At 42.4% G+C, this 144,179-nt stretch overlaps 1 protein-coding gene across 1 annotated transcript; it reads left to right on the top strand.

Moving 5' to 3' along the window:
• Positions 1-68,278: 68,278 nt before the first annotated feature.
• Positions 68,279-138,108, top strand: LOC106600264 (NLR family CARD domain-containing protein 3). Its single transcript, XM_045719555.1, has 14 exons — positions 68,279-68,377; positions 70,742-70,882; positions 74,657-74,712; positions 77,825-77,943; positions 83,188-83,316; positions 94,311-94,439; positions 101,898-102,026; positions 109,063-109,191; positions 116,885-117,013; positions 126,315-126,443; positions 133,737-133,865; positions 134,342-134,464; positions 135,907-136,142; positions 136,304-138,108. Exons 4-14 carry the CDS (start codon positions 77,876-77,878, stop codon positions 138,106-138,108), a joined length of 3,135 nt encoding a protein of 1,044 aa, XP_045575511.1. The 5' UTR covers positions 68,279-68,377; positions 70,742-70,882; positions 74,657-74,712; positions 77,825-77,875.
• Positions 138,109-144,179: the final 6,071 nt, after the last annotated feature.

The raw sequence follows: 144,179 nt of genomic DNA, 5'->3' as shown, positions 1-144,179 counted from the left end.
AGGCAGACCATTCCATAAAATGGAGCTCTATAGGAGAAAGCCCTACCTCCAGCCGTTTGCTTAGAAATTCTAGGGACAATTAGGAGGCCTGCAAGTCTTGTGACCGTAGCGTACGTGTAGGTATGTACGGCAGGACCAAATCGGAAAGATAGGTAGGAGCAAGCCCATGTAATGATTTGTAGGTTAGCAGTAAAACCTTGAAATCAGCCCTTGCCTTAACAGGAAGCCAGTGTAGGGAGGCTAGCACTGGAGTAATATGATCAAATTTTTTGGTTCTAGTCAGGATTCTAGCAGCCGTATTTAGCACTAACTGAAGTTTATTTAGTGCTTTATCCGGGTAGCCGGAAAGTAGAGCATTGCAGTAGTCCAGCCTAGAAGTAACAAAAGCATGGATTAATTTTTCTGCGTCATTTTGGAGAGAAAATTTCTGATTTTGCAATGTTATGTAGATGGAAAAAACTGTCCTTGAAACAGTATTTATTTACTAAATACCTAATTAATCACACAGAATTACATATACACAGAATACAAATGATGTCCTACAGAAAATGTCCTGGTGGACGGAACCTGTATCATGGCTGGTTACACAAAGGAAATGGGTTGGGCTTGAATGAAAGAGCGGGAAGATTTAGGAACAGAGAAACAGCAGCTAGGCTATCGTAAATACATTATCTTATGCATTCTAAATTACCGCCCATTTGGAAAAGGAAAATGCAATACATATTTACTCTGAGCTGCGCTCGGTAGATTGGTCGTAGATGCTGGCCGGGTTGGCCAACAGATCTTCCTGTAAACTCTTAAGAATGTCTCTGGTGGTAAATTCGATACGTGGTGGTATCTTCGTCTGGTTGTTAGACTGGATCCATCGTCCGTCCTTTCCTAGCCCACGTCGACAGCGGCCGCTGCTAACTCAACGGCTAGGAAGTAGCACTTCTGTAGTGAATAAGCTCAAAGTTCATAACAGTTCATACCTTAGCTCACGCCGAGGTTGGCTTAGTTCTGTCCTTGACATGTGTGTCCTTCTAACGTAGAGGCTGCAGACCTCCCGTACTGGAACAACACGGTTATCTTTTTCGTCAAAGGCTTATATAGTGGATACAACTTGCAGACTTGTTTACGCTGTTGTGCGTTTTGTTGCCGATCTTACTTTGCTACCTGATGGATTTTTACTTTTCATTACCGTATATTTTTACTTTTTCCCTCACTCAACTTTTTTCATTCAACTTTTTCACCCCGGAGGTTTTATCTGGACATGGTTCGTCAGGACTTCAAACAGCCGAAGCTAAGTAACATTAACATGATGCCTTCTAATTGCAGTCGTTGTACTTATAATATACAGGAGAACGATCGCCTTACGGGCAAGGGATAGCTGTGCTGCAAGCCCAGCTTCAGACGCGATCGTTAGGCAAGGGTAATTTCAGTGTAGGAAAGGATGAAACAGCGTCTGTGCCACCAGTAAGTACAGATAGTAACGTTAGTATAAACCCCCTCGCACGGTCCCCGCAGCCGGACATCTTTCTCATGGCTTCTGGAGGGAAACGCGGTAGGAATGCTCAACCGGTGTCGCTTATTCAGCCGACAGAAACTTTCAACCGGTTCTCCCCATTAGCGAGTCGGAGTCGGAGGCCGAGATTCTCTGGTCTCTACTCCTCCCGTTGTGGGGTCTGAGAGCCGACGGCTCCCACCATTAGCTCTGACAAATTGAAAACCCTAGTCATTGGCGACTCCATTACCCGCAGTATTAGACTTAAAACTAATCATCCAGCGATCATACACTGTTTACCAGGGGGGCAGGGCTACCGACGTTAAGGCTAATCTAAAGACGGGTGCTGGCTAAAGCTAAAACTGGCCAGTGTAGAGAGTATAGAGATATTGTTATCCACGTCGGCACCAACGATGTTAGGATGAAACAGTCAGAGGTCACCAAGCGCAACATAGCTTCAGCGTGTAAATCAGCTAGAAAGATGTGTCGGCATCGATTAATTGTCTCTGGCCCCCTCCCAGTTAGGGGAGTGATGAGCTCTACAGCAGAGTCTCACAACTCAATCGCTGGTTGAAAACTGTTTTCTGCCCCTCCCAAAAGATAGAATTTGTAGATAATTGGCCCTCTTTCTGGGACTCACCCACAAACAGGACCAAGCCTGGCCTGTTGAGGAGTGACGGACTCCATCCTAGCTGGAGGGGTGCTCTCATCTTATCTACGAACATAGACAGGGCTCTAACTCCTCTGGCTCCACAATGAAATAGGGTGCATGCCAGGCAGCAGGCTGTTAGCCAGCCTGCCAGCTTAGTGGAGTCTGCCACTAGCACAGTCAGCGTAGTCAGCTCAGCTTTCCCCCATTGAGACCGTGTCTGTGCCTCGATCTAGGTTGGGCAAAATTAAAAATGGCGGTGTTCGCTTTAGCAATCTCACTAGTATAAAGACCTCCTCCATTCCTGCCATTATTGAAAGAGATTGTGATACCTCACATCTCAAAATTGGGTTACTTAATGTTAGATCCCTCACTTCCAAGGCAGTTATAGTCAATTAACTAATCACTGATAATAATCTTGATGTGATTGGCCTGACTGAAACATGGCTTAAGCCTGATGAATTTACTGTGTTAAATGAGGCCTCACCCCCTGGTTACACTAGTGACCATACCCCCCGTGCATCCGGCAAAGGCGGAGGTGTTGCTAACATTTACGATAGCAAATTTAAATTTACAAAAAAAAACAATGACGTTTTCGTCTTTTGAGCTTCTAGTCATGAAATCTATGCAGCCTACTCACTCACTTTTATAGCTACTGTTTACAGGCCTTCTGGGCCATATGCAGTGTTCCTCACTGAGTTCCCTGAATTCATATCGGATCTTGTAGTCATAGCAGATAATATTCAAATTTTTGGTGACTTTAACGTTCACATGGAAAAGTCCACAGACCCACTCCAAAAAGGCTTTCGGAGCCATCATCGACTCAATGGGTTTTGTCCAACATGTCTCTGGACCTACTCACTGCCACAGTCATACTCTGGACCTAGTTTTGTCCCATGGAATAAATGTTGTGGATCTTAATGTTTTTCCTCATAATCCTGGATTATCGGACCACCATTTTATTGCGTTTGCAATCGCAACAAATAATCTGCTCAGACCCCAACCAAGGAGCATTAAAAGTCATGCTATAAATCTCAGACAACCCAAAGATTCCTTGATGGCCCTTCAGACTCCCTCTGCCTACCCAAGGATGTCAGAGGACAAAAATCAGTTAACCACCTAACCGAGGAACTCAATTTAACCTTGCGCAATACCCTAGATGCAGTTGCACCCCTAAAAATTAAAAACATCTGTCATAAGAAACTAGTTCCCTGGTGTCGTGACGTTGTATTAGTTAATGTGACGACTGTTGCTCATTGAATGATTAACGGTTTATAATTGCGTTGTTAAATTAATTAAGCAATGAATCAAGCAATTATTAACTCATCAACCTGGGGGCACCATGGGAACAGTATTTTGATTGAGTTTCTATTTCCCAAATTAACTCAAAGGATATCAGAATATTGATTTTACAACAGTCGCTAAATTAATCAATTTCCTCTACAGTCTCATTCTGAACGTCGCATAATCCGGGAATCTGCACGGACCCGGGCTTCACCAATGAGTATACCACACCAATCTTAGTTGATTATTTATTTACTAGCAAGCTAAAATGATGATAAAATTACACATACACAAAACACAGTCTAGATATTGATTAGGACTTAGTATAACGGGCCAACACACTATAGGCGCGTGTTACCCAAAATGGGGATTTAAAAGAGAGAGAAATCAAGAAAGTACATGAGAGAAATATACATTTGGATTCATTTGTCAGCCATGCTTATTTAAACCTGGCCTTGCCCCGAACTGCCGCTCTTATGGGTCAGAATATAATGATGTAATTACGTGTTGGAGGTCTCAGGTGGGAAGCTCCGCGTGTGTCGTTTAGGCTTCTCTGTGACGCACTTCTCCGGCGCAACCTCTGGTTGTCCTCACGATGTCAGTGTCCTTCTTGGCTAAGTGGTCTGATCCCTCGCCCTTGATCTGAAAGGGGTCTTCTGAGGACAGACAGCTCTGTAGCTCAGAGCTCACAGCTTCGGACTCGAACGGTGTCTATACCACGATTCAATGGAGAGTGTGGTTCGGCTTGAATTCACCCGCTTAGACACACAGCTACTCGTCCGTAGCTCGTGTAGAAAAAGATTTCTTTGTCTTCAACCTTGTGTTTCGTTTTGGGGTTCGTTGACTTTGTTAGACCTTAGCTGCAGCTTGGGGTCACTTAGTCTCCTTGTTAATTCTTCACTCTCCTGTCTTATACCCTAGGGTCAGAAGTGGGCGTTACCGCCTTTAGGGCAATTCTCTGGGCGGACCAAGTAAAGGGGCAAGGCCTAGATTTGACTAAAATCCTATTTTAGACACTACCTTCACATCTCATCTTTACCAAAACATTCTCTTTGATTTGGATATTTTCCACACAACGTACAATGTATAAACATCAGGCATATACTGGGAAAACTCTTAAAGGTACAATGTTTTCATAATAACGTCATCTCTTAACCTTTAATAACAATTCAAAAGTTACATACATTTTCATATTCCACCTCTCGTCATGACCACCATTGTGGCTGACGGAAACCATTGTTCCAAAGTCCCTTTATTGCATGTTTTAATGTTCTGAGGCCAGTTCTCCATAGTGAGAGGACAAAGGAATTTCTCAGTGGCCTAAGGTTTATTATGGCGTGAGGGGGGTCATAAAACCCCCACATCTTCAGACCCCTAGTTCTCTCCTCCTCTGTTGGGGTTTTGGGAGATAATCTGTAGGGTGGTGGTCTCCTGTACCCTGACCTGATCAGGACAGTCATGACAGTCCCCCTCTGGTAGGTTCAACTTGGAATGATTCTGCATGTTGCAACCCACCATAAGAATGACCATCGGATGTCCTGGTCTGTGGATCATCAGAGCAGCCCCCCCCCTTTGGTGGTTCACCCTGGTAGGCTTTCCGCAAGCTGTGGATCACCACCAGAATGGACCTAGGAGGTCTGGCAGTGGCTCTGTGTTCCGGCCCGTCGTCCGGTTATCCCGGCCAGTGGACCTAGGCAGTAACTTGGCAGACGTTAATAATGCACAACACTCAGGCAATACATCATTACATTTCCTCCCCAAACGAGCGGCGTCTTGGCTCTAAGGCTTCCTAAGTGTCAAAGGTAATGAAACAAAAAATTTGAATAAAAACATAAAAGTATACAAAATATGTCTACCACACCTTAATCATCTAATATGGACTATGTTCTATATATGTCCAAGATCTAGGCTAAATAGCTCTATCATGGCATTGTCTCTAATGTCATGTCTAGGGTGATCCTACTTGCAGGTGGGTAGTTAAGGCACTTGGAAAACTTGGCCCCTGAAGGGCAAAGCTTACATTAGGGACATTACTGGGCTGACCTAGCGAGTTCGGGAGAGGAGGCTGGGACTGGGCCCTGTAAGAGGGTTTCCGGATCCATTGCCAACTTTCCAAAAATCGGGATCGCTTCCGTCCCACGGGTGATCCTAGTATAAGACCTCATTAGGTCTTCCATTACACGTGTGCGCCTGTGTACGTAGTAGGTGCACACGCCAAGGGAAATGAGACCAAGGATCACAGTCAGGATACTGTCCGGCACCGTCCAAGAGCGGGCGACAGACCAATCTTTTTGGTCTGTAGTCAGTCAGGTCGACTAACAGTGCCTCATCCAGTCCGCTAAGATCAACAGTCATGGGTCCCTCGTACTGGATTTGGTATTGAATGGCTTGTGGTAACTCAAGGGAACGTTTAGCAAAAAGCGTCCGGCATTTCAATCTCTGTGTCTATCCGGTCGTCGGGAAGGTGGTATAGAGCGAGGTCGTCTCGTGAATAATCGCCCCCTCTGGTACCGTAACAAAAAACAGTCTGGTTGGGGAGGTTCAATTGGGTGATGGAGTCATGGCGTTCGTAAGTCATAGTGGCGGACGCGAACGGTGTGTTGACCAACCATCGGTTCCCTACCACCTCCACTTGTGTGGTGGTGGCCCCATCCCTGGCTGTTAGTTTGGCTCTACAGCGTTCTTCGCTGGTGATAGCTTTAATACCACAAAGACGCTCGGTGTTATCCCTGACAAATGGTTTGCTAGGACAAAGGTAGTGGACATCTTTGGTTAGAGTACACATTAGCAGGTTAGGGGTGAGATAGAAATCTGGGTTGTTTTCCTGGTAAGCTACAACTGGGGGCGTGGCAATCTTTACGTGGGTACTGTCGCGCCAAAATCCTACATTGAGAACCGTTTTCAATCTATAGATATTCTCCAGTTCAACAACCGGCAGCGTCAGTAGAAAACCCACTTCATTACGATCAACATCAACGTGTATTGGCATGGCCGACCCCAGAATATAGGCCAAATGTGACTGTAACGGCCTTATCGTGGTTGAAGTAGCTGAGGTCAATATGTCGTGCACCATTGAGGGGCACTAGATATGAGGGGATTCTATTCATGGCCAAGTCAGTCCATAGAAGAGCTAACTTCACGGAGAAAATCCTCCAGTAACAATCGAACCAATTGGACATGGGCATAGTCATGGTTCATGACCTCTGCTCGCTTTCCTACAGACAGGATAGTTTTGTTCAGGAGAGTAGCGTGTGTGTTGACCACCAGAATAGTGTCCTGGAGAGACTTTCCCACATGTTGCAACCTAAGGGCCTGTGCCTTCATCTTTTGCTGGATAAGTGGCATCTCTTCAGTAATCTCCCTAACATTCCTCTTGACTGTGGCTAGACTGACTGCGTTGACGGCAGTGGTACCTAGGCAAATAGTGACCCCTACGGCTGCCCCTATAGATAGTAGCGCCCCGACAAATCGTTTTTCTCGCCTGGGCTCAGCTAGTTCTGACTGTGTTATTGTGAACTTTTGGAGTTGGGCCAACATATGGGCAGTGTCTTGCTGGGCGTGCTTAATTGCCTGGCTGGTCCAGTCAGCCCCGGCCCAACTCAAATGCGCCGCAGGTGGAATGTGTTGGCGGTACACATTCTCTGCATCTAGGCAGACATATACCCTCTGCGTGTGTACTCGGCAGTTAGTTATGAGGAGTCCTGGATCGTCGCGGAGAACGATTCCCGTAGGGGGTCCGTTCGTGATTACGTCTGCTGGGTTGGTTTTGACCAGGGCGCAGAGTGTCAGGATCATCCAAAGGAACTCCATCCTACAGAAACGCATAATCAGAGATTGTTGGATTATTTCAGTTATTTGTATTCGTAAACAAAAATTGTTTCGACAACTATTTTTCTGTTTTCTTATTTTTTAATCAGTACAGCGCAGGACATTTACATTACATTTACATTTAAGTCATTTAGCAGACGCTCTTATCCAGAGCGACTTACAAATTGGTGCATTCACCTTATGATATCCAGTGGAACAACCACTTTACAATAGTGCATCTAAATCTTTTAAGGGGGGGGGGGTTAGAAGGATTACTTTATCCTATCCTAGGTATTCCTTAAAGAGGTGGGGTTTCAGGTGTCTCCGGAAGGTGGTGATTGACTCCGCTGTCCTGGCGTTGTGAGGGAGCTTGTTCCACCATTGGGGTGCCAGAGCAGCGAACAGTTTTGACTGGGCTGAGCGGGAACTGTGCTTCCTCAGAGGTAGGGGGGCCAGCAGGCCAGAGGTGGATGAACGCAGTGCCCTTGTTTGGGTGTAGGGCCTGATCAGAGCCTGAAGGTATGGAGGTGCCGGTGGAAGCCAGTGGAGAGAGCGGAGGAGCGGGGTGACGTGAGACAACTTGGGAAGGTTGAACACCAGACGGGCTGCGGCGTTCTGGATGAGTTGTAGGGGTTTAATGGCACAGGCAGGGAGCCCAGCCAACAGCGAGTTGCAGTAATCCAGACGGGGAGATGACAAGTGCCTGGATTAGGACCTGCGCCGCTTCCTGTGTGAGGCAGGGTCGTACTCTGCGAATGTTGTAGAGCATGAACCTACAGGATCGGGTCACCGCCTTGATGTTAGTGGAGAACGACAGGGTGTTGTCCAGGATCACGCCAAGGTTCTTAGCACTCTGGGAGGAGGACACAAGGGAGTTGTCAACCGTGATGGCGAGATCATGGAACGGGCAGTCCTTCCCCGGGAGGAAGAGCAGCTCCGTCTTGCCGAGGTTCAGCTTGAGCTGGTGATCCGTCATCCACACTGATATGTCTGACAGACATGCAGAGATGCGATTCGCCGCCTGGTTATCAGAAGGGGGAAAGGAGAAGATTAATTGTGTGTCGTCTGCATAGCAATGATAGGAGAGACCATGTGAGGATATGACAGAGCCAAGTGACTTGGTGTATAGCGAGAATAGGAGAGGGCCTAGAACAGAGCCCTGGGGACACCAGTGGTGAGAGCGCATGGTGCGGAGACAGATTCTCGCCACGCCACCTGGTAGGAGCGACCTGTCAGGTAGGACGCAATCCAAGCGTGGGCGCGCCGGAGATGCCCAACTCGGAGAGGGTGGAGAGGAGGATCTGATGGTTCACAGTATCAAAGGCAGCAGATAGGTCTAGAAGGATGAGAGCAGAGGAGAGAGAGTTAGCTTTAGCAGTGCGGAGAGCCTCCGTGACACAGAGAAGAGCAGTCTCAGTTGAATGCCCAGTCTTGAAACCTGACTGATTAGGATCAAGAAGGTCATTCTGAGAGAGATAGCAGGAGAGCTGGCCAAGGACGGCACGTTCAAGAGTTTTGGAGAGAAAAGAAAGAAGGGATACTGGTCTGTAGTTGTTGACATCGGAGGGATCGAGTGTAGGTTTTTTTCAGAAGGGGTGCAACTCTCGCTCTCTTGAAGACGGAAGGGACGTAGCCAGCGGTCAAGGATGAGTTGATGAGCGAGGTGAGGAAGGGGAGAAGGCCCCCGGAAATGGTCTGGAGAAGAGAGGAGGGATAGGGTCAAGTGGGCAGGTTGTTGGGCGGCCGGCCGTCACAAGACGCGAGATTTCATCTGGAGAGAGAGGGGAGAAAGAGGTCAAAGCACAGGGTAGGGCAGTGTGAGCAGGACCAGCGGTGTCGTTTGACTTAGCAAACGAGGATCGGATATCGTCAAACTTCTTTTCAAAATGGTTGACGAAGTCATCCGCAGAGAGGGAGGGGGGAGGGGGAGGAGGATTCAGGAGGGAGGAGAAGGTAGCAAAGAGCTTCCTAGGGTTAGAGGCAGATGCTTGGAATTTAGAGTGGTAGAAAGTGGCTTTAGCAGCAGAGACAGAAGAGGAGAATGTAGAGAGGTGGGAGTGAAAGGATGCCAGGTCCGCAGGGGAGGCGAGTTTTCCTCCATTTCCGCTCGGCTGCCCGGAGCCCTGTTCTGTGAGCTCGTAGTGAGTCGTCGAGCCATGGAGCTGGAGGGGAGGACCGAGCCGGCCTGGAGGATAGGGGACAGAGAAAATCAAAGGATGCAGAAAGGGAGGAGAGGAGGGTTGAGGAGGCAGAATCAGGAGATAGGTTGGAGAAGGTTTGAGCAGAGGGAAGAGATGATAGGATGGAAGAGGAGAGAGTAGCGGGAGAGAGAGAGCGAAGGTTGGGACGGCGCAATACCATCCGAGTAGGGGCAGAGTGAGAAGTGTTGGATGAGAGCAAGAGGGAAAAGGATACAAGGTAGTGGTCGGAGATTTGGAGGGGAGTTGCAATGAGATTAGTGGAAGAACAGCATCTAGTAAAGATGAGGTCAAGCGTATTGCCTGCCTTGTGAGTAGGGGGGAAGGTGAGAGGGTGAGGTCAAAAGAGGAGAGGAGTGGAAAGAAGGAGGCAGAGAGGAATGAGTCAAAGGTAGACGTGAGGTTAAAGTCACCCAGAACTGTGAGAGGTGAGCCATCCTCAGGAAAGGAACTTATCAAGGCGTCAAGCTCATTGATGAACTCTCCAAGGGAACCTGGAGGGCGATAAATGATAAGGATGTTAAGCTTGAAAGGGCTGGTAACTGTGACAGCATGGAATTCAAATGAGGAGATAGACAGATGGGTCAGGGGAGAAAGAGAGAATGTCCACTTGGGAGAGATGAGGATTCCAGTGCCACCACCCCGCTGGCTCGATGCTCTAGGGGTATGCGAGAACACGTGGGCAGACGAAGAGAGAGCAGTAGGAGTAGCAGTGTTATCTGTGGTAATCCATGTTTCCGTCAGCGCCAGGAAGTCTAGGGACTGGAGGGTAGCATAGGCTGAGATGAACTCAGCCTTGTTGGCTGCAGACCGGCAGTTCCAGAGGCTGCCGGAGACCTGGAACTCCACGTGGGTTGTGCGGCGCTGGGACCACCAGGTTAGAGTGGCAGCGGCCACGCGGTATCGCGTGGCCACGGTATAGGACGATATCACTAGTGACAACAGATGTATATCTGGTAGCTGGGAAGAGAATAAAATATATTAGGTGCAACGTACTGGTCTCCTGGAAGGGATCAGCTGAGGCTACTTAAGAATTTCCTTAGTACCTCTGGTTTTGCTAGGGTTTTTATCTATTCGGTGCTGGCTAGCACCCCTTCTATTCCCATGGGGGAGTGTACAACTTGATTTGGTTCCGGTGGACCCACTTTAATGTGGCGTTTTGTCGACCTTTGCTGATTTTGATCTGGTAAGCTACAGGTGATAGCTTCACCACAATCTCGTGTGGCCCCGTCCAGTGGGGCAGGAACTTTGTTGCGACGCCCGCGGGTTTGGTGTATATGTAGTACCACACCTTATCTCCGACCTCGAACACCTGGTGTGAGGCTTTTTTGTCGTAATAGGTCTTGTCACCTTCTGTACTTCTTTCCAATTGTCCTTGAGCGTACGCAAAGGTAGTCTGGAGATGGTTCCGCAAGTCGGTCACGTATTGATGAGCCGTGTAGGCGGTGGCTGCGGCGACATCTCCCGGTTGGTACAGGAGATGCAGTGGAAGGGTCATTTGCCGGCCCGTCATCATCTCAAAGGGTGTCATTCCCGTAGACCTGTTGCGTGAGGCTCTGATTGCCATCAGTACCAATGGGAGTTTGAGGTCCCAATCTTTGTGGTTGGCTGCCACATATTTCCTCAAGATTCTGACAATTGATTGGTTGCTCCTTTCTACCCCCCCCCCCGAGCTCCTAGGGTGGTACGCGATGTGGAGTTTAGCTTTGACTCCCAGGAGTTTCCACAGTTCGGTCATTACAGCTGCCGAAAAGTGGGTTCCTCTGTCGCTGTCCACGGTTTCTCCTGGCAGGCCGAAACGACTGAAAACGTGGTTTAGCAAAAGAACGGCAGTGGTTTCCGCTGTGTCATTGGTCGCCGGCAGGCACTCCACCCACTTTGTGAATGCGCAAGTCACTGTGAGGAGGTACTTGTTGCCTCTGGCCGACCTGGCAACTGGGCCGACCCAGTCGATCTGGATCGAGCTCCAGGGGTAAGACACACCCTTGCGTTGCAGGGGTGCTCTGTGAAGTGGCTTGGTGGGTTGAAACTGGCAGCAAACTAGACACCCCCTCACGTATCGTGCCACGTCTTGTTCCATGTGAGGCCAGTGGGCCACCTTTCGCAATGTTTCACATGTAGCCTTGACCCCCCTATGGCCTCCCCATGGCTCGTCGTGGGCATGAGCTATCATTATCCCCCTCTGTGTTTTAGGAACCACCCACCTTCGAGCGATGTCGGTTTCTGAAACATACACCAATAGGTCATCTACAAGTGTGAGGTGCTGTTTAGTTGCTTACAGCGAGCACGCAAGTCGTGTGAACCTGCCAAAGCCAGTTCGGACAATGGGTTGTTGACAGGATCCGACAGGAATGCCATCAAAGTGGCGAGGGACTCATCTTGGTGTTGCATTGCTACCAGGTCGCCATTCATGAATGAATGCGTTAGCAGCACATTATGTTCGTGCGAAGACGTTTTCCGTGGTGCTACATGGCTACGGCGTTACCGCAGACACCATAGCTTCCTCAGTGGGTTTCTCGTCTCGAGCATCAAACACCCAAGGGGTGCCGTGAATTGCACCAGATTTCGCCATGCTGTCAGCATGGTCGTTGCTAAGTTTGTCACGACCAGGTGATTTGGAGTGTCCCTTGACTTTCTTCCAATACACCTGTATGTCGTGTTTGGTGATGAGGTCATCACAAGCTAGAATGAGCTCTTTGTTTTTCACCTCTTTACCACTTGAAGTAGTCATGTGCTTTTGTTTCCAAAACGGCAAGTGGCATAAGAAGGTGAGTCTCGCGTAGTTTGAGTCGGTGCAGATCGCCAGTTCTGCCAATTCGTGTTTTACCGCTGTTTGCAGGGTGATCAGCACGCCAGCCACTTCTGCAAACTGGCTGGTCTTGTTGCCAAGCTGAAATTGAAGTGGTTTGCACGGAATGTCGTTGTGCCATACCAATCCCACCCTAGCTTGCAAGTGGTCTAGATGGCGGTAAGAACAGCCATCTACAAATGCCATCGGCATGTCGAGACACACGTTCTCTTCGAAATAATGATGGTTCGAAGGCAATGGCGGAGCGATGTCACGCGGGAGTGGTCCGAGTCGGTTTCATCGTCACCACAGTGTTGACACACCGCCAAAGCACTGCCCAAAGGCAGGTTTTTTTCTTTTGCGTAGTTGATTACTACATCATGGCTCTGCAGCGTCATGAGCCAAGCCGCTATCCTGCTGTTGTGTACAGCACCCTCACGGATTCGTTGGCTTTTCAGAAAAGTCACAGGCTGGTGACATGTTTCTATGATCACCTTCTGTCCGCCGACATAACTGGTGAAGTGTTTGATTGCCCAGACTGTCGACAGCAGCGCTTTTTCGGAGTCTGAGTATTTGTGTTCGGCGGGGTTGAGTGTTTTGCTCGCGTAAGCAACCACATGTTTGTCTTGGTCGTATTTTTGGTACAACCCAGCGCTAAGGCAGTGCTCTGAGAAACCGACTTCCAAAAAGAATGTCTTGTCTTTGTTGGGGTATACCAGGCAGGGTGCCTCGCAAAGCAGGTTTTTCAAGGAAGCCACCGCTTCATTGTGAGTGGCATCCCAAACGAATGGGGTGTCTTTCTGAAGAAGGTGAGTCAACGGTTTTGACAAGTCGGCGTAGTTTTCGATGAATTGATGGGAGTAATTACATACTCCCAAGAAGCTGCGCACCTGGTGAAGGTTTGTAGGTGTTTTGATGTTGCGGACTGCTTGGATTCGGTTAGACTGTGGCAGGATGCCCTCGGCACCCACCAGAAGCCCAACGTAGTTTACCTTGGTCCTGCACCATTGTCCTTTCATGATGGCCAACTTAGCCCCTGCAGTCCCGAGTTGGGTGAGAACGTGGTCCATTTCATTGAGGTGATGTGACCAAGTCTCACTTCTCATGAGAACGTCGTCCACGTAAATTATCGTCCCCCTAGAGGCTGCGTCTGGCATCGCCTTGTGCAGGAAGATGTTGAACTCTGAGGGGGAGTTCGCATACCCGAATGGGTAACGATTGAACGTGAAGAGCTTGTTCGAGAAAGAGAAAGCCAACTTGTGTTGGTCACGCGGGTCGACTGTCATGGTCCAGAAACCATTTGCCACGTCGACGGTGGAGAAGTACTTGGCGTTTGCCACCTTTGGCAACTCTTGGTCGAGCTGTGTCATTGGCCAACGAGACAACGGAACCAGTTTGTTGAGTTGTCTATAGTCAATGGTAAGACGCCATTTACCCGTTGGTTTCAGAACGGGCCACACGGGAGCGCTATGCGTACTGTTACATTCCCTGATTATCCGTTTAGCTAATAAGGAATCGATAATCTCTTGTACTGCTGCGTATGCTGCGAGCGGGATTTTGTATTGTCTAACAAACGTAGGAGTTGCTCCGGGTGGCGTAGGAATACGCACCACATGGATACCCATAACCCCGCAATCCAGCGAGTCTGTCGACCAGATCTCACTGTGTTTATTAAACAATTCTCTCAACTGATGGCGTTCAGTGTCATTGACAAGAGCATCAGCCTCCGACAGTAGTTGTATTACCTGTGCATGGAAACCAGGATATGGTTCGGCGACATTGTACAGGTCTTCATCGGGTGGTGACGGCATGTCACTTTTGGAAGAGTCATCGGTTGTTACCTCACAAGAGTGTACTTCGCATGCCAGAGGAGACGCAATATCATCCTCCGTGACGATGGAGTATATTAACAGGTTGCTGTCAGGATCGACATCCAGCCGGAACGCCGATGTGTCGTCCAGTGGCAATACGGGAGTTAGTGCTATTGCTTTTGACTGACAAGTAAACAGTGTACCTCCCTCGCCATCTAGGTCTAGGGAGGACGGAAGAGGCCCAATCACGGGAACAACTAGTTCAAAATCATGGAAGGCGTAATCGATCAATGTTCCTAGCTGAGTGTGCCGAGGAATGGAAATATCCGCTTGAGTCAGATTTTGTACCAGGAGGTAAGTGGATCTAGCGGTTAGTTCCAACAGTGGGTTGCCATTGATAGTTAGCCCCAAGTCGAATAGTTTTGGAGAGGGTTGGAAGAACGCCGTGGTGCCTTCCATCCGGTATCCGGGCGCCAGGTTCAGTCTTACAGAAACCTCTGTGGTTCTTGCCGGTATCACCATGGCGGACTCAGTTATCGCCTTGCAAGCTTCAGGAATAGTCTGCCCGGAAGCCATTCGCACCGGGTCGAAAGACAAGGCATGTTGGTTTGGCTGCGCCAAAGACCAAAGAACTTGGTGTATGGTATCAAGTTTAACACCCAATCTTACCAAGATATCCGCTCCCACATAGACTGTATGTGGGAGGTCCGCGACAACCAGTAGGTAGTGGGATAATTCCTTGGTTCCAATGCGGATCGATAGCGCACACACCCCTATTGCGGTGAGTGTTGTCTGGGGAGTCGTTCCCAGTGGAAATCTAAAAGTTTTCGGCACAAGGGGATGGCAGTTAGCTGTTTTCGAAATTTCGTTGAACATTTCCAAACTGATTGCGGATTTTTCTGACCAGGTGGCCAGGCTGCTATCCTCAGCCATAGTGCCGTTCAGGCACACGCCCCCTATCAGAGGAGGGCAGTAAGTGTCGGCTGGTGAATCACCCAAGCCGCACAAGAAAACCTCATGTTTGGTTAAGTTCCGAGTCGAACTCACATTGTCATTTGCCACAAATGGCGGGCTCATGGCCAAGTTCATCGGGTTTTGCGTCAGATGCTGACGTCGGACACACGTCGTTGCACAATGTATGGCAGGTAGCCTTGGAAGAATGCGGCGAAGTCAACGGAGTTGGCATAGGTATTTGTGACCAGATTTGATTGGTTTTCCAATCCATTAGTGGTACCAGACGGTCAATTAAATCACTCCCAATCAGCATCCATTCGATTTCGATGCTAGTCACATACCCGGGGTGTATCAGTGACACGCTTTCGAAGTTGAGTTTAAGTAGGAGACGTTTGGTTAGGGGCGAGGTAGCTTGAGTGAAACCTCGAAGATTCGTATCGCAATGTTCCGTTTTCAACCAACGTTTTGTTGGGTCCACTGCCCTTTTTAGTTCATCCAGCAAGGTTTCGGATATGAGGGAAATTGTCAAACCCGAATCTATCAGAGCGTGACAGGTCACACAGTCCTCCAGGACTGTTCTAAGGTATGGCCTGTTCGAGTTGGTTTTTCTCGTCATATCCCCAACAAAATGGAGTGGGTTGGGAGAACGGAGCGGTTTGTAATCTGCGTCGATTTCCAAGACAGATAAGTCACCTACGTGACCCAGTGGGTCCTCTATCGGAATGGGAGAGGAATCATCTGTTGCAAAGCTGCTTATCTTGTGCATCTCCACCTCCGTGTCCAAATCTGTAGACAAAACCTGTGTCTAGAACGATTTTACGCCTAGTCAGAGCTTTTATCAGAGCTTCTATATCATTTCGGTTAGCGTTTAAATCATTGTTGAACACTTTGTTGCCCTTGTTACGCTTGTTACCCTTGTGTCCTGACCCTTTGTGAGAGTTAGGCGGAGGGGCATGTCGGCTAGGTTGATCTCTACGGGACCTGTTAGATTGGGGACGTTCATGATTAAATGAATTAAGCGATGAATCAAGCAATTATTAACTCATCAACCTGGGGCACCATGGGAACAGTATTTTGATTGAGTTTCTATTTCCCAAATTAACTCAAAGGATATCAGAATATCGATTTTACAACAGTCGCTAAATTAATCAATTTCCTCTACAGTCTCATTCTGAACGTCGCATAATCCGGGAATCTGCACGGACCCGGGCTTCACCAATGAGTTTACCACACCAATCTTAGTTGATTATTTATTTACTAGCAAGCTAAAATGATGATAAAATTACACATACACAAAACACAGTCTAGATATTGATTAGGACTTAGTATAACGGGCCAACACACTATGGCGCGTGTTACCCAAAATGGGGATTTAAAAGAGAGAGAAATCAAGAAAGTACATGAGAGAAATATACATTTGGATTCATTTGTCAGCCATGCTTATTTAAACCTAGCCTTGCCCCGAACTGCCGCTCTTATGGGTCAGAATATAATGATGTAATTACGTGTTGGAGGTCTCAGGTGGGAAGCTCCGCGTGTGTCGTTTAGGCTTCTCAATGACGCACTTCTCCGGCGCAACTCTCTGGTTGTCCTCACGATGTCAGTGTCCTTCTTGGCTTAGTGGTCTGATCCCTCGCCCTTGATCTGAAAGGGGTCTTCTGAGGACAGACAGCTCTGTAGCTCAGAGCTCACAGCTTCGGACTCGAACGGTGTCTATACCACGATTCAATGGAGAGTGTGGTTCGGCTTGAATTCACCCGCTTAGACACAGCTACTCGTCCGTAGCTCGTGTAGAAAAAGATTTCTTTGTCTTCAACCTTGTGTTTCGTTTTGGGGTTCGTTGACTTTGTTAGACCTTAGCTGCAGCTTGGGGTCACTTAGTCTCCTTGTTAATTCTTCACTCTCCTGTCTTATACCCTAGGGTCAGAAGTGGGCGTAACCGCCTTTAGGGCAATTCTCTGGGCGGACCAAGTAAAGGGGCAAGGCCTAGATTTGACTAAAATCCTATTTTAGACACTACCTTCACATCTCATCTTTACCAAAACATTCTCTTTGATTTGGATATTTTCCACACAACGTACAATGTATAAACATCAGGCATATACTGGGAAAACTCTTAAAGGTACAATGTTTTCATAATAACGTCATCTCTTAACCTTTAATAACAATTCAAAAGTTACATACATTTTCATATTCCACCTCTCGTCATGACCACCATTGTGGCTGACGGAAACCATTGTTCCAAAGTCCCTTTATTGCATGTTTTAATGTTCTGAGGCCAGTTCTCCATAGTGAGAGGACAAAGGAATTTCTCAGTGGCCTAAGGTTTATTATGGCGTGAGGGGTCATAAAACCCCCACATCTTCAGACCCCTAGATCTCTCCTCCTCTGTTGGGGTTTTGGGAGATAATCTGTAGGGTGGTGGTCTCCTGTACCCTGACCTGATCAGGACAGTCATGACACTGGTATACAGAAAATACACGAGCTTTGAAGCAAGCTTCCAGAAAATTGGAACGGAAATGGCGCCACACCAAACTGGAAGTCTTCCGACTAGCTTGGAAAGACAGTACCGTGCAGTATCGAAGAGCCCTCACTGCTGCTCGATCATCCTATTTTCCAACTTATTTGAGGAAAATAAGAACAATCCGAAATGTCTTTTGATACTGTCGCAAAGCTAACTGAAAAGCAGCCTTCGCAAATGGAGGATGGCTTTCACTTCAGCAGTAATACATTTATGAACTTCTTTGAGGAAAAGATCATGATCATTAGAAAGCAAATTACGGACTCCTCTTTAAATCTGGGTATTCCTCCAAAGCTCCATTGTCCTGAGTCTACACAACTCTGCCAGGACCTAGGATCAAGGGAGATACTAAAGTGTTTTAGTATTATATCTCTTGACACAATGATGAAAATAATCATGGCCTCCAAAACCCTCAAGCTGCATACTGGACCCTATTCCAACTAAACTACTGAAAGAGCTGCTTCCTGTGCTTGGCCCTCCTATGTTGAACATAATAAACGGCTCTCTATCCACCGGATGTGTACCAAGCTCACTAAAAGTGGCAGTAATAAAGCCTCTCTTGAAAAAGCCGAATCTTGACCCAGAAATTATAAAAAACTATCGGCCTATATCGAATCTTCCATTCCTCTCAAAAAAATTTTTAGAAAAAGCTGTTGCACAGCAACTCACTGCCTTCCTGAAGACAAACAATGTATACGGGAACGCTTCAGTCTGGTTTTAGACCCCATCATAGCACTGAGACTGCACTTGTGAAGGTGGTAAATGACCTTTTAATGACGTCAGACCGAGGGCTCTGCATCTGTCCTCGTACTCCTAGATCTTAGTGCCGCTTTTGATACCATCGATCACCACATTCTTTTGGAGAGAATGGAAACCCAAATTGGTCTACATGGACAAGTTCTGGCCTGGTTTAGATCTTATCTGTCGGAAAGATATCAGTTTGTCTCTGTGAATGGTTTGTCCTCTGACAAATCAATTGTAAATTTTGGTGTTCCTCAAGGTTCCGTTTTAGGACCACTATTGTTTTCACTATATATTTTACCTCTTGGGGATGTCATTCGAAAACATAATGTTGAATTTCACTGCTATGCGGACGACACACAGCTGTACATTTCAATGAAACATGGTGAAGCCCCAAAATTGCCCTCGCTAGAAGCCTGTGTTTCAGACATAAAGAAGTGGATGGCTGCAAACGTTCTACTTTTAAACTCGGACAAACAGAGATGCTTGTTCTAGGTCCCAAGAAACAAAGAGATCTTCTGTTGAATCTGACAATTAATCTGGATGGTTGTACAGTCGTCTCAAATAAAACTGTGAAGGACCTCGGCGTTACTCTGGACCCTGATCTCTCTTTTGAAGAACATATCAAGACTGTTTCAAGGACAGCTTTTTTCCATCTATGTAACTTTGCAAAAATCAGAAACTTTCTGTCCAAAATGACGCAGAAAATTAATCCATGCTTTTGTTACTTCTAGGCTGGACTACTGCAATGCTCTACTTTCCGGCTACCCGGATAAAGCACTAAACAAACTTCAGTTAGTGCTAAATACGGCTGCTAGAATCCTGACTAGAACCCAAAAAATTGATCATATTACTCCAGTGCTAGCCTCCCTACACTGGCTTCCTGTTAAGGCAAGGGCTGATTTGAAGGTTTTACTGCTAACCTACAAAGCATTACATGGGCTTGCTCCTACCTATCTTTCCGATTTGGTCCTGCCGTACATACCTACACGTACGCTATGGTCACAAGACGCAGCCTCCTAATTGTCCCTAGAATTTCTAAGCAAACGGCTGGAGGTAGGGCTTTCTCCTATAGAGCTCCATTTTTATGGAATGGTCTGCCTACCAATGTGAGAGACGCAGACTCAGTCTCAACCTTTAAGTCTTTACTGAAGACTTATCTCTTCAGTAGGTCCTATGATTACGTATAGTCTGGCCCAGGAGTGTGAAGATGAACGGAAAGGCTGGAGCAACGAACCGCCCTTGCTGTCTCTGCCTTGCCGGTTCCCCTCTTTCCACTGGGATTCTCTGCCTCTAACCCTTTTACAGGGGCTGAGTCACTGGCTTACTGGTGTTCTTCCATGCCGTCCATGGGAGGGGTGCGTCACTTGAGTGGGTTGAGTCACTGACGTGGTCTTCCTGTCTGGGTTGGCGCCCCCCCTTGGGTTGTGCCATGGCGGAGATCGTTGTGGGCTATACTCGGCCTTGTCTTAGGACGGTAAGTTGGTGGTTGGAGACATCCCTCTAGTGGTGTGGGGGCTGTGCTTTGGCAAAGTGGGTGGGGTTATATCCTGCCTGTTTGGCCCTGTCCGGGCGTATCATCGGATGGGGCCACAGCGTCTTCTGATCCCTCCTGTCTCAGCCTCCAGTATTTATGCTGCAGTAGTTTATGTGTCGGGGGGCTAGGGTCAGTCTGTTACATCTGGAGTATTTCTCTTGTCTTATCCGGTGTCCTGTGTGAATTTAAATATGCTCTCTCTAATTCTCTCTTTCTGTCTTTCTCTCGGAGGACCTGAGCCCTAGGACCATGCCTCAGGACTACCTGGTATGATGACTCCTTGCAGTCCCCAGTCCACCTGGCCGTGCTGCTGCTCCAGTTTCAACTGTTCTGCCTGCGGCTATGGAACCCTGACCTGTTCACCGGACGTGCTTGTTGCACCCTCGACAACTACTATGATTATTATTATTTGACCATGCTGGTCATTTATGAACATTTTAACATCTTGACCATGTTCTGTTATAATATCCACCCTGCACAGCCAGAAGAGGACTGGCCACCCCTCATAGCCTGGTTCCTCTCTAGGTTTCTTTCTAGGTTTTTTGGCCTTTCTAGGGAGTTTTTCCTAGGGAGTTTTTCCTAGCTACCGTGCTTCTTTCACATGCATTGCTTGCTGTTTGGGGGTTTTAGGGTGGGTTTCTGTACAGCACTTTGAGATATCAGCTGATGTACGAAGGGCTATATAAATAAATATGATTTGATTTGATTAGCCTCTGTTATTGGTAATGGTGAGAGGTTAGCATGTTTTGTTGTAGCCTTTGTAACTTTCTCACTCATCATAATTCATGGCTCATTCATGATTTTTCTTTATCATGCCATCATCAGGATAAATTTAGTAGGGTTTAGAAACATGTTATCTACTCACAAAGAAAGAAAGTTACTCCAGTCATCATCCACCATTCAGTTACTATTGGGTAAAACATAACCCAAAACACAACCAAAACAAACTGCAATTGCAATCAACAAGTTTACATCCAAATACTCAACTTTTGACTATTTAAATACAGTATCAGTAAATTGGTCAGAATACGTATGACGTCAAATGGGGAGACTGGATACATAAAGTACTTTTATATTTTTCTAAACGGTGAAACAGATATGTATTAAAATACCCTCAAATAAAAGGTGACATTATATACTGTCACCTCATATGAAACATTTTATTTAAAATCCAAAATGTTGGAGTATAGAGCCACATTTAAAATGTTAGCTTCACTGTCAAAATAGATATGGTATGGAGTGTATACTCCATACAATCTAAATCTGATACCTCAATGTCTGTCTTTTGACTGATACTGCTTTTTAAACTGGTCTGGTCAGTCTACTCAAATATTTGTACTATATATTTTTCTCTCTACAAGCAATACTTCAATAGTTTGTCATTTCTAATAATGATATATTAATTTATGAATAGATATGGCAGGTTTCAGGACACTGATTTTTCAGAAAATGTTGAAAAAATATACTGCCACTATTTTCACCACCAAAGAATAGCAGTGTGGTTTTAATATGATTTGACTCTTTGCAGGCTGTCAGGCTGTCTAGTCACAGAGGAAGGCTGTGCTTCTCTGGTCTCAGCTCTGAAGTCAAACCCCTCACACCTGAGAGACCTGGACCTGAGCTACAATCACCCAGGAGACTCAGGAGTCAGACTGCTCTCTGCTGAACTGGAGGATCCACACTGCAGACTGGAAAAACTCAAGTATGTAGAGGGTTTATGTCAATGGTCATATCAGACATGTTTGACTTATCAGGCGAGTTAAGACAAATATTCTGACCATCACTTGGACAAATGTTACTGTGTGTGAGAGAGTGTCCTGTGTGTGAGTGTCCTGTATGTGTTTTTCCAGTGTGTGTTTGAGTTCTGTGAGTCTGTCCAGTTTGTGTGTGTCTGTCCAGTGTGTGTGTGTGTCTGTCCAGTGTGTGTGTGTCTGTCCTGTGTGTGTGTGTGTGTGTGTCCTGTGTGTGTGTGTGTTATTTATGTGTGTGTGTCCAGTGTGTGTGTGTGTGTGTCCTGTGTGTGTGTGTCTGTCCTGTGTGTGTGTGTTATTTATGTGTGTCTGTCCTGTGTGTGTGTGTTATTTATGTGTGTGTGTCCTGTGTGTGTGTGTCCTGTGTGTGTGTGTCTCCTGTTTTTGTGTGTCCTGTGTGTGTGTGTGTGTGTGTGTGTCCTGAGTGTGTGTCCTGTATCTGTGTGTGTCCAGTGTGTGTGTGTCCTTTGTGTGTCTCCTGTTTTTGTGTGTCCTGTGTGTGTGTGTCCTGTGTGTGTGTGTGTGTGTGTCCTGTGTGTGTGTCCACTTTGTGTGTGTCCTGTGTGTATGTCCTGTATGTGTGTGTCCTGTGTGTATGTGTGCCCTCTATGTGTGTGTCCTGTGTGTGTCCTGTGTGTGTGTGTCCAGTGTGTTTGTCCAGTGTGTGTGTGTGTGTGTGTGCGGGTGTTTCCAGTCTGTGTGTCTGTGTGTCCTGTGTGTGAGTGTGTGTCCAGTCTGTGTGTGTCCAGTGCGTGTGTGTCCTGTGTGTGTTTGTGTGTGTGTGTCTAGTGTATGTGTTTGTCCAGTGTGTGTGTGTGTGTGTGTGTGTGTGTGTGTGTGTCCAGTGTGTTTGTCCAGTGTGTGTGTGCAGGTGTTTCCAGTCTGTGTGTATGTGTGTGTCCTTTGTGTGAGTGTGTGTCCTGTGTGTGTGTGTGTGTCCTGTGTGTGTGTGTGTGTGTGTGTGTGTGTGTGTGTGTGTGTGTGTGTGTGTGTGTGTGTGTGACCTGTGTGTGTGTGTCCGGTGTCTGTGTCCAGTGTGTGTGTGTGTGTTTGTGTGTTTGTCCAGTGTGTGTGTGTGTGTGTGTGTGTGTGTGTGTGTGTGTGTGTGTGTGTGTGTGTGGAAACCTACTCAAACAAACACACACACACAAACACACACACTGGACACAAACACACTGGTCACACACACTGGACAAATACACAAACATACAAAAACACTAATACAAAAACACAAATGACACACACACAAACAAACTGGACAGACACACACACACACACACACACACACACACACACACACACACACACACACAAGTATGTTTGTGTATTTGTCCAGTGTGTGTGTGACCAGTGTGTTTGTCCAGTGTGTGTGTGTGTGTGTGTGTGTGTGCGGGTGTTTCCAGTCTGTGTGTCTGTGTGTCCTGTGTGTGAGTGTGTGTCCAGTCTGTGTGTGTCCAGTGCGTGTGTGTCCTGTGTGTGTTTGTGTGTGTGTGTCTAGTGTATGTGTTTGTCCAGTGTGTGTGTGTGTGTGTGTGTGTGTGTGTGTGTGTCCAGTGTGTTTGTCCAGTGTGTGTGTGCAGGTGTTTCCAGTCTGTGTGTATGTGTGTGTCCTTTGTGTGAGTGTGTGTCCTGTGTGTGTGTGTGTGTCCTGTGTGTGTGTGTGTGTGTGTGTGTGTGTGTGTGTGTGTGTGTGTGTGTGTGTGTGTGTGTGTGTGTGTGTGTGTGTGTGTGTGTGTGTGTGTGTGTGTGTGTGTGTGTGTGTGTGTGTCCAGTGTGTGTGTGTGTGTGTGTGTGTGTGTGTGTGTGTGTGTGTGTGTGTGTGTGTGTGTGTGTGTGTGTGTGTGTGTGTGTCTGTGTGTGAAACCTACTCAAACAAACACACACACACAAACACACACACTGGACACAAACACACTGGTCACACACACTGGACAAATACACAAACATACAAAACACAAATACAAAAACACAAATGACACACACACAAACAAACTGGACAGACACACACACACACACACACACACACACACACCAAGTATGTTTGTGTATTTGTCCAGTGTGTGTGTGACCAGTGTGTGTGTGTGTGTGTGTGTTCAGGTGTATCCCTCAATGACTGTCTGTTCTTCTGCTTCCCACTACAGTGTGGAACATGGTGGAGAGAACACAATGAAACCTGGGCTTAGAAAATGTGAGTGTTTACTGCTGTGAGGAATATGACTAAGAATAAGTCTTAATTCAAGTAAGGGAAGACCCCCCTGAAATGGACAAAAATTAATGGGAACATATTGGCACCGTACGAAACATATACACGATATCCAATACCACTCAAATGGAAGGCAGATCATTCAAAGCTTATTGCAAATGTCTTACGGCAAATGCCAAGTGTCACACAGCAAAAATCCAAAAGATGGCGAGCGCGCTCCACAGTAAATTGTCATATTGCAAATGCACATCAAGTCAAGACACAGGGGTCAAATTTGGAACATTTGAAAATAAATGCAAAAACTTATAACCCCCTTAACTTCCCTGGGCTATGTGGGACGTGAGCGTCCCACCTAGTCAACAGCCAGTGGAATCGAGTGGAGCGAAATACAAATACCAAAGAAATCTCTAACTTTGATTTCTCAAACATATGACTATTTTACACCATTTGAAAGACAAAACTCTCGTTAACCTCACATCTAGATGTTCCGCTAGCGGAACACCGCTCCAATATCCAATGATAGGGCGTGGCGCGAATTACAAGCTCCTCAAAATCCCAAAACTTCCATTTTCAAACATATGACTATTTTACACCATTTTAAAGACAAGACTCTCCTTTATCTAACCACATTGTCCGATTTCAAAAAGGCTTTACAACGAAAGCAAAACATTAGATTATGACAGGAGAGTACCCAGCCAGAAATAATCACACACCCATTTTTCAAGCTAAAATATAATGTCACAAAAACAAAACCACAGCTAAATGCAGCACTAACCTTTGATGATCTTCATCAGATGACACTCCTAGGACATTATGTTGTACAATACATGCATGTTTTGTTCAATCAAGTTCATATTTATATCAAAAACCAGCTTTTACATTAGCATGTGACGTTCAGAACTAGCATACCCACCGAAATTTCCGGTGAATTTACTAAATTACTCACGATAAACGTTCACAAAAAACATAACAATTATTTTAAGAATTATAGATACAGAACTCCTTTATGCAATCGCGGTGTCAGATTTTAAAATAGCTTTTCGGTGAAAACACATTTTGCAATATTTTGAGTAGTTAGCCCGGCCATCATGGCTAGCTATTTTGACACCAACCAAGTTTGGCACTCACCAAACTCAGATTTACTATAAGAAAAATTGGATTACCTTTGCTGTTCTTCGTCAGAATGCACTCCCAGGACTTCTACTTCAACAACAAATGTTGGTTTGGTTCCAAAGAATCCATAGTTATATCCAAATAGCTGCGTTTGTTCTTGCGTTCAAGACACTATCCGAAGGGTGATGCGCCGGCGCATATCGTGACAAAAAAAATCAAAATATTCCATTACCGTACTTCGAAGCATGTCAAACGCAGTTTAAAATCTATTTTTACGCGATTTTTCTCTTAAAATAGCGATAATATTCCAACCGGGCGACGTTGTTTTCATTCAAAGGCTGAAAGAAAAAATTGAGAATTCTCATGAACGTGCCTATCCAGTGTCACTGTCCCCAGCCTGACCACTCACAAAATCTGCTGCAGTTATCTGCCCAGAGACAGCAGACGCCCAATCCACTTTCTGGCGCCTTCAGACAGCCAATGGAAGCCTTAGAAATTGTCACGTAACAGCAGAGATACTGTATTTTTTGATAGAGATAACCTAGAAGGACCAGAAATTGTCAGACAGGGCACTTCCTGTATGGAATCTTCTCTGATTTTTGGCTGCGATATGGGTTTTGTTATACTCACAGACACCATTCAAACAGTTTTAGAAACTTTAGAGTGTTTTCTATCCAAATCTACTAATAATATGCATATTTCGTTTCTGGGCAAGAGTAGTAACCAGTTTAAATCGGGTACATTTTTATATCCGGCCGTGAAAATACTGCCCCCTAGCCCCAACAGGTTTAACATTCTAATGTGAATGATGATGATTTCTAATATTGTGTCTGGTTTCATCCATCAGATGTCTGTGATCTCACACTGGACCTAAACACAGTAAACAGACTCATCTCTCTGTCTGAGGAGAACAGAAAGGTGACATGTAGGAGAGAGAAGCAGCCGTATCCTGATAACCCAGAGAGATTTGAGGACTGTGAGCAGGTGCTGTGTAGAGAGGGTCTGACTGGGCGCTGTTACTGGGAGGTAGAGTGGAGTGGGAGAGGGGCTGATATTGGAGTGACATACAAAGGAATCAGCAGGAGAGGAAGGGGTGATGACTGTTGTCTTGGATACAATGACAAGTCCTGGAGTCTGTTCTGCTATGACAACAGTTACACTGCCTGGCACAATAATAATCTCACTATAGTAGACGTCCCCTCCTCCAGCTCCCACAGAGTAGGAGTGTATCTGGACTGGCCAGCCGGCACTCTGTCCTTCTATAGAGCCTCCTCTGACACACTGACCCACCTGTACACATTCTACACCACATTCACTGAGCCCCTCTATCCAGGGTTTAGGGTTCATTATGATGAAGACTCCTCAGTGTCACTGTAAATAATAACCTGACAGACACACACACACACACACACACACACACACTGGACACACAGAATAGACACATACAAACACTGGACACACAAACACAGGACACACACATACACACACACACACACACACACACACACACACACACACACACACACACACACACACACACACACACACACACACACACACACACACACACACACACACACACACTGGACACACAGAATAGACACATACAAACACTGGACACACAAACACAGGACACACACATAACACACACACACACACACTGAAACAAAACAAAAACACACACACACACACACACACACACACACACACACACACACACACACACACACACACACACTGGAACACACACACTCTGGACACACACACACACATACACACACACACTCTGGACACACACACAGGACACACACACACAGGGCACACACACACACAGGACACACACAAACTGAGGACACACGCTGGACACACACACACTGGCACTCTCACACACACACTGGCCACACACACACACACACACATACTGACACACCCCACTGACACACACACTGGACACACACATACACACTGGACACACACACTGGACACACACACACACAGCGGACACACACACGACACACACACACACACACTGGGCACACACACACTGACACACTGGACACACTGGACACACACAAACACTGACACACTCAAACACTGACACACACACACACTGACACGCACACACACGACGACACACACACTGACACTTACACACTGACACACACACACTGGAACACACACACACTGGACAATCACACACTGACACACACACACAAACACACACACACACAGCGGGGACACACACAGGACACACACTGGACACACAAACACACACACTCACACACACACACAGCGGGGACACACACTGACACACACACACTGGACACACATACACTGGACACACACACACTCACACACAGCGGACACACACAGGACACACACTCTGACACACACACACACACACTGTGTGATTTTATGAGATTTTATTTGTGTATGTACCACAGGAGGTTGGTGGGACCTTCATTTGGGAGGACAGGTTTGTAATGGCTGGAGGGGAATAAGTGGAATGGTATCAAACACGTAGTTTCCATGTGTTCCATTTCATTCACTCTGTTCCAGGCATTATTATGAGCCGTCCTCCCCTCAGCAGCCTCCTCTGGTATGTACTGTCCTATATGTGAGAGAGCTCCAACAAGTAATTTCAATTTATGTATTACTTTTTATACCTGCAAATGGGAAATAAACTACTTGAACTCCTTATGAATGTCTGCAGCCGACTAGGCTGTTGGCGTCTGACAAGAGGTGAAAATATTGCAGGAATATTCTGCAAATTTTAAACGTCACTCAATCCACCCAAAACAACATGTAGTCTTTCCACAAGACTCCCATGAAGTTATAGTGTGACGTTATGAGTTGACGTTAAAGTAACATTCTCAGAACATACTGCACTTGTTTTATACTGTTTTAGTTGTATCCTCTGTTTAAACATTTAATCTCTTACAATAACACTGTTAAAATACCAATGTGATCATTTGTTGTCTTTTATGTTGAATAACTAATTGTATAATTATATATGGACATACGCTCCATAGTTGTACAAGTATACAAGGATATATTTTACTTTTCATAATAAAACAGACTTGAAACAAGAAAACTATGTTATTTGTGAAAACAATTTCGTTATTGATTTTACATTGCCTCTCCCAGTTGCAGGTTGACGTTTGTCATGAATCTTGACCTGGAGGCAGAACTGTGTGATTTCCTCTAGATTTGACTAATCAAATCAAATTTTATTGGTCACATAAACATGGTTAACAAATGTTAATGCGAGTGTAGCGAAATGCTTGTGCTTCTAGTTTCGACAGTGCAACAATATCTAACAGGTAATATCTAACAATTCCAGAAAAAATACCTACACACAAATCTCAGTAAAGGACTGGAATAAGAAAATATAAATATATGCCAACCTGCCTCCCAGTCATCCCCTCCTTATCTTTACAAGGCTGCAGAACATGCAAGTTAGTGATGTGGGGTTCACTCATAACCCCCAGTCCCCAGGTGGGTAGATGGCAGGTTGAATAAAGAGAAGCTAGTGATGTGGGGGTTCTCTCATAACCCTCAGTCCCCCAGGTGGGTAGATGGCAGGTTGTATAAAGAGAAGCTAGTTATGTGGGGGTTCTCTCATAACCCTCAGACCCCAGGTGGGTAGATGGCAGGTTGTTTAAAGAGAAGCTAGTGATGTGGGGGTTCTCTCATAACCCTCAGTCCCGAGGTGGGTAGATGGCAGGTTGAATAAAGAGAAGCTAGTGATGTGGGGTTCTCTCATAACCCTCAGACCCCAGGTGGGTAGATGGCAGGTTGTATAAAGAGAAGCTAGTGTTGTGGGGGTTCTCCCATAACCCTCAGTCCCCAGGTGGGTAGATGGCAGGTTGAATAAAGAGAAGCTAGTGATGTGGGGTTTCTCTCCATAACCCTCAGTCCCCAGGTGGGTAGATGGCAGGTTGTATAAAGAGAAGCTAGTGATGCGGGGGTTCTCTCATACCCCTCAGTCCCCAGGTGGGTAGATGGCAGGTTGTATAAAGAGAAGCTAGTGATGTGGGGGTTCTCTCATACCCCTCAGTCCCCAGGTGGGTAGGTGGCAGGTTGTATAAGAGAAGCTAGTGATGCGGGGGTTCTCTCATAACCCTCAGTCCCCAGGTGGGTAGGTGGCAGGTTGTATAAGAGAAGCTAGTGATGTGGGGGTTCTCTCATAACCCTCAGACCCCAGGTGGGTAGATGGCAGGTTGTATAAAGAGAAGCTAGTGTTGTGGGGGTTCTCCCATAACCCTCAGTCCCCAGGTGGGTAGATGGCAGGTTGAATAAAGAGAAGCTAGTGATGTGGGGGTTCTCTCATACCCCTCAGTCCCCAGGTGGGTAGATGGCAGGTTGTATAAAGAGAAGCTAGTGATGTGGGGGTTCTCTCATACCCCTCAGTCCCCAGGTGGGTAGATGGCAGGTTGTATAAAGAGAAGCTAGTGATGTGGGGGTTCTCTCATAACCCTCAGTCCCCAGGTGGGTAGATGGCAGGTTGAATATAGAGAAAACAATAGGTTACATAAAAAAAATCCATAAATGTATAATTATTGTGCAGTTTACACTAAGTGTACAAAACATTAAGGACACCTTTCTGTCCATGACAAACTGACCAGGCGTAACTCAATATTAGGAGGGTATCATTAATGACCCTTTACGTAACAGACAATCCTCTATTCCGGGAACCTTCTTTAAATGTTCCCAAATGTTCCACACTGATACTCTCTCACAGCTGCTCCAGGGCCTCTTAGGTTGAGGAGTCATTCTCTTCTAACCTAATCACAGCTGCTCCAGGGCCTCTTGGGTTGAGGAGTCATTCTCTTCTAACATAATCACAGCTGCTCCAGGACCTCTTGGGTTGAGGAGTCATTCTCTTCTAATCTAATCACAGCTGCTCCAGGGCCTCTTGGGTTGAGGAGTCATTCTCTTCTAATCTAATCACAGCTGCTCCAGGGCCTCTTGGGTTGAGGAGTCATTCTCTTCTAACCTAATCACAGCTGCTCCAGGACCTCTTGGGTTGAGGAGTCATTCTCTTCTAACCTAATCACAGCTGCTCCAGAGCCTCTTGGGTTGAGGAGTCATTCTCTTCTAATCTAATCACAGCTGCTCCAGGACCTCTTGGGTTGAGGAGTCATTCTCTTCTAACCTAATCACAGCTGCTCCAGGACCTCTTGGGTTGAGGAGTCATTCTCTTCTAACCTAATCACAGCTGCTCCAGGGCCTCTTGGGTTGAGGAGTCATTCTCTTCTAACCTAATCACAGCTGCTCCAGGACCTCTTGGGTTGAGGAGTCATTCTCTTCTAACCTAATCACAGCTGCTCCAGGACCTCTTGGGTTGAGGAGTCATTCTCTTCTAACCTAATCACAGCTGCTCCAGGACCTCTTGGGTTGAGGAGTCATTCTCTTCTAACCTAATCACAGCTGCTCCAGGGCCTCTTGGGTTGAGGAGTCATTCTCTTCTAACCTAACCACAAACAAAGAAAGGATTCAAACAAATAAACATCATGGTCCAACACATTAGGGAGGGGGCATAGGGAAGGTAGGGGAGAGGAGAGGGGGGGCATAGGGATTGTAAGGGAGAGGAGATGAAAAGGAAAGACTTCCTCCGTGTCAGGTAAGCAGTCTCATAGTCTACCCTCACCAACTAACCAGACTGAGTGAGTTCTGAACATCCCTCTCTGTCCTCTGATCCTGTCAGGTAAGCAGCATCATAGTCTACCCTCATCAACTTCCTGGACTGAGTGAGTTCTGAACATCCCTCTCTGTCCTCTGATCCTGTCAGGTAAGCAGTCTCATAGTCTACCCTCACCAACTTACCAGACTGAGTGAGTTCTGAACATCCCTCTCTGTCCTTTGAAGCTGTCAGGTAAGCAGCCTCAAAGTCTACCCTCACCAACTTACCAGACTGAGTGAGTTCTGAACATCCTTCTCTGTCCTCTGATGCTGCGTCCAAGTCTTCTTGGGTCTTTCTGGTGTTTTTGTCTTGACTCTGTTTTTCAGTTAGTTGCCAGGCTGCCTGAAAAGCACAGAAAGATGGCACATACATAAGAGTTATAAACTATCTAAATAAATAAAGAGAGTCCCACACTCCATATATAAACTCCCACTAATTTATTGGGTATTTACCAACGTTTCAGCATCACTGTGTCTTCTTCAGGGTGATGTCATGAATACTTGAACCAGGTTATGTAGACAAACAGTGCAATTAGTGCAACCAATCACAATAGTGAGGGGTGTGTCATAATTATTAAATTAATTAGAATGAATTAATAAAACTGTTAAAAATAACAATAGTTTATGGAATATTAAATATAGTAGGCTATATTATATATATCCCCTCTTCATTATGATCTAGGATCAGGTCCCTCCTCTCCATGTAATCTGATTCATTATGATCTAGGATCAGGTCCTCCTCTCCATGTAATCTGATTCATTATGATCTAGAATCAGGTCCCCCTCTCCATATAATCTGATTCATTATGATCTAAGATCAGGTCCCCCTCTCTCCATATAATCTGATTCATTATGATCTAAGATCAGGTCCCCCTCTCCACGTAATCTGATTCATTATGATTGTTTTGTCTCATGTCTTTATATTCATATAGCCCGGGGGCTATGTAGCTGTATTGAAATGACCTTGTTTTATAACCTTCTTTGTTGCTCAGTGGTACTTCAGTTGTCCTGACCATGTCCAATTCTTTCACACAGTAATGCTCCAGCATCCACTCACAGCTTATGCATCTAATGCATTCCTCAAGTACTGCAGAGTTGTTAAGAAGTCCCTGAGATTGTCATGTTCAACAATATTTATTTGTCAGATGAAACCTGAGGGGATAAATGCATCCAAAATGGTTCTGAGGTCCTCAACAATGTTATTCTCTACCGTAGCTGGGATGCAGTGTTCTTTCCTGATTTTCTAAATAAAAAAGACAGATACTGTTTTTGAGACCTTCAATTAGCTGCTCAGTGTTGATCTCTGTGGCTTGAACATATTCAGCCTCTGGCAGACTCTCTACATCACTCATGTCATCTTCAATGGGATCAGTCCCAGTCTCAAATTCATCATGAGGACAATTCTCATCTAAGTTGTCTCTTAACCTGTTAGGGCTAGGGGGCAGTATTGACACGGCTGGATAAAAACATACCCGATTTAATCTGGTTACCACTCCTACCCAGTAACTAGAATATGCATATACTTATTACATATGGATAGAAAAACACCCTAAATTTTCTAAAACTGTTTGAATGGTGTCTGTGAGTATAACAGAACTCAAATGGCAGGTCAAAACCTGAGAGATTCCTTTACAGGAAGTGGCCTGTCTGACCATTTCTTGAACTTCTTTTCCATCTCTATCATTTACTAAGGATCTCTGCTCTAACGTGACACTTCCCACGTCGTCCATAGGCGCTCAGAGCCCGGAAAAACAGAATGTCGTCATTCCAGCCCCAGGCTGAAACACATTATCGCCTTTCTCAAGTGGCCGATCAAGGGACACTGGGCTTAGGCGCATGACCCGACTCGCCCCGCCTTTGGGATTTTTTCCTCTGTTTGCCGAAAAGGAGATTCCCTGTCGGAATATTATCGCTTTTCTACGAGAAAAATGTCGTAAAAATTGATTTTAAACAGCGGTTGACATGCTTGAAATACGGTAATGGAATATTTAGAATTTTATTGTCACGAATTGCGCCATGCGCGCGACACTTCTTTACTATTTCGGATAGTGTCTGGAACGCATCGAACAAAACGCCGCTATTCGGATATAACGATGGATTATTTTGGACCAAACCAACATTTGTTATTGAAGTAGCAGTCCTGGGTGTGCATTCTGACGAAGACAACAAAAGGTAATCAAACTTTTATAATAGTAAATATGATTATGGTGAGTGCTAAACTTGCCGGGTGTCTAAATAGCGAGCCCGTGATGCCTGGGCTATGTACTTAGAATATTGCAAAATGTGCTTTCACCAAAAGCTATTTTAAATCGGACATATCGAAGTGCATAGAGGAGGTCTGTATCTATAATTCTTAAAATAATTGTTATGCTTTTTTGTGAACGTTTATCATGAGTAATTTAGTAAAATGTTAGCGAATTCCCTGGAAGTTTGCGGGGGTATGCTAGTTCTGAACGTCACATGCTAATGTAAAAAGCTGGTTTTTGATATAAATATGAACTTGATTGAACAAAACATGCATGTATTGTATAACATAATGTCCTAGGGTTGTCATCTGATGAAGATCATCAAAGGTGAGTGCTGCATTTAGCTGTCTTCTGGGTTTTGGTGACATTATATGCTGGCTTGAAAAATGGGTGTCTGATTATTTCTGGCTTGGTACTCTGCTGACATAATCTAATGTTTTGCTTTCGTTGTAAAGCCTTTTTGAAATCGGACAGTGTGGTTAGATTAACCTCTATGGGCTAGGTGGGGACGCTTGCATCCCACCTACGTTAACAGCCACTGCCAGCCTGTGGCGCGATTTTCAAAACCTTAAAAATCCTATTACTTCAATTTCTCAAACATATGACTATTTTACAGCCATTTAAAGACAAGACTCTCGTTAATCTAACCACACTGTCCGATTTTAAAATAGCTTTTGGTGAAAGCAACATTTTGCAATATTCTAAGTACATAGCCCAGGCATCACGGGCTCGCTATTTAGACACCCGGCAAGTTTAGCACTCACCATAATCATATTTACTATTATAAAAGTTTGATTACCTTTTGTTGTCTTCGTCAGAATGCACACCCAGGACTGCTACTTCAATAACAAATGTTGGTTTGGTCCAAAATAATCCATCGTTATATCCGAATAGCGGCGTTTTGTTCGTATGCGTCCAGACACTATCCGAAATAGTAAAGAAGTGTGCGCGCATGGCGCAATTACGTGACAATAAAATTCTAAATATTCCATTACCGTACTTCGAAGCATGTCAACCGCTGTTTAAAATCAATTTTTACGACATTTTTCTCGTGAGAAAGCGATAATATTCCGACAGGGAATCTCCTTTTCGGCAAACAGAGGAAAAAAATCCCAAAGGCGGGGCGGTCGGGGGTCACGCGCATAAGCCCAGTGTCCCTTGATCGGCCACTTGAGAAAGGCGATAATGTGTTTCAGCCTGGGGCTGGAATGACGACATTCTGTTTTTTCCCGGGCTCTGAGCGCCTATGGACGACGTGGGAAGTGTCACGTTAGAGCAGAGATCCTTAGTAAATGATAGAGATGGAAAAGAAGTTCAAGAAATGGTCAGACAGGCCACTTCCTGTAAAGGAATCTCTCAGGTTTTGACCTGCCATTTGAGTTCTGTTATACTCACAGACACCATTCAAACAGTTTTAGAAAATGTAGGGTGTTTTCTATCCATATGTAATAAGTATATGCATATTCTAGTTAATGGGTAGGAGTGGTAACCAGATTAAATCGGGTATGTTTTTTATCCAGCCGTGTCAATACTGCCCCCCTAGCCCTAACAGGTTAACGAGAGTCTTGTCTTTAAATAGCTGTAAAATAGTCATATGTTTGAGAAATTGAAGTAATAGGATTTTTAACGTTTTGAAAATCGCGCCACAGGCTGCAGTGACGCTGTTACGGTGAGGCTCGCTCACGTAACAGAGGTGAAAAGCTCTGTGTGTTTTGGTAGATGTGTGACTGATAGACGCTGAAACATCTATTTGTTTTCCCACACCCATTAACTCCACAGGTAATTACAACATGTGGTTCATGCTGGTGATAGAGGACAATATGTGTGAGTAGTCTGGACACACAGAGAAAGGATGCTCGTTGCAAAGTGGACAGTTGAATAGAGTTGGCATTCTTCAGAAAGATTGTGAACCTTCGAATGATTTGATGGAATCATTGGTACTCAGACACTTGCAGACATCATCAAGGGACCAGTCTTCCACAGCCACACTCTAATTCAAGTTGACACTAAAAGCAGAAGTGAAATGTATTAGTGTTGAGGCTAAAACAAAACCTATCCCAGAGCTTGTCAGGAAAGGTGAAGATGTCCGTCTTATTTATCTGAGGCCATATTTCTGCCTGTCATTAGTATTTCATTTTATTTGTTTATTGGGATCCCCACTTGAGAAAGGCAATAATGTGTTTCAGCCTGGGGCTGGGATGACGACATTCTGTTTTTTTCCCCGGGCTCTGAGAGCCTATGGAAGACGTAGGAAGTGTCACGTTAGAGCAGAGATCCTTTGTAATTGAATGAGATGGCAAAGAAGTTCAAGAAATGGTCAGACAGGCCACTTCCTGTAAAGGAAAGTTTTAGAAACTTTGGAGTGTTTCTATCCAAAGCCAATAATTATATGCATATTCTAGTTACTGGGCAGGAGTAGTAACCAGATTAAATCGGGTACGTTTTTATCCAGCCGTGAAAATACTGCCCCCTAGCCATAACATGTTAATGAATGTCGCTTTGAAAGATCCATTCTAACCGAAGAGAGACTCTCCATCAGAACGATGCTCGAACAAGGATCTCGACGACACATGAGCGTAAAACATATTGATTGCAATTGTTCCCGAATGAGCGAGCCTTCAATTGACAATTGTTAATATTAATGAACTCTGTGTGCCACAGCTGACCTTTTATGATCCATTTGTTCAACAGGCCGACCTGCCTGTTTAGCCCACAAGGGCACATTCCTCTACCAATCCTTTGTGACGATAATTACTGTTTGTATGTTTTCTGTTAATTACTTAGTGTAGTAAATAAATGATTTTAAGACAATTGATGTATGGATGATTTTAGTAAAGACTGGGTTCGTGCAGATACAACAATTTACGACGTTTGGAATGAGACTGAACACGAGGTAAAATACACCATTTAAAACCAGAAGATAATAGGCCTATACTATAATACAATATAATATTATAATACAGGAAAGTTATATTAGGAAAATTATAGCTTTGTAATCTGAATATTCTCCTTGGTGCCCGATCTCCTAGTTAATTACAATTAAAACGATTAATCAGTTTAATCGCGTGATAATAATTACAGGGAGTTAATTGATAAACATGTCTTCAGTTTAATGGTAGACCAAAGACACGACACAGGTATATTAGACACCTCTTTACAGGACAATGGAACAGTGGTGGTAGCAGCAGCTACTCTTCCTGGAGTCTAACAACTATAAAGTTGTATCCAGGTATATTAGACATCTCTTTACAGGACAATGGAACAGTGGTGGTAGCAGTGGATGGACATTTTTGGTTTTCCTGGAAAAGTGATCTGGACCAGGTTATGAGCCACCAAAACATGGGGAAAAGTACTTTACAAACCAAGCTGATGTGGATGGATTCGTTTGTAAGCCCATATCACTGACAGGGGTAATGCCTGAATGTAATATGCGCTGCATTTTTAAGGATACCTTCCATTGTTACCTTAAGCACAACTGGAAGGGAATGTGAACAACATCTAGAATGATTTGAACTCATGATATCAAACCTGGCCACTAATTCATATTTAAATGATGCAGTTGTCCCTCCACTTCATCTGGTTGACTCAGTGGTCTGATGGTTGGAGACGGTATGTTGGTATTGTGTATGTTGAATGTAATATTATTGGTTGACTCAGTGGTCTGATGGATGGAGACGGTATATTGGTATTGTGTATGTTGAATGTTATATTATTGTTTGACTCAGTGGTCTGATGGTTGGAGACGGTATGTTGGTATTGTGTATGTTGAATGTAATATTATTGTTTGACTCAGTGGTCTGATGGTTGGAGACGGTATGTTGGTATTGTGTATGTTGAATGTAATATTATTGGTTGACTCAGTGGTCTGATGGATGGAGACGGTATATTGGTATTGTGTATGTTGAATGTTATATTATTGGTTTGACTCAGTGGTCTGATGGTTGGAGACGGTATGTTGGTATTGTGTATGTTGAATGTAATATTATTGGTTGACTCAGTGGTCTGATGGATGGAGACGGTATGTTGGTATTGTGTATTTTGAATGTAATATTGTTTGACTCAGTGGTCTGATGGTTGGAGACGGTATGTTGGTATTGTGTATGTTGAATGTAATATTATTGGTTGACTCAGTGGTCTGATGGTTGGAGACGGTATGTTGGTATTGTGTATGTTGAATGTAATATTATTGGTTGACTCAGTGGTCTGATGGTTGGAGACGGTATGTTGGTATTGTGTATGTTGAATGTAATATTATTGGTTGACTCAGTGGTCTGATGGTTGGAGACGGTATGTTGGTATTGTGTATGTTGAATGTAATATTATTGGTTGACTCAGTGGTCTGATGGATGGAGACGGTATGTTGGTATTGTGTATTTTGAATGTAATATTGTTTGACTCAGTGGTCTGATGGTTGGAGACGGTATGTTGGTATTGTGTATGTTGAATGTAATATTATTGGTTGACTCAGTGGTCTGATGGTTGGAGACGGTATGTTGGTATTGTGTATGTTGAATGTTATATTATTGGTTGACTCAGTGGTCTGATGGTTGGAGACGGTATGTTGGTATTGTGTATGTTGAATGTAATATTATTGTTTGACTCAGTGGTCTGATGGTTGGAGACGGTATGTTGGTATTGTGTATGTTGAATGTAATATTATTGGTTGACTCAGTGGTCTGATGGTTGGAGACGGTATGTTGGTATTGTGTATGTTGAATGTAATATTATTGGTTGACTCAGTGGTCTGATGGTTGGAGACGGTATGTTGGTATTGTGTATGTTGAATGTAATATTATTGTTTGACTCAGTGGTCTGATGGATGGAGACGGTATGTTGGTATTGTGTATGTTGAATGTAATATTATTGGTTGACTCAGTGGTCTGATGGTTGGAGACGGTATGTTGGTATTGTGTATGTTGAATGTAATATTATTGTTTGACTCAGTGGTCTGATGGTTGGAGACGGTATGTTGGTATTGTGTATGTTGAATGTAATATTATTGGTTGACTCAGTGGTCTGATGGTTGGAGACGGTATGTTGGTATTGTGTATGTTGAATGTAATATTGTTGGTTGTCTCATACAACATCCATTTAGACACTGAACCTGGTACCACTGTGTGATCTGCTTCAGGCAACAGCTCAGTACATTATACCTGTACTGTACTAGATATTATTAGTTATCAACAGCTCAGTATGTTATACCTGTACTGTACTAGATATTATTAGTTATCAACAGCTCAGTATGTTATACCTGTACTGTACTAGATATTATTAGTTATCAACAGCTCAGTACATAATACCTGTACTGTACTAGATATTATTAGTTATCAACAGCTCAGTATGTTATACCTGTACTGTACTAGATATTATTAGTTATCAACAGCTCAGTACATTATACCTGTACTGTACTAGATATTATTAGTTATCAACAGCTCAGTATGTTATACCTGTACTGTACTAGATATTATTAGTTATCAACAGCTCAGTACATTATACCTGTACTGTACTAGATATTATTAGTTATCAACAGCTCAGTACATAATACCTGTACTGTACTAGATATTATTAGTTATCAACAGCTCAGTACATTATACCTGTACTGTCTAGATATTATTAGTTATCAACAGCTCAGTACATTATACCTGTACTGTACTAGATATTATTAGTTATCAACAGCTCAGTATGTTATACCTGTACTGTACTAGATATTATTAGTTATCAACAGCTCAGTATGTTATACCTGTACTGTACTAGATATTATTAGTTATCAACAGCTCAGTATGTTATACCTGTACTGTACTAGATATTATTAGTTATCAACAGCTCAGTATGTTATACCTGTACTGTACTAGATATTATTAGTTATCAACAGCTCAGTATGTTATACCTGTACTGTACTAGATATTATTAGTTATCAACAGCTCAGTATGTTATACCTGTACTGTACTAGATATTATTAGTTATCAACAGCTCAGTATGTTATACCTGTACTGTACTAGATATTATTAGTTATCAACAGCTCGGAGTATGTTATACCTGTACTGTACTAGATATTATTAGTTATCAACAGCTCAGTATGTTATACCTGTACTGTACTAGATATTATTAGTTATCAACAGCTCAGTATGTTATACCTGTACTGTACTAGATATTATTAGTTATCAACAGCTCAGCATGTTATACCTGTACTGTACTAGATATTATTAGTTATCAACAGCTCAGTACATTATACCTGTACTGTACTAGATATTATTAGTTATCAACAGCTCAGTATGTTATACCTGTACTGTACTAGATATTATTAGTTATCAACAGCTCAGTACATTATACCTGTACTGTACTAGATATTATTAGTTATCAACAGCTCAGTATGTTATACCTGTACTGTACTAGATATTATTAGTTATCAACAGCTCAGTACATTATACCTGTACTGTACTAGATATTATTAGTTAACAGCTCAGTACATTATACCTGTACTGTACTAGATATTATTAGTTATCAACAGCTCAGTACATTATACCTGTACTGTACTAGATATTATTAGTTATCAACAGCTCAGTACATTATACCTGTACTGTACTAGATATTATTAGTTATCAACAGCTCAGTATGTTATACCTGTACTGTACTAGATATTATTAGTTATCAACAGCTCAGTATGTTATACCTGTACTGTACTAGATATTATTAGTTATCAACAGCTCAGTATGTTATACCTGTACTGTACTAGATATTATTAGTTATCAACAGCTCAGTATGTTATACCTGTACTGTACTAGATATTATTAGTTATCAACAGCTCAGTATGTTATACCTGTACTGTACTAGATATTATTAGTTATCAACAGCTCAGCATGTTATACCTGTACTGTACTAGATATTATTAGTTATCAACAGCTCAGTACATTATACCTGTACTGTACTAGATATTATTAGTTATCAACAGCTCAGTATGTTATACCTGTACTGTACTAGATATTATTAGTTATCAACAGCTCAGTACAGTTATACCTGTACTGTACTAGATATTAGTTATCAACAGCTCAGTATGTTATACCTGTACTGTACTAGATATTATTAGTTATCAACAGCTCAGTACATTATACCTGTACTGTACTAGATATTATTAGTTAACAGCTCAGTACATTATACCTGTACTGTACTAGATAATATTAGTTATCAACAGCTCAGTACATTATACCTGTACTGTACTAGATATTATTAGTTATCAACAGCTCAGTACATTATACCTGTACTGTACTAGATATTATTAGTTATCAACAGCTCAGTATGTTATACCTGTACTGTACTAGATATTATTAGTTATCAACAGCTCAGTATGTTATACCTGTACTGTACTAGATATTATTAGTTATCAACAGCTCAGTATGTTATACCTGTACTGTACTAGATATTATTAGTTATCAACAGCTCAGTATGTTATACCTGTACTGTACTAGATATTATTAGTTATCAACAGCTCAGTATGTTATACCTGTACTGTACTAGATATTATTAGTTATCAACAGCTCAGTATGTTATACCTGTACTGTACTAGATATTATTAGTTATCAACAGCTCAGTATGTTATACCTGTACTGTACTAGATATTATTAGTTATCAACAGCTCAGTATGTTATACCTGTACTGTACTAGATATTATTAGTTATCAACAGCTCAGTATGTTATACCTGTACTGTACTAGATATTATTAGTTATCAACAGCTCAGTATGTTATACCTGTACTGTACTAGATATTATTAGTTATCAACAGCTCAGTATGTTATACCTGTACTGTACTAGATATTATTAGTTATCAACAGCTCAGTATGTTATACCTGTACTGTACTAGATATTATTAGTTATCAACAGCTCAGCATGTTATACCTGTACTGTACTAGATATTATTAGTTATCAACAGCTCAGTACATTATACCTGTACTGTACTAGATATTATTAGTTATCAACAGCTCAGTATGTTATACCTGTACTGTACTAGATATTATTAGTTATCAACAGCTCAGTACATTATACCTGTACTGTACTAGATATTATTAGTTATCAACAGCTCAGTATGTTATACCTGTACTGTACTAGATATTATTAGTTATCAACAGCTCAGTACATTATACCTGTACTGTACTAGATATTATTAGTTAACAGCTCAGTACATTATACCTGTACTGTACTAGATTATTAGTTATCAACAGCTCAGTACGTTATACCTGTACTGTACTAGATATTATTAGTTATCAACAGCTCAGTATGTTATACCTGTACTGTACTAGATATTATTAGTTATCAACAGCTCAGCATGTTATACCTGTACTGTACTAGATATTATTAGTTATCAACAGCTCAGTACATTATACCTGTACTGTACTAGATATTATTAGTTATCAACAGCTCAGTATGTTATACCTGTACTGTACTAGATATTATTAGTTATCAACAGCTCAGTATGTTATACCTGTACTGTACTAGATATTATTAGTTATCAACAGCTCAGTACATTATACCTGTACTGTACTAGATATTATTAGTTAACAACAGCTCAGTATGTTATACCTGTACTGTAGTAGATATTATTAGTTATCAACAGCTCAGTACGTTATACCTGTACTGTACTAGATATTATTAGTTATCAACAGCTCAGTATGTTATACCTGTACTGTACTAGATATTATTAGTTATCAACAGCTCAGTACATTATACCTGTACTGTACTAGATATTATTAGTTATCAACAGCTCAGTATGTTATACCTGTACTGTACTAGATATTATTAGTTATCAACAGCTCAGTAACGTTATACCTGTACTGTACTAGATATTATTAGTTATCAACAGCTCAGTATGTTATACCTGTACTGTACTAGATATTATTAGTTATCAACAGCTCAGTACGTTATACCTGTACTGTACTAGATATTATTAGTTATCAACAGCTCAGTACATTATACCCGTACTGTACTAGATTAAGCCAGATGAAGCCAGAACATCGATCTCATCTTCATGGAGGACATTGATGCCAGATTCAGCCACATGTGAAGTAATTAACCTTTTTTTATTCAAGATCTCATTGACTTGAACATTTGAAAGCAGTTTTCTCCAAAAACAGTTTTAACATGAACATTTTGTCCATAACTTTTAGAGAAACTTTCCTGAATTGAATCATGGGACCAGATTGGTTGTTCCAGGTTTTTCATGCTGATGGACATGACTTGCCATGTCAGGTACTTGAACAGGATCATTAATATTGTCAGTAGGTGTTTATTCATATTTTATAAGGTTTAACCAAATAACCCTTTTACCATGGTATGACATGATTTTATACTTCTAGATGAAATTCAACACCCGATATGTGGAAGGTGCTGGACTGGTAGATGGGGTCAGCAGATGGAGAGGCTGTGGTCGTATCTGAGGCGCTTTGGGAAGGTCACCGTCCCATCTTATTGACCTCTGACTGATGCACTTCTCCACCATGGGAAAATATACGCCAGAGGCAACGTTAGTACACTTCGAATTGTTCTTAATTTACTTGATGCTGGTTGACTCTAGTCATGTTCCTAACATTTCCTGTTGTTTTGTTGTAGTAGACTCTCTGCCACAGAGGTTTTCACCAGCAACAGAAGTTGCAACAGAGGCAGAAAGGGAAATGGCAGAAATTGCAGTCTCTTCCAGGTAAACCATTGTATCAATAATCTAAGCATAGAATTTCAGTAATGATTAGAAATGTTGTCACATCTGTCATTGTTGTTATGTTGTAGGAACACTGGACACCATTAGGGATTGGGGCAGGAATGTCAGTGTCACCCTTGAGAGGCAAAAACCTGCTCTGTGCTGGGAGAAGCAATATGTTGCAATGCTCCAGCAACATACAATTGCAATGTATGTAATTCATTTCAAATGACTAAACAAAGTTATTTGTCGGCATCATTATTGTATGCCTTCTCTAATCCATGTTTTATTTTCAAGGCACAACAGGAAAGTGGAGATGGAACAGCTGTTTTCAGCTTGTGCAAATCGAGAGGTACTTCCTCAGTTTTTAACAGTGTAATTGTTAGATCAATTAATATAATTGATCTCCCTGGTCAAAGTATTTAGAACCTTTCTGATGACAGAAAAACTGAAGACGATGGAGAGGAAGAACAGCATCCTCCATCGATGGTCCCCCCACCAGCAGTCTCTTCCAGACTGCACTCCACAGACTGCAGAGTAACAGATTGATGGTCCCCCACCAGCCAGTCTCTTCCAGACTGCACTCCACAGACTGCAGAGTAACAGATTGATGGTTGTTAAAGGAATTTTATATCTTGATGATAATAATCAATAATCAATTCGCCTTGACTAATGCCCAAGGTTTGTAAGACAATGGGTTAAAATAATTAGGCAAGGACTCAGCTTTCTGCAAAGGTTTCTGTAGCTTTATTCATGAGAACGTTCTGCCGTCAGGATAACAAAACAGTCATTATATAGTTCTTGCTTACGCACATGCATTTACACAATCTGTTGATGACCTGCAACCCCATAAACTTCTCACACTGTTTATCACCTTCTGGCTCAGCCTGTTCCTTTCCTTCAAGGTTAGGAACAGGCTGAAGTTTTACTCCCTTGACCATCTGCTTCTCTATCTCTCTATACTAATTGCATACACACATTTCTTTCCCTCTCCAGTGGTTCCTGGACCTTCCGGAACTAATCAGACTTATCGATCCCTACATTGATCATTACATTGATTATTCATTAAACCTGCTGTATGACTAATAATTCATCATGGTTTATTGATTAATTTACCTTTATTGGATAATTCTCTTATCAATTCCACCCTTAAATGATTCACTAATTCACCATGATGATCACACGCTATATGGAAATTAATTGTGATACAAGGATTTAAACAAGACCAATACATGAATATTCCTCCTACTCCTCCATTACTGTCCTAGGCCTATTTCCAATTATGACACTTCTGTTTAGGATTTTCATCATCATTTTCATTAAAGGAACAGTGAATCTAAATGTTGAAAATTGTTTCATCAAACATTGGCTCCTCGTTATTGAAAGAGACGGCGCCATCTTCCTGGCCTGGAGGCCCGACATTCGCCATCCCACTGATCGGAGCTCGGAATTGGTCCATATCTCACCATCTGCTGCGTCATCGTATACCAAGCCAGAAATAATCAGACACCCATTTTTCAAGCTAGCATATAATGTCACCAAAACCCAGAAGACAGCTAAATGCAGCACTCACCTTTGATGATCTTCATCAGATGACAACCCTAGGACATTATGTTATACAATACATGCATGTTTTGTTCAATCAAGTTCATATTTATATCAAAAACCAGCTTTTTACATTAGCATGTGACGTTCAGAACTAGCATAACAGTTACATGTAGTGGAGTTACTTTTAGTCATTTCCATATTAATTCAACATTTACCAATATTTTTTTTGGCAACATCCATATATGTCATTTTCATTCATGTTATAATATATTAACAAAGATTCATATGTAAACAGAGCTTCCGGGGAATTCGCTTAACATTTTACTAAATTACTCACGATAAACGTTCACAAAAAGCACAACAATTATTTTAAGAATTATAGATACAGACCTCCTCTATGCACTCGATATATCCGATTTTAAAATAGCTTTTGGTGAAAGCACATTTTGCAATATTCTAAGTACATAGCCCAGGCATCACGGGCTAGCTATTTAGACACCCGGCAAGTTTAGCACTCACCAATATCAGGTTTACTATTATAAAAGTTTGATTACCTTTTGTTGTCTTCGTCAGAATGCACTCCCAGGACTGCTACTTCAATAACAAATGTTGGTTTTGTGGGCGTATTTTCACGGCCGGATGAAAAATGTACCCAATTTGAACAGGTTACTACTCTGGCCCAGAAACTAGAATATGCATATTATTAGTTTGGATAGAAAACACTCTGACGTTTCTAAAACTGTTTGAATGGTGTCTGTGAGTATAACAGAACTCATATGGCAGGCGAAAAACCTGAGACAATTCCAAGCAGGAAGTGGAAAGTCTGTGGTTGTAGTTTTTTCAAGTGATTGCCTTGACCATATACAGTGAGTTAGGGTTCATTTTGCACTTCCTAAATCTTCCACTAGATGTCAGCAGTCTTTAGAACGATGTTTGAGGATTCTGTGGTGAATTTGATGGAAATAACAGCCCTAGGAAGCAGGTGTCCCATTATAAGGCATGGGCTCAGTCACGCGCAATGACTTGGGAGCGAGCTGAGTTCATATTCACTGCTAAAGAGAACGTATAGGTCCGGTTGGAATTTTATTCAAGATATATGATAAAAGCAACCTAAAGATTGATTCTATACATCGTTTGACATGTTTCTACAAACTTTAGTATAACTTTTTTGACTTTTCGTCTGGACTAAGTAAGCATGTCTGCGTTGTGGATTTGGATAGTGAACCTAACGGCGAACAAAATGGATTATTGGACATAAATATGAACTTTATCGAACATTTATTGTGGAGCTGGGGTACCTGGGAGTGCCTTCTGATGAAGATAATCAAAGGTAAGTGAATATTTATAATGTCATTTCTTAGTTTTATTGACTCCAAAATGGCGGGTTTCTGTTTGCTAGTTGTTAGTGTCATCTGGGCTGTACTCAGATTATTGCAAATTGTGCTTTCACCGTGAACCTTTTTTGAAATCTGACAATGCGATTACATTTAGGAGAAGTGTATCTATAATTCTGTGCATAACACTCTCTATATTGATCAAACATTTTGATGAGTATTTCTGTAATATGTGTGCTCATGTGCTGATTCACTGGAAGGTTTGGAGGGAAAACATTTCTCAACATTACGGCGCTCAATATAAAATGCTGTTTTTGGATATAAATATGAACTTTATTGAGCAAAACATACATTTATTGTGTAACATGAAGTCCTATGAGTGTCATCTGATGAAGATCATCAAAGGTTAGTGCTTCATTTAGCTGTGTTTTGGGTTTTGTGATGCATCTATTTGCTTGGAAAAATGGCTGTGTGATTATTTGTGTCTATGTACTCTCCTAACATAATCTAATGTTTTGCTTTCGCCTTAAAGCCTTTTTGAAATCGGACAATGTGGTTGGATTTACGAGAAGCTTATCTTTAAAATGGTGTATTAGTTGTAAAAATAGTTGATTGTTTGAGAAAATGGAATTATGAGATTTTAGCTGTTTTGAATTTGGCGCTCTGATTTTCCACTGGCTGTGGATAAGAACGGGAAGGGGTCCCCTAGAGGTTAAAACAATACCTATAACTGAAAAGCGCTTTTTCAAATAATGTTTTCAATAAGGTTTCTCGAGGAACCCCAACATTTTCAAAAAGGTTCCTCAAGGAACCTTTTCTTCTTAGAGTGCAGAATGCTGCCCAATAATCCATCGACTGGGAGGTTGCTGCAGTCAAAAGGCCCTCAACATTAGTGCCAAGTGGTACTTTTCTCCACTCATACAGGAATAATAAAGGATTTTTTCACAGATTTTGACCACCCAAAAAACATTTATTTCATTTTATTTGTTTGCAATTTATCCCAACTCAATTTATTGTGGCATTAAATGCATGAGCTCTGATATTTTACTTGCAAAGGCTACACACACATCATCAGTCTCATTCACAATTTGACAATCACTTGATAAAATTCTCACCTGCCAGACTATTCTTGATTAATTAGGTCTTTACATATAGCCTACTAAAATATGCTATATGCAATATATATATTATATGTAATATATTATATATAATTTAAATAAATTCATTAGGCCGTAATCTACAGATTTCAAATGACTGGGAATACAGATATGCATCTGTTGGTCACAGATACCTTTAAAAAAAGTAGGGACATGGATCAGAGAACCAGTCAGTATCTGGTGTGATCACCAGAGTTTGTCAGGCTGTTGATTGTGGCCTGTGGAATGTTGTCCCACTCCTCTTCAATGCCAGTGTGAACTTGCTGGATATTGGCGGGAACTGGAACCCGCTGTCGTACCGTCAATCCCGAGCATTCCAACATGCCCAATGGGTGACAAGTATGCAGGCAATGAAAGAACTTGGACATTTTCAGCTTCCAGGAATTGTGTTCAGATCCTTGCGACATCGAGCCGTTCATTATCATGCAGAAACATGAGGTGATGGCAGCGGATAAATGGCACGACAATGGGATCTCATCACGGTATTTCTGTACATTGAAATTGCCATCGATAAAATGCAATTGTGATCATTGTCCGTAGCTTATGTCTGCCCATACCATAACCCCACTGCCACCATGGGGAACTCTATTCAGAAGCAGACATTGTTAGGGCTGTTCAAACCCACAGCTTCATCAGCTGTCTGGATGACTGGTCTGATCATCCCGCAGGTGAAGAAGCCGGATCTGGAGGTCCTGGGCTGGTATGGTTTACACGTGGTCTCTGGTGGACATTCCTACAATCAGCAAGCCAATTGCATGCTCCCTCAAAACATTAGACATCTGTGGCATTGTGTTGCATGATGAAACTGCACTTTTAGGTTGGCCTTTAATTGTCCCCAGCACAAGGTACACCTGTGTAATGATCATGCTGTTTAATCAGCTTCTTGATATGCAACACTTGTCAGGTGGCTAGATTATCTTCGCAAATGATAAATGGTCACTAAAAGAAATGTAAACAAATTTGCATAACAAATTTAAGAGAAATACGTTTTTTGTGCGATATAAACAATTTCTGAGCCTTTTATTTCCTCTCAAGAAACATGGAGTTTATATTTTTGTTCACTTTAGCCCAAATAAATCTTCTTAAATGAATGTTTTGTGTTATTATATGGATTATTACTAACATTATTAATATTATTATTATTATTGCTTCATATTATTAGTAATAAAAAGGGTTAAAAATGAACCCATACCTCCAAAAAAGGTTCCTCAGGGAATTCCTACATTTCAGGAAGGTTCCCGACAGTGGCAACTCAAAAAGGATGCTCAAGGAACAATACATTTCAGGAAGGTTCCCCACAGTGTCAACTCAAAAATGTTCCTTGAATAACCTTTTCTTCTTAAAGAGGCAATGACATTTGAAACAACAATCCACAACGTATTTTCTTTTAAAGAAGCAAATGACCCTCTGTGGCTCCCCCCAAAAATGTGTAATATATTTTAAATTATTTTCTTTCTTTCTGAACAGACAGGATGTAATGCCCTGGCTATAGAGAGGGGTGTTTTGTTCTTTATTTTGGTTAGGCCAGGGTGTTACATTGGGTGGGAATTCTATGTTTTGTTTCTATGTGTTTGTATTTCTTTGTTTTTGGGTCGTGTGTGGCTCCCAAATCAGGCACAGCTGAAGTTCGTTGCTTTTGATTGGGAGTCACACATAAGTGCATGTTTTTCCGTTGGGGTTTGTGGGTAATTGTTTCTGTTCAGTGTGTTAGCTGTCAGTACTGTTTAGCTGTTGGTTGTTTCTTGTTTTGTAGTTATATAGTGTTCTTTCTGAATTAAATTATGAACACTAACTCCGCTGCACCTTGGTCTTCTTCCGACGACAGACATACACAGGAGTAGGCTAATTATTAGGCTATATAATTTTGGCAATTTTATCAAATTTACTGTAGGGAAAGCTTAGCTTCCCAAACCTTATGGACATGCTGCCTATGCTTGCTTAATAAAACGTAGGGCCCCCTAACCTCCATTCACTATTCCAGTGCAGGCTATGGATGACATGGTTTTGTTGTGGACCATTCTAAATAAAAAATAATTCCACATACAATACCAGTCAAAAGCTTGGACACTCCACTTCTTTATTTTTAAACAGAAGCTATTGATAATAAGAGGGGCCAGCATATGAAGTGTTGTTGTGTAGCTACCAGTCTGTCCTAGAAGGGAATGTCGATGTGGGTGGTAGTAGTCATGCGGAAGCTATTGATAATAAGAGGGCATCAGCATATTGAAAGGTTCCTCCTGGAACCTAATATGAATCCATTGATTAGGAAAGGTTAAATTATGAACCCAATGATTAGGAAAGGTTAAATTATGAACCCAATGATTAGGAAAGGTTAAATTATGAACCCATTGATTAGGAAAGGTTCCCAGAGGAACTCTAAAGATGAAAAGGTTCTTGTAAGAATCTTTTATACGTTTCAACTTTTTTAAATTTAACCTTTATTTAACTAGGCAAACCAGTTAAGAACACATTCTTATTAACAATGATGGCCTACCTATCACGTCCTGACCAGTAAAGGGGTTATTTGTTATTGTAGTTTGGTCAGGACGTGGCAGGGGGTGTTTGTTTTATGTGATTCGGGTTTTGATAGTCTATGTATTATGTAAGAGGGGTGTTTGATTTGTGTTTCGGGGTTTGGGGTAATGTTCTATGTTTTGTATTTCTATGGGTTTTCTGTGTTGTGTATTTCTTTGTTGGCCTGGTATGGCACTCAATCAGGAACAGCTGTACATCGTTGTTGCTGATTGAGAGTCATACTTAGGTAGCCTGTTTTCACCTGTGTTTTGTGTGAAGTTGTTTTGCACTGCTAGGGTTAGCCTGCAAGACTGTTTGTCGTTCGTTCGTTTTCTTGTTTTTTGTGTAGTGTTCAATAAAGTTTAAAATGAGCATTCACGTCCCTGCTGCATTTTGGTCCACTCCACACGACGACCGTTACAGAACTTCCCACCACCAAAGGACCAAGCAGCGAAGGAAGGAGCAGCAGGTGGACTATAAGGAGCTGGAGTGGAGCAAGCAGTGAGCTCGGGAGGTGATGTCATCCTGGTCGCTGGAGGTATTAGAGGCGAGGATAGACTGGACGTGAGAGCAACTACTGGACCATTGTAATAGCCTATATGGGAAGCAGGTGGAGGTCGAGAGGCAGCCCCAAGAAATGTTTTGGGGGGCACACAGGTAGTTTGGCTAGGTCAGGCGGTAGACCTAAGCCAACTCCCCTTGCTTATTATGGGGAGCGTATGGAGTGGAGAGCGTTCGGTATATGCGGAAGTGTGCACGATCTCGCCCATGCGCACGCACAGTCCGGTGCGAGCGATCCCAGCACCTCGCAAGTGCCGTGCTAGAGTGGGCATCCAGCCTGGAAGGAGGATGCCTGCGCAGCATCTGGCCACCGGTGCGCCTCCAGAGGTCCAGGCTACCCTACGCCTGCTCTACGCACGGCAACCATCAGGCCTCTGCACAGCCCAGTTCGCCCTGTGCCAGCACTCTCCCTTGTACAGGGCTGCTATTACCATCCAGCCAGGATGGGTTGTGCAGGAGGTGCGCTCCAGACCTCCAGTGCTTACCCATGGCCCAGTGCACCCTGTTCCCTCTCCTTGCACTAGCCCTGAGGTGCGTGTCTCCAGTCTGGTGCCTCCAAAGCCAGCACCACGCACCAGGCTTCCATTGCGTCATCCCAGTCCAGTACGTCCTGTTTCCATTCCTTGCTCTAGCCTTGGGGTGCATGTCTCCAGTCTGGTACCTCCAGTACCAGCCCCACACACTAGGCTTCCAGTGCGTCAGCCCAGTCCAACTCGTCCTGTTCCTGCTCCTCGCACTAGCCCTGAGGTGCGTGTTTCCAGTCTGGCACATCCAGTACCAGCACCACGCACCAGGCTTCCAGTGCGTCAGCCCAGTCCAGAGTGTCCGACGACAGTGCCCAGTCCAGAGTGTCCGACGACAGTGCCCAGTCCAGAGTGTCCGACGACAGTGCCCAGTCCAGAGTGTCCAGCAACAGTGCTCCGTCCAGAGTACCCGGCAACAGTACCCCGTCCAGAGTATCCGGCAACAGTGTGCAGTCCGGAACCGAGTGAGACGGGCCTACAGTCCGGAACCGGGCGCAGCCAAAGTCGCCCTTCAGCCCAAGGTCTCAGCGACGTGCATCAGCCCGAGGTCTCCAGCAACGCGCATCAGCCTGAGGCCTTCAGCGATGCGCCATAGCCCAGATACTTCGGGAAGGGTAATAATGAAATTATTTAGCGGGGGTGAACAGGTTAGGTGGGGGAGTAAGGCCGGAGCTTGAGCCACCTCCATTGTAGGTGGGTTGGGAGGGGGTGTAGCACAGGAACCGTCGGTGACGGTGGCCACCCTCCCTTCCCTCTCTTTAGTTTGGGATTCTTTTTTTGTTTTGGGGTTATTTTTGTGTTTTTTTGTGCGAGGTGCCTTCGGGGTCTGCATCCTTTGGGGGGGTACTGTCACGTCCTGACCAGTAAAGGGGTTATTTGTTATTGTAGTTTGGTCAGGACGTGGCAGGGGGTGTTTGTTTTATGTGGTTCGGGTTTTTGTTAGTCTATGTATTATGTAAGAGGGGTGTTTGATTTATGTGTTCCGGGGTTTTGGGTAATGTTCTATGTTTTGTATTTCTATGGGTTTTCTGTGTTGTGTATTTCTTTGTTGGCCTGGTATGGCTCTCAATCAGGAACAGCTGTACATCGTTGTTGCTGATTGAGAGTCATACTTAGGTAGCCTGTTTTCACTTGTGTTTTGTGGGAAGTTGTTTTTTGCACTGCTAGGGTTAGCCTGCAAGACTGTTTGTCGTTCGTTCGTTTTCTTGTTTTTGTGTAGTGTTCAATAAAGTTTTAAATGAGCATTCACGTCCCTGCTGCATTTTGGTCCACTCCACACGACGACCGTTACACTACCCCAGCCAAACCTGGATGACACTGGGCCAATTGTGCGCCGCCTATGGGACTCCCAATTACAGCCGCTTGGGATACAGCCTGGATTATTAGTGTGTTCTTCTGAAATAGATTTTCTTCATATCATATCATCAGTTTCTTTAGCCTCTTGAGGATACCGTAGGATAGGGGCGCCACAGCGCATTTTGAAAAAAATTCGTTCCCATTTTCAACGGCCTACTAATCAAACTCAGAAGATAGGGCATGCATATACTTATTATATATGGATGAAAACACTCTAAAGTTTCTAAAACTGTTTGAATGGTGTCTGTGAGTATAACAGAACTCAAATGGCAGTCAAAAACCCCGAGACCGATTGAAACAGGAAGTGGAATTCTGAATTGTGGACTCGACTTCTCATCTTTCCTTATTAATCACACCGTTAACCATGGTTCAGTGAGCACTTCCTATTGCTTCCACTAGATGTCGCCAGTCCTTTCACAGTGGTTTGAGCCTTATAGAGTCAAAACTCAGTGAATGACACGAGTTTGAAATTGGTCACAGGGGATGGGCCATCACCATTATGACGCCGGCGGCCATGTCTGCCCCCACCTTTGGATACGGTTTTAAAGGCCATGACATCATCCCCCTCGAATCTTATTGGCTCTCTTGGTGTTAGAGGCCCTGAAGATTTATTTTATACAACGTTTGACATGTTTGAACGAACCTACATGCGCGAGCATTGCATTTATTCTGAACTTCAGCCCTGAGCTTGGAGAGAGCCATAGGACCCGCTACCAACATCAGGCTAATGGAACGTGAAGTATGGACTTTTTGACCGAAAATACATCTGTTGTGGACCTGGGATGCTTTCTGATGAAGACAACTAAAGGTAGGCGATTATTGACAATATTATACAAGATAAGATGTGACATGCGATTCTTTCCAAGATGGCGCCGAGCTCTGTATATTAGCTAATTTTCTGAGTATCGCATCTCCTTTTATCGCAAAGTGTGATTACCCAGTAAAGTTAATTTAAAATCTGGTATGACGGGTGTTCTCAAGAGATATTCATCTATAAATGTTAGATTGACAATATACATTTAAAAAATCGTTATAGGATAGTAATTTAGGGAAATGTAGCATTGTTTACCGGGACGCTTTTTGAGGGGAAATTATGTAGTCAACCTCAGACAGAGATGTAAAATGCTGTTTTTATATATAAATATGACCTTTATTGAACAAAAGAATGCATGCATTGTATAACATGATGTCCTAGGGGTGCCATCTGATGAAGTTTGTAAAAGGTTAGTGCTGCATTTAGCTGTTTTTGATTATATGTGATGCAAGTGGTTGGTCGGAAATGGCTATGAAGCTGCTTTTTTACGATGGACTCATCTAATATAATCTAATGATTTGCTTTTCCTGTAAAACCTTTTGAAATCGGACGACGTGGGTCGATTCAGGAGAGGTGTATCTATAAAAAAATATATATATATATATATTTTTTTAAATTATGATTTTTTTAATGCTAATTGGCGATATGATTTTTTTCGCTGGATTTTGATCCCGCTTAACGGATCAGACGCTGAAGAGGCTAATTAGACATGTCTAAAATAAATAATGGATTTATTGTGAAGGTGTAGGCTATATTACATGGATTTATTAGACTTTTTAAAATGTAGATGTTCTAAAGGTCTGCATCAGTGGCTTGTAGGCTGTGTGTGGAATCCAGGAGATGGTTAATGTTTTGATGTTAGTTAAGGGTAAATTACCATGAGACTGACAGTTATCAGGGTAACAAAATGTCATGACCGACACAGCCCTAGGTGACATCAATAAGGGATCATAGCTTTCACCTGGATTCACTTGGTTAGTCTATGTCATGGAATAAACAGGTATTCCTAATGTTTTGTACACACAGTGTCTATCATGTGTATATAATAAACAAACTTGATCTGAGTAGGGAAGGGGCAGGGCAGCCAGAAAGGGAGGGGAAAAGATTGTAGGTGAATAAAACATGAAAAATACATAGGCCCTTAAAGTATGTGTCCTCAAATATGATGTAATCTAAACATCTCAGATGAGCCAAGGAGGACAGATGACAACAGCAGGTCAGTGGAGCACTTAGAACAGCAGCAGCCAGGAGGACATGGAGGGAAGAGGATGATTTAGGAAACCCAGACACAGACCTAGAGCTGTGGAGTCATGATGTAGGAGACCCAGACACAGACTTAGAGCTGTGGAGTCATGATGTAGGAGACCCAGATACAGTCCTAGAGCTGTGGAGTCGTGATGTAGGAGACCCAGACACAGACCTAGAGCTGTGGAGTCATGATGTAGGAGACCCAGATACAGACCTAGAGCTGTGGAGTCATGATGTAGGAGACCCAGACACAGACCTAGAGCTGTGGAGTCATGATGTAGGAGACCCAGACACAGACCTAGAGCTGTGGAGTCATGATGTAGGGAGACCCAGACACAGACCTAGAGCTGTGGAGTCATGATGTAGGAGACCCAGATACAGGCCTAGAGCTGTGGAGTCATGATGTAGGAGACCCAGACACAGACCTAGAGCTGTGGAGTCATGATGTAGGAGACCCAGACACAGACTTAGAGCTGTGGAGTCATGATGTAGGAGACCCAGATACAGGCCTAGAGCTGTGAGAGTCATGATGTAGGAGACCCAGACACAGACCTAAGAGCTGTGGAGTCATGATGTAGGAGACCCAGACACAGACCTAGAGCTGTGGAGTCATGATGTAGGAGACCCAGATACAGACCTAGAGCTGTCATGATGTAGGAGACCCAGATACAGTCCTAGAGCTGTGGAGTCATGATGTAGGAGACCCAGACACAGACCTAGAGCTGTGGAGTCATGATGTAGGAGACCCAGACACAGACCTAGAGCTGTGGAGTCATGATGTAGGAGACCCAGACACAGACCTAGAGCTGTGGAGTCATGATGTAGGAGACCCAGACACAGACCTAGAGCTGTGGAGTCATGATGTAGGAGACCCAGATACAGTCCTAGAGCTGTGGAGTCATGATGTAGGAGACCCAGACACAGACCTAGAGCTGTGGAGTCATGATGTAGGAGACCCAGATACAGTCCTAGAGCTGTGGAGTCATGATGTAGGAGACCCAGATACAGTCCTAGAGCTGTGGAGTCATGATGTAGGAGACCCAGATACAGTCCTAGAGCTGTGGAGTCATGATGTAGGAGACCCAGACACAGACCTAGAGCTGTGGAGTCATGATGTAGGAGACCCAGATACAGACCTAGAGCTGTGGAGTCATGATGTAGGAGACCCAGACACAGACCTAGAGCTGTGGAGTCATGATGTAGGAGACCCAGACACAGACCTAGAGCTGTGGAGTCATGATGTAGGAGACCCAGACACAGACCTAGAGCTGTGGAGTCATGATGTAGGAGACCCAGATACAGGCCTAGAGCTGTGGAGTCATGATGTAGGAGACCCAGACACAGACCTAGAGCTGTGGAGTCATGATGTAGGAGACCCAGACACAGACTTAGAGCTGTGGAGTCATGATGTAGGAGACCCAGATACAGGCCTAGAGCTGTGGAGTCATGATGTAGGAGACCCAGACACAGACCTAGAGCTGTGGAGTCATGATGTAGGAGACCCAGACACAGACCTAGAGCTGTGGAGTCATGATGTAGGAGACCCAGATACAGACCTAGAGCTGTCATGATGTAGGAGACCCAGATACAGTCCTAGAGCTGTGGAGTCATGATGTAGGAGACCCAGACACAGACCTAGAGCTGTGGAGTCATGATGTAGGGGAGACCCAGACACAGACCTAGAGCTGTGGAGTCATGATGTAGGAGACCCAGACACAGACCTAGAGCTGTGGAGTCATGATGTAGGAGACCCAGACACAGACCTAGAGCTGTGGAGTCATGATGTAGGAGACCCAGATACAGTCCTAGAGCTGTGGAGTCATGATGTAGGAGACCCAGACACAGACCTAGAGCTGTGGAGTCATGATGTAGGAGACCCAGATACAGTCCTAGAGCTGTGGAGTCATGATGTAGGAGACCCAGATACAGTCCTAGAGCTGTGGAGTCATGATGTAGGAGACCCAGACACAGACCTAGAGCTGTGGAGTCATGATGTAGTAGACCCAGACACAGACCTAGAGCTGTGGAGTCATGATGTAGGAGACCTGGATACAGACCTAGAGCTGTGGAGTCATGATGTAGGAGACACAGACACAGACCTAGAGCTGTGGAGTCATGATGTAGGAGACCCAGACACAGACCTAGAGCTGTGGAGTCATGATGTAGGAGACCCAGACACAGACCTAGAGCTGTCATGATGTAGGAGACCCAGACACAGACCTAGAGCTGTGGAGTCATGATGTAGGAGACCCAGATACAGTCCTAGAGCTGTGGAGTCATGATGTAGGAGACCCAGATACAGGCCTAGAGCTGTGGAGTCATGATGTAGGAGACCCAGACACAGACCTAGAGCTGTGGAGTCATGATGTAGGGAGACCCAGATACAGACCTAGAGCTGTGGAGTCATGATGTAGGAGACCCAGACACAGACCTAGAGCTGTGGAGTCATGATGTAGGGAGACCCAGATACAGTCCTAGAGCTGTGGAGTCATGATGTAGGAGACCCAGATACAGTCCTAGAGCTGTGGAGTCATGATGTAGTAGACCCAGACACAGACCTAGAGCTGTGGAGTCATGATGTAGGAGACCTGGACACAGACCTAGAGCTGTGGAGTCATGATGTAGGAGACCCAAACACAGGCCTAGAGCTGTGGAGTCATGATGTAGGAGACCCAGACACAGACCTAGAGCTGTGGAGTCACGATGTAGGAGACCCAGACACAGACCTAGAGCTGTGGAGTCATGATGTAGGAGACCCAGATACAGTCCTAGAGCTGTGGAGTCACGATGTAGGAGACCCAGACACAGACCTAGAGCTGTCATGATGTAGGAGACCCAGACACAGACCTAGAGCTGTGGAGTCATGATGTAGGAGACCCAGATACAGGCCTAGAGCTGTCATGATGTAGGAGACCCAGACACAGACCTAGAGCTGTGGAGTCATGATGTAGGAGACCCAGATACAGTCCTAGAGCTGTGGAGTCATGATGTAGGAGACCCAGACACAGACCTAGAGCTGTGGAGTCATGATGTAGGAGACCCAGATACAGACCTAGAGCTGTGGAGTCATGATGTAGGAGACCCAGACACAGTCCTAGAGCTGTGGAGGTCATGATTTATTGTCAGACGTTTATTGTCATGCAAAAGACTGCTGGTCTCAAGGTAAATTACTGTTAATTAACATAAACACGTTTATCAACTTCAGGCTTCAGCTGTATACATGCCATATACAAACCACTGATGAGCACCTTTGGAACATGTACATTTAACAAGTCTAAATGTATTATTCACCAACACAATGAATCAATAATTTATTTTAGGCAGATCTAAAGAAACATGTATTTCAGAAGAACAGAATATGAGTTGACCTACTGTATGTTATCTGGCTATGGTCCATGTCATAGGATGTTTATTTATTTATTTTTATTTTATTTATTTCACCTTTATTTAACCAGGTAGGCAAGTTGAGAACAAGTTCTCATTTACAATTGCGACCTGGCCAAGATAAAGCAAAGCAGTTCGACAACATACAAAAACACAGAGTTACACATGGAGTAAAACAACATACAATCAATGATGCAGTAGAAGAAAAAAAAATAAGACTATATACAATGTGAGCAAATGATGTGAGATAAGGGAGGTAAATGCAAAAAAAATGCCATGTAGGCTTGTTCATTTAGTAGACTAGATACTGTATGTTATCTGGCTGTGATATAGACTGTAGGCTTGTTCATTTAGTAGACTAGATACTGTATGTTATCTGGCTATGCTCCATGTTATAGACTGTAGGCTTGTTCATTTAGTAGACTAGATACTGTATGTTATCTGGCTATGATATAGACTGTAGGCTTGTTCATTTAGTAGACTAGATACTGTATGTTATCTGGCTATGATCCATGTCGTAGACTGTAGGCTTGTTCATTTAGTAGACTAGATACTGTGTGTTATCTGGCTATGATATAGACTGTAGGCTTGTTCATTTAGTAGACTAGATGGGCCTATGCTTATAAGTCCTGTGCCATTATTTTATATTACATGATTATTAGTAAGAAAATATAATTGAATTTAGCTGAATAAAATTGAAAGGATACTTTTCTCATTCCAGAGTGAGTGTTCATATGAAGTGTCTATGTTGAGTATAAAAGTGGTCATTTGAAACAGTTATTTGGCAACTTTAGTTGTGATTGATACAAACCTTATTAAAGCCAATTCTAAAGGGTAGTTTCACCAGGACATCTAACTGAGTCATTTCAACAGTGGTACAGTAACAGGTAGTCAGGGAGACATGCACTTATTAAACACATCCCCTACATTAATCTAGAAATATAACAGACTTTATTATAGTTTCACCAGGACATCTAACTGAGGCATTTCAACAGTGGTACAGCAACAGGTAGTCAGGAAGACATGCACTTATTAAACACATCCCCTACATTCATAACAGACTTCATTCTAAAAATATAATGTTGAGTATATTATCAAAATATTGCCACTTTATTCACAAAATATTGCCACTTTTAAAAGTACTATCAAAAAAGTGTGACTTTAGAGAGAGAGAAAAAAAGAAAGAAGGGATTGAGGGGTAATTTAATCAGATTGGCTTTTTGGACAGGTCAGAGTCAATGTTTGAAGTTGTTGGCAATACACTGTAGATGTATGTGTTCAAAAGTAGCTCCCAATGTCTTCAAATCCCTGGGGAGAGAGGAGCTGCTACCCCTGGGGAGGAGAGGAGCTGCTACCCCTGGAGAGAGAGGAGCTGCTACCCCTGGGGAGAGAGGAGCTGCTACCCCTGGGGAGAGAGGAGCTTCTACCCCTGGAGAGAGAGGAGCTGCTACCCCTAGGGAGAGAGGAGCTGCTACCCCTGGGGAGCTGCTACCCCTGGGGAGAGAGGAGCTGCTACCCCTAGGGAGAGAGGAGCTGCTACCCCTGGGGAGAGAGGAGCTGCTACCCCTGGGAAGAGAGGAGCTGCTGCCCCTGGGGAGAGAGGAGCTTCTACCCCTGGGGAGAGAGGAGCTGCTACCCCTGGGGAGAGAGGAGCTGCTACCCCTGGGGAGAGAGGAGCTACTACCCCTGGGGAGAGAAGAGCTGCTACCCCTGGGGAGAGAGGAGCTGCTACCCCTGGGGAGAGAGAGGAGCTGCACATTGTAAGAGCTGTAAAGACTCTGTTTCTATTGAGAGAGAGATAAAAGGTAAGATGATTATTGTGTATTCATATAGTTGATGATATTGTTATGTGTATTAATATATTTGATGATATTATGTGTATTCATATAGTTGATGATATTGTTATGTGTATTCATATAGTTGATGATATTGTAATGTGTATTAATATAGTTGATGATATTGTTATGTGTATTAATATAGTTGATGATATTGTTATGTGTATTAATATAGTTGATGATATTGTTATGTGTATTCATATAGTTGATGATATTTTTGGTGGACAGTGTTATAATAGTCCTACTCTCCTTAAAATGTTTTTGATATAAATTAGATGTGTGGGGTGAATTTGTTCTGTGCCCATCTGTGTGCCCCAGGGTGATCGCTCCTACACTATCTAGAATCTAAAAGGGTTGTTTGGCTGTCCCCATAGGATAACCCTTTGTAGAACATATTTTGGTACTAGGTAGAACCCTTTTGGGTTCCATGAAGAACCCTTTCCACAGAGGGTTTTACACTGAAGCCAGAAGGGTTCTACCTGGAACCCCAAATAATCTCCTATGGGGACAGACGGAGGACCTGTTTGGAACCCTTTATTCTAAGAGTGTACTGGATCATAGGTCTATAGACAAGTCTTCTCAAAACATTTTTTAAAACATTTTGTGGAAAGCCAAACAATAACTTACACTTCCTCAAAACAGGTTGTGTGTATTCATTAGTGCCGACCGTAGCAAAACGTTTGGCAACAGAAACCGTTTAGGTCACATTGTACAGTGTTTGGAGTAAACTGTTTATGCATCATTTTAGAACTGTTGGCTGTGGAGTAAACTAATGAATACAACCCAGTTTGTAGCCAACAACTCGGCTGTTTATACCTGATGCTGAAACCTGAACATAGCCTGGTGGTACACTAATATGCAAGCTAGATATTCTGGTTTTCTAAAGCTAGCCAGCTTCAGTTATCTTCACATTCCATCTCAGGCCTCATCCATCAGAATATACAGAGTGCTAGTCATCAGAAAGCTGCTCTCTCAGCAGAACAGAAAATATCTCAATGACTTGACATGTTCTGGTTGTGAATTCAGGCTACAAGGTGACAATCCTGTCAGGGATTATTGTAAAGTGTGTAGATAAATTAAATGTATGGTGTAATGTTAGTATAGAGAATGACAGTAAAACACTCCTAACAGTCTACTACTACTGAGACAGGTTGGTGTAATGTTAGTATAGTGAATGACAGTAAAACACTCCTAACAGTCTACTACTACTGAGACAGGTTGGTGTGATGTTAGTATAGTGAATGACAGTAAAACACTCCTAACAGTCTACTACTACTGAGACAGGTTGGTGTGATGTTAGTATAGTGAATGACAGTAAAACACTCCTAACAGTCTACTACTACTGAGACAGGTTGGTGTAATGTTAGTATAGTGAATGACAGTAAAACACTCCTAACAGTCTACTACTACTGAGACAGGTTGGTGTCAGTTTAATCAGACAAAATGGAGCTGACTGGACATGGTCAAGTCAAATTCAATATATCAATATTCAGATATTATAGTTCTACATTTAACATGTCATATGATAATGTAGTTGTATCATAGTTCCACTATAGTGTAGTTATCCTCTACATTTCATATGATAATGTAATTGTATCATAGTTCCACTATAGTGTAGTGATCCTCTACATTTCATATGATAATGTAATTGTATCATAGTTCCACTATAGTGTAGTGATTCTCTACATTTCATATGATAATGTAATTGTATCATAGTTCCTCTATAGTGTAGTGATTCTCTACATTTCATATGATAATGTAATTGTATCATAGTTCCTCTATAGTGTAGTGATTCTCTACATTTCATATGATAATGTAATTGTATCATAGTTCCTCTATAGTGTAGTGATCCTCTACATTTCATATGATAATGTAATTGTATCATAGTTCCTCTATAGTGTAGTGATCCTCTACATTTCATATGATAATGTAATTGTATCATAGTTCCTCTATAGTGTAGTGATTCTCTACATTTCATATGATAATGTAATTGTATCATAGTTCCTCTATAGTGTAGTGATCCTCTACATTTCATATGATAATGTAATTGTATCATAGTTCCTCTATAGTGTAGTGATTCTCTACATTTCATATGATAATGTAATTGTATCATAGTTCCTCTATAGCGTAGTGATCCTCGCTATATGAGCCACGTCACAATTCCAACCAAGTTACACAATTGGTGCCAATGGAGTGATGCGTAGGTTGTTGGCCTTTTACACGTGCAACCTGGGTTCGCTTCCCTGCCCAGCTGTTTGCTACATTGGTGTCAGAAGTGGTATGGTGTCTGTGAGGCCATCAGAATGCATGGCTCAGATGTGTGAGGGTTCTGAGTAGTTGAAGCACTAGGGAGGGACTTGCTTTTATAGAGGGCAGTGTGAGCCAGGTTACAATTCCCATTGCAGCTATAGGGATAACCCTGTTTATACTGATACTGGGTTAACCCTGTTTATACTAATACTGGGTTAACCCTGTTTATACTGATACTGGGTTAACCCTGTTTATACTGATACTGGGTTAACCCTGTTTGTACTGATACTGGGTTAACCCTATTTATACTGATACTGGGTTAACCCTATTAATACTGATACTGGGTTAACCCTATTTATACTGATACTGGGTTAACCCTGTTTATACTGATACTGGGTTAACCCTGTTTATACTGATACTGGGTTAACCCTGTTTATACTGATACTGGGTTAACCCTGTTTATACTGATACTGGGTTAACCCTGTTTATACTGATACTGGGTTAACCCTGTTTATACTGATACTGGGTTAACACTATTAATACTGATACTGGGTTAACCCTGTTTATACTGATACTGGTTTAACCCTGTTTATACTGATACTGGGTTAACCCTGTTTATACTGATACTGGGTTAACCCTGTTTATACTGATACTGGGTTAACCCTGTTTATACTGATACTGGGTTAACCCTATTAATACTGATACTGGGTTAACCCTATTTATACTGATACTGGGTTAACCCTATTCATACGGATACTGGGTTAACCCTGTTTATACTGATACTGGGTTAACCCTGTTTATACTGATACTGGGTTAACCCTGTTTATACTGATACTGGGTTAACCCTGTTTATACTGATACTGGGTTAACCCTGTTTATACTGATACTGGGTTAACACTATTAATACTGATACTGGGTTAACCCTGTTTATACTGATACTGGTTTAACCCTGTTTATACTGATACTGGGTTAACCCTGTTTATACTGATACTGGGTTAACCCTGTTTATACTGATACTGGGTTAACACTATTAATACTGATACTGGGTTAACCCTGTTTATACTGATACTGGTTTAACCCTGTTTATACTGATACTGGGTTAACCCTGTTTATACTGATACTGGGTTAACCCTGTTTATACTGATACTGGGTTAACCCTGTTTATACTGATACTGGGTTAACCCTGTTTATACTGATACTGGGTTAACCCTGTTTATACTGATACTGGGTTAACCCTGTGTATACTGATACTGGGTTAACACTATTAATACTGATACTGGGTTAACCCTGTTTATACTGATACTGGTTTAACCCTGTTTATACTGATACTGGGTTAACCCTGTTTATACTGATACTGGGTTAACCCTGTTTATACTGATACTGGGTTAACCCTGTTTATACTGATACTGGGTTAACCCTATTAATACTGATACTGGGTTAACCCTATTTATACTGATACTGGGTTAACCCTATTCATACGGATACTGGGTTAACCCTGTTTATACTGATACTGGGTTAACCCTGTTTATACTGATACTGGGTTAACCCTGTTTATACTGATACTGGGTTAACCCTGTTTATACTGATACTGGGTTAACCCTGTTTATACTGATACTGGGTTAACACTATTAATACTGATACTGGGTTAACCCTGTTTATACTGATACTGGTTTAACCCTGTTTATACTGATACTGGGTTAACCCTGTTTATACTGATACTGGGTTAACCCTGTTTATACTGATACTGGGTTAACACTATTAATACTGATACTGGGTTAACCCTGTTTATACTGATACTGGTTTAACCCTGTTTATACTGATACTGGGTTAACCCTGTTTATACTGATACTGGGTTAACCCTGTTTATACTGATACTGGGTTAACACTATTGATGCTGATACTGGGTTAACCCTGTTTATACTGATACTGGGTTAACACTATTTATACTGATACTGGGTTAACCCTGTTTATACTCGATACTGGGTTAACCCTGTTTATACTGATACTGGGTAAACAGTATTTATACTGATACTGGGTTAACACTATTTATACTGATACTGGGTTAACACTATTTATACTGATACTGGGTTAACCCTGTTTATACTGATACTGGGTTAACCCTATTAATACTGATACCGGGTTAACCCTATTGATACTGATACTGGGTTAACACTATTTATACTGATACTGGGTTAACCCTGTTTATACTGATACTGGGTTAACCCTGTTTATACTGATACTGGGTTAACACTATCTATACTGATACTGGGTTAACCTATTTATACTGATACTGGGTTAACACTATTGATACTGATACTGGGTTAACACTATTTATACTGATACTGGGTTAACCCTATTGATACTGATACTGGGTTAACCCTATTGATACTGATACTGGGTTAACCCTATTGATACTGATACTGGGTTAACCCTATTGATGCTGATACTGGGTTAACACTATTGATACTGATACTGGGTTAACCCTATTGATGCTGATACTGGGTTAACCCTGTTTATACTGATACTGGGTTAACCCTATTGATGCTGATACTGGGTTAACCCTATCGCTGTGATGCATAGGGTGTTTTCCTTGTTCACCAGCGACCTGGGTTCACTGCTCTGCCCTGCTGTTTGCTACAATATTAATATCATAGACTACCTGTTAAACGAAGAGACACAATAATATGAGTGAAAGGATTTCAGGATAATATCAGTAAGTGTTGATTTAGAGTTTTCTTCTGGGTTCATCCTTGTAGCTGCCTTTATCAACAGGGTGAAATGTAACAAATGACATCAGAGTTGGGAGATAACCAGGTCCCTGTTTAAATCACCATGACAACCATTTCATTATTTTTCCAGAGCAGCAAGGGAATCTAGAGACTCAACCTTTGTAGAATCACAATCACCTTTATTCACCAAGTACATTTGCACGTACAGATGTAGGATCTTAATTTGAGTCAGTTTACTACAGCAGGAAAATATTCCTGCAGCAACAAGAAATGTGAATTATCATGGGGATTATAATTAATGGACATTTTTGTAGGGGTTGATACTTAAGTCTGATATCTCTAAGTGGAAATTACAAACTTCGAAGCCTTTTTAATCCTCAAATACACTACAAGTTTTACATTTCCTGCATTGCAGGAACGTTCTTCTGCAGTAGGAGTGATCAAAATAAGATCCTACATCTGTACACATAATTTTACATGGTGAATAACATACAGCTGGCAGGTTTTACGCTTTTTTCGATAGTACACCGATCTCTGGTAAGACAAGGGGTGGCGGTTTATGTATATTTGTATGTATGTGTATATAGCCTCAACTATTGTTATTTTACTGCTGCTGTTTAATTTTTTGTTACTTTTTATGTCTATTTTTTTCTTATGTGTTTTTATTTAACACCTATTTTCTTAAAACTTCTTGGTTAAGAGCTTGTAAGTAAGCATTTCACTGTAAGGTCTACAACTGTGGTATTCGGTGCATGTGGCAAATAAAATGTAAATAAATAAAATGTGAATATATTTGATAGACAACATTTAGAGGCAGAATACAGACAGAAGAGTTATAACATTATACACAGCTAGGTAGAGTGAGCATAGAACTATATGAGAATACATTTTTATTTTATTTTATTTAACCTTTATTTAACTAGGCAAGTCAGTTAAGAACAAATTCTTATTTACAATGATGGCCCAGGGGCGAAAATCTGATATCAACTTTGGAGGGGACAATTACATTACATTTTCTCAAGAGCAATTCCTGAGGGGGACACCAAAAGTAGTGCTGTAACACATAGCCTACGTTTAATATGGTAAATGTATATTGAGGAACCAAAGAAATAAGGTGTTTGCCGTACTCCTAACTACCGGTACCCAAAACTACACAACTAATCACAACAGCAATACCATTGCCTTTAACAAATCTTAGTTCAGTCACCAGTTTAAGTTGAGAGTGGGGATATCCATGGCATTTTCCAATTATGTTCCTATTTTACAAGTTAAAAAAATTGAGAACCTTTCATAATGTTGCCAAACAAAGACTCAACAAACTTACCTGAGACTCCCTGTCTCTGCCAGTCTGTCCCTGCATATCTGTCCCCAACTCTGCTGTCTGTGTGCCATCTGTTGCCTGCTCTGCCTAATGACATCATTGTGAAACATTTCCATTAGAATTTCATTTCTTTCTTATGAACATTTTATCAACTAGTCTTTGAGATATTAGGCTACGAGGGTTCTTACTTTGCGTTTTGGTGTACTGAAAAATACTCTGATGTCCGTCTTTTTCTGCCATTTTTCTGCCATTTTTCTACCTGGTTGGCTACACACACACAGTATGTAGGTTATTTACAGTAGGAGATGGGCTTCTATCATCTTATCTTCTATCATTCTATATGGGCTTCGATCTAAAAGGTAGCTAGCAAATGTGAAACGGATTGCAGTGACAAGAGTTGACAGCTGTATGAGTTCACCATTTACACAACATATGCTGCAACCTTTGTAATTTTAATCGTTTGTTTCATATTGGCTGGCTTCTAACAATAGCTGAATTTGCAAAGCTAGCGAGCACCAATTCAGTGGTGTTTGCTATAATCTTTGCTACCCAGGTTAAATAAAGGTGAAATAAAATATATAAATAAAAGTTCCCTTGCGACAATTTAGCTTTTGCAACGAGACCATTAAATATATTTAAAACAATGGTAGAAGAGAGTGAAATTCTGTTCAGTTTATCGCTAACCTTATCACAGGGACTTTGAAGCACTAACTTACATGCATGCTGATCTTGGAATAAATTGACGATAGCAAAGATTCCATCTTTGACGACGCCACATACATGGAATAGGTACTAGCTAGCTTAATAGTTAATATTTGCGTGCTAGCTCTGCATATTCAGCTAGTGTGTGTGCGCGATTGACTGGATTAACCTCACGTCAGTTACGTGTATTGAGTGCCTTTCAGACAGTAGATACGACCTCTACGTTACCTCGCAAGCTAAGGAACTGGCAGTGGATCAAACCATTGTGAGGCAAAGGGTGGGGGGGGTCGCAATCTTTTGAAACTTAAGAACAAGCTATTAAGTGTCTATAATCAGCACAATTGCTTTCATTGCATATTATTAATATTATTTAAATTACATAGTTATGTTTCAGTGATATATTGGGGGGACAAATCATATTTTTCCCAGGATGGGGGGTTGTGTCCCCCCCGTCCCCCCCGGCATTTCCGCCCCCTGTGATGGCCTACCGGGGAACAGTGGGTAACCTGCCTTGTTCAGGGGCAGAACAACCGAATTTTACCTTGTCAGCTTGGAGATTCGATGCAGCAACATTTCAGTTACTAGCCCAATACTCTAACAACTAGGCTACCTGCCACCCCCATTAAAAGTGTGTGGTTGTTAACAAGTGTTAAAAAAACTGTACATATAGGCATACAACTACAATTAAAACATATATATTAATAAAGACACTGTATATTCATAACGCTAGCAAAACTTATTTTAGATTGTTGTTGCAAAGGCTTCTGTTAATTTCACCCCAAAAATGTGGGTCTTTTCTCATGAAGTCAAAATAAAATCTGCTACAATACTTTTTTGTAAATATTTGCAGGTATTGAGTGTGAGATTTTGTTGCCTGAGATGTCTGTCTGTTTAGTGCTGCATGCTTGATATTGCTGACCCCTTATTGGGAGGTGGCTTACTAGTTTGTATATTGTACTGATTCATATGGATACCAGTCCATACATTGGCTGTAAAAGTGTATAAAAACAGAAAAGCATATAACTGTAGCTATGTGGTCTTTACTTGAGTGTGTTTCAGCAGGGTGAGGTCAGAGAGATGCTTCCAAGTCACTGTTTTCTGAACTCATAAAATCCTTTACACAATCTGATGGGATGGATGTTCAACCCCATTAAAATGACCATAAGGTCAATATAGAACCTTTAAGTTAAGACCTCACAGATCTGTTCATGGCAAAGCAGTTCAATGAATGATACTAATTGATTCTGTGACAGTATTCATAAAGAGTAGGACAGCTGATCTAGGATCAGTTAAGTATTTTAGATCATAATGTATTAGATTACATGGAGTGGGGGACCTGATCCTAGATCATAATGAATCAGATTACATGGAGAGGGGGAACCTGATCCTAGATCATAATGAATCAGATTACATGGAGAGGAGGGACCTTATCCTAGATCATCATGAATTAGATTACATGGAGAGGGGGGACCTGATCCTAGATCATAATGAATCAGATTACATGGAGAGGACGGACCTGATCCTAGATCATAATGAATCAGATTACATGGAGAGGGGGGACCTGATCCTAGATCATAATGAATCAGATTACATGGAGAGGGGGGACCTGATCCTAGATCATAATGAATCAGATTACATGGAGAGGGGGGACCTGATCCTAGATCGTAATGAATCAGATTACATGGAGAGGGGGGACCTGATCCTAGATCATAATGAATCAGATTACATGGAGAGGGGGGACCTGATCCTAGATCACAATGAATCAGATTACATGGAGAGGGGTACCTGATCCTAGATCATAATGAATCAGATTACATGGAGAGGAGGGACCTGATCCTAGATCACAATGAATCAGATTACATGGAGAGAGGGACCTGATCCTAGATCATAATGAATGAGATTACATGGACAGGAGGGACCTGATCTTAGATCATAATGAATCAGAGTACTTGGATAGGGGGACCTGATCCTAGATCATAATGAATCAGATTACATGGAGAGGGGGGGACCTGATCATAGATCATAGTGAATCAGATTACATGGAGAGGGGGGACCTGATCCTAGATCATAATGAATCAGATTACATGGGGAGGGGGGACCTGATCCTAGATCATAATGGATCATATTACATGGAGAGGTGGGACCTGATCCTAGATCATAATGAATCAGATTACATGGAGAAGGGGGACCTGATCCTAGATCACAATGAATCAGATTACATGGAGAGGGGTACCTGATCCTAGATCATAATGAATCAGATTACATGGAGATTGGGACCTGATCCTAGATCACATTGAATTAGATTACATGGAGAGAGGGACCTGATCTTAGATCATAATGAATCAGATTACATGGAGAGGGGGGACCTGATCCTAGATCATAATGAATCAGAGTACATGGAGAGGAGGACCTGATACCATATCAGCACTCCTCCTCTGGGACACTGCCTTTATGAAACCAAACACATAGTTGTTAAATCTAGTTACAGCAGGTGTTTACTGCCATCTAGTGGAAGATACCAATAGAACACTTTTATCAGGGTGGGGAGGCGGCTGATTGAAACAGAAAGTAAAGTTGTTCTTTTGTACAGAATCCATTTTGAGACGACAGAGCAGAAGACGCTATATGGAGATTACTGACAAATAAAGTGAGTATTTCTCAGTATTTCCGAACAGTAATACATTCTAAAGGACAGAGTAAGATATAGTACTAGTAGTAGTTAGTAGAACTGTTATATGAGCTTAGTTGCTGACAGACAGCAGTTTTAGTAGAACTGCTACTTGAGCTGAGTTGCTGACAGACAGCAGTTTTCAAAGTGGAAACTAATCAGTAGGTCTACATGTTATCAGTAAAACGTCTGGTAAAGATGGTGGAGGAGCTTTTACATTATATGGTTTAATGTTTATCTCAGGGTTTCTCATCCTTTTGTTCTGACCAGCACTTATACACCTGATTCAACTAATCATCAAATATTTTAAGACAGTTTAATATTTGAGGCATACAAATGAACATTCTCAAATGAAAACCTTTTGGGTTTGAAGGCCTGTTTACAATTATTAAAGGCCTACTAGAATTCATATTTGATGAAAAAAACACAGCTAAACCTGGTTTCTAGTAAATTATATGTTTATCTAAAATAATGTAAAAGAGATGTCTTGAAGAAGGACTATAATATAAAAACTGAAGCATGATTCAGTACAATGTCATGAGTTACTGCTGTCACATGCAACTGACTGTTAGCCCCACCCGCTGGATACTGTTGTTATATAACTATTGTTATATAAATGGGTGGTGACGTGTTTGACTATGATTGGTGTTAAAACAATTCTAATTAAATTATTAAATGAAATCATACTCTACCTTAACCACAATGTATTTAAAAATGCATTTTGTTTGTTATGAAAAAGAATGCTCTTAAACATTTGCATTTAAAGTATAACTTTTAATGTATATAAACAAAGTGCATATAAATTCTAACCATTGAAAATGAATACAACCTGAACAACATAATAATAGAATATTTAACCATATCAAAGAAAAAGAAATAACAATGTGCAAAACTGCAGCATCCCACTTAAAACATTAAACTGGTCCCTCTTTTCTCTCTCTTCTTTATTGCCATGTTATAACCAGCAGCACACACCAATGCTGACCATATTTTGCTTTTATGAGAGATTTGCATTCAGAAATGCAAGCTGCCTCACTTTCGAGGGGCTGATGTGGTTTCTTCTCTCAGTAATTATTTGTCCTGTTTTCGAGAAGACCCTCTCAGAGGGAACGGATGTGGCCACTATGCAGAGTCTCCCTGTCATAACTTTAGTAAGCCGTGGGTAGACAGAGGCCTTGTTCTTCCACCAGCTCAGAGGATCTGCAGATCTTTGAGGGCTCCTTCCAAATAGGATCGGACCTCCATTATGGCATCTGCTGAGGGATTCCTTTGTGCTGCATCCCCAGTTGCTCTCTCGTCAAACAGCATCCAAACAGCAGACGTTTGTGGCACTACTGCTGGTGCTTCTGCTCCATCTGATCCCTCTTCTTCCTGTTGCCCTGGTGCCTGAGCCAGCTGACTGCTGGGGCTGTCCCTCCATCTGATCCCTCTTCTTCCTGTCGCCCTGGTGCCTGAGCCAGCTGACTGCTGGGGCTGTCCCTCCCTGCTAATGAGGTTATTCTTTGAAGAGCCTCATCAATCTCTCTGGCATCACTGAAGGCTAACTTCTTAAACCTGGGGTCAAGTGCAGCGGTTTCTGATAGCACGTGATTATATTCCATTCTGTGGAACTTTCTGTCCATTGATGAACATAGGGTGTCCATCAACTCGGTCACATTAAATTTGCTTCTCTCTGGCGCTGGCTGTGATTCGCTGCAGACCCTTACACAGGAGTATCATTGTTGAGGTGGTCACATAGCTGAAAAGAGAGAACAGTAACTTATTAGTTCAGCTTCATGTTTAGTCTACTGATACTACATTCTCATCTACTGCTCATACATATATAATACTGGATTAAATAATGATGCAGTAATAACTGCTTACTGTACCTCACTCCACTGATCTCCACAGTGACCTGCTCCAGGACTGCACACCTCCTCCACCACCTCCCATTCCTCTTGGGTCAGAGCATCAACAGGTGCATTGACAATGCCCAGGGTAGAGATGATGGCATCCTTTGACTCAAGAAACCGCTTCAACATATAAAATGTTGAATTCCACCTTGTAGTGCAGTCTTGTTTAGGCCTCAGCTCATGCATCCCCATCTGGCGTTGTGTAGACTTTAGTTTTTTCAGCACCTACTGTGCTCCTGTGGAAGTATTCCACAGCTGCTTTCACTTTGTCCACAGTAGGCTTCATCACCTTCAGAGCATCTCTTACAATCAGGTTGATTGTATGGGCAAGACATGGATGATGGGTCAATTTATTAAACATTTTCATGGCTTTGGTTATGTTAGCTGCATTGTCGCTAACACAACAGACCACTTTTCCATCTACTTGTCCTTCTCTGGCCAATCTCAACAGTTCTCTGCCAAGTTCTCTGGGTGTGTCTGTCGCTGAACTCAAAGCAGTCCTGAAGACAGCTAGACATCGAAAAAATCTTCAATGAAGTGACATGTACCCGACATGTAAGAAGTGGTTACCCTTGATGTCCAGCAGTCAGTGGTAAGGCAAACTGCAGTAGCTTTTGGACTCTTTCCTACACTGAAGCCTGTGTGCTCTCGTACATTTGTGGAAAAGTGATTTTGAAAGGGTTTTCCTGCTTGGAATTGTGTACTTGGATTTACATTATTGCTATAATTTCTAAAACCTCCACAATCTAAAATGGCTGGAAATCGGTGGCAATCATTTTAGCCAATGCAATATCAATGTGGCCTTGTTTTGCTACAGACATAGACTTTGGAATAAACTGGTCCATAGAAGACTGCGTTGCTGTGGGTCATGGAGTAGGTCTACTGGACTGAGTGGATACATCTCCACCACTATCACTAGCAGGTCTACTGGACTGAGTGGATACATCTCCAACCCTATCACTAGCAGGTCTACTGGAATGAGTGGATACATCTCCACCACTATCACTAGCAGGTCTACTGGACTGAGTGGATACATCTCCACCACTATCACTAGCAGGTCTACTGGACTGAGTGGATACATCTCCACCACTATCACTAGCAGGTCTACTGGACTGAGTGGATACATCTCCACCACTATCACTAGCAGGTCTACTGGACTGAGTGGATACATCTCCACCACTATCACTAGCAGGTCTACTGGACTGAGTGGATACATCTCCACCACTATCACTAGCAGGTCTACTGGACTGAGTGGATACATCTCCACCACTATCACTAGCAGGTCTACTGGACTGAGTGGATACATCTCCACCACTATCACTAGCAGGTCTACTGGACTGAGTGGATACATCTCCACCACTATCACTAGCAGGCCTACTGGACTGAGTGGATACATCTCCACCACTATCACTAGCAGGTCTACTGGACTGACTGGACACATCTCCACCACTATCACTAGCAGGTCTACTGGACTGAGTGGATACATCTCCACCACTATCACTAGCAGGTCTACTGGACTGAGTGGATACATCTCCACCACTATCACTAGCAGGTCTACTGGACTGAGTGGATACATCTCCACCACTATCACTAGCAGGTCTACTGGACTGAGTGGATACATCTCCACCACTATCACTAGCAGGTCTACTGGACTGAGTGGATACATCTCCACCACTATCACTAGCAGGTCTACTGGACTGAGTGGATACATCTCCACGTGTGGAGGTGCTGGCTCCACCACTATCACTAGCAGGCCTACTGGACTGAGTGGATACATCTCCACCACTATCACTAGCAGGTCTACTGGACTGAGTGGATACATCTCCACCACTATCACTAGCAGGTCTACTGGACTGAGTGGATACATCTCCACCACTATCACTAGCAGGTCTACTGGACTGAGTGGATACATCTCCACCACTATCACTAGCAGGTCTACTGGACTGAGTGGATACAACTCCACCACTATCACTAGCAGGTCTACTGGACTGAGTGGATACATCTCCACCACTATCACTAGCAGGTCTACTGGACTGAGTGGATACATCTCCACCACTATCACTAGCAGGTCTACTGGACTGAGTGGATACATCTCCACCACTATCACTAGCAGGTCTACTGGACTGAGTGGATACATCTCCACCACTATCACTAGCAGGCCTACTGGACTGAGTGGATACATCTCCACCACTATCACTAGCAGGCCAACTGGACTGAGTGGATACATCTCCACCACTATCACTAGCAGGTCTACTGGACTGACTGGACACATCTCCACCACTATCACTAGCAGGTCTACTGGACTGACTGGACACATCTCCACCACTATCACTAGCAGGTCTACTGGACTGACTGGACACATCTCCACCACTATCACTAGCAGGTCTACTGGACTGAGTGGACACATCTCCACCACTATCACTAGCAGGTCTACTGGACTGAGTGGATACATCTCCACCACTATCACTAGCAGGTCTACTCGACTGAGTGGATACATCCCCACCACTATCACTAGCAGGTCTACTGGACTGAGTGGATACATCCCCACCACTATCACTAGCAGGTCTACTGGACTGAGTGGATACATCTCCACCACTATCACTTGCAGGTCTACTGGACTGAGTGGATACATCTCCACCACTATCACTAGCAGGCCTACTGGACTGAGTGGATACATGTCCATGTGTGGAGGTACTGGCTCCACCACTATCACTAGCAGGTCTACTGGACTGACTGGACACATCTCCACCACTATCACGAGCAGGTCTACTGGACTGAGTGGATACATCTCCATGTGTGGGAGGTACTGGCTCCACCACTATCACTAGCAGGTCTACTGGACTGAGTGGATACATCTCCACCACTATCACTAGCAGGTCTACTGGACTGAGTGGATACATCCCCACCACTATCACTAGCAGGTCTACTGGACTGAGTGGTTACATCCCCACCACTATCACTAGCAGGTCTACTGGACTGAGTAGATACATCTCCACCACTATCACTAGCAGGTCTACTGGACTGAGTGGATACATCTCCACCACTATCACTAGCAGGTCTACTGGACTGAGTGGATACATCTCCACCACTATCACTAGCAGGCCTACTGGACTGAGTGTATACATCTCCATGTGTGGAGGTACTGGCTCCACCACTATCACTAGCAGGTTCTACTGGACTGAGTGGATACATCTCCACCACTATCACTAGCAGGCCTACTGGACTGAGTGGATACATCTCCACGTGTGGAGGTGCTGGCTCCACCACTATCACTAGCAGGTCTACTTGACTGAGTGGATACATCTCCACGTGTGGAGGTGCTGGCTCCACCACTATCACTAGCAGGCCTACTGGACTGAGTGGGTACTGGCTCCACCACTATCACTAGCAGGTCTACTGGACTGAGTGGATACATCTCCACCACTATCACTAGCAGGTACTGGACTGAGTGGATACATCTCCACGTGTGGAGGTGCTGGCTCCACCACTATCACTAGCAGGTCTACTGGACTGAGTGGATACATCTCCACCACTATCACTAGCAGGTCTACTGGACTGAGTGGATACATCTCCACGTGTGGAGGTGCTGGCTCCACCACTATCACTAGCATGTCTACTGGACTGAGTGGATACATATCCACCACTATCACTAGCAGGTCTACTGGACTGAGTGGATACATCTCCACCACTATCACTAGCAGGTCTACTGGACTGAGTGGATACATCTCCACCACTATCACTAGCAGGCCTACTGGACTGAGTGGATACATCTCCACCACTATCACTAGCAGGTCTACTGGACTGAGTGGATACATCTCCACCACTATCACTAGCAGGCCTACTGGACTGAGTGGATACATCTCCACCACTATCACTAGCAGGTCTACTGGACTAAGTGGATACATCTCCACGTGTGGTGGTGCTGGCTCCACCACTATCACTAGCAGGTCTACTGGACTGAGTGGATACATCTCCACGTGTGGAGGTGCTGACTCCACCACTATCACTAGTGCAGGTCTACTGGACTGAGTGGATACATCTCCACGGTGTGGAGGTGCTGACTCCACCACTATCACTAGCAGGCCCGCTGACCTGATCCTAGATGATAATGAATCTGATTACATGGAGAGGAGGGACCTGATCCTAGATCATAATGAATCAGATTACATGGAGAGGGGGGACCTGATCCTAGATCAGTACCTCCAACTCTGGGACACTGCCTGTATGAAACAGAACACAAAGTTGTAAAGTCTAGTTTCAGCAGGTGTTTACTGCCATCTAGTGGAAGATACCAATAAAACACTTTATTATCAGGGTGGGGGAGGCGGCTGAGTGAAACAGAAAGTAAAGTTGTTCTTTTGTACAGAATCCATTTTGAGACGACAGAGCAGAAGAAGCTATATGGAGATTACTGACAAATAAGTAAGTATTTCTGAACAATAATTCATTCTAAAGGACAGAGTAAGATAATGAATATCTGTAATGAGATGTTACTAGTTAGTAGAACTGCTACTTGAGCTGAGTTGCTGACAGACAGCAGTTTTCAAAGTGGAAACTAATCAGTAGGTCTACATGTTATCAGTAAAACGTCTGGTAAAGATGGCGGAGGAGCTTTTACATTATATGGTTTAATGTTAATCTCAGGGTTTCTCATCCTGTTGTTCTGACCAGAACTTACACACCTGATTCAACTAATCATCAAATATTTTAAGACAGTTTAATATTTGAGGCCAACAAATGAAGATTCTCAAATTAAAACCTTTGGGGTTTGTAGGCCTGTTTAAAATGATTATAGGCCTACATGAATTCACAGTTGAGGGTAAAAAACACAACTAATCCGGGTTTCCAGTAAATGATATGTTTATCTAAAATATCGTAAGCGAGATGTCTTGAAGAAGGACTTAATAAAAGAGGACTGACGTCATGTGGTTCTGTTTCCTCAGTGAGGAGCAGCCAAAAACTGAAGCAAGATTCAGTACAACGTCATGAGTTACTGCTGTTGAATGCATCTGACTGTTAGTAAGCTCCGGTTACTGTTAGCGCCACCCGCTGCTTACTGTTGTTATATAAACGGGTAACGACAGCTGTTGAATGCATCTGACTGTTAGCGCCACCGCTGCTTACTGTTGTTATATAAACGGGTAACGTGACAGCTGTTGAATGCATCTGACTGTTAGCGCCACCCGCTGCTTACTGTTGTTATATAAACGGGTAACGTGACAGCTGTTGAATGCATCTGACTGTTAGCGCCACCCGCTGCTTACTGTTGTTATATAAACGGGTAACGGACAGCTGTTGAATGCATCTGACTGTTAGCGCCACCCGCTGCTTACTGTTGTTATATAAACGGGTAACGTGACAGCTGTTGAATGCATCTGACTGTTAGCGCCACCCGCTGCTTACTGTTGTTATATAAACGGGTAACGTGACAGCTGTTGAATGCATCTGACTGTTAGCGCCACCCGCTGCTTACTGTTGTTATATAAACGGGTAACGTGACAGCTGTTGAATGCATCTGACTGTTAGCGCCACCGCTGCTTACTGTTGTTATATAAACGGGTAACGTGACAGCTGTGGAATGCATCTGACTGTTAGCGCCACCCGCTGCTTACTGTTGTTATATAAACGGGTAACGTGACAGCTGTTGAATGCATCGACTGTTAGCGCCACCCGCTGCTTACTGTTGTTATATAAACGGTAACGTGACAGCTGTTGAATGCATCTGACTGTTAGCGCCACCGCTGCTTACTGTTGTTATATAAACCGGGTAACGTGACAGCTGTTGAATGCATCTGACTGTTAGCGCCAACCGCTGCTTACTGTTGTTATATAAACGGGTAACGTGACAGCTGTTGAATGCATCTGACTGTTAGCGCCACCCGCTGCTTACTGTTGTTATATAAACGGGTAACGTGACAGCTGTTGAATGCATCTGACTGTTAGCGCCACCCGCTGCTTACTGTTGTTATATAAACGGGTAACGGACAGCTGTTGAATGCATCTGACTGTTAGCGCCACCCGCTGCTTACTGTTGTTATATAAACGAAAGTAACGTGACAGCTGTTGAAACTGAAAATAAAAATGATCTGTACAGAACCATTTTGAGATGACAGAGCAGCTCATAGTTCATCTCTAAACTGCAACCCAGTTTCCAAGTAAAGTGAGTATTTCAGGTTAATAATGTAGAATAAAGTAGAGGGAACATTTGGAATCCACTAAACTAGTGTTGGAGTGCTGCCAAGTCATTCCTACCATGTGGTGTCTTTCTGTCCCCAGGAAATATCAGTTCTTATTAACTGACAGAGTGTCACGACACGGATCAGTATACAGTTACAATACAGTTAAACACTCTGTGCTGCAAGTTACAACAGTGGTTTAAAATGGTACAATGATTCTCTACACTGTACTTGTTTTGTCACATAAACTGAAATTAGGCTCACTGTTAAAATGTTAGCAGCCAGGAAATGGCAGAACGATTTCTGAACAGTGCACCTTAAACTGTAGCTATGTGGTCTTTACTTGAGTGTGTTTCAGCAGGGTGAGGTCAGAGAGATGCTTCCAAGTCACTATTTTTTCTGAACTTCATAAAATCCTTTACACAATCTGATGGGATTGTGTAAAGAGTTACCATTAAAATGACCATAAGGTTTATATAGTACCCCCCACCCTTTCTAGATCTGACTGCTGATAGCTACTTTACTGAGGAAGAATGTACTTCCTAACCAGCTTCACCTGGAATGGGCCTAGTCCCTACAATGAAAAACAGCCCCAAAACCATTATTAAATAGGGAGACTTGAATGACTCATATTTGATACTGTATGGTAATATAAAACACACTTATTGTGGCTTGTAGCCTAGTGGTTAGAGCGTTGTAACTGTAAGGTTGCAAGTTCAAATCCCTGAGCTGACATGGTACAAATCTGTCATTCTGCCCCTGGTGACTACCTCAAAAAGCTGGTTGAGAGAATGCCAAGAGGTGCAAAGCTGTCATCAAGGTGGCTACTTTGAAGAAAACTCAAATATAAAATAGATTTTGATTTGTTTAACACTTTTTGGTTACTACATGATTCCACATATGTTATTTCATAGTTTTGATGTCTTCACTGTTATTCTACAATGTAGAAATAGTAAAATAAAGAAAATCCCTGGAATGAGTAGGTGTGTCTAAACTTTTGTCTAGTACGCCACATATGGACATATTATAAAGTATGTGCATTAATAGACTCTTAAGGATTCAAGTGGAACTGAGATGAGGAAGTGAATCTGTAGGCCTATGTGATTATGTTACAATTAAGTTACACTTGTTAAATCCATGTGGGACGCTTTCCACACCTTGTAGTGTCCATTTCTTAATGAGTTGAGGCTGTTCAGGACAAAAAAGAGGGGGGACACTCAATATTAGGAGGGTGTTCTTAATGTTACTTTATGTAATGGCACAGATTTGAATGCTTTATGTAATGTATTTTATCTATTGAAATATAGTTTGGATATATTTTAAAATGTGGTTTCATGGTGATTTATAATTTTTTCCAGAATCTCCAACCACCTCAGAGATCAGTCTCTCCAGTACCCAGTCATCTGTCCATGAAGAGTGACTTCTCTATGGCTCATCCTATACACTTTAGTGATGGATCAGGGACCTTTGACCCCAGGTAAGTTACTGGTCAGAATTGATGATATTACTATTGAAGAGGAGAAACTTCAAGATCTGAAACCAGATGTATTTAGTGTATCTGAGTATATACTAGAGGTCGACCGATTATGATTTTTCGATACCGATTATTGAAGGGCCGAAAAGCCGATACCGATTAATCGAGGATTTTTTTAGTTGTAATATTGATAATTACAACAATACTGAATGAACACTTATTTTAACTTAATATAATACATCAACAAAATCAATTTAGCCTCAAATAAATAATGAAACGTTCAATTTGGGTTAAATAATGCAAAACAAAGTGTTGGAGAAGAAAGTAAAAGTGTAATATTTGCCATGTAAAAAAAGCTAACGTTTAAGTTCCTTGCTCAGAACATGAGAACAATGAAAGCTGGTGGTTCCTTTTAACATGAGTCTTCAATATTCCCAGGTAAGAAGTTTTAGGTTGTAGTTATTATAGGACTATTTCTCTCATACGATTTGTATTTCATATACCTTTGACTGTTGGATGTTCTTATAGGCACTTTAGTATTGCCAGTGTAACAGTATAGCTTCCGTCCCTCTCCTCACCCCTACCTGGGCTCGAACCAGGAACACATCGACAACAGCCACCCTCGAAGCATCGTTACCCATCGCCCCACAAAAGCCGCGCCCTTGAGAGCAAGGGGAACAACTACTTCAAGGTCTCAGAGCGCAGTGACATCACCCGATTGAAACGCTAATAGCGCGCACCGGCTAACTAGCTAGCCATTTCACATCAGTTACACCAGCTAATCTCGTGAGTTGATAGGCTTGAAGTCATAAACAGCTCAATGCTTGAAGCACAGTGAAGAGCTGCTGGCAAACGCACAAATTGCTGTTTGAATAAATGCTTACGAGCCTGCTGCTCCCACCATGCTCAGTCAGACTGCTCTATCAAATATCAAATCATAGACTTATTATGACATAATAACACACACAAATACAAGCCTTTGGTCATTAATATGGTAGAATCCGAAACTATCATTTCGAAAACAAAACGTTTATTCTTTTTCAGTGAAATACGGAACCGTTCCCGTAATTTTATCTAACGGGTGGCATCCCTAAGTGTAAATATTACTGTTACATTGTACAACCTTCAATGTTATGTCATAATTAAGTACAATTCTGGCAAATTAATTACGGTCTTTGTTAGGAATAAATGGACTTCACACAGTTTGCAACGAGCAGGCGCCCAAACTGCTGCATATACCCTGACTGCTTGCACGGAACGCAAGAGAAGTGACACAATTTCCCTAATTATAAGAAATTCATGTTAGCAGGCAATATTAACTAAATATGCAGGTTTAAAAATATATACTTGTGTATTGATTTTAAAGAAAGGCATTGATGTTTATGGTTAAGTACACATTGTTGCAATGACAGTGCTAAATCATCACCCGTTTGGCAAAGTAGGCTGTGATTCGATGAGAAATTAACAGGCACCGATCGATTATATTCAAAGCAGGACAAGCTAGATAAACTAGTAATATCATCAACCATGTGTAGTTAACTAGTGATTATGTTAAGATTGATTGTTTTTTATAAGATAAGTTTAATGCTAGCTAGCAACTTACCTTGGTCTTGCTGCCCTCGCGTAATAGGTAGTCAGCCTGCCACACAGGCTCCTCGTGGGAGTGCAATGTAAGGCAGGTGGTTAGAGCGTTGGACTAGTAACCAGAAGGTTGCAAAAAAATCCCCGAGCTGACAAGGTAAAAAATCTGTCATTCTGCCCCGAACAAGGCAGTTAACCACTGTTGCTAGGCGTCATTGAAATAAGAAGTGTTCTTAACTGATGCCTAGTTAAACAAAGGTGTAAAAAAGAAATCGGCCACAATCGGTGTCCAAAAAATACCGATTTCGATTGTTATGAAAACTTGAAATCGGGCCCCAATTAATCGGCCATTATAATCAGTCAACCTCAAGTATATACTGTTAAGCATCTGCTTATAATTTGTTGTTTATGTCATATATTTTAAGACACTGAGTGTGCAAAACATTATGAACACCTGCTTTTTCCATGACGATTGACAAGGTGAATCAAATCAAATTTTATCAGTCACATGTGTCGAATACAACAGGTGTAGACCTTACAGTGAAATGCTTTCCTACAAGCCCCTAACCAACAATACAGTTTAAAAAAAGTATGAATAAGAATAAGAGATAAAAAGTAAAGAGCAGCAGTAAAAATAACAATTGCGAGGTTATATACAGGGGGGTACCGGTACAGAGTCAATGTGCAGGGGGCACCAGTTAGTCGAGGTAATATGTAATGTAGGTAGAGTTATTAAAGTGACCATGCATAGATGATAACAGAGAGTAGCAGCGGCATATGGGGGAGGGGGGGGGCAATGCAAATAGTCTGGGTGGCCATTTGATTAGATGTTCAGGAGTCTTATGGCTTTGGGGTAGAAGCTGTTTAGAAGCCTCTTGGGCCTAGACTTGGCACTCCGGTACCGCTTGCTGTGCGGTAGCAGAGAGAACAGTCTATGACTAGGGTGGCTGGAGTCTTTGACAATTTTTTAGGGCCTTCCTCTGACACCGCCTGGTATAGTGGTCCTGGATAGCAGTTACCATATCATGCAGTGATGCCACCAGTCAGGATGCTCTTGATGGTGCAGCTGTAGAACCTTTTGAAGATCTGAGGACCCATGCCAAATCTTTTTCAGTCTCCTGAGAGGGAATAGGTTTTGTCGTGCCCTTTTCACGACTGACTTGGTGTGCTTGGACCATGTTAGTTTGTTGGTGATGCGGATGCCAAGGAACTTGAAGCTCTCAACCTGCTCCACTACAGCCCTGTCGATGAGAATGGGGGTCCTGCTCGGTCCTCCTTTCCTGTAGTCTACAATCATCTCCTTTGTCTTGATCACGTTGAGGGAGAGGTTGTTGTCCTGGGACCACACGGCCAGGTCTCTGACCTCCTCCCTATAGGCTGTCTCATCGTTGTCAGTGATCAGGCCCTACCACTGTTGTGTCATCAGCAAACTTAATGATGGTGTTGGAGTCGTGCCTGGCTGTGCAGCCATGAATGAAAAGGAGTACAGGAGGGGACGATCACGCACCCCTGAGGGGCCCCTGTGTTGAGGATCAGTGTGGAGGATGTGTTGTTACTTACCCGTACCACCTGGGTGCGCCTATCAGGAAGTCCAGGAACCAGTTGCAGAGGGGAGGTGTTTAGTCCCAGGGTCCTTAGTTTGTTGATTAGCTTAGAGGGCTCTATGGTGTTGATTGCTGAATTGTAGTCAATGAATAGCATTCTCGCAAAGGGTGTTCCCTTTGTCCAGCTGGGAAAGGGCAGTGTGGAGTGCAATAGAAATTGCATCATCTGTGGATTTGTTGGGGCGGTATGCAAATTGCAGTGGGCCTTGGGTTTCTGGGTTAATGGTGTTGATGTGAGCCATGACCAGCCTTTCAAAGCACTTCATGGCTACAGACATGAGTGTTACGGGTCCGTAGTCATTTAGGCAGGCTACCTTAGTGTTCTTGGGCACAGGGACTATGATGGTCTGCTTAAAATATGTTGGTATTATAGACTCGGACAGGGAGAGGTTGAAGATGTCAGTGAAGACGTCATAGTTCGTCCGCGCATGTCGCAGTACACATCCTGGTAATCCGTTTGGCCCGGCGGCCTTGTGAATGTTGACCTGTTTAAAGGTCTTACATCGACTGCTGAGAGCCTGATCACACAGTCGCCTGGAAGAGCTGGTGTAGTTTGATTCGATCTCAGTCCTGTATTGATGCTTTGCCTGTTTGATGGTTCGTCGGAGGGCATAGTGGGATTTCTTATAGGCTTCCAGGTTAGCTCCTTGAAACATGAAAAGCTATGATCCCTTGTTGATGTCACTTGTTGAATCCACACCAATCAGTGCCAGGCACAGATTTGTGTTAATCAAATCAAATCAAATGTATTTATATAGCCCTTCTTACATCAGCTGATATTCTCAAAGTGTGTACAGAGAACCCAGCCTAAATCCCCAAACAGCAAGCAATGCAGGTGTAGAAGCACGGTGGCTAGGAAAAACTCCCATGAAAGGCCAAAACCTAGGAAGAAACCTAGAGAGGAACCAGGCTATGAGGGGTGGCCAGTCCTCTTCTAGCTGTGCCGGGGTGGAGATTATGACAGAACATGGCCAAGATGTTCAAATGTTCATAAATGACCAGCATGGTCAAATAATAATACTCATAGTAGTTGTCGAGGGTGCAACAAGTCAGCAACTCAAGAGTAAGTGTCAGTTGGCTTTTTTCATAGCCGATCTTTGAGTGTATTTCTACCGCTCCTGCTGTCTCTAGAGAGTTGAAAACAGCAGGTCTGGGACAGGTAGCACGTCCGGTGAATAGGTCAGGTTCCAGCAGGTCTGGGGACAGCAGATCTGGGACAGGTAGCACGTCCGGTGAACAGGTCAGGGTTCCATAGCCGCAGGCAGAACAGTTGGACACTAGGAGCAGAGACGCCAGGTGGACTGGGGACAGCAAGGAGTCATCATTCCAGGTAGTCCTGAGGCATGGTCCCAAGGCTCAGGTCCTCCGAGAGTGAAAAAGAGAGAATTAGAGAGAGTGTATTTAAATTCACACAGGACACCGGATAAGACAAGAGAAATACTCCAGATGCAACAGACTGACCCTAGCCCCCGACACATAAACTACTGCAGCATAAATACTGGAGGCTGAGACAGGAGGGGTCAGGAGACACTGTGGCCCAACCGATGATATGGACAGGGCCAAACAGGCAGGATATAACCCCACCCACTTTGTCAAAGCACAGCCCCCACAACACTGGAGGGATATCTCCAACCACCAACTAACCATCCTGAGACAAGGCCGAGTATAGCGACACAAAGATCTCCACCAGAAACGCTGCTGGGTTTTTCACGCTTAACAGTTTCCCATGTGTCTCAAGAATGGTCCACAACCCAAAGGACATCCAGCCCACTTGACACAACTGTGGGAATCATAGGAGTCAACGTGGGCCAGCATCTCTGTGGAACGCTTTCACACCTTTGAAGAGTCAATGCCTTGACAAGTTGAGGCTAATTTTAGGGCAAAAGGTGGGGGGCATTTAGTATTAGGAGGGTGTTCTTAATGTTTTGTACACTCAGTGTATGTCTTTTGCTTTATGTAATGGCATATATTTTAATGATTTATGTAATGTATGTAATCTATTGATATATAATTTTGATACATTTTGAAATGTACTTACATGGTGATTCATTTTGTTTTTCAGAATCTCCAAGCAAACTCAGTCTCTCCAGAGATCAGTCTCTCCAGTACCCAGTCATCTGTCCATGAAGAGTGACTTCTCTATGGATCATCCCATTTATTTTAGTGATGGATCAGGGACCTTTGGAAGCAGGTAAGTTACTGGTCAGAATTGATGATATTACTATTGAAGAGGAGAAACTTCAAGATCTGAAACCAGATGCATTTTGTGTATCTGAGTATGTACTGTACAGCAGTGGTCACCAACCTTTTCTAAGTCTAGATCACTTTCACAGTAAAAAAAAAAATGGCTGAGATTTACTGCTCAGATTGTTTTTTTTACATTAACCTCACACAAACAGTTTTGTAGGAATGAGGTTTGGGCAGTAGGCCTAATACATTATCCCAGCATTAGGCTATATGATTGGACTGCCAATGTTGTTATTAATCAGACCATACTATATTTCAAAAACTCTAGCTTTGATACCAAAATAGATCAGTTGGTTTAATACAGCAGCTCTTTGCTGTATTCATTGACAGTCTCTCTGTGGTCATGGTTTTAAAAGATATTAAATCTTACATAAGCTAGTAGCCTATTAAACTTGGCTGTGGCCAGAGTCATGGAAGCTCTGTAGCCACAGTGATTTGAGCTATCTACGCAGTAGGTGCACTCGATTTAGTCACAGATTTGTGGAGCAATTCTGTGGAGCAAGAATTGAAATAAATAGCTTTTTATTCTACTGGACTGATGGTATCTGCATCTGAAGGTCAACGAGGTCAAATCACGACGTCAGTGAACTTCAGGTCGAAAAGTTGGAGCTCTAGAAATATGCCTGAGTTTCCGACTTGGATTTCCGAGTTGGATGACATTTCAAAATGATTGTTCCCAACCACCTCTCACGGTCCCTGCTCTCTCCCTCCTTTCCTCCGGTGAGACTTACCAGAGAGGGGGGACACCGTCTTCCACCTGATGTTGAAACTGGAGTCGCACCGCATCTGCCTCATGCACAAATTCATGTTGTTCCTATGACCAGAGAAAGCGAAAAAATTCCTAAATATTAAAATCGACACGACGAGCTGCTAATAATAATAAACCGCAAGGCAATCGATACTTGGCTACTCTTTTCATTGGCGATGCAGCCCGAGCAGAAGTATGGAGAAGTGCGCATTGTAAAATAGTTTTATGTAAACAGTGACCGTGCTGAAAATAAACTTAAACATGAACTCTCATAAAAACAGCAGCTCTTTGCTGTATTCGTTGACAGTTCTCTGTGGTCATGGTTTTAAAATATATTAAATCTTACGTAAGCCTATTAAACTTGGCTGTGGCCAGAGTCATGGAAGCTCTGTAGCCACAGTGATTTGAGCTATCTACGCAGTAGGTGCACTCGATTTAGTCACAGATTTGCCAGGTCCTCCGGGAAGGCAGAGTTTGTCTCATGGGAACACGTTGCTTACCCGGTGCGCAGGACGTTTGAATCAAGTGCACCTACCGGCAACAACTCAACACGATTTTAAAAAAGGAGCGCAAGCCTTTATAGTTGGTTGGCTTTTCTACAGAAATATTTGGTGATCGACTAGGGAATGCCTTGAAGATTGACCGGTTGGAGAACCACTGCTGTAAAGCATCTGCTTATAATTTGTTGTTTATGTCAATTATTTGAAGACACTGAGTGTACAAAACATTATGAACATCTGCTTTTTCCACGACATAATTGACAAGGGGTGAATCCAGGTGAAAGCAATGATCCCTTATTGATGTCACTTGTTAAATCCACTTCAGTCAGTGTAGATGAAGGGGAGTAGACATGTTTATTAGGGATGCACCGATATGACATTTTTTGGCCGATAACCATATCCAATATTTTCCTTGTCAAACAACCCGATATCTGATATTTTCCTTGCCAAACAACCTGATACCGATTTCAGTATTTTCCTTGCCAAACAAACCGATATCTGACATTTTCCTTTTCAAACAACCCGATACCGATATCCGATATTTTCCTTGCCAACAACCCGATATCCAATATTTTCCTTGCCAAACAACCCGATATCCAGTATTTTCCTTGCCAAAGAACCTGATATCCAGTATTTTCCTTACCAGACAACTTCGATACCGATATCCAGTATTTCCCTTGCCAAACAACCCGATATCCAGTATTTTCCTTGTCAAACAACCCGAAACCGATATCCAGTATTTTCCATGCCAAACAACCCGATATCCAGTATTTTCCTTGCCAAACGACCTGATATCCAGTTTTTTCCTTGTCATACAACCCAATAGCCAATATTTTTTAATGCCAAACAACCCCATATTCAGTATTTTCCTCGCCAAATATCCCGATATCTGACATTTTCCTTGTGAAACAACCCGATACCGATATCCAGTATTTTCCTTGCCAAACAACCTGATATCCGATATTTTCCTTGTCAAACAACATCTGATATTTTCCATGCTAAACAACCCGATACCGATATCCGAAATGTTCTTTGCCAAACAACCCGATATCTGATATTTTCCTTGCCAAACAACCCGATACCGATATCCAGTATTTTCCTTGCCAAACAACCCGATATTTGACATTTTCCTTGTCAAACAACCCGATACCGATATCCAATATTTTCCTTGCCAAACAACCCGATATCCAGTATTTTCCTTGCCAAACAACCCAATATTTGACATTTTCCTTGTCAAACAACCCGATATTTGACATTTCCTTGTCAAACAACCCGATATTTGACATTTTCCTTGTCAAACAACCCGATACCGATATCCAATATTTTCCTTTCCAAACAACCCGATATCCAATATTTTCCTTGCCAAATAACCCGATATCCAGTATTTTCCTTGCCAAACACCCCGATATCCAATATTTCCCCTGCCAAACAACCCGATACAGATATCCAGTATTTTGTTGTGTATGTCAATTATTTGAAGACACTGAGTGTACAAAACATTATGAACATCTGCTATTTCCATGACATAATTGACAAGGTGAATCCAGGTGAAAGCAATGATCCCATATTGATGTCACTTGTTAAATCCACTTCAGTCAGTGTAGATGAAGGGGAGTAGACATGTTTATTAGGGATGCACCGATATGACATTTTTGGCCAATACCCATATCCGATTTTTTCCTTGTCAAACAACCCAATAGCCAATATTTTCCTTGCCAAACAACCCGTTATCTGATATTTTCGTTACCAAACAACCCGATACCGATATCCAGTATTTTCCTTACCAAACAACCCGATACCGATATTCAGTATTTTATTTGCCAAACAACCCGATATCCTTTATTTTCGTTACCAAACAACTCCATACCGATATTCAATATTTTCCTTGCCAAACAACCCGATATCCAGTATTTTATTTGCCAAACAACCCGATATCTGACATTTTCCTTGTCAAACAACCCGATACCGATATCCGGTATTTTCCTTGCCAAACAACCTGATATCTGATATTTTCCTTGCCAAACAACCCGATACCAATATCCAGTATTTTCCTTGCCAAACAACCCGATTTCCAGTATTTTCCTTACCAAACAACCCGATACCGATATCCGATATTTTCCTTGCCAAACAACCCGATATCCAATATTTTCCTTGCCAAACAACCAGATATCCAGTATTTTCCTTGCCAAACAAGCCGATATCCGATATTTTCCATGCCAAACAACCCGATACCGATATCCGAAATGTTCTTTGCCCAACAACCCGATATCCAGTATTTTACTTGGCAAACAACACGATATCTGATATTTTCTTTGCCAAACAACCTGATACCGATATCCAGTATTTTCCTTGCCAAACAACCCGATATCTGACATTTTCCTTGTCAAACTTCCCGATACCGATATCCAGTATTTTCCTTGCCAAACAACCTGATATCTGATATTTTCCTTGTCAAACAACCCGATACCGATATCCAGTATTTTCCTTCCCAAACAACCTGATATCTGATATTTTCCTTGCCAAACAACCCGATACCGATATCCAGTATTTTCCTTGCCAAACAACCCGATATCCAGTATTTTCCTTACCAAACAACCTGATACCGATATCCGATATTTTCTTTGCCAAACATCCCGATATCCAATATTTTCCTTGCCAAACAACCCGATATCCAGTATTTTCCTTACCAAACAACCCGATACCGATAGCCGATATTTTGCTTGCCAAACAACCCGATAGCCGATATTTTCCTTGCCAAACAACCCGATATCCAATATTTTCCTTGCCAAACAACCCGATATACAGTATTTTACTTGCCAAACAACCCGATATCTGATATTTCCATGCCAAACAACCCGATACCGATATCCAGTTTTTTCCTTGCCAAACAACCCCATATCTGATATTTTCCTTGTCTAACAACCCGATACCGATATCCAGTATTTTCCTTGCCAAACAACCCGATATCCATTATTTTCCTTACCAAACAACCCAATATGGATATTCGAGTATTTTCCTTGCCAAACAACCCGATATCCAATATTTTCCTTGCCAAACAACCAGATATCCAGTATTTTCCTTTCCAAACAACCCGATATCCAGTATTTTACTTGGCAAACAACCCGATATCTGACATTTTCCTTGTCAAACTTCCCGATACCGATATCCAGTATTTTCCTTGCCAAACAACCTGATATCTGATATTTTTCTTGCCAAACATCCCGATATCCAATATTTTCCTTGCCAAACAACCCGATATCCAGTATTTTCCTTACCAAACAACCCGATACCGATAGCCGATATTTTCCTTGCCAAACAACCCGATATCCAATATTTTCCTTGCCAAACATCCCGATATCCAGTATTTTCCTTGCCAAACAACCCGATATACAGTATTTTACTTGCCAAACAACCCGATATCTGATATTTTCTTTGCCAAACAACCCGATACCCAGTATTTTCCTTGCCAAACAACCCCATACCGATATCCAGTATTTTCCTTGCCAAACAACCTGATATCTGATATTTTCTTGCCAAACATCCCGATATCCAATATTTTCCTTGCCAAACAACCCGATATCCAGTATTTTCCTTACCAAACAACCCGATACTGATAGCCGATATTTTCCTTGCCAAACAACCCGATATCCAATATTTTCCTTGCCAAACATCCCGATATCTGATATTTTCCTTGCCAAACAACCTGATACCGATTTCCAGTATTTTCCTTGCCAAACAACCCGATATCCAGTATTTTCCTTGCCAAACAACCCGATATCTGACATTTTCCTTGTCAAACAACCCGATACCGATATCCGATATTTTCCTTGCCAACAACCCGATATCCAATATTTTCCTTGCCAAACAACCCGATATCCAGTATTTTCCTTGCCAAAGAACCTGATATCCAGTATTTTCCTTACCAGACAACTCGATACCGATATCCAGTATTTCCCTTGCCAAACAACCCGATATCCAGTATTTTCCTTGTCAAACAACCCGAAACCGATATCCAGTATTTTCCGTGCCAAACAACCCGATATCCAGTATTTTCCTTGCCAAACGACCTGATATCCATTTTTTTCCTTGTCAAACAACCCAATAGCCAATATTTTCCTTGCCAAACAACCCGATATCCGATATTTTCCTTGCCAAGCAACATCTGATATTTTCCATGCTAAACAACCCGATACCGATATCCGAAATGTTCTTTGCCAAACAACCCGATATCTGATATTTTCCTTGCCAAACAACCCGATACCGATATCCAGTATTTTCCTTGCCAAACAACCCGATATCTGATATTTTCCTTGCCTAACAACCCGATACCGATATCCAGTATTTTCCTTGCCAAACAACCCGATATCCAGTATTTTCCTTGCCAAACAACCCGATATTTGACATTTTCCTTGTCAAACAACCCGATATTTGACATTTTCCTTGTCAAACAACCCGATACCGATATCCAATATTTTCCTTTCCAAACAACCCGATATCCAATATTTTCCTTGCCAAATAACCCGATATCCAGTATTTTCCTTGCCAAACACCCCGATATCCAATATTTCCCCTGCCAAACAACCCGATACAGATATCCAGTATTTTGTTGTGTATGTCAATTATTTGAAGACACTGAGTGTACAAAACATTATGAACATCTGCTATTTCCATGACATAATTGACAAGGTGAATCCAGGTGAAAGCAATGATCCCTTATTGATGTCACTTGTTAAATCCACTTCAGTCAGTGTAGATGAAGGGGAGTAGACATGTTTATTAGGGATGCACCGATATGACATTTTTTTGGCCAATACCCATATCCGATTTTTTCCTTGTCAAACAACCCAATAGCCAATATTTTCCTTGCCAAACAACCCGTTATCTGATATTTTCGTTACCAAACAACCCGATACCGATATCCAGTATTTTCGTTACCAAACAACCCGATACCGATATTCAGTATTTTATTTGCCAAACAACCCGATATCCATTATTTTCGTTACCAAACAACTCCATACCGATATTCAATATTTTCCTTGCCAAACAACCCGATATCCAGTATTTTATTTGCCAAACAACCCGATATCTGACATTTTCCTTGTCAAACAACCCGATACCGATATCCGGTATTTTCCTTGCCAAACAACCTGATATCTGATATTTTCCTTGCCAAACAACCCGATACCAATATCCAGTATTTTCCTTGCCAAACAACCCGATTTCCAGTATTTTCCTTACCAAACAACCTGATACCGATATCCGATATTTTCCTTGCCAAACAACCCGATATCCAATATTTTCCTTGCCAAACAACCCGATATCCAATATTTTCCTTACCAAACAACCCGATACCGATATCCGAAATTTTCTTTGCCAAACAACCCGATATCTGATATTTTCCTTGTCAAACAACCCGATACCGATATCCAGTATTTTCCTTCCCAAACAACCTGATATCTGATATTTTCCTTGCCAAACAACACGATACCAATATCCAGTATTTTCCTTACCAAACAATCCGATATCCAGTATTTTCCTTACCAAACAACCCGATACCGATATCCGATATTTTCCTTGCCAAACAACCCGATATCCAATATTTTCCTTGCCAAACAACCCGATACCCATATCCTATATTTTCCTTGCCAAACAACACCCGATATCCAATATTTTCCTTGCCAAACAACCCGATATCCGATATTTTCCTTGCCAAACAACATCCAATATTTTCCATGCTAAACAACCCGATAAAGATATCTGAAATTTTCTTTGCCAAACAACCCGATATCCGATATTTTCCATGCCAAACAACCCGATACCGATATCCGAAATGTTCTTTGCCAAACAACCCGATATCTGATATTTTCCTTGCCAAACAACCCGATACCGATATCCAGTATTTTCCTTGCCAAACAAGCCGATATCTGATCATTTCCTTGCCTAACAACCCGATACCGATATCCAGTATTTTCCTTGCCAAACAACCCGATATCCATTATTTTCCTTACAAAACAACCCAATACCGATATTCGATATTTTCCTTGCCAATCAACCCAATATCCAATATTTTCCTTGCCAAACAACCAGATATCCAGTATTTTCCTTGCCAAACAAGCCGATATCCGATATTTTCCATGCCAAACAACCCGATACCGATATCCGAAATGTTCTTTGCCCAACAACCCGATATCCAGTATTTTACTTGGCAAACAACCCGATATCTGATATTTTCTTTGCCAAACAACCTGATACCGATATCCAGTATTTTCCTTGCCAAACAACCCGATATCTGACATTTTCCTTGTCAAACTTCCCGATACCGATATCCAGTATTTTCCTTGCCAAACAACCTGATATCTGATATTTTCCTTGCCAAACAACCCGATACCGATATCCAGTATTTTCCTTGCCAAACAACCCAATATCCAGTATTTTCCTTACCAAACAACCTGATACCGATATCCGATATTTTCCTTGCCAAACATCCCGATATCCAATATTTTCCTTGCCAAACAACCCGATATCCAGTATTTTCCTTACCAAACAACCCGATACCGATAGCCAATATTTTCCTTGCCAAACAACCCGATATCCAATATTTTCCTTGCCAATCATCCCGATATCCAGTATTTTCCTTGCCAAACAACCCGATATACAGTATTTTACTTGCCAAACAACCCGATATCTGATATTTTCCATGCCAAACACCCCGATACCAATATCCGAAATGTTCTTTGCCAAACAACCCGATATCTGATATTTTCCTTGCCAAACAACCCGATACCGATATCCAGTTTTTTCCTTGCCAAACAACCCCATATCTGATATTTTCCTTGTCTAACAACCCGATACCGATATCCAGTATTTTCCTTGCCAAACAACCCGATATCCAGTATTTTCCTTGCCAAACAACCCGATATCTGACATTTTCCTTGTCAAACTTCCCGATACCGATATCCAGTATTTTCCTTGCCAAACAACCTGATATCTGAAATTTTTTCTTGCCAAACATCCCGATATCCAATATTTTCCTTGCCAAACAACCCGATATCCAGTATTTTCCTTACCAAACAACCCGATACCGATAGCCGATATTTTCCTTGCCAAACAACCCGATATCCAATATTTTCCTTGCAAACATCCCGATATCCAGTATTTTCCATGCCAAACAACCCGATATACAGTATTTTACTTGCCAAACAACCCGATATCTGATATTTTCCATGCCAAACACCCCGATACCGATATCCGAAATTTTCTTTGCCAAACATCCCGATATCAGATATTTTCCTTGCCAAACATCCCGAGCATATCTGATATTTTCTTTGCCAAACAACCCGATATCCAATATTTTCCTTGCCAAACAACCCCATACCGATATCCAGTATTTTCCTTGCCAAACAACCTGATATCTGACATTTTCCTTGTCAAACAACCTGATACCCAGTATTTTCCTTGCCAAACACCCCGATATCCAATATTTCCCTTGCCAAACAACCCCATACCGATATCCAGTATTTTCCTTGCCAAACAACCCGATACCAATAACCCGATATTAAAAATTTTAGCAGCCTTCTAAGCATTCTAGTACAGTTAAATAGTTTAAACACACACACACACACTGAACAAAAATGTACACTGCTCAAAAAAATAAAGGGAACACTTAAACAACACATCCTAGATCTGAATGAAAGAAATAATCTTATTAAATACTTTTTTCTTTACATAGTTGAATGTGCTGACAACAAAATCACACAAAAAGAATCAATGGAAATCCAATGTATCAACCCATGGAGGTCTGGATTTGGAGTCACACTCAAAATTACAGTGGAAAACCACACTACAGGCTGATCCAACTTTGATGTAATGTCCTTAAAACAAGTCAAAATGAGGCTCAGTAGTGTGTGTGGCCTCCACGTGCCTGTATGACCTCCCTACAACGCCTGGGCATGCTCCTGATGAGGTTGCGGATGGTCTCCTGAGGGATCTCCTCCCAGACCTGGACTAAAGCATCCGCCAACTCCTGGACAGTCTGTGGTGCAACGTGGCGTTGGTGGATGGAGCGAGACATGATGTCCCAGATGTGCTCAATTGGATTCAGGTCTGGGGAACGGGTGGGCCAGTCCATAGCATCAATGCCTTCCTCTTGCAGGAACTGCTGACACACTCCAGCCACATGAGGTCTAGCATTGTCTTGCATTAGGAGGAACCCAGGGCCAACCGTACCAGCATATGGTCTCACAAGGGGTCTGAGGATCTCATCTCGGTACCTAATGGCAGTTAGGCTACCTCTGGCGAGCACATGGAGGGCTGTGCGGCCCCCCAAAGAAATGCCACCCCACACCATGACTGACCCACCGCCAAACCGGTCATGCTGGAGGATGTTGCAGGCAGCAGAACGTTCTCCACGGCGTCTCCAGACTCTGTCACTTCTGTCACATGTGGTCAGTGTGAACCTGCTTTCATCTGTGAAGAGCACAGGGTGCCAGTGGCGAATTTGCCAATCTTGGTGTTCTCTGGCAAATGCCAAACGTCCTGCACGGTGTTGGGCTGTAAGCACAACCCCCACCTGTGGACGTCGGGCCCTCATACCACCCTCATGGAGTCTGTTTCTGACCGTTTGAGCAGACACATGCAGATTTGTGGCCTGCTGGAGGTCATTTTGCAGGGCTCTGGCAGTGCTCCTCCTGCTCCTCCTTGCACAAAGGCGGAGGTAGCGGTCCTGCTGCTGGGTTGTTGCCCTCCTACGGCCTCCTCCACGTCTCCTGATGTACTGGCCTGTCTCCTGGTAGCGCCTCCATGCTCTGGACACTACGCTGCCAGACACAGCAAACCTTCTTGCCACAGCTCGCATTGATGTGCCATCCTGGATGAGCTGCACTACCTGAGCCACTTGTGTGGGTTGTAGACTCCGTCTCATGCTACCACTAGAGTGAAAGCACAGCCAGCATTCAAAAGTGCCCAAAACATCAGCCAGGAAGCATAGGAACTGAGAAGTGTTCTGTGGTCTCCACCTGCAGTACCACTCCTTTATTGGGGGTGTCTTGCTTATTGCCTATAATTTCCACCTGTTGTCTATTCCATTTGCACAACACTATGTGAAATTTATTGTCAATCAGTGTTGCTTCCTAAGTGGACAGTTTGATTTCACAGAAGTGTGATTGACTTGGAGTTACATTGTGTTGTTTAAGTGTTCCCTTTATTTTTTGAGCAGTATACTTTGTTGGCATTTACGTATGTCCCCATTACCATTAAAACATAATCAAAACCTATTTATTTTACTTACTTGCTGCCGGGCGCACCCGATTTGTATCAAGAACTGCAACGCTGAGGGTTTTTTCATGCTCAACAGTTTCTCATGTGTCTCAAGAATGGTCCACCACCCAAAGGACATCCAGCCAACTTGACACAACTGTGGGAATCATAGGAGTCAACGTGGGCCAGCATCTCTGTGGAACGCTTTCTACACCTTGAAGAGTCAATGCCTTGACGAGTTGAGGCTGTTTTGAGGGCAAAAAGGGGGGACACAATATTAGGAGGGTGTTCTTAATGTTTTGTACGCTCAGTGTATGTTTTTTGCTTTATGTAATACCATATATTTTAATGCTTTATGTGATGTATGTAATCGATTGATATATAATTTGGATATATTTTGAAATGTAGTTACATGGTGATTCATTTTGTTTTCAGAATCTCCAAGCAAACTCAGTCTCTCCAGAGATCAGTCTCTCCAGTACCCAGTCATCTGTCCATGAAGAGTGACTTCTCTATGGATCATCCCATTTATTTTAGTGATGGATCAAAGACCATTGGAAGCAGGTAAGTTACTGGTCAGAATTGATGATATTACTATTGAAGAGGAGAAACTTCAAGATCTGAAACCAGATGCATTTTGTGTATCTGAGTATGTACTGTACAGCAGTGGTCACCAACCTTTTCTAAGTCTAGATCACTTTCACAGTAAAAAAAAAAAATGGCTGAGATTTACTGCTCAGATTGTTTTTTTTACATTAACCTCACACAAACAGTTTTGTAGGAATGAGGTTTGGGCAGTAGGCCTAATACATTATCCCAGCATTAGGCTATATGATTGGACTGCCAATGTTGTTATTAATCAGACCATACTATATTTCAAAACTCTAGCTTTGATACCAAAATAGATCAGTTGGTTTAATACAGCAGCTCTTTGCTGTATTCATTGACAGTCTCTCTGTGGTCATGGTTTTAAAAGATATTAAATCTTACATAAGCTAGTAGCCTATTAAACTTGGCTGTGGCCAGAGTCATGGAAGCTCTGTAGCCACAGTGATTTGAGCTATCTACGCAGTAGGTGCACTCGATTTAGTCACAGATTTGTGGAGCAATTCTGTGGAGCAAGAATTGAAATAAATAGCTTTTTATTCTACTGGACTGATGGTATCTGCATCTGAAGGTCAACGAGGTCAAATCACGACGTCAGTGAACTTCAGGTCGAAAAGTTGGAGCTCTAGAAATATGCCTGAGTTTCCGACTTGGATTTCCGAGTTGGATGACATTTCAAAATGATTGTTCCCAACCACCTCTCACGGTCCCTGCTCTCTCCCTTCTTTCCTCCGGTGAGACTGACCAGAGAGGGGGGACACCGTCTTCCACTTGATGTTGAAACTCGAGTCGCACCGCATCTGCCTCATGCACAAATTCATGTTGTTCCTATGACCAGAGAAAGCGAAAAATTCCTAAATATTAAAATCGACACGACGAGCTGCTAATAATAATAAACCGCAAGGCAATCGATACTTGGCTACTCTTTCATTGGCGATGCAGCCCGAGCAGAAGTATGGAGAAGTGCGCATTGTAAAATAGTTTTATGTAAACAGTGACCGTGCTGAAAATAAACTTAAACATGAACTCTCATAAAACAGCAGCTCTTTGCTGTATTCGTTGACAGTCTCTCTGTGGTCATGGTTTTAAAAGATATTAAATCCTACGTAAGCCTATTAAACTTGGCTGTGGCCAGAGTCATGGAAGCTCTGTAGCCACAGTGATTTGAGCTATCTACGCAGTAGGTGCACTCGATTTAGTCACAGATTTGCCAGTCCTCCGGGAAGGCAGAGTTTGTCTCATGGGAACACGTTGCTTACCCGGTGCGCAGGGACGTTTGAATCAAGTGCACCTACCGGCAACAACTCAACACGATTTTAAAAAAGGAGCGCAAGCCTTTATAGTTGGTTGGCTTTTCTACAGAAATATTTGGTGATCGACTAGGAATGCCTTGAAGATTGACCGGTTGGAGAACCACTGCTGTAAAGCATCTGCTTATAATTTGTTGTTTATGTCAATTATTTGAAGACACTGAGTGTACAAAACATTATGAACATCTGCTTTTTCCACGACATAATTGACATGGTGAATCCAGGTGAAAGCAATGATCCCATATTGATGTCACTTGTTAAATCCACTTCAGTCAGTGTAGATGAAGGGCGTGAGACATGTTTATTAGGGATGCACCGATATGACATTTTTGGCCAATACCCATATCCGATTTTTTCCTTGTCAAACAACCCAATAGCCAATATTTTCCTTGCCAAACAACCCGTTATCTGATATTTTCGTTACCAAACAACCCGATACCGATATCCAGTATTTTCGTTACCAAACAACCCGATACCGATATTCAGTATTTTATTTGACAAACAACCCGATATCCTTTATTTTCGTTACCAAACAACTCCAAACCGATATTCAATATTTTCCTTGCCAAACAACCCGATATCCAGTATTTTATTTGCCAAACAACCCGATATCTGACATTTTCCTTGTCAAACAACCCGATACCGATATCCGTTATTTTCCTTGCCAAACAACCTGATATCTGATATTTTCCTTGCCAAACAACCCGATACCAATATCCAGTATTTTCCTTGCCAAACAACCCGATTTCCAGTATTTTCCTTACCAAACAACCCGATACCGATGTCCGATATTTTCCTTGCCAAACAACCCGATATCCAATATTTTCCTTGCCAAACAACATCCGATATTTTCCATGCTAAACAACCCGATACCGATATCCGAAATTTTCTTTGCCAAACAACCCGATATCTGACATTTTCCTTGTCAAACAACCCGATACCGATATCCAGTATTTTCCTTCCCAAACAACCTGATATCTGATATTTTCCTTGCCAAACAACCCGATACCAATATCCAGTATTTTCCTTACCAAACAATCCGATATCCAGTATTTTTCTTACCAAACAACCCGATACCGATATCCGATATTTTCCTTGCCAAACAACCCGATATCCAATATTTTCCTTGCCAAACAACCCGATATCCGATATTTTCCTTGCCAAACAACATCCAATATTTTCCATGCAAAACAACCCGATAAAGATATCTGAAATTTTCTTTGCCAAACAACCCGATATCCGATATTTTCCTTGCCAAACAACCCGATATCCGATATTTTCCATGCCAAACAACCCGATACCGATATCCGAAATGTTCTTTGCCAAACAACCCGATATCTGATATTTTCCTTGCCAAACAACCCGATACCGATATCCAGTATTTTCCTTGCCAAACAACCCGATATCTGATAATTTCCTTGCCTAACAACCCGATACCGATATCCAGTATTTTCCTTGCCAAACAACCCGATATCCATTATTTTCCTTACAAAACAACCCAATACCGATATTCGATATTTTCCTTGCCAATCAACCCGATATCCAATATTTTCCTTGCCAAACAACCAGATATCCAGTATTTTCCTTGCCAAACAAGCCGATATCCGATATTTTCCATGCCAAACAACCCGATACCGATATCCGAAATGTTCTTTGCCCAACAACCCGATATCCAGTATTTTACTTGGCAAACAACCCGATATCTGATATTTTCTTTGCCAAACAACCTGATACCGATATCCAGTATTTTCCTTGCCAAACAACCCGATATCTGACATTTTCCTTGTCAAACTTCCCGATACCGATATCCAGTATTTTCCTTGCCAAACAACCTGATATCTGATATTTTTCTTGCCAAACATCCCGATATCCAGTATTTTCCTTGCCAAACAACCCGATATACAGTATTTTACTTGCCAAACAACCCGATATCCAGTATTTTCCTTGCCAAACAACCCGATATCTGACATTTTCCTTGTCAAACAACCCGATACCGATATCCGATATTTTCCTTGCCAACAACCCGATATCCAATATTTTCCTTGCCAAAGAACCTGATATCCAGTATTTTCCTTACCAGACAACTCGATACCGATATCCAGTATTTCCCTTGCCAAACAACCCGATATCCAGTATTTTCCTTGTCAAACAACCCGAAACCGATATCCAGTATTTTCCGTGCCAAACAACCCGATATCCAGTATTTTCCTTGCCAAACGACCCGATATCCAGTTTTTTCCTTGTCAAACAACCCGATAGCCAATATTTTCCTTGCCAAACAACCCGATATTCAGTATTTTCCTTGCCAAACAACCCGATATCTGATAGTTTCTTTGCCAAACAACCTGATTCCGATATCCAGTATTTTCCTTGCCAAATATCCCGATATCTGACATTTTCCTTGCGAAACAACCCGATACCGATATCCAGTATTTTCCTTGCCAAACAACCTGATATCCGATATTTTCCTTGCCAAACAACGATCTGATATTTTCCATGCTAAACAACCCGATACCGATATCCGAAATGTTCTTTGCCAAACAACCCGATATCTGATATTTTCCTTGCCAAACAACCCGATACCGATATCCAGTATTTTCCTTGCCAAACAACCCGATATCTGATATTTTCCTTGCCTAACAACCCGATACCGATATCCAGTATTTTCCTTGCCAAAAAACCCGATATCCAGTATTTTCCTTGCCAAACAACCCGATATTTGACATTTTCCTTGTCAAACAACCCGATATTTGACATTTTCCTTGTCAAACAACCCGATACCGATATCCAATATTTTCCTTTCCAAACAACCCGATATCCAATATTTTCCTTGCCAAATAACCCGATATCCAGTATTTTCCTTGCCAAACACCCCGATATCCAATATTTCCCCTGCCAAACAACCCGATACAGATATCCAGTATTTTGTTGTGTATGTCAATTATTTGAAGACACTGAGTGTACAAAACATTATGAACATCTGCTATTTCCATGACATAATTGACAAGGTGAATCCAGGTGAAAGCAATGATCCCATATTGATGTCACTTGTTAAATCCACTTCAGTCAGTGTAGATGAAGGGGAGTAGACATGTTTATTTGGGATGCACCGATATGACATTTTTGGCCAATACCCATATCCGATTTTTTCCTTGTCAAACAACCCAATAGCCAATATTTTCCTGGCCAAACAACCCGTTATCTGATATTTTCGTTACCGAACAACCCGATACCGATATCCAGTATTTTCCTTACCAAACAACCCGATACCGATATTCAGTATTTTATTTGACAAACAACCCGATATCCTTTATTTTCGTTACCAAACAACTCCATACCGATATTCAATATTTTCCTTGCCAAACAACCCGATATCCAGTATTTTATTTGCCAAACAACCCGATAGCTGACATTTTCCTTGTCAAACAACCCGATACCGATATCCGGTATTTTCCTTGCCAAACAACCCGATTTCCAGTATTTTCCTTACCAAACAACCCGATATCCGATATTTTCCTTGCCAAACAACCCGATATCCAATATTTTCCTTGCCAAACAACATCCGATATTTTCCATGCTAAACAACCCGATACCGATATCCGAAATTTTCTTTGCCAAACAACCCGATATCTGATATTTTCCTTGTCAAACAACCCGATACCGATATCCAGTATTTTCCTTGCCAAACAACCTGATATCTGATATTTTCCTTGCCAAACAACCCGATATCCAGTATTTTCTTTACCAAACAACCCGATACCGTTAGCCGATATTTTCCTTGCCAAACATCCCGATATCCAGTATTTTCCTTGCCAAACAACCTGATATCTGACATTTTCCTTGTCAAACAACCTGATACCCAGTATTTTCCTTGCCAAACACCCCGATATCCAATATTTCCCTTGCCAAACAACCCCATACCGATATCCAGTATTTTCCTTGCCAAACAACCCGATACCAATAACCGATATTAAAAATTTTAGCAGCCTTCTAAGCATTCTAGTACAGTTAAATAGTTTAAACACACACACACACACTGAACAAAAATGTACACTGCTCAAAAAAATAAAGGGAACACTTAAACAACACATCCTAGATCTGAATGAAAGAAATAATCTTACTAAATACTTTTTTCTTTACATAGTTGAATGTGCTGACAACAAAATCACACAAAAATAATCAATGGAAATCCAATGTATCAACCCATGGAGGTCTGGATTTGGAGTCACACTCAAAATTACAGTGGAAAACCACACTACAGGCTGATCCAACTTTGATGTAATGTCCTTAAAACAAGTCAAAATGAGGCTCAGTAGTGTGTGTGGCCTCCACGTGCCTGTATGACCTCCCTACAACGCCTGGGCATGCTCCTGATGAGGTTGCGGATGGTCTCCTGAGGGATCTCCTCCCAGACCTGGACTAAAGCATCCGCCAACTCCTGGACAGTCTGTGGTGCAACGTGGCGTTGGTGGATGGAGCGAGACATGATGTCCCAGATGTGCTCAATTGGATTCAGGTCTGGGGAACGGGTGGGCCAGTCCATAGCATCAATGCCTTCCTCTTGCAGGAACTGCTGACACACTCCAGCCACATGAGGTCTAGCATTGTCTTGCATTAGGAGGAACCCAGGGCCAACCGTACCAGCATATGGTCTCACAAGGGGTCTGAGGATCTCATCTCGGTACCTAATGGCAGTTAGGCTACCTCTGGCGAGCACATGGAGGGCTGTGCGGCCCCCCAAAGAAATGCCACCCCACACCATGACTGACCCACCGCCAAACCGGTCATGCTGGAGGATGTTGCAGGCAGCAGAACGTTCTCCACGGCGTCTCCAGACTCTGTCACGTCTGTCACATGTGCTCAGTGTGAACCTGCTTTCATCTGTGAAGAGCACAGGGTGCCAGTGGCGAATTTGCCAATCTTGGTGTTCTCTGGCAAATGCCAAACGTCCTGCACGGTGTTGGGCTGTAAGCACAACCCCCACCTGTGGACGTCGGGCCCTCATACCACCCTCATGGAGTCTGTTTCTGACCGTTTGAGCAGACACATGCACATTTGTGGCCTGCTGGAGGTCATTTTGCAGGGCTCTGGCAGTGCTCCTCCTGCTCCTCCTTGCACAAAGGCGGAGGTAGCGGTCCTGCTGCTGGGTTGTTGCCCTCCTACGGCCTCCTCCACGTCTCCTGATGTACTGGCCTGTCTCCTGGTAGCGCCTCCATGCTCTGGACACTACGCTGACAGACACAGCAAACCTTCTTGCCACAGCTCGCATTGATGTGCCATCCTGGATGAGCTGCACTACCTGAGCCACTTGTGTGGGTTGTAGACTCCGTCTCATGCTACCACTAGAGTGAAAGCACAGCCAGCATTCAAAAGTGACCAAAACATCAGCCAGGAAGCATAGGAACTGAGAAGTGCTCTGTGGTCTCCACCTGCAGTAGCACTCCTTTATTGGGGGTGTCTTGCTTATTGCCTATAATTTCCACCTGTTGTCTATTCCATTTGCACAACAGCATGTGAAATTTATTGTCAATCAGTGTTGCTTCCTAAGTGGACAGTTTGATTTCACAGAAGTGTGATTGACTTGGAGTTACATTGTGTTGTTTAAGTGTTCCCTTTATTTTTTTGAGCAGTATACTTTGTTGGCATTTACGTATGTCCCCATTACCATTAAAACATAATCAAAACCTATTTATTTTACTTACTTGCTGCCGGGCGCACCGATTTGTATCAAGAACTGCAACGCTGAGGGGTTTTTCATGCTCAACAGTTTCTCATGTGTCTCAAGAATGGTCCACAACCCAAAGGACATCCAGCCCACTTGACACAACTGTGGGAATCATAGAAGTCAACGTGGGCCAGCATCTCTGTGGAACGCTTTCTACACCTTGAAGAGTCAATGCCTTGACGAGTTGAGGCTGTTTTGAGGGCAAAAAGGGGGGACACAATATTAGGAGGGTGTTCTTAATGTTTTGTACGCTCAGTGTATGTTTTTTGCTTTATGTAATACCATATATTTTAATGCTTTATGTGATGTATGTAATCGATTGATATATAATTTGGATATATTTTGAAATGTAGTTACATGGTGATTCATTTTGTTTTTCAGAATCTCCAAGCAAACTCAGTCTCTCCAGAGATCAGTCTCTCCAGTACCCAGTCATCTGTCCATGAAGAGTGACTTCTCTATGGATCATCCCATTTATTTTAGTGATGGATCAAAGACCGTTGGAAGCAGGTAAGTTACTGGTCAGAATTGATGATATTACTATTGAAGAGGAGAAACTTCAAGATCTGAAACCAGATGCATTTTGTGTATCTGAGTATGTACTGTACAGCAGTGGTCACCAACCTTTTCTAAGTCTAGATCACTTTCACAGTAAAAAAAAAATGGCTGAGATTTACTGCTCAGATTGTTTTTTTTTACATTAACCTCACACAAACAGTTTTGTAGGAATGAGGTTTGGGCAGTAGGCCTAATACATTATCCCAGCATTAGGCTATATGATTGGACTGCCAATGTTGTTATTAATCAGACCATACTATATTTCAAAACTCTAGCTTTGATACCAAAATAGATCAGTTGGTTTAATACAGCAGCTCTTTGCTGTATTCATTGACAGTCTCCCTGTGGTCATGGTTTTAAAAGATATTAAATCTTACATAAGCTAGTAGCCTATTAAACTTGGCTGTGGCCAGAGTCATGGAAGCTCTGTAGCCACAGTGATTTGAGCTATCTACGCAGTAGGTGCACTCGATTTAGTCACAGATTTGTGGAGCAATTCTGTGGAGCAAGAATTGAAATAAATAGCTTTTTATTCTACTGGACTGATGGTATCTGCATCTGAAGGTCAACGAGGTCAAATCACGACGTCAGTGAACTTCAGGTCGAAAAGTTGGAGCTCTAGAAATATGCCTGAGTTTCCGACTTGGATTTCCGAGTTGGATGACATTTCAAAATGATTGTTCCCAACCACCTCTCACGGTCCCTGCTCTCTCCCTTCTTTCCTCCGGTGAGACTGACCAGAGAGGGGGGACACCGTCTTCCACTTGATGTTGAAACTCGAGTCGCACCGCATCTGCCTCATGCACAAATTCATGTTGTTCCTATGACCAGAGAAAGCGAAAAATTCCTAAATATTAAAATCGACACGACGAGCTGCTAATAATAATAAACCGCAAGGCAATCGATACTTGGCTACTCTTTCATTGGCGATGCAGCCCGAGCAGAAGTATGGAGAAGTGCGCATTGTAAAATAGTTTTATGTAAACAGTGACCGTGCTGAAAATAAACTTAAACATGAACTCTCATAAAAACAGCAGCTCTTTGCTGTATTCGTTGACAGTCTCTCTGTGGTCATGGTTTTAAAATATATTAAATCTTACGTAAGCCTATTAAACTTGGCTGTGGCCAGAGTCATGGAAGCTCTGTAGCCACAGTGATTTGAGCTATCTACGCAGTAGGTGCACTCGATTTAGTCACAGATTTGCCAGTCCTCCGGGAAGGCAGAGTTTGTCTCATGGGAACACGTTGCTTACCCGGTGCGCAGGACGTTTGAATCAAGTGCACCTACCGGCAACAACTCAACACGATTTTAAAAAAGGAGCGCAAGCCTTTATAGTTGGTTGGCTTTTCTACAGAAATATTTGGTGATCGACTAGGAATGCCTTGAAGATTGACCGGTTGGAGAACCACTGCTGTAAAGCATCTGCTTATAATTTGTTGTTTATGTCAATTATTTAAAGACACTGAGTGTACAAAACATTATGAACATCTGCTTTTTCCACGACATAATTGACAAGGTGAATCCAGGTGAAAGCAATGATCCCTTATTGATGTCACTTGTTAAATCCACTTCAGTCAGTGTAGATGAAGGGGAGTAGACATGTTTATTAGGGATGCAGCGATATGACATTTTTGGCCGATAACCATATCCAATATTTTCCTTGTCAAACAACCCGATATCTGATATTTTCCTTGCCAAACAACCTGATACCGATTTCCAGTATTTTCCTTGCCAAACAAACCGATATCTGACATTTTCCTTTTCAAACAACCCGATACCGATATCCGATATTTTCCTTGCCAACAACCCGATATCCAATATTTTCCTTGCCAAACAACCCGATATCCAGTATTTTCCTTGCCAAAGAACCTGATATCCAGTATTTTCCTTACCAGACAACTCGATACCGATATCCAGTATTTCCCTTGCCAAACAACCCGATATCCAGTATTTTCCTTGTCAAACAACCCGAAACCGATATCCAGTATTTTCCGTGCCAAACAACCCGATATCCAGTATTTTCCTTGCCAAACGACCTGATATCCAGTTTTTTCCTTGTCATACAACCCAATAGCCAATATTTTTAATGCCAAACAACCCCATATTCAGTATTTTCCTTGCCAAACAACCCGATATCTGATATTTTCTTTGCCAAACAACCTGATTCCGATATCCAGTATTTTCCTTGCCAAATATCCCGATATCTGACATTTTCCTTGTGAAACAACCCGATACCGATATCCAGTATTTTCCTTGCCAAATATCCCGATATCTGACATTTTCCTTGCGAAACAACCCGATACCGATATCCAGTATTTTCCTTGCCAAACAACCTGATATCCGATATTTTCCTTGTCAAACAACATCTGATATTTTCCATGCTAAACAACCCAATACTGATATCCGAAATGTTCTTTGCCAAACAACCCGATATCTGATATTTTCCTTGCCAAACAACCCGATACCGATATCCAGTATTTTCCTTGCCAAACAACCCGATATCTGATATTTTCCTTGCCTAACAACCCGATACCGATATCCAGTATTTTCCTTGCCAAACAACCCGATATCCAGTATTTTCCTTGCCAAACAACCCGATATTTGACATTTTCCTTGTCAAACAACCCGATATTTGACATTTTCCTTGCCAAACAACCCGATATTTGACATTTTCCTTGTCAAACAACCCGATACCGATATCCAATATTTTCCTTTCCAAACAACCCGATATCCAATATTTTCCTTGCCAAACAACCCGATATCCAGTATTTTCCTTGCCAAACACCCCGATATCCAATATTTCCCCTGCCAAACAACCCGATACAGATATCCAGTATTTTGTTGTGTATGTCAATTATTTGAAGACACTGAGTGTACAAAACATTATGAACATCTGCTATTTCCATGACATAATTGACAAGGTGAATCCAGGTGAAAGCAATGATCCCATATTGATGTCACTTGTTAAATCCACTTCAGTCAGTGTAGATGAAGGGGAGTAGACATGTTTATTAGGGATGCACCGATATGACATTTTTTGGCCAATACCCATATCCGATTTTTTCCTTGTCAAACAACCCGATAGCCAATATTTTCCTTGCCAAACAACCCGTTATCTGATATTTTCGTTACCAAACAACCCGATACCGATATCCAGTATTTTCCTTACCAAACAACCCGATACCGATATTCAGTATTTTATTTGCCAAACAACCCGATATCCTTTATTTTCGTTACCAAACAACTCCATACCGATATTCAATATTTTCCTTGCCAAACAACCCGATATCCAGTATTTTATTTGCCAAACAACCCGATATCTGAAATTTTCCTTGTCAAACAACCCGATACCGATATCCGGTATTTTCCTTGCCAAACAACCTGATATCTGATATTTTCCTTGCCAAACAACCCGATACCAATATCCAGTATTTTCCTTGCCAAACAACCCGATTTCCAGTATTTTCCTTACCAAACAACCCGATACCGATATCCAATATTTTCCTTGCCAAACAACCCGATATCCAGTATTTTATTTGCCAAACAACCCGATATCTGAAATTTTCCTTGTCAAACAACCCGATACCGATATCCGGTATTTTCCTTGCCAAACAACCTGATATCTGATATTTTCCTTGCCAAACAACCCGATACCAATATCCAGTATTTTCCTTGCCAAACAACCCGATTTCCAGTATTTTCCTTACCAAACAACCCGATACCGATATCCAATATTTTCCTTGCCAAACAACATCCGATATTTTCCATGCTAAACAACCCGATACCGATATCCGAAATTTTCTTTGCCAAACAACCCGATATCTGATATTTTCCTTGTCAAACAACCCGATACCGATATCCAGTATTTTCCTTCCCAAACAACCTGATATCTGATATTTTCCTTGCCAAACAACCCGATATCCAGTATTTTCCTTACCAAACAACCCGATACCGTTAGCCGATATTTTCCTTGCCAAACATCCCGATATCCAGTATTTTCCTTGCCAAACACCCCGATATCCAATATTTCCCTTGCCAAACAACCCCATACCGATATCCAGTATTTTCCTTACCAAACAACCCGATACCGATATTCAGTATTTTATTTGACAAACAACCCGATATCCTTTATTTTCGTTACCAAACAACTCCATACCGATATTCAATATTTTCCTTGCCAAACAACCCGATATCCAGTATTTTATTTGCCAAACAACCCGATAGCTGACATTTTCCTTGTCAAACAACCCGATACCGATATCCGGTATTTTCCTTGCCAAACAACCCGATTTCCAGTATTTTCCTTACCAAACAACCCGATATCCGATATTTTCCTTGCCAAACAACCCGATATCCAATATTTTCCTTGCCAAACAACATCCGATATTTTCCATGCTAAACAACCCGATACCGATATCCGAAATTTTCTTTGCCAAACAACCCGATATCTGATATTTTCCTTGTCAAACAACCCGATACCGATATCCAGTATTTTCCTTCCCAAACAACCTGATATCTGATATTTTCCTTGCCAAACAACCCGATATCCAGTATTTTCCTTACCAAACAACCCGATACCGTTAGCCGATATTTTCCTTGCCAAACATCCCGATATCCAGTATTTTCCTTGCCAAACAACCTGATATCTGACATTTTCCTTGTCAAACAACCTGATACCCAGTATTTTCCTTGCCAAACACCCCGATATCCAATATTTCCCTTGCCAAACAACCCCATACCGATATCCAGTATTTTCCTTGCCAAACAACCTGATATCTGACATTTTCCTTGTCAAACAACCTGATATCCAGTATTTTCCTTGCCAAACAACCCGATACCAATAACCGATATTAAAAATTTTAGCAGCCTTCTAAGCATTCTAGTACAGTTAAATAGTTTAAACACACACACACACACTGAACAAAAATGTACACTGCTCAAAAAAATAAAGGGAACACTTAAACAACACATCCTAGATCTGAATGAAAGAAATAATCTTATTAAATACTTTTTTCTTTACATAGTTGAATGTGCTGACAACAAAATCACACAAAAAGAATCAATGGAAATCCAATGTATCAACCCATGGAGGTCTGGATTTGGAGTCACACTCAAAATTACAGTGGAAAACCACACTACAGGCTGATCCAACTTTGATGTAATGTCCTTAAAACAAGTCAAAATGAGGCTCAGTAGTGTGTGTGGCCTCCACGTGCCTGTATGACCTCCCTACAACGCCTGGGCATGCTCCTGATGAGGTTGCGGATGGTCTCCTGAGGGATCTCCTCCCAGACCTGGACTAAAGCATCCGCCAACTCCTGGACAGTCTGTGGTGCAACGTGGCGTTGGTGGATGGAGCGAGACATGATGTCCCAGATGTGCTCAATTGGATTCAGGTCTGGGGAACGGGTGGGCCAGTCCATAGCATCAATGCCTTCCTCTTGCAGAAACTGCTGACACACTCCAGCCACATGAGGTCTAGCATTGTCTTGCATTAGGAGGAACCCAGGGCCAACCGTACCAGCATATGGTCTCACAAGGGGTCTGAGGATCTCATCTCGGTACCTAATGGCAGTTAGGCTACCTCTGGCGAGCACATGGAGGGCTGTGCGGCCCCCCAAAGAAATGCCACCCCACACCATGACTGACCCACCGCCAAACCGGTCATGCTGGAGGATGTTGCAGGCAGCAGAACGTTCTCCACGGCGTCTCCAGACTCTGTCACGTCTGTCACATGTGCTCAGTGTGAACCTGCTTTCATCTGTGAAGAGCACAGGGTGCCAGTGGCGAATTTGCCAATCTTGGTGTTCTCTGGCAAATGCCAAACGTCCTGCACGGTGTTGGGCTGTAAGCACAACCCCCACCTGTGGACGTCGGGCCCTCATACCACCCTCATGGAGTCTGTTTCTGACCGTTTGAGCAGACACATGCACATTTGTGGCCTGCTGGAGGTCATTTTGCAGGGCTCTGGCAGTGCTCCTCCTGCTCCTCCTTGCACAAAGGCGGAGGTAGCGGTCCTGCTGCTGGGTTGTTGCCCTCCTACGGCCTCCTCCACGTCTCCTGATGTACTGGCCTGTCTCCTGGTAGCGCCTCCATGCTCTGGACACTACGCTGCCAGACACAGCAAACCTTCTTGCCACAGCTCGCATTGATGTGCCATCCTGGATGAGCTGCACTACCTGAGCCACTTGTGTGGGTTGTAGACTCCGTCTCATGCTACCACTAGAGTGAAAGCACAGCCAGCATTCAAAAGTGCCCAAAACATCAGCCAGGAAGCATAGGAACTGAGAAGTGTTCTGTGGTCTCCACCTGCAGTACCACTCCTTTATTGGGGGTGTCTTGCTTATTGCCTATAATTTCCACCTGTTGTCTATTCCATTTGCACAACAGCATGTGAAATTTATTGTCAATCAGTGTTGCTTCCTAAGTGGACAGTTTGATTTCACAGAAGTGTGATTGACTTGGAGTTACATTGTGTTGTTTAAGTGTTCCCTTTATTTTTTTGAGCAGTATACTTTGTTGGCATTTACGTATGTCCCCATTACCATTAAAACATAATCAAAACCTATTTATTTTACTTACTTGCTGCCGGGCGCACCGATTTGTATCAAGAACTGCAACGCTGAGGGTTTTTTCATGCTCAACAGTTTCTCATGTGTCTCAAGAATGGTCCACCACCCAAAGGACATCCAGCCAACTTGACACAACTGTGGGAATCATAGGAGTCAACGTGGGCCAGCATCTCTGTGGAACGCTTTCTACACCTTGAAGAGTCAATGCCTTGACGAGTTGAGGCTGTTTTGAGGGCAAAAAGGGGGGGACACAATATTAGGAGGGTGTTCTTAATGTTTTGTACGCTCAGTGTATGTTTTTTGCTTTATGTAATACCATATATTTTAATGCTTTATGTGATGTATGTAATCGATTGATATATAATTTGGATATATTTTGAAATGTAGTTACATGGTGATTCATTTTGTTTTTCAGAATCTCCAAGCAAACTCAGTCTCTCCAGAGATCAGTCTCTCCAGTACCCAGTCATCTGTCCATGAAGAGTGACTTCTCTATGGATCATCCCATTTATTTTAGTGATGGATCAAAGACCGTTGGAAGCAGGTAAGTTACTGGTCAGAATTGATGATATTACTATTGAAGAGGAGAAACTTCAAGATCTGAAACCAGATGCATTTTGTGTATCTGAGTATGTACTGTACAGCAGTGGTCACCAACCTTTTCTAAGTCTAGATCACTTTCACAGTAAAAAAAAATGGCTGAGATTTACTGCTCAGATTGTTTTTTTTACATTAACCTCACACAAACAGTTTTGTAGGAATGAGGTTTGGGCAGTAGGCCTAATACATTATCCCAGCATTAGGCTATATGATTGGACTGTCAATGTTGTTATTAATCAGACCATACTATATTTCAAAACTCTAGCTTTGATACCAAAATAGATCAGTTGGTTTAATACAGCAGCTCTTTGCTGTATTCATTGACAGTCTCTCTGTGGTCATGGTTTTAAAAGATATTAAATCTTACATAAGCTAGTAGCCTATTAAACTTGGCTGTGGCCAGAGTCATGGAAGCTCTGTAGCCACAGTGATTTGAGCTATCTACGCAGTAGGTGCACTCGATTTAGTCACAGATTTGTGGAGCAATTCTGTGGAGCAAGAATTGAAATAAATAGCTTTTTTATTCTACTGGACTGATGGTATCTGCATCTGAAGGTCAACGAGGTCAAATCACGACGTCAGTGAACTTCAGGTCGAAAAGTTGGAGCTCTAGAAATATGCCTGAGTTTCCGACTTGGATTTCCGAGTTGGATGACATTTCAAAATGATTGTTCCCAACCACCTCTCACGGTCCCTGCTCTCTCCCTTCTTTCCTCCGGTGAGACTGACCAGAGAGGGGGGACACCGTCTTCCACTTGATGTTGAAACTCGAGTCGCACCGCATCTGCCTCATGCACAAATTCATGTTGTTCCTATGACCAGAGAAAGCGAAAAATTCCTAAATATTAAAATCGACACGACGAGCTGCTAATAATAATAAACCGCAAGGCAATCGATACTTGGCTACTCTTTCATTGGCGATGCAGCCCGAGCAGAAGTATGGAGAAGTGCGCATTGTAAAATAGTTTTATGTAAACAGTGACCGTGCTGAAAATAAACTTAAACATGAACTCTCATAAAAACAGCAGCTCTTTGCTGTATTCGTTGACAGTCTCTCTGTGGTCATGGTTTTAAAATATATTAAATCTTACGTAAGCCTATTAAACTTGGCTGTGGCCAGAGTCATGGAAGCTCTGTAGCCACAGTGATTTGAGCTATCTACGCAGTAGGTGCACTCGATTTAGTCACAGATTTGCCAGTCCTCCGGGAAGGCAGAGTTTGTCTCATGGGAACACGTTGCTTACCCGGTGCGCAGGACGTTTGAATCAAGTGCACCTACAGGCAACAACTCAACACGATTTTAAAAAAGGAGCGCAAGCCTTTATAGTTGGTTGGCTTTTCTACAGAAATATTTGGTGATCGACTAGGAATGCCTTGAAGATTGACCGGTTGGAGAACCACTGCTGTAAAGCATCTGCTTATAATTTGTTGTTTATGTCAATTATTTGAAGACACTGAGTGTACAAAACATTATGAACATCTGCTTTTTCCACGACATAATTGACAAGGTGAATCCAGGTGAAAGCAATGATCCCTTATTGATGTCACTTGTTAAATCCACTTCAGTCAGTGTAGATGAAGGGGAGTAGACATGTTTATTAGGGATGCACCGATATGACATTTTTGGCCGATAACCATATCCAATATTTTCCTTGTCAAACAACCCGATATCTGATATTTTCCTTGCCAAACAACCTGATACCGATTTCCAGTATTTTCCTTGCCAAACAACCCGATATCCAGTATTTTCCTTGCCAAACAACCCGATATCTGACATTTTCCTTGTCAAACAACCCGATACCGATATCCGATATTTTCCTTGCCAACAACCCGATATCCTATCGTTTCCTTGCCAAACAACCCGATATCCAGTATTTTCCTTGCCAAAGAACCTGATATCCAGTATTTTCCTTACCAGACAACTCGATACCGATATCCAGTATTTCCCTTGCCAAACAACCCGATTTCCAGTATTTTCCTTACCAAACAACCCGATACCGATATCCGCTATTTTCCTTGCCAAACAACCCGATATCCAATATGTTCCTTGCCAAACAACATCCGATATTTTCCATGCTAAACAACCCGATACCGATATCCGAAATTTTCTTTGCCAAACAACCCGATATCTGATATTTTCCTTGTCAAACAACCCGATACCGATATCCAGTATTTTCCTTCCCAAACAACCTGATATCTGATATTTTCCTTGCCAAACAACCCGATACCAATATACAGTATTTTCCTTACCAAACAATCCGATATCCAGTATTTTCCTTACCAAACAACCCGATACCGATATTTTCCTTGCCAAACAACCCGATATCCAATATTTTCCTTGCCAAACAACCCGATACCCATATCCTATATTGTCCTTGCCAAACAACACCCGATATCCAATATTTTCCTTGCCAAACAACCCGATATCCGATATTTTCCTTGCCAAACAACATCCAATATTTTCCATGCTAAACAACCCGATAAAGATATCTGAAATTTTCTTTGCCAAACAACCCGATATCCGATATTTTCCTTGCCAAACAACCCGATATCCGATATTTTCCATGCCAAACAACCCGATACCGATATCCGAAATGTTCTTTGCCAAACAACCCGATATCTGATATTTTCCTTGCCAAACAACCCGATACCGATATCCAGTATTTTCCTTGCCAAACAACCCGATATCTGATCATTTCCTTGCCTAACAACCCGATACCGATATCCAGTATTTTCCTTGCCAAACAACCCGATATCCATTATTTTCCTTACAAAACAACCCAATACCGATATTCGATATTTTCCTTGCCAATCAACCCGATATCCAATATTTTCCTTGCCAAACAACCAAATATCCAGTATTTTCCTTGCCAAACAAGCCGATATCCGATATTTTCCATGCCAAACAACCCGATACCGATATCCGAAATGTTCTTTGCCCAACAACCCGATATCCAGTATTTTACTTGGCAAACAACCCGATATCTGATATTTTCTTTGCCAAACAACCTGATACCGATATCCAGTATTTTCCTTGCCAAACAACCCGATATCTGACATTTTCCTTGTCAAACTTCCCGATTCCGATATCCAGTATTTTCCTTGCCAAACAACCTGATATCTGATATTTTCCTTGCCAAAGAACCTGATATCCAGTATTTTCCTTACCAGACAACTCGATACCGATATCCAGTATTTCCCTTGCCAAACAACCCGATTTCCAGTATTTTCCTTACCAAACAACCCGATACCGATATCCGCTATTTTCCTTGCCAAACAACCCGATATCCAATATGTTCCTTGCCAAACAACATCCGATATTTTCCATGCTAAACAACCCGATACCGATATCCGAAATTTTCTTTGCCAAACAACCCGATATCTGATATTTTCCTTGTCAAACAACCCGATACCGATATCCAGTATTTTCCTTCCCAAACAACCTGATATCTGATATTTTCCTTGCCAAACAACCCGATACCAATATACAGTATTTTCCTTACCAAACAATCCGATATCCAGTATTTTCCTTACCAAACAACCCGATACCGATATTTTCCTTGCCAAACAACCCGATATCCAATATTTTCCTTGCCAAACAACCCGATACCCATATCCTATATTGTCCTTGCCAAACAACACCCGATATCCAATATTTTCCTTGCCAAACAACCCGATATCCGATATTTTCCTTGCCAAACAACATCCAATATTTTCCATGCTAAACAACCCGATAAAGATATCTGAAATTTTCTTTGCCAAACAACCCGATATCCGATATTTTCCTTGCCAAACAACCCGATATCCGATATTTTCCATGCCAAACAACCCGATACCGATATCCGAAATGTTCTTTGCCAAACAACCCGATATCTGATATTTTCCTTGCCAAACAACCCGATACCGATATCCAGTATTTTCCTTGCCAAACAACCCGATATCTGATCATTTCCTTGCCTAACAACCCGATACCGATATCCAGTATTTTCCTTGCCAAACAACCCGATATCCATTATTTTCCTTACAAAACAACCCAATACCGATATTCGATATTTTCCTTGCCAATCAACCCGATATCCAATATTTTCCTTGCCAAACAACCAAATATCCAGTATTTTCCTTGCCAAACAAGCCGATATCCGATATTTTCCATGCCAAACAACCCGATACCGATATCCGAAATGTTCTTTGCCCAACAACCCGATATCCAGTATTTTACTTGGCAAACAACCCGATATCTGATATTTTCTTTGCCAAACAACCTGATACCGATATCCAGTATTTTCCTTGCCAAACAACCCGATATCTGACATTTTCCTTGTCAAACTTCCCGATTCCGATATCCAGTATTTTCCTTGCCAAACAACCTGATATCTGATATTTTCCTTGCCAAACAACCCGATACCAATATCCAGTATTTTCCTTGCCAAACAACCCGATATCCAGTGTTTTCCTTGCCAAACATCCCGATATCCAATATTTTCCTTGCCAAACAACCCGATATCCAGTATTTTCCTTACCAAACAACCCAATACCGATAGCCGATATTTTCCTTGCCAAACAACCCGATATCCAATATTTTCCTTGCCAAACATCCCGATATCCAGTATTTTCCTTGCCAAACAACCCGATATACAGTATTTTACTTGCCAAACAACCCGATATCTGATATTTTCCATGCCAAACACCCCGATACCAATATCAGAAATGTTCATTGCCAAACAACCCGATATCTGATATTTTCCTTGCCAAACAACCCGATACCGATATCCAGTTTTTTCCTTGCCAAACAACCCCATATCTGATATTTTCCTTGTCTAACAACCCGATACCGATATCCAGTATTTTCCTTGCCAAACAACCCGATATCCATTATTTTCCTTACCAAACAACCCAATACGGATATTCAATATTTTCCTTGCCAAACAACCCGATATCCAATATTTTCCTTGCCAATCAACCAGATATCCAGTATTTTCCTTGCCAAACAACCCGATATCCAGTATTTTACTTGGCAAACAACCCGATATCTGATATTTTCTTTGCCAAACAACCTAATACCGATATCCAGTATTTTCCTTGCCAAACAACCCGATATCTGACATTTTCCTTGTCAAACTTCCCGATACCGATATCCAGTATTTTCCTTGCCAAACAACCTGATATCTGATATTTTTTCTTGCCAAACATCCCGATATCCAATATTTTCCTTGCCAAACAACCCGATATCCAGTATTTTCCTTACCAAACAACCCGATACCGATAGCCGATATTTTCCTTGCCAAACAACCCGATATCCAATATTTTCCTTGCCAAACATCCCGATATCCAGTATTTTCCTTGCCAAACAACCTGATATCTGACATTTTCCTTGTCAAACAACCTGATACCCAGTATTTTCCTTGCCAAACACCCCGATATCCAATATTTCCCTTGCCAAACAACCCCATACCGATATCCAGTATTTTCCTTGCCAAACAACCCGATACCAATAACCGATATTAAAAATTTTAGCAGCCTTCTAAGCATTCTAGTACAGTTAAATAGTTTAAACACACACACACACACTGAACAAAAATGTACACTGCTCAAAAAAATAAAGGGAACACTTAAACAACACATCCTAGATCTGAATGAAAGAAATAATCTTATTAAATACTTTTTTCTTTACATAGTTGAATGTGCTGACAACAAAATCACACAAAAAGAATCAATGGAAATCCAATGTATCAACCCATGGAGGTCTGGATTTGGAGTCACACTCAAAATTACAGTGGAAAACCACACTACAGGCTGATCCAACTTTGATGTAATGTCCTTAAAACAAGTCAAAATGAGGCTCAGTAGTGTGTGTGGCCTCCACGTGCCTGTATGACCTCCCTACAACGCCTGGGCATGCTCCTGATGAGGTTGCGGATGGTCTCCTGAGGGATCTCCTCCCAGACCTGGACTAAAGCATCCGCCAACTCCTGGACAGTCTGTGGTGCAACGTGGCGTTGGTGGATGGAGCGAGACATGATGTCCCAGATGTGCTCAATTGGATTCAGGTCTGGGGAACGGGTGGGCCAGTCCATAGCATCAATGCCTTCCTCTTGCAGGAACTGCTGACACACTCCAGCCACATGAGGTCTAGCATTGTCTTGCATTAGGAGGAACCCAGGGCCAACCGTACCAGCATATGGTCTCACAAGGGGTCTGAGGATCTCATCTCGGTACCTAATGGCAGTTAGGCTACCTCTGGCGAGCACATGGAGGGCTGTGCGGCCCCCCAAAGAAATGCCACCCCACACCATGACTGACCCACCGCCAAACCGGTCATGCTGGAGGATGTTGCAGGCAGCAGAACGTTCTCCACGGCGTCTCCAGACTCTGTCACGTCTGTCACATGTGCTCAGTGTGAACCTGCTTTCATCTGTGAAGAGCACAGGGTGCCAGTGGCGAATTTGCCAATCTTGGTGTTCTCTGGCAAATGCCAAACGTCCTGCACGGTGTTGGGCTGTAAGCACAACCCCCACCTGTGGACGTCGGGCCCTCATACCACCCTCATGGAGTCTGTTTCTGACCGTTTGAGCAGACACATGCACATTTGTGGCCTGCTGGAGGTCATTTTGCAGGGCTCTGGCAGTGCTCCTCCTGCTCCTCCTTGCACAAAGGCGGAGGTAGCGGTCCTGCTGCTGGGTTGTTGCCCTCCTACGGCCTCCTCCACGTCTCCTGATGTACTGGCCTGTCTCCTGGTAGCGCCTCCATGCTCTGGACACTACGCTGACAGACACAGCAAACCTTCTTGCCACAGCTCGCATTGATGTGCCATCCTGGATGAGCTGCACTACCTGAGCCACTTGTGTGGGTTGTAGACTCCGTCTCATGCTACCACTAGAGTGAAAGCACAGCCAGCATTCAAAAGTGACCAAAACATCAGCCAGGAAGCATAGGAACTGAGAAGTGCTCTGTGGTCTCCACCTGCAGTACCACTCCTTTATTGGGGGTGTCTTGCTTATTGCCTATAATTTCCACCTGTTGTCTATTCCATTTGCACAACAGCATGTGAAATTTATTGTCAATCAGTGTTGCTTCCTAAGTGGACAGTTTGATTTCACAGAAGTGTGATTGACTTGGAGTTACATTGTGTTGTTTAAGTGTTCCCTTTATTTTTTGAGCAGTATACTTTGTTGGCATTTACGTATGTCCCCATTACCATTAAAACATAATCAAAACCTATTTATTTTACTTACTTGCTGCCGGGCGCACCGATTTGTATCAAGAACTGCAACGCTGAGGGTTTTTTCATGCTCAACAGTTTCTCATGTGTCTCAAGAATGGTCCACCACCCAAAGGACATCCAGCCAACTTGACACAACTGTGGGAATCATAGGAGTCAACGTGGGCCAGCATCTCTGTGGAACGCTTTCTACACCTTGAAGAGTCAATGCCTTGACGAGTTGAGGCTGTTTTGAGGGCAAAAAGGGGGGGACACAATATTAGGAGGGTGTTCTTAATGTTTTGTACGCTCAGTGTATGTTTTTTGCTTTATGTAATACCATATATTTTAATGCTTTATGTGATGTATGTAATCGATTGATATATAATTTGGATATATTTTGAAATGTAGTTACATGGTGATTCATTTTGTTTTTCAGAATCTCCAAGCAAACTCAGTCTCTCCAGAGATCAGTCTCTCCAGTACCCAGTCATCTGTCCATGAAGAGTGACTTCTCTATGGATCATCCCATTTATTTTAGTGATGGATCAAAGACCGTTGGAAGCAGGTAAGTTACTGGTCAGAATTGATGATATTACTATTGAAGAGGAGAAACTTCAAGATCTGAAACCAGATGCATTTTGTGTATCTGAGTATGTACTGTACAGCAGTGGTCACCAACCTTTTCTAAGTCTAGATCACTTTCACAGTAAAAAAAAATGGCTGAGATTTACTGCTCAGATTGTTTTTTTTTACATTAACCTCACACAAACAGTTTTGTAGGAATGAGGTTTGGGCAGTAGGCCTAATACATTATCCCAGCATTAGGCTATATGATTGGACTGCCAATGTTGTTATTAATCAGACCATACTATATTTCAAAACTCTAGCTTTGATACCAAAATAGATCAGTTGGTTTAATACAGCAGCTCTTTGCTGTATTCATTGACAGTCTCTCTGTGGTCATGGTTTTAAAAGATATTAAATCTTACATAAGCTAGTAGCCTATTAAACTTGGCTGTGGCCAGAGTCATGGAAGCTCTGTAGCCACAGTGATTTGAGCTATCTACGCAGTAGGTGCACTCGATTTAGTCACAGATTTGTGGAGCAATTCTGTGGAGCAAGAATTGAAATAAATAGCTTTTTATTCTACTGGACTGATGGTATCTGCATCTGAAGGTCAACGAGGTCAAATCACGACGTCAGTGAACTTCAGGTCGAAAAGTTGGAGCTCTAGAAATATGCCTGAGTTTCCGACTTGGATTTCCGAGTTGGATGACATTTCAAAATGATTGTTCCCAACCACCTCTCACGGTCCCTGCTCTCTCCCTTCTTTCCTCCGGTGAGACTGACCAGAGAGGGGGACACCGTCTTCCACTTGATGTTGAAACTCGAGTCGCACCGCATCTGCCTCATGCACAAATTCATGTTGTTCCTATGACCAGAGAAAGCGAAAAATTCCTAAATATTAAAATCGACACGACGAGCTGCTAATAATAATAAACCGCAAGGCAATCGATACTTGGCTACTCTTTCATTGGCGATGCAGCCCGAGCAGAAGTATGGAGAAGTGCGCATTGTAAAATAGTTTTATGTAAACAGTGACCGTGCTGAAAATAAACTTAAACATGAACTCTCATAAAAAACAGCAGCTCTTTGCTGTATTCGTTGACAGTCTCTCTGTGGTCATGGTTTTAAAATATATTAAATCTTACGTAAGCCTATTAAACTTGGCTGTGGCCAGAGTCATGGAAGCTCTGTAGCCACAGTGATTTGAGCTATCTACGCAGTAGGTGCACTCGATTTAGTCACAGATTTGCCAGTCCTCCGGGAAGGCAGAGTTTGTCTCATGGGAACACGTTGCTTACCCGGTGCGCGGGACGTTTGAATCAAGTGCACCTACAGGCAACAACTCAACACGATTTTAAAAAGGAGCGCAAGCCTTTATAGTTGGTTGGCTTTTCTACAGAAATATTTGGTGATCGACTAGGAATGCCTTGAAGATTGACCGGTTGGAGAACCACTGCTGTAAAGCATCTGCTTATAATTTGTTGTTTATGTCAATTATTTGAAGACACTGAGTGTACAAAACATTATGAACATCTGCTTTTTCCACGACATAATTGACAAGGTGAATCCAGGTGAAAGCAATTATCCCTTATTGATGTCACTTGTTAAATCCACTTCAGTCAGTGTAGATGAAGGGGAGTAGACATGTTTATTAGGGATGCACCGATATGACATTTTTGGCCGATAACCATATCCAATATTTTCCTTGTCAAACAACCCGATATCTGATATTTTCCTTGCCAAACAACCTGATACCGATTTCCAGTATTTTCCTTGCCAAACAACCCGATATCCAGTATTTTCCTTGCCAAACAACCCGATATCTGACATTTTCCTTGTCAAACAACCCGATACCGATATCCGATATTTTCCTTGCCAACAACCCGATATCCTATCATTTCCTTGCCAAACAACCCGATATCCAGTATTTTCCTTGCCAAAGAACCTGATATCCAGTATTTTCCTTACCAGACAACTCGATACCGATATCCAGTATTTCCCTTGCCAAACAACCCGATATCCAGTATTTTCCTTGTCAAACAACCCGAAACCGATATCCAGTATTTTCCGTGCCAAACAACCCGATATCCAGTATTTTCCTTGCCAAACGACCTGATATCCAGTTTTTTCCTTGTCAAACAACCCAATAGCCAATATTTTCCTTGCCAAACAACCCGATATTCAGTATTTTCCTTGCCAAACAACCCGATATCTGATATTTTCTTTGCCAAACAACCTGATTCCGATATTCAGTATTTTCCTTGCCAAATATCCCGATATCTGACATTTTCCTTGTGAAACAACCCGATACCGATATCCAGTATTTTCCTTGCCAAACAACCTGATATCCGATATTTTCCTTGCCAAACAACATCTGATATTTTCCATGCTAAACAACCCGATACCGATATCCGAAATGTTCTTTGCCAAACAACCCGATATCTGATATTTTCCTTGCCAAACAACCCGATACCGATATCCAGTATTTTCCTTGCCAAACAACCCGATATCTGATATTTTCCTTGCCTAACAACCCGATACCGATATCCAGTATTTTCCTTGCCAAACAACCCGATATCCAGTATTTTCCTTACCAAACAACCCGATATTTGACATTTTCCTTGTCAAACAACCCGATATTTGACATTTTCCTTGTCAAACAACCCGATACCGATATCCAATATTTTCCTTTCCAAACAACCCGATATCCAATATTTTCCTTGCCAAATAACCCGATATCCAATATTTTCCTTGCCAAATAACCCGATATCCAGTATTTTCCTTGCCAAACACCCCGATATCCAATATTTCCCCTGCCAAACAACCCGATACAGATATCCAGTATTTTGTTGTGTATGTCAATTATTTGAAGACACTGAGTGTACAAAACATTATGAACATCTGCTATTTCCATGACATAATTGACAAGGTGAATCCAGGTGAAAGCAATGATCCCATATTGATGTCACTTGTTAAATCCACTTCAGTCAGTGTAGATGAAGGGGAGTAGACATGTTTATTAGGGATGCACCGATATGACATTTTTGGCCAATACCCATATCCGATTTTTTCCTTGTCAAACAACCCAATAGCCAATATTTTCCTTGCCAAACAACCCGTTATCTGATATTTTCATTACCGAACAACCCGATACCGATATCCAGTATTTTCCTTACCAAACAACCCGATACCGATATTCAGTATTTTATTTGACAAACAACCCGATATCCTTTATTTTCGTTACCAAACAACTCCATACCGATATTCAATATTTTCCTTGCCAAACAACCCGATATCCAGTATTTTATTTGCCAAACAACCCGATAGCTGACATTTTCCTTGTCAAACAACCCGATACCGATATCCGGTATTTTCCTTGCCAAACAACCCGATTTCCAGTATTTTCCTTACCAAACAACCCGATACCGATATCCGATATTTTCCTTGCCAAACAACCCGATATCCGATATTTTCCTTGCCAAACAACATCCGATATTTTCCATGCTAAACAACCCGATACCGATATCCAAAATTTTCTTTGCCAAACAACCCGATATCTGATATTTTCCTTGTCAAACAACCCGATACCGATATCCAGTATTTTCCTTCCCAAACAACCTGATATCTGATATTTTCCTTGCCAAACAACCCGATACCAATATCCAGTATTTTCCTTACCAAACAATCCGATATCCAGTATTTTCCTTACCAAACAACCCGATACCGATATCCGATATTTTCCTTGCCAAACAACCCGATATCCAATATTTTCCTTGCCAAACAACCCGATACCCATATCCTATATTGTCCTTGCCAAACAACACCCGATATCCAATATTTTCCTTGCCAAACAACCCGATATCCTATATTTTCCTTGCCAAACAACATCCAATATTTTCCATGCTAAACAACCCGATAAAGATATCTGAAATTTTCTTTGCCAAACAACCCGATATCCGATATTTTCCTTGCCAAACAACCCGATATCCGATATTTTCCATGCCAAACAACCCGATACCGATATCCGAAATGTTCTTTGCCAAACAACCCGATATCTGATATTTTCCTTGCCAAACAACCCGATACCGATATCCAGTATTTTCCTTGCCAAACAACCCGATATCTGATCATTTCCTTGCCTAACAACCCGATACCGATATCCAGTATTTTCCTTGCCAAACAACCCGATATCCATTATTTTCCTTACAAAACAACCCAATACCGATATTCGATATTTTCCTTGCAAATCAACCCGATATCCAATATTTTCCTTGCCAAACAACCAGATATCCAGTATTTTCCTTGCCAAACAAGCCGATATCCGATATTTTCCATGCCAAACAACCCGATACCGATATCCGAAATGTTCTTTGCCCAACAACCCGATATCCAGTATTTTACTTGGCAAACAACCCGATATCTGATATTTTCTTTGCCAAACAACCTGATACCGATATCCGATATTTTCCTTGCCAAACATCCCGATATCCAATATTTTCCTTGCCAAACAACCCGATATCCAGTATTTCCTTACCAAACAACCCGATACCGATAGCCGATATTTTCCTTGCCAAACAACCCGATATCTGATATTTTCCATGCCAATCACCCCGATACCAATATCCGAAATGTTCTTTGCCAAACAACCCGATATCTGATATTTTCCTTGCCAAACAACCCGATACCGATATCCAGTTTTTCCCTTGCCAAACAACCCCATATCTGATATTTTCCTTGTCTAACAACCCGATACCGATATCCAGTATTTTCCTTGCCAAACAACCCGATACGGATTTTCGATATTTTCCTTGCCAAACAACCCGATATCCAATATTTTCCTTGCCAATCAACCAGATATCCAGTATTTTCCTCGCCAAACAACCCGATATCCAGTATTTTAACTGGCAAACAACCCGATATCTGATATTTTCTTTGCCAAACAACCTGATACCGATATCCAGTATTTTCCTTGCCAAACAACCCGATATCTGACATTTTCCTTGTCAAACTTCCCGATACCGATATCCAGTATTTTCCTTGCCAAACAACCTGATATCTGATATTTTTCTTCCCAAACATCCCGATATCCAATATTTTCCTTGCCAAACAACCCGATATCCAGTATTTTCCTTACCAAACAACCCGATACCGATAGCCGATATTTTCCTTGCCAAACAACCCGATATCCAATATTTTCCTTGCCAAACATCCCGATATCCAGTATTTTCCTTGCCAAACAACCCGATATACAGTATTTTACTTGCCAAACAACCCGATATCTGATATTTTCCATGCCAAACACCCCGATACCGATATCCGAAATTTTCTTTGCCAAACATCCCGATATCAGATATTTTCCTTGCCAAACAACCCGATATCTGATATTTTCTTTGCCAAACAACCCGATACCCAGTATTTTCCTTGCCAAACAACCCGATACCCAGTATTTTCCTTGCCAAACAACCCCATACCGATATCCAGTATTTTCCTTGCCAAACAACCTGATATCTGATATTTTTCTTGCCAAACATCCCGATATCCAATATTTTCCTTGCCAAACAACCCGATATCCAGTATTTTCCTTACCAAACAACCCGATACCGATAGCCGATATTTTCCTTGCCAAACAACCCGATATCCAATATTTTCCTTGCCAAACATCCCGATATCCAGTATTTTCCTTGCCAAACAACCTGATATCTGACATTTTCCTTGTCAAACAACCTGATATCCAATATTTCCCTTGCCAAACAACCCCATACCGATATCCGAAATGTTCTTTGCCCAACAACCCGATATCCAGTATTTTACTTGGCAAACAACCCGATATCTGATATTTTCTTTGCCAAACAACCTAATACCGATATCCAGTATTTTCCTTGCCAAACAACCCGATATCTGACATTTTCCTTGTCAAACTTCCCGATACCGATATCCAGTATTTTCCTTGCCAAACAACCTGATATCTGATATTTTCCTTGCCAAACAACCCGATACCGATATCCAGTATTTTCCTTGCCAAACAACCCAATATCCAGTATTTTCCTTACCAAACAACCTGATACCGATATCCGATATTTTCCTTGCCAAACATCCCGATATCCAATATTTTCCTTGCCAAACAACCCGATATCCAGTATTTTCCTTACCAAACAACCCGATACCGATAGCCGATATTTTCCTTGCCAAACAACCCGATATCCAATATTTTCCTTGCCAATCATCCCGATATCCAGTATTTTCCTTGCCAAACAACCCGATATACAGTATTTTACTTGCCAAACAACCCGATATCTGATATTTTCCATGCCAAACACCCCGATACCAATATCCGAAAATGTTCTTTGCCAAACAACCCGATATCTGATATTTTCCTTTGCCAAACAACCCGATACCGATATCCAGTTTTTTCCTTGCCAAACAACCCCATATCTGATATTTTCCTTGTCTAACAACCCGATACCGATATCCAGTATTTTCCTTGCCAAACAACCCGATATCCAGTATTTTCCTTGCCAAACAACCCGATATCTGACATTTTCCTTGTCAAACTTCCCGATACCGATATCCAGTATTTTCCTTGCCAAACAACCTGATATCTGAAATTTTTCTTGCCAAACATCCCGATATCCAATATTTTCCTTGCCAAACAACCCGATATCCAGTATTTTCCTTACCAAACAACCCGATACCGATAGCCGATATTTTCCTTGCCAAACAACCCGATATCCAATATTTTCCTTGCAAACATCCCGATATCCAGTATTTTCCATGCCAAACAACCCGATATACAGTATTTTACTTGCCAAACAACCCGATATCTGATATTTTCCATGCCAAACACCCCGATACCGATATCCGAAATTTTCTTTGCCAAACATCCCGATATCAGATATTTTCCTTGCCAAACATCCCGATATCTGATATTTTCTTTGCCAAACAACCCGATATCCAATATTTTCCTTGCCAAACAACCCCATACCGATATCCAGTATTTTCCTTGCCAAACAACCTGATATCTGACATTTTCCTTGTCAAACAACCTGATACCCAGTATTTTCCTTGCCAAACACCCCGATATCCAATATTTCCCTTGCCAAACAACCCCATACCGATATCCAGTATTTTCCTTGCCAAACAACCCGATACCAATAACCGATATTAAAAATTTTAGCAGCCTTCTAAGCATTCTAGTACAGTTAAATAGTTTAAACACACACACACACACTGAACAAAAATGTACACTGCTCAAAAAAATAAAGGGAACACTTAAACAACACATCCTAGATCTGAATGAAAGAAATAATCTTATTAAATACTTTTTTCTTTACATAGTTGAATGTGCTGACAACAAAATCACACAAAAAGAATCAATGGAAATCCAATGTATCAACCCATGGAGGTCTGGATTTGGAGTCACACTCAAAATTACAGTGGAAAACCACACTACAGGCTGATCCAACTTTGATGTAATGTCCTTAAAACAAGTCAAAATGAGGCTCAGTAGTGTGTGTGGCCTCCACGTGCCTGTATGACCTCCCTACAACGCCTGGGCATGCTCCTGATGAGGTTGCGGATGGTCTCCTGAGGGATCTCCTCCCAGACCTGGACTAAAGCATCCGCCAACTCCTGGACAGTCTGTGGTGCAACGTGGCGTTGGTGGATGGAGCGAGACATGATGTCCCAGATGTGCTCAATTGGATTCAGGTCTGGGGAACGGGTGGGCCAGTCCATAGCATCAATGCCTTCCTCTTGCAGGAACTGCTGACACACTCCAGCCACATGAGGTCTAGCATTGTCTTGCATTAGGAGGAACCCAGGGCCAACCGTACCAGCATATGGTCTCACAAGGGGTCTGAGGATCTCATCTCGGTACCTAATGGCAGTTAGGCTACCTCTGGCGAGCACATGGAGGGCTGTGCGGCCCCCAAAGAAATGCCACCCCACACCATGACTGACCCACCGCCAAACCGGTCATGCTGGAGGATGTTGCAGGCAGCAGAACGTTCTCCACGGCGTCTCCAGACTCTGTCACGTCTGTCACATGTGCTCAGTGTGAACCTGCTTTCATCTGTGAAGAGCACAGGGTGCCAGTGGCGAATTTGCCAATCTTGGTGTTCTCTGGCAAATGCCAAACGTCCTGCACGGTGTTGGGCTGTAAGCACAACCCCCACCTGTGGACGTCGGGCCCTCATACCACCCTCATGGAGTCTGTTTCTGACCGTTTGAGCAGACACATGCACATTTGTGGCCTGCTGGAGGTCATTTTGCAGGGCTCTGGCAGTGCTCCTCCTGCTCCTCCTTGCACAAAGGCGGAGGTAGCGGTCCTGCTGCTGGGTTGTTGCCCTCCTACGGCCTCCTCCACGTCTCCTGATGTACTGGCCTGTCTCCTGGTAGCGCCTCCATGCTCTGGACACTACGCTGCCAGACACAGCAAACCTTCTTGCCACAGCTCGCATTGATGTGCCATCCTGGATGAGCTGCACTACCTGAGCCACTTGTGTGGGTTGTAGACTCCGTCTCATGCTACCACTAGAGTGAAAGCACAGCCAGCATTCAAAAGTGCCCAAAACATCAGCCAGGAAGCATAGGAACTGAGAAGTGTTCTGTGGTCTCCACCTGCAGTACCACTCCTTTATTGGGGGTGTCTTGCTTATTGCCTATAATTTCCACCTGTTGTCTATTCCATTTGCACAACAATATGTGAAATTTATTGTCAATCAGTGTTGCTTCCTAAGTGGACAGTTTGATTTCACAGAAGTGTGATTGACTTGGAGTTACATTGTGTTGTTTAAGTGTTCCCTTTATTTTTTTGAGCAGTATACTTTGTTGGCATTTACGTATGTCCCCATTACCATTAAAACATAATCAAAACCTATTTATTTTACTTACTTGCTGCCGGGCGCACCGATTTGTATCAAGAACTGCAACGCTGAGGGGTTTTTCATGCTCAACAGTTTCTCATGTGTCTCAAGAATGGTCCACCACCCAAAGGACATCCAGCCAACTTGACACAACTGTGGGAATCATAGGAGTCAACGTGGGCCAGCATCTCTGTGGAACGCTTTCTACACCTTGAAGAGTCAATGCCTTGACGAGTTGAGGCTGTTTTGAGGGCAAAAAGGGGGGGGGACACAATATTAGGAGGGTGTTCTTAATGTTTTGTACGCTCAGTGTATGTTTTTTGCTTTATGTAATACCATATATTTTAATGCTTTATGTGATGTATGTAATCGATTGATATATAATTTGGATATATTTTGAAATGTAGTTACATGGTGATTCATTTTGTTTTTCAGAATCTCCAAGCAAACTCAGTCTCTCCAGAGATCAGTCTCTCCAGTACCCAGTCATCTGTCCATGAAGAGTGACTTCTCTATGGATCATCCCATTTATTTTAGTGATGGATCAAAGACCGTTGGAAGCAGGTAAGTTACTGGTCAGAATTGATGATATTACTATTGAAGAGGAGAAACTTCAAGATCTGAAACCAGATGCATTTTGTGTATCTGAGTATGTACTTTACAGCAGTGGTCACCAACCTTTTCTAAGTCTAGATCACTTTCACAGTAAAAAAAAAATGGCTGAGATTTACTGCTCAGATTGTTTTTTTTACATTAACCTCACACAAACAGTTTTGTAGGAATGAGGTTTGGGCAGTAGGCCTAATACATTATCCCAGCATTAGGCTATATGATTGGACTGCCAATGTTGTTATTAATCAGACCATACTATATTTCAAAACTCTAGCTTTGATACCAAAATAGATCAGTTGGTTTAATACAGCAGCTCTTTGCTGTATTCATTGACAGTCTCTCTGTGGTCATGGTTTTAAAAGATATTAAATCTTACATAAGCTAGTAGCCTATTAAACTTGGCTGTGGCCAGAGTCATGGAAGCTCTGTAGCCACAGTGATTTGAGCTATCTACGCAGTAGGTGCACTCGATTTAGTCACAGATTTGTGGAGCAATTCTGTGGAGCAAGAATTGAAATAAATAGCTTTTTATTCTACTGGACTGATGGTATCTGCATCTGAAGGTCAACGAGGTCAAATCACGACGTCAGTGAACTTCAGGTCGAAAAGTTGGAGCTCTAGAAATATGCCTGAGTTTCCGAGTTGGATTTCCGAGTTGGATGACATTTCAAAATGATTGTTCCCAACCACCTCTCACGGTCCCTGCTCTCTCCCTCCTTTCCTCCGGTGAGACTGACCAGAGAGGGGGGACACCGTCTTCCACCTGATGTTGAAACTGGAGTCGCACCGCATCTGCCTCATGCACAAATTCATGTTGTTCCTATGACCAGAGAAAGCGAAAAATTCCTAAATATTAAAATCGACACGACGAGCTGCTAATAATAATAAACCGCAAGGCAATCGATACTTGGCTACTCTTTCATTGGCGATGCAGCCCGAGCAGAAGTATGGAGAAGTGCGCATTGTAAAATAGTTTTATGTAAACAGTGACCGTGCTGAAAATAAACTTAAACATGAACTCTCATAAAAACAGCAGCTCTTTGCTGTATTCGTTGACAGTCTCTCTGTGGTCATGGTTTTAAAAGATATTAAATCTTACGTAAGCCTATTAAACTTGGCTGTGGCCAGAGTCATGGAAGCTCTGTAGCCACAGTGATTTGAGCTATCTACGCAGTAGGTGCACTCGATTTAGTCACAGATTTGCCAGTCCTCCGGGAAGGCAGAGTTTGTCTCATGGGAACACGTTGCTTACCCGGTGCGCAGGACGTTTGAATCAAGTGCACCTACCGGCAACAACTCAACACGATTTTAAAAAGGAGCGCAAGCCTTTATAGTTGGTTGGCTTTTCTACAGAAATATTTGGTGATCGACTAGGAATGCCTTGAAGATTGACCGGTTGGAGAACCACTGCTGTAAAGCATCTGCTTATAATTTGTTGTTTATGTCAATTATTTGAAGACACTGAGTGTACAAAACATTATGAACATCTGCTTTTTCCACGACATAATTGACAAGGTGAATCCAGGTGAAAGCAATGATCCCTTATTGATGTCACTTGTTAAATCCACTTCAGTCAGTGTAGATGAAGGGGAGTAGACATGTTTATTAGGGATGCACCGATATGACATTTTTTGCCGATAACCATATCCAATATTTTCCTTGTCAAACAACCCGATATCTGATATTTTCCTTGCCAAACAACCTGATACCGATTTCCAGTATTTTCCTTGCCAAACAACCCGATATCCAGTATTTTCCTTGCCAAACAACCCGATATCTGACATTTTCCTTGTCAAACAACCCGATACCGATATCCGATATTTTCCTTGCCAACAACCCGATATCCAATATTTTCCTTGCCAAACAACCCGATATCCAGTATTTTCCTTGCCAAAGAACCTGATATCCAGTATTTTCCTTACCAGACAACTCGATACCGATATCCAGTATTTCCCTTGCCAAACAACCCGATATCCAGTATTTTCCTTGTCAAACAACCCGAAACCGATATCCAGTATTTTCCGTGCCAAACAACCCGATATCCAGTATTTTCCTTGCCAAACGACCTGATATCCAGTTTTTTCCTTGTCAAACAACCCAATAGCCAATATTTTCCTTGCCAAACAACCCGATATTTGACATTTTCCTTGTCAAACAACCCGATACCGATATCCAATATTTTCCTTTCCAAACAACCCGATATCCAATATTTTCCTTGCCAAATAACCCGATATCCAGTATTTTCCTTGCCAAACACCCCGATATCCAATATTTCCCCTGCCAAACAACCCGATACAGATATCCAGTATTTTGTTGTGTATGTCAATTATTTGAAGACACTGAGTGTACAAAACATTATGAACATCTGCTATTTCCATGACATAATTGACAAGGTGAATCCAGGTGAAAGCAATGATCCCATATTGATGTCACTTGTTAAATCCACTTCAGTCAGTGTAGATGAAGGGGAGTAGACATGTTTATTAGGGATGCACCGATATGACATTTTTGGCCAATACCCATATCCGATTTTTTTCCTTGTCAAACAACCCAATAGCCAATATTTTCCTTGCCAAACAACCCGTTATCTGATATTTTCGTTACCAAACAACCCGATACCGATATCCAGTATTTTCCTTACCAAACAACCCGATACCGATATTCAGTATTTTATTTGCCAAACAACCCGATATCCATTATTTTCGTTACCAAACAACTCCATACCGATATTCAATATTTTCCTTGCCAAACAACCCGATATCCAGTATTTTATTTGCCAAACAACCCGATATCTGACATTTTCCTTGTCAAACAACCCGATACCGATATCCGGTATTTTCCTTGCCAAACAACCTGATATCTGATATTTTCCTTGCCAAACAACCCGATACCAATATCCAGTATTTTCCTTGCCAAACAACCCGATTTCCAGTATTTTCCTTACCAAACATTCCGATACCGATATCCGCTATTTTCCTTGCCAAACAACCCGATATCCAATATGTTCCTTGCCAAACAACATCCGATATTTTCCATGCTAAACAACCCGATACCGATATCCGAAATTTTCTTTGCCAAACAACCCGATATCTGATATTTTCCTTGTCAAACAACCCGATACCGATATCCAGTATTTTCCTTCCCAAACAACCTGATATCTGATATTTTCCTTGCCAAACAACCCGATACCAATATCCAGTATTTTCCTTACCAAACAATCCGATATCCAGTATTTTCCTTACCAAACAACCCGATACCGATATTTTCCTTGCCAAACAACCCGATATCCAATATTTTCCTTGCCAAACAACCCGATACCCATATCCTATATTGTCCTTGCCAAACAACACCCGATATCCAATATTTTCCTTGCCAAACAACCCGATATCCGATATTTTCCTTGCCAAACAACATCCAATATTTTCCATGCTAAACAACCCGATAAAGATATCTGAAATTTTCTTTGCCAAACAACCCGATATCCGATATTTTCCTTGCCAAACAACCCGATATCCGATATTTTCCATGCCAAACAACCCGATACCGATATCCGAAATGTTCTTTGCCAAACAACCCGATATCTGATATTTTCCTTGCCAAACAACCCGATACCGATATCCAGTATTTTCCTTGCCAAACAACCACGATATCTGATCATTTCCTTGCCTAACAACCCGATACCGATATCCAGTATTTTCCTTGCCAAACAACCCGATATCCATTATTTTCCTTACAAAACAACCCAATACCGATATTTGATATTTTCCTTGCCAATCAACCCGATATCCAATATTTTCCTTGCCAAACAACCAAATATCCAGTATTTTCCTTGCCAAACAAGCCGATATCCGATATTTTCCATGCCAAACAACCCGATACCGATATCCGAAATGTTCTTTGCCCAACAACCCGATATCCAGTATTTTACTTGGCAAACAACCCGATATCTGATATTTTCTTTGCCAAACAACCTGATACCGATATCCAGTATTTTCCTTGCCAAACAACCCGATATCTGACATTTTCCTTGTCAAACTTCCCGATTCCGATATCCAGTATTTTCCTTGCCAAACAACCCGATACCAATATCCAGTATTTTCCTTGCCAAACAACCCGATATCCAGTATTTTCCTTGCCAAACATCCCGATATCCAATATTTTCCTTGCCAAACAACCCGATATCCAGTATTTTCCTTACCAAACAACCCAATACCGATAGCCGATATTTTCCTTGCCAAACAACCCGATATCCAATATTTTCCTTGCCAAACATCCCGATATCCAGTATTTTCCTTGCCAAACAACCCGATATACAGTATTTTACTTGCCAAACAACCCGATATCTGATATTTTCCATGCCAAACACCCCGATACCAATATCAGAAATGTTCATTGCCAAACAACCCGATATCTGATATTTTCCTTGCCAAACAACCCGATACCGATATCCAGTTTTTTCCTTGCCAAACAACCCGATATCCATTATTTTCCTTACCAAACAACCCAATACGGATATTCAATATTTTCCTTGCCAAACAACCCGATATCCAATATTTTCCTTGCCAATCAACCAGATATCCAGTATTTTCCTTGCCAAACAACCCGATATCCAGTATTTTACTTGGCAAACAACCCGATATCTGATATTTTCTTTGCCAAACAACCTAATACCGATATCCAGTATTTTCCTTGCCAAACAACCCGATATCTGACATTTTCCTTGTCAAACTTCCCGATACCAATATCCAGTATTTTCCTTGCCAAACAACCTGATATCTGATATTTTTCTTGCCAAACATCCCGATATCCAATATTTTCCTTGCCAAACAACCCGATATCCAGTATTTTCCTTACCAAACAACCCGATACCGATAGCCGATATTTTCCTTGCCAAACAACCCGATATCCAATATTTTCCTTGCCAAACATCCCGATATCCAGTATTTTCCTTGCCAAACAACCTGATATCTGACATTTTCCTTGTCAAACAACCTGATACCCAGTATTTTCCTTGCCAAACACCCCGATATCCAATATTTCCCTTGCCAAACAACCCCATACCGATATCCAGTATTTTCCTTGCCAAACAACCCGATACCAATAACCGATATTAAAAAATTTTAGCAGCCTTCTAAGCATTCTAGTACAGTTAAATAGTTGAAACACAGACACACACACTGAACAAAAATGTACACTGCTCAAAAAATAAAGGGAACACTTAAACAACACATCCTAGATCTGAATGAAAGAAATAATCTTATTAAATACTTTTTCTTTACATAGTTGAATGTGCTGACAACAAAATCACACAAAAAGAATCAATGGAAATCCAATGTATCAACCCATGGAGGTCTGGATTTGGAGTCACACTCAAAATTACAGTGGAAAACCACACTACAGGCTGATCCAACTTTGATGTAATGTCCTTAAAACAAGTCAAAATGAGGCTCAGTAGTGTGTGTGGCCTCCACGTGCCTGTATGACCTCCCTACAACGCCTGGGCATGCTCCTGATGAGGTTGCGGATGGTCTCCTGAGGGATCTCCTCCCAGACCTGGACTAAAGCATCCGCCAACTCCTGGACAGTCTGTGGTGCAACGTGGCGTTGGTGGATGGAGCGAGACATGATGTGCCAGATGTGCTCAATTGGATTCAGGTCTGGGGAACGGGTGGGCCAGTCCATAGCATCAATGCCTTCCTCTTGCAGGAACTGCTGACACACTCCAGCCACATGAGGTCTAGCATTGTCTTGCATTAGGAGGAACCCAGGGCCAACCGTACCAGCATATGGTCTCACAAGGGGTCTGAGGATCTCATCTCGGTACCTAATGGCAGTTAGGCTACCTCTGGCGAGCACATGGAGGGCTGTGCGGCCCCCCAAAGAAATGCCACCCCACACCATGACTGACCCACCGCCAAACCGGTCATGCTGGAGGATGTTGCAGGCAGCAGAACGTTCTCCACGGCGTCTCCAGACTCTGTCACGTCTGTCACATGTGCTCAGTGTGAACCTGCTTTCATCTGTGAAGAGCACAGGGTGCCAGTGGCGAATTTGCCAATCTTGGTGTTCTCTGGCAAATGCCAAACGTCCTGCACGGTGTTGGGCTGTAAGCACAACCCCCACCTGTGGACGTCGGGCCCTCATACCACCCTCATGGAGTCTGTTTCTGACCGTTTGAGCAGACACATGCACATTTGTGGCCTGCTGGAGGTCATTTTGCAGGGCTCTGGCAGTGCTCCTCCTGCTCCTCCTTGCACAAAGGCGGAGGTAGCGGTCCTGCTGCTGGGTTGTTGCCCTCCTACGGCCTCCTCCACGTCTCCTGATGTACTGGCCTGTCTCCTGGTAGCGCCTCCATGCTCTGGACACTACGCTGACATACACAGCAAACCTTCTTGCCACAGCTCGCATTGATGTGCCATCCTGGATGAGCTGCACTACCTGAGCCACTTGTGTGGGTTGTAGACTCCGTCTCATGCTACCACTAGAGTGAAAGCACAGCCAGCATTCAAAAGTGACCAAAACATCAGCCAGGAAGCATAGGAACTGAGAAGTGCTCTGTGGTCTCCACCTGCAGTACCACTCCTTTATTGGGGGTGTCTTGCTTATTGCCTATAATTTCCACCTGTTGTCTATTCCATTTGCACAACAGCATGTGAAATTTATTGTCAATCAGTGTTGCTTCCTAAGTGGACAGTTTGATTTCACAGAAGTGTGATTGACTTGGAGTTACATTGTGTTGTTTAAGTGTTCCCTTTATTTTTTTGAGCAGTATACTTTGTTGGCATTTACGTATGTCCCCATTACCATTAAAACATAATCAAAACCTATTTATTTTACTTACTTGCTGCCGGGCGCACCGATTTGTATCAAGAACTGCAACGCTGAGGGGTTTTTCATGCTCAACAGTTTCTCATGTGTCTCAAGAATGGTCCACCACCCAAAGGACATCCAGCCAACTTGACACAACTGTGGGAATCATAGGAGTCAACGTGGGCCAGCATCTCTGTGGAACGCTTTCTACACCTTGAAGAGTCAATGCCTTGACGAGTTGAGGCTGTTTTGAGGGCAAAAAGGGGGGACACAATATTAGGAGGGTGTTCTTAATGTTTTGTACGCTCAGTGTATGTTTTTTGCTTTATGTAATACCATATATTTTAATGCTTTATGTGATGTATGTAATCGATTGATATATAATTTGGATATATTTTGAAATGTAGTTACATGGTGATTCATTTTGTTTTTCAGAATCTCCAAGCAAACTCAGTCTCTCCAGAGATCAGTCTCTCCAGTACCCAGTCATCTGTCCATGAAGAGTGACTTCTCTATGGATCATCCCATTTATTTTAGTGATGGATCAAAGACCGTTGGAAGCAGGTAAGTTACTGGTCAGAATTGATGATATTACTATTGAAGAGGAGAATCTTCAAGATCTGAAACCAGATGCATTTTGTGTATCTGAGTATTTACTGTAAATTATCTGCTTATCATTTGTTGTTTATGTCATATATTTTTTTATACAGTGAGTGTACAAAACATTATGAACACCTGCTTTTTCCATGACATAGACTGACCAGGTGAATCCAGGTGAAAGCAGTGATCCCTTATTGATGTCACTTGTTAAATCCACTTCAATCAGTGTAGATGAAGGGGAGGTTACAGGTTAAATAATTAGCGTCAAGCCTTGAGACAATTGAGACATGGATTGTGTATGTGTGCCATTCAGAGGGTGAATGAGTAAATCAAAATATTTAAGTCCCTTTGAACGGGTATTGTGGTAGGTCTCATGCACACTGGTTTGTGAAGAATCTAAAATTCTAGTAATGGCGTTGTGGACATGTTATTCATTCCAGAGGCTACTACCACACTCAGACAGCACAGTATACTGTTCCCAGCTGTCTGTCTATGAACAGTGACTTCTCCGTGGATCGTCCTGTTAATTCCAGTGGTGGAAGATCAATCACCTTTGACCGAAGGTACGTCACCACATTTTTGTTGTTGTAATTTGAGAATGTTCAAGATGTCATAGCTATGTTGTTGTAATTTGTTGTAACTGAGTTTATTAGAGTAATTACTGCACCCTCCTATATCTCTAGTGGATGGTCTACTCTGTTAGTGGATCAGTATCTCTCTCTCTCTCTCTCCTTTATCTCTATAGTGGATGGTCTACTCTGTTAGAGGATCAGTCTCTCTCTCCTTTATCTCTGTAGTGGATGGTCTACTCTGTTAGAGGATCAGTATCTCTCTCTCCTTTATCTCTGTAGTGGATGGTCTACTCTGTTAGAGGATCAGTATCTCTCTCTCCTTTATCTCTGTAGTGGATGGTCTACTCTGTTAAAGGATCAGTATCTCTCTCTCCTTTATCTCTGTAGTGGATGGTCTACTCTGTTAGAGGATCAGTATCTCTCTCTCTCTCTCCTTTATCTCTGTAGTGGATGGTCTACTCTGTTAGAGGATCAGTATCTCTCTCTCTCCTTTATCTCTGTAGTGGATGGTCTACTCTGTTAGAGGATCAGTATCTCTATCTCTCCTTTATCTCTGTAGTGGATGGTCTACTCTGTTAGAGGATCAGTATCTCTCTCTCTCCTTTATCTCTGTAGTGGATGGTCTACTCTGTTAGAGGATCAGTCTCTCTCTCTCCTTTATCTCTGTAGTGGATGGTCTACTCTGTTAGAGGATCAGTATCTCTCTCTCCTTTATCTCTGTAGTGGATGGTCTACTCTGTTAGAGGATCAGTATCTCTCTCTCTCCTTTATCTCTGTAGTGGATGGTCTACTCTGTTAGAGGATCAGTATCTCTCTCTCCTTTATCTCTGTAGTGGATGGTCTACTCTGTTAGAGGATCAGTATCTCTCTCTCCTTTATCTCTGTAGTGGATGGTCTACTCTGTTAGAGGATCAGTATCTCTCCTTTATCTCTGTAGTGGATGGTCTACTCTGGCAGAGGATCAGTATCTCTCTCTCTCCTTTATCTCTGTAGTGGATGGTCTACTCTGTTAGAGGATCAGTATCTCTCCTTTATCTCTGTAGTGGATGGTCTACTCTGTTAGAGGATCAGTATCTCTCTCTCCTTTATCTCTGTAGTGGATGGTCTACTCTGCTAGAGGATCAGTATCTCTCTCTCTTTTATATCTGTAGTGGATGGTCTACTCAGTTAGAGGATCAGTATCTCTCCTTTATCTCTGTAGTGGATGGTCTACTCTGTTAGAGGATCAGTATCTCTCTCTCCTTTATCTCTGTAGTGGATGGTCTACTCTGTTAGAGGATCAGTATCTCTCTCTCCTTTATCTCTGTAGTGGATGGTCTACTCTGTTAGAGGATCAGTATCTCTCTCTCCTTTATCTCTGTAGTGGATGGTCTACTCTGTTAGAGGATCAGTAGTAACATCTACAAGTCTCTCTCTCTCCTTTATCTCTGTAGTGGATGGTCTACTCTGCCAGAGGTTCAGTCCAGGTGTGCAGTGTGCCAGCAGGTTCTGAGGGATCCAGTCTCTATCACCTGTGGACACAGGTTCTGCAGACAGTGCATCACCAGATACTGGGAGAAACCTGCTTCTTCAGGAGACTATGACTGTCCTCAGTGTAGAAAGAGATCCAGAACACGTCCTGTACTACAGAACCTGAGTGAACCCAATGATGCAAGAGGCTCTGAAAACAGTAAGAACACTTGCAGACCTGTGCTAAGTCAATACCTCAATATGATTAAGTGTTAACTACAATAATATGAGATAATATAAATTACTGTAGTTGTGGAAGATCCACTTTTCATCCTGTCAATGAATGTGTCTGATACACATCCTTTTACTCCTCCCTTGTAGTGGATGACAGCCTGCAGAGAGCCATAGTAAACCATAAAGACAGTCTAAAAAGGAGGTATGAATGTGTGATAGAAGGCATGGAAACAGCAGGGAACCAAACTCCCCTCAACAGGATTTACACAGAGCTCTACATCACAGAAGGAGAGAGTGAAGGGGTTAACAATGAACATGAGGTGTGGCAGCTAGAGACAGCATCCAGGACACCAACCTCACATGACACAGCAATCCACTGCAATGACATCTTTAAACCCTTACCTGGCCAAGAGAGAAGCATCAGAACTGTGCTGACCAAGGGCATCGCTGGCATCGGAAAAACAGTCTCTGTGCAGAAGTTCATCCTAGACTGGGCTGAAGGGAAGGCAAACCAAGATGTGGAGATCATATTTGTGCTTCCTTTCCGGGAGCTGAACTTGATCAAAGATCTCCAGTACAGTCTTCTCAGGCTTTTAAATGACTTCCACACAGAACTAGACATAGGCAATGCAAAGAAACTCACTGCCTGTAAAGCTATGTTCATCTTTGATGGTTTGGATGAAAGCAGACTTCCATTGGATTTCCAGCACAATGAAAAGGTGTCTGATGTCACCCAGACATCATCTGTTGATGTTCTGCTGACAAATCTCATCAAGGGGAATCTGCTTCCCTCTGCTCTCCTTTGGATAACCTCCCGACCAGCAGCAACCAATCAGATCCCCCCTAAGTGTGTTGACCAGGTGACAGAGGTACGAGGGTTCAATGACCCACAGAAGGAGGAGTACTTCAGGAAGAGATTCGTTGATGAGGACCTGGCCAGCAGAATCATCTCACACATAAAGACATCAAGGAGCCTCCACATCATGTGCCACATGCCGGTGTTCTGTTGGATTTCTGCAATAGTCCTTGAACACATGTTGAGTACAGACAAGAGGAGAGAGATGCCCACGACTCTGACTGAGATGTCCATACACTTCCTGCTCATTCAGACCAGCCTGAAGAACCAGAAGTATCATGGAAGAGATGAGATGGATCAAGAGGAGCTCATGGAGTCAGATAAGGAAATTCTTCTGAAGCTGGGGAAGCTGGCGTTTGAAAATCTGGAGAAGGGTAATCTCATGTTCTATGAAGAAGACCTGAAAGAGTGTGGCATTGATGTCAAAGAAGCCTCAGTGTACTCAGGAGTGTGCACACAAATCTTTAAAGAAGAGTCTGTGTTATTTCAGAGAGTGGTGTACTGCTTTGTTCATCTGAGCATTCAGGAGTTTCTCTCAGCTGTCTACATGTACCATTGTTACACAGCCAGGAACATGGATGCACTGAAGCCCTTCCTCAAGAGAAAGTCTAGAGGTGCGTCTGAAGAGCTAACCTTGCATGAGCTGCTGAAGAGTACCGTGGATAAAGCCTTGGAGAGTAAGAATGGACACCTGGACCTTTTTGTCCGTTTCCTTCATGGCATGTCACTGGAGTCCAATCAGAAACTCCTACGAGGTCTGGTGGCACAGACAGAAAGCAGTCCGGAGAGCGTCCAGAAAACAATCCGATCCCTTAAGGTGATGCAGAGGAAGAACATGTCCCCTGAGAGGTGCATCAATCTCTTCCACTGTCTGATAGAGATGAAAGACCATTCAGTACAGAAGGTCATCGAAGTGTACTTGAGGTCAGAAAAGAGATCCAAAAACCTCACACATGCTCAGTGTTCAGCACTGGCCTACATGCTGCAGATATCAGAGGAGGTTCTGGATGTGTTTAACCCAAAAGAATACAAGACATCAGAGGAGGGTCGTAGGAGACTGCTCCCAGCTGTGAGAGGCTGCAGGAAAGCTCTGTAAGTATTACTGTAAATATCGCACACCAAAATAAATTGTAGTTATAGCAGTATTTTCATTGGCTGACTGGCTCTGTAAGTACCCATGTGACTATCCCTCAGAACAAACTTTACTGAATGTAGGAACAACAGTATTTTCATTGGCTGACTAAACTTTCTATCAGCTGAAAACTCTTAAACTACAATACAAACTGATCAGTAAAGTTGTAGCATTGAGCCATGAATGCACGATATACACATTACAGTGTAAGAATGGAAAGCTAAGTGTAACATTTTAATACAACCTGTCTGTCATTGTATTTCTTCTGTGTTTGCAGACTCGCTGGCTGTAAACTCACAGACTCATTCTGTGAAGTGTTGGCCTCAGTTCTCAGTTCAAACCCCTCACACCTGAGAGAGCTGGACCTGAGTAACAATGACCTGAAGGATTCAGGAGTGAAGCTGCTCTCTGCTGGACTGGGGAATCCCCACTGTAAACTGGAGACTCTGAGGTCAGTATTCCTGTAGTTGGTCAACAAGTGATAACTGTTCACCAGATCCACATGTGTTTACCAGGCACACATAGTCCACACCATATGTGTTTGGACAGTGAAGCTTACAGTTTTAAATGTGGTGCTATGCTCCAGCATTTTGGATTTCAGATAGAATGTTTCATATTAGGTGACAGTACAGAATGTCACCTTTTATTTGAGGTTAATGGTGAGAGGTTAGTATGTTTTGTTGTAGCCTCTGTTATTGGTAATGGTGAGAGGTTAGCATGTTTTGTTGTATCCTCTGTTATTGGTAATGGTGAGAGGTTAGCATGTTTTGTTGTAGCCTCTGTTATTGGTAATGGTGAGAGGTTAGCATGTTTTGTTGTAGCCTCTGTTATTGGTAATGGTGAGAGGTTAGCATGTTCTGTTGTATCCTCTGTTATTGGTAATGGTGAGAGGTTAGCATGTTTTGTTGTATCCTCTGTTATTGGTAATGGTGAGAGGTTAGCATGTTTTGTTGTAGCCTCTGTTATTGGTAATGGTGAGAGGTTAGCATGTTTTGTTGTATCCTCTGTTATTGGTAATGGTGAGAGGTTAGCATGTTTTGTTGTAGCCTCTGTTATTGGTAATGGTGAGAGGTTAGCATGTTTTGTTGTAGTCTCTGTTATTGGTAATGGTGAGAGGTTAGCATGTTTTGTTGTAGCCTCTGTTATTGGTAATGGTGAGAGGTTAGCATGTTTTGTTGTAGTCTCTGTTATTGGTAATGGTGAGAGGTTAGCATGTTTTGTTGTAGTCTCTGTTATTGGTAATGGTGAGAGGTTAGCATGTTTTGTTGTAGTCTCTGTTATTGGTAATGGTGAGAGGTTAGCATGTTTTGTTGTATCCTCTGTTATTGGTAATGGTGAGAGGTTAGCATGTTTTGTTGTATCCTCTGTTATTGGTAATGGTGAGAGGTTAGCATGTTTTGTTGTAGTCTCTGTTATTGGTAATGGTGAGAGGTTAGCATGTTTTGTTGTAGTCTCTGTTATTGGTAATGGTGAGAGGTTAGTATGTTTTGTTGTAGCCTCTGTTATTGGTAATGGTGAGAGGTTAGCATGTTTTGTTGTAGTCTCTGTTATTGGTAATGGTGAGAGGTTAGCATGTTTTGTTGTAGCCTCTGTTATTGGTAATGGTGAGAGGTTAGCATGTTTTGTTGTTTCCTCTGTTATTGGTAATGGTGAGAGGTTAGCATGTTTTGTTGTAGTCTCTGTTATTGGTAATGGTGAGAGGTTAGCATGTTTTGTTGTAGCCTCTGTTATTGGTAATGGTGAGAGGTTAGCATGTTTTGTTGTAGTCTCTGTTATTGGTAATGGTGAGAGGTTAGTATGTTTTGTTGTAGCCTCTGTTATTGGTAATGGTGAGAGGTTAGCATGTTTTGTTGTAGTCTCTGTTATTGGTAATGGTGAGAGGTTAGCATGTTTTGTTGTATCCTCTGTTATTGGTAATGGTGAGAGGTTAGCATGTTTTGTTGTAGTCTCTGTTATTGGTAATGGTGAGAGGTTAGCATGTTTTGTTGTAGTCTCTGTTATTGGTAATGGTGAGAGGTTAGCATGTTTTGTTGTATCCTCTGTTATTGGTAATGGTGAGAGGTTAGCATGTTTTGTTGTAGCCTCTGTTATTGGTAATGGTGAGAGGTTAGCATGTTTTGTTGTAGTCTCTGTTATTGGTAATGGTGAGAGGTTAGCATGTTTTGTTGTAGCCTCTGTTATTGGTTGTCGTGTCTTTGGGCACCATTAACTGAAGACATGTTTATCAAAATAACTCCCTGTTATTATTATTATTACGCGATTAAACTGATTAATCGTTTATCTTTAATTAACTAGGAGATGGGGCACCAAGGATAATATTCAGATTACAAAGTTATAATTTTCCTAATATAACTTTCCTATATTATAACATTATATATTATAGTATTGGGCGATTATCTTCTGGTTTAAATGGTGTATTTTACCTCGCGTCCAGTCTCATTCCAAACGTCGTAAATTGTTGTATCTGCACAAACCCAGTCTTTACTAAAAGTCATCCATACATCAATTGTCTTAAAATCATTAATTTACTAAACTAAGTAATTCACAGAAAGCATACAAACAGTAATTATCGTCACAAAGAATTGGTAGAGTAATGTGCCCTAGTGGGCTAAACAGGCATGGCTGGTGTCTTGTTAAAACAAAGGGTCATAAAGGGCAGCTGAGAAGGCACACAGAGTTCATTAATATTAACAATTGATATGCTAATCCTTTGTACATGAACGCTCACTCATTCGGGAACAATTGCAATCAATATATATTTACGCTCAGTGTGTCGTCGGGATCCTTGTTGGAGAGTTTTTGTCCTGTTGGAGAGTTTTTGTTCCGCATTCTCTCTCTCTCGGTTAGAATGGATCTTTCAAAGCGACATTCATTAGCGTCGTTATAGATAGATGTTTCGTCGGTCTTCGCATTCGATGATACCGAAATCTAGCTTCCTCTAAAGTTCAGTAGAGGAATACATGGTCAAACCTATTGGCCAACTCGTAATGGAGTGGAGGCCTGGTCTCAAGAAAGTAACCCTGGGTGGGGGTTTTATTCGGAATGACAGAAAAAGGCTGTCTCATGATGCCAGGTCTTGTCTGTGTCCCTGGGGGCGTGCCGATGACTGAGTTAAGCTTTGAACAGAAATACAATTCTATCACATTAACATCAGTACATAGCCTCTCAACATATTCCAAATAGCTTTAATCTTATTAAATCATTGTATACAACCATGTAGATGCAAGTCCCATAGCTGAGGCTATTATATAAACCTTAGTATCGTAATATGGTACTATTGTCTCCAATGAGTATCACAAAATTGTACCAAGCAGACCAGTTCATAGCTGGATTCTTCACCGATCTTTTATACCTTCTCCAGAACATAAATGTCGTTCGGTTCTCCAATTCTGTGAGTTGGAAGAATTTCCTTTGTCTCTCTATGAAACCCACTCTGTCTCAAGACTGTGGCCTGTTAGGCAGGACATTTCCTTTGGAATTTACGGCCGCCTTCACAGGGCCTGGGTAGGGAGAGGTAGGCAGGGGGATGGTGCAAGGGGGACGGGGTCAACTGTGCTCCCTGTACTCAAAGAGGGCAACGTCATGACATGGTCATGGTGAGAGGTTAGCATGTTTTGTTGTAGCCTCTGTTATTGGTAATGGTGAGAGGTTAGCATGTTTTGTTGTAGCCTCTGTTATTGGTAATGGTGAGAGGTTAGCATGTTTTGTTGTAGCCACTGTTATTGGTAATGGTGAGAGGTTAGCATGTTTTGTTGTAGCCTCTGTTACTGGTAATGGTGAGAGGTTAGCATGTTTTGTTGTAGTCTCTGTTATTGGTAATGGTGAGAGGTTAGCATGTTTTGTTGTAGTCTCTGTTATTGGTAATGGTGAGAGGTTAGCATGTTTTGTTGTAGCCTCTGTTATTGGTAATGGTGAGAGGTTAGCATGTTTTGTTGTAGCCTCTGTTATTGGTAATGGTGAGAGGTTAGCATGTTTTGTTGTAGCCTCTGTTATTGGTAATGGTGAGAGGTTAGCTGTTTTGTTGTAGCCTCTGTTATTGGTAATGGTGAGAGGTTAGCATGTTTTGTTGTAGCCTCTGTTATTGGTAATGGTGAGAGGTTAGCATGTTTTGTTGTAGCCTCTGTTATTAGTAATGGTGAGAGGATAGTATGTTTTGCTGTATCCTCTGTTATTGGTAATGGTGAGAGGTTAGCATGTTTTGTTGTAGCCTCTGTTATTGGTAATGGTGAGAGGTTAGCATGTTTTGTTGTAGCCTCTGTAACTTTCTCACTCAATATTATTCATGATTCATTCATGATTTTTTCTTAATCAAGACATAATCAGGATTCATTTAGTAGTGTTTAGAAACATGTTATCTACTCACTTAGAAATACAATTAGTCCTGTCATCATCAACCATTCAGTTATTATTTGTCAAAACACAACCAAAACAAACTGCAAATGCAACAAATGAGTTTGGGACCAAATACTAAACTTTTAACTACTTTAACACACAATGAGTGAGTTGGTCAGAATACTTATGACTTCTTCAAGTAGGGGGACTCGATACATAAAGTGCTTCTATTAATCTAAATCTGAAACCTCACTGTCTTTTGACTGATACTGCTTTTAAACTGGTCTGGTCAGTCTACTCAAATGTTTGTACTATACATGTTTCTCTCCCAAGTAATATTATGATCATTTATAATAATGAAACATCCATTTATGAATAGATATGGCAGGTTTCAGGACACTGATATATCTGAACATGTTGAAAAAATATACTGCCACTATTTTCACCACCAAAGAATAGCAGTGTGATTTTAATATGATTTGACTCTTTGCAGGCTGTCAGGCTGTCTAGTCACAGAGGAAGGCTGTGCTTCTCTGGTCTCAGCTCTGAGGTCAAACCCCTCACACCTGAGAGAGCTGGACCTGAGTAAAAATGACCTGAAGGATTCAGGAGTGAAGCTGCTCTCTGCTGGACTGGGGAATCCCCACTGTAAACTGGAGACTCTGAGGTCAGTATTCCTGTAGTTGGTCAACAAGTGATAACTGTTCACCAGATCCACATGCGTTTACCAGACACACATAGTCCACACCATAAGTGTTTGGACAGTGAAGCTTACAGTTTTACATTTGGTGCTATGCTCCAGCATTTTGGATTTGAGATATAATGTTTCATATTAGGCGACAGTACAGAATGTCACCTTTTATTTAAAGGTATTCATACATATATACACTGCTCAAAAAAATAAAGGGAACACTTAAACAACACAATGTAACTCCAAGTCAACCACACTTCTGTGAAATCAAACTGTCCACTTAGGAAGCAACACTGATTGACAATAAATTTCACATGCTGTTGTGCAAATGGAATAGACAACAGGTGGAAATTATAGGCAATTAGCAAGACACCCCCAATAAAGGAGTGGTTCTGCAGGTGGTGACCACAGACCACTTCTCAGTTCCTATGCTTCCTGGCTGATGTTTTGGTCACTTTTGAATGCTGGCGGTGCTTTCACTCTAGTGGTAGCATGAGACGGAGTCTACAACCAACACAAGTGGCTCAGGTAGTGCAGCTCATCCAGGATGGCACATCAATGCGAGCTGTGGCAAGAAGGTTTGCTGTGTCTGTCAGCGTAGTGTCCAGAGCATGGAGGCGCTACCAGGAGACAGGCCAGTACATCAGGAGACGCGGAGGAGGCCGTAGGAGGGCAACAACCCAGCAGCAGGACCGCTACCTCCGCCTTTGTGCAAGGAAGAGCAGGAGGAGCACTGCCAGAGCCCTGCAAAATGACCTCCAGCAGGCCACAAATGTGCAGGTGTCTGCTCAAACGGTCAGAAACAGACTCCATGAGGGTGGTATGAGGGCCCGACGTCCACAGGTGGGGGTTGTGCTTACAGCCCAACACCGTGCAGGACGTTGGCATTTTCCAGAGAACACCAAGATTGGCAAATTCGCCACTGGCGCCCTGTGCTCTTCACAGATGAAAGCAGGTTCACACTGAGCACATGTGACAGACGTGACAGTCTGGAGACGCCGTGGAGAACGTT

This window comes from Salmo salar, chromosome ssa06, assembly GCF_905237065.1.
Source record: "Salmo salar chromosome ssa06, Ssal_v3.1, whole genome shotgun sequence".
NCBI classification, from domain to species: Eukaryota; Metazoa; Chordata; class Actinopteri; order Salmoniformes; family Salmonidae; genus Salmo; species Salmo salar.
Note: the sequence above shows the minus strand (reverse complement) of the source record. Positions and strands in the feature narration are given on the sequence as shown.

Bases quoted from the DNA above. Each gene is read 5' to 3' on its own strand.
- LOC106600264 (XM_045719555.1), top strand. From the start codon at position 77,876: ATGAAGAGTGACTTCTCTATGGCTCATCCTATACACTTTAGTGATGGA. The intron at 126,444-133,736 runs GTAAGTTACTGG...TTTGTTTTTCAG, and splicing joins TCAAAGACCGTTGGAAGCAG to AATCTCCAAGCAAACTCAGT. The intron at 136,143-136,303 runs GTAAGAACACTT...CCTCCCTTGTAG, and splicing joins TGCAAGAGGCTCTGAAAACA to TGGATGACAGCCTGCAGAGA.